We start from the raw sequence: 110,438 nt of genomic DNA, 5'->3' as shown, positions 1-110,438 counted from the left end.
AGTAAGGTCTTTTTACCTGCTCTTTTGTAATGTTAAAAGACAAAGAGTAAGGTCTTTTACCTGCTCTTTGTGAAGTGTCTCGAGATAACACTTGTTATGAGTTGACGCTATACAAATAAAAATTGATTGATTGATTTCTTTGAAAAGGAGTTCGATTGGTGTTGACATTTTGACTCACATTGCTCCATCACTCCCTTCGTAAGCCGAGCGCGCTGCCAAGAAAAACAGTTCACACGCGCCTGCACTCTGACGCCGCAGCCACGGCTTAGCAAAGGTATCATCCTGAGTGTCAGGGATTAAAAAATACAAAAGCTTGAACTAACAAAGAGTGATTAAAATCTCACTGCATGAGAGGCAGCGTGGTGCGGAGGTTTAACACTATAACCACAGACACCCCCCGAGGTGAGCTAATCTTCAACGTCTCACTGCATACACGGGGACTTTAAAAAACGACGGCTCCAGAGCGGTATAGAGATCCTACACAATATGAAAATGTGACAAAAGACCTTTAGAAAACACTTGCTCTTTTATTGTGCTGCAAAGACTAGAGGAATACGCCTGGACTCATGAAAGAACCGCAGTGTTTTGTTGAAGCTATCAGGCTACATGTTTATCTCAGATCTCTCAGATGTCTAATCCACAACACGTTGCTTGTAACAGAACATGTTTACACACGGCCGGTGTTTGTGTGTAGTTTATTTATATGAAAAACATCAGGCGCGAGACAGAAATCGGACAGATTTATTGAAAATGGAAACAAAAAAGTCCAGAGTTTTCTGCAATCACATCTAATCCTCTGCTTATCATCGGATAGCATGTGGAGCCACCACGCAACAGATTCCACACAAACCACATCTGCTCAGCATATGACCCCGCAGCCATGCCGTACAGTACTGTAGAGCGGGCCAGGGCCAACAGGGCCAGAGAGAGAGAGAGAGAGAGCAGCGGGGGCTCTGCTCTGAAGCCCTTTTACGAAGAAAAATGGATCAGGATGAGGGAGAAACACAAGACGTGAAGGATGAGTCTGTTTAGATGGTATATGGGGGTAAAGGAGGAGAAATGAAAGCTTTGAGGGGGTTTTTAAGTTATTGATTTGTGCTGAACCTGCTGCCGAGTGCATTGTTTAAAGGCTTTATATGCGATTTTTTTGATCCAGCAGATGTCGCCCTTGAGCACCAGCATGAAACCAAAACAACTTGCGGCGCATTGTTGTGTTAGCATGCTAATGCTAGCGATCTTTATTATGCTGGTATCTTCACACTGCATGTAAATTTACCTGAAATGAGCGTGATCTAGAAACACAGTTAAGCAGTGAGTACAGTATGTTATTCTTCTTTTCTCTAGTCCCTCAATTAAACAACTTTTATACACGAGGGGAGGAGTCAGCCGGCCATCCCGGCGATGTAAACAAAGTGAAGATAGGACTCTGAAAACTCTGAAAACATCACAGACAGTGGGACTCGGGTGTTACACCCATTGTAAACAGTCATGACTCACAGAGTTATTTTCAGAGGAGATACTTGATTTATATTATATTTAAGAGTGAAAAATCACATATAAAGCCTTTAAGGATAAACGTGTCTTGGTGATCTCTTCCAGATGACATGACGAAAACCTCACTGTATGTCTGTCACATGACTTGCGACACCCTCGCTGCATCATCCACGTCACTGCACTTATCTTTTAGCTAGTTCACATCCAATGTGTGCCAACCTGGAGACCTACAGGAACGAATCAATTTGACATCGGAGCACATATGGGCTTAACCTCGCAAGAGTCTTTTCCCGCACATTCGCAGAAATAAACGAGTGCATGTATGTAACGTATCATTCTGTCTCTGTGTCAGAGCGGAAAACAGGTCCCTCTCACTGCCAGTAAAGTCTCATTAATCACCCTCGCAGCCATCAGGCAGGCCAAGCCAGCTGATGGGACCGTATGTCTGTAACTCGAAACCGCAACGCCTCGCTGCTTATGAACATTGTCCGTACGCCATCGATCACGCATCTGTATCCTATTGTCTCAGGCCCCGACATCAGACAGTCATCTGGAGCCCATGGAAGAAGAGGGAGGGAACGGAGGGGAAAGAAGGGCACTCCGATTACTGGTAGAGTGATTAATCATAACCACATTGAAAGAGGGGTGAGGCAACGTTAGAGTTGGACCACAGGGCAGAATGATAATGGCTGCTCCTTTGGGTTCTGGGTGTCGATAATACAACGTGATCGAGTTGGCCTATGTCGAAAGCAGAACTTGATGCCTGAATAAAAGGTCAAAGGGTAAGACCTGAACTGTAACCGAGAAGTTAAGGTGAATTAGAGCTTAACGGTGGCAGTCATAGCTCTGTTTTACATTAGCATGAGCAAGTGATTGCTCTGTCGCATTGCAAAACAGGGCCAGAGCCGGAGGGGTCATGACTAACTTCTGGTTTCTGAATTTGTATACTCTTCCCGGTAAATTTGTGTATTTTTTTTAAACTCAGAGAAATAAGATTGATCTCCCACATGGTCTTTTAGTCAAGCAGATGGTCCTCGACAAAAGCATCAGTGTTGTGACTGCAGTTTATAGACTTCCAGGAACCACAGATAAATGAATAGCTGCAAGGGTCGTGTTGAGGAAAAACATCGTGTTCAACCTTGTGTCTTCTTCATCTTAAAATTGCACAACGCTGAGCGGGAAGTCAGCACCAATTGAGGGCCTTATACCCAACACCGTGCACACTGACTGTATGTAAGTTCACAACCCACTTCCACTGTGTTTGTTTCACACACAGAGACATTCAGAAGTGCTCCCACTTCAGAGAATACATCTCATTAGGGATTGTGAGTTAAGAGAATGTATTTATGTGCCTGTAGTTTACCCATGTATCTTATTTTGGGGGACTAATAAAACTGCTGCTGTAATTAAAAATGTGTTGCATTTGGTGGTGTTGATTTAACTACTTGCCAGTTAATCAATTTGGATTTGGATTTTTTTCTCAACGCAAAACAGAACACTTCAGATCATCACCAACATTCAAAATCAACACTTTTGTGAGCTACATGGCTTTCACTTATTAGAAAAGGGGTTTGAAATACATCTGGAAAGAAACTTAAAGTCTGACAAAAGATAAAGATTAGAAGTGTAAAGTTGAAAAAAAACTCTTAGTCACTTGGAGTATCAATCATCGTCCACACAACCATCTGATCATGTGGTGTTGTTTCATTACAAAGTAACACTGCCAACTACTGGTCTGACATGTGTACTACAGTTTTATTGGCTGTGGCTCAGGTAGAGTGGGTCGTATTTCAAGCGGAAGATTGGGGGTTCAATCCCCAACTCCTGTAAAATCACATGTCTGATGTGTCCTTGGGCAAGGCACTTAACCCTAATTTGCTCCCGCTGCTTCGTCGGCAGCGTATGAATGTGTGTGATTGGGATTGAGAAACCTCTACCATCAGTGTGTAAATGTGTAGGTGTCCATTTACCATTAGCTGTTTTTGTCGATCTGTGTGCACAGCAGTGGTTATCAAAACGTTTGAACGTTACCTAATAGAAATGTATCTGATCATAGTGTTAATAATCATATCATAGCATCCACATGAAATTGGTAAATGCCACTCGTCCAAAATTTACATTTGCAGCCACAAAACACACTTCTTCCCCTTTTACCAAAGTGTCTTCTGGAATTTAATCTCCAAATTCCTCTTAAATTCCATGACAAGCCTCTCTTTACGTGGCAAAGATTTAAAGAAGCTGTTGAAAGGCAAAAATGTTTTAAAAAGGAAAATCAATAAAAGTCTTTTGTGATCTCAGTCAGACACTCCAGATGCTGGACATTGGACAAAACTATGTCTACTTTTTCTTTGCCTTCATCCTCCACCTCCGCTCACAACAACACCAGCCCATCTTCAAAGGTGTTCACTAAAAGGATGGAGTGTGAGTTCCAAATGTCTCACCTTTTATCTTTGTGGAACCATTTAATGAAACCAATACATGAATCTTTGTTCCTTCAGTTCAAATAGGTAAAAACAACGTTATGTGGATACATATTCTCAAATACTAACCTTGCACAAATTGGTCTAAAATAACCAACATTTTTTTGCTAATTAGGATATATAGTACACAAATACTTTTCAGGCAATACCAACAACATGAGCCCACTTCTTACCGACGTAAGGCAGACAGTTAGTGAACAACAGAAGAATCTCAGATGCCTAGCAAGACCCAGTGTCATTAGACCAGATGTCCTTGACCCTTTGCTTTGTTGCCCCAACTGCCCATATCTTGATGACAGAGTTTGATGATGTATTCCTGGGAGGAAGTAGAAAATATGGTTAGGGCAGGACTTACAAGTTCCATGTCATTGTCTGTAAATATCAGTGTAAATCTGCAAATCAGTGTAAAATGTTTATGTAGCTTTTTTGTAGTGAATTAAGTTAATGCTGTTGTAGGTACAAGAAGGTTGATTAGGTTAGGATGTGCAGTAATGTGTGGGGCAAGATAACTGTTGAGCTTATTGACCTGGTATTCAGCTCTAATAGATTTGTTTTAAAGTCATTCTGAGGAACTCAAGGGATGTGGAAGGACTCAGTGTTCTTCATGGGATCCCAAGCTTGAAGTGAGAATGAGAAGTCTGGAAGGAGCATTAAAAAATGAAGAAGGAATTGGAATAAAAGAAAAGAAATGAAAGATGATGGCAGTGAAGAAAAGGAGGTATATCACAGGAAGTTGTTGCTGACAGGGCTGTGAAGCTCCACTGGTTTCCAGGTGTATGCCAGTGGAGCTTGGGAAAGGAGGAACCTGCCTGCCAGTGGTAGAAGCCGAGGCTAAAACATCAACAACAGTTGCTGGAAATGGGGCAACTTGGGTCCTGGTATCCCAGTGTGGTATATCTGTGCTGAATGCACTGGTTACATGAAGAAAATGCAGTTTCTGGAGGTAGGGGAGGATGCAAGCATCTTGATTACAAATGCCCCGACTGAAACAGATTGGTAGGCAGTGGCTCAGTTGGTAGAATTGGTTGTCCCTCAACCAGAAGGTGGGGGGTTCGATCCCCAGCTCCTGCAGCAACATTTCTGATTTGTCCTTGGGCAAGACACTTTACCCCAAAGTGCTCCCGCCGCTTCATTGTCTGTGTATGAATGTGTGTGAATGGTTTATTAGTTACTTCTGATGGACACTTTGCATAGAAAATTTTGCCATCAGGGTGTGAATGTGTCGGTGTGAAATGCATTGTGAAAGTGCTTTGAGTAGTCAGAAGACTAGAAAAGCGCTACACAAGCTCAAGTCCATTTACCATTTAGGCAATGGGGTAACTAATGTTCTGGTACCAGAAGCATCATTTCAATCAAGCTGCTGCAATTTGGAAATGTTGTAAATGACATCCAAATGCAGCTGCTGGAGGTTGCCAAATGTGGTTGCTGAGTAGGGTAGAGACATCCTGTTGCAGAGGATTGATGGTACATAATGCAAAAAGCAAAAGGGGAGGGGTTGTATTAAGGTTTGGTCCTAAAACTCTGCTATAGAGACGCATAATAATAACCATTATTTATAGCTTCCTACCACTTTTCAAAATGAAGTTACAAAGTGCTTTACAAGGACAGCGATAATAAAAACAAAACACTGAGCATTTTCATTCTTACCTCTGTAGATCACAATTCGACAACACTTAAACTTCGGGCCTGGATGGATTGTTCAATTAGTTGGTCTGGGAAAAACGTTCAGGGGTCAGCAAGTGTCTGGTGGATGATAAACTCCACTATCATTCCAATGTGTTGGCCAATTGATACACAAAGTGTGAAATGGACTCATCAGACAGAGCATGTCTACGCCCTTAGCAAGTTCCAGATGAACAGATGAACTTCACATTTTTAGTGCCGTCTTTGATCTGTGGATTAAAGTAATTGATGCTGAGTTTTATTGACTGGACTCGGTTCAGTGTACGGAATATGTTCTCCGGCTGTGAGATGGCTTTACTCGTAAGAATCTGGATGACTCATTACAACCCACCAACCCCATTCAACTCGAGCTCTGGTCAGACGCCCTCGATCCAGCTCTGGCACCTCTCCTTCTGGCTCATTCAGGGTGATAAGTCCCAATTATTGCTGCCCCTATACAGAGTTCACACATGCACTTAGACACACATGCAAAACTACAACCGAGTTAGCGTGCATATACAGATAGCACATGTGCCCAGTGAGGGGTCCGACGGTCAGGTGCCCCAGACAGCATTCCCCTGTGTGATTAGGCTTAGTGAGCCATCTCCTCTCTCCAACCTGTCGCCAGTAGCTCTGCCTGGCCTTAACACCCAGCCAGCCAGCTACACAACACCACTGTCTGTCAGTGTGTGTGTGTGAGAGAGAGCCTGTGTGTGTAAGTATGTATCCGCAAATCCAGGCAGTGTGTGTGTCAAATTTCCTTTCACATAGATCGCCTCTGTGTGCGTGTGCGAGTGTGCGTCTGCTGTCTGCAACCCCTAAAGCTGTGTGGATTAGTGACAGGACCCCACCAGAGCATGACAAGGCTTTTGTCTCTGGAGCCCAGTGGTTTTATGGTTGAGCACGCTTTTGTGTGTTTTATGCATGTGTGTGTGTGTGTGTGGGTGCGTATCCAGAGTTATGTGTGAGTGTATTTGAAGGCATGTACCAGAAGGGTTGTTTGTTGTCTTTATTTCCCAGTCTTTATTTCCTAATCACAGTGTGGAGAGGGGTTAACTGGAGAGAAGAGGGGGGCGTGTGGTTCCAAGGCAGACTGGAGAAAGCTGCTGTGTCACCAGCAGCCACAGACTGTGTGTGGCTAAGCCCATACCTAATTGAAAGACATGGATTTTTGCTTTGGGTTGACTAAGATTACTGTTTATCATGTCTCTTAGCTAGATGAGGTCATTGTCTTTTGTCAGCCTGTTAGTACTTCAGGCTTTACGGGCCATCAATCGAGTATTTATGAGTTACGGTTTACGGTCAGATATTTAAAAAGCTGGCAAAGTCTTGCTACTTCATCAAAAGTTGCCTACCCCAGCTAAAACGTAGCCATGCAAAATGGTTATGGTGACAATGACAACATCATTCTTTTCCCCAGTAGAGCTAATCAAACTGCAACCATTGCATGACGTTACTCTGCTGCTCAGTCGTCTCTCAATCGGAAAGGTCGAGGGTTCGATCCCCAGCTCCTGCAGCCACATGTACGATGTATCCTTGGGCAATACACATAACCTCACATTGCTCCCGATGCTTCATCTGTGCGTATGAATGGTTCTTAATGGGATTAGTTAATTCTGAAAGGTCACTTTTCAAAGCAACATCTGCCATCAGTGTGTGAAAAGTGCTATACAGGCCCAAGGTCATTTACCATTTACTATTTACCATCCATAACTCATGTTGGGTAGATTACCGAAAGTTATACAGGACACTCAAATTGTTCACCAAAACAACCAAGCAATATTTTTTTTTTATCATCATCTCAATATTTTAGATTTTATTCAATCAACCATAAATGAGTCGTGGATGTTGGTTTGACACATCAGCAGCAGCAACATCACATTCCTCTCCTCAGATATTACTGTATCTCAAGAGACTTCAGAAAAACACTTCACCCAGTGCAAATCATCTTGGTTGAATTTCCAACCACAGAGTCCATTACCACATCAGAGTCATTATCAAAGATATTCATTGCAGTCCTGATGAAGCAGATTCATTTTTGAGTCAAAATATTCAGACATTTTGTAAAAATGTGGAACACCTTGAGTAAAGTTTTTTATATTGATTGGTTATCTATACGGGCAATAGCTCTGTAGTGGGTTCTCACCCCTTAATTTCCACATTATATTGATTTCATGGGACCTTAGTATGCATATTCATACAGCTGACGTTCCCTTTGATAATACCAAGGAATGTACATACCAAATAAAATGTTGCATCTCTTCACATTTTCCACATTGCTTCGGTTTAGCATTATGACTGTTGTTTCTAGTGGAAGGGGGATGTGTTTGTGTGTGTCTGTGTCTATCATGTGCCGTTGTGTGTGCTGGTAATTGGGGACTGTGAGGTTGATGCTGTGGTTTTTCCGTGGAACCATGATTCCTACTGGAAATGCCAGAGCTTTGACCTCAGACAGCAAAGACCCCCCGACCCTTAATCCCTGTCTGCCATCTGATAGTCCAACACAGAGACACACACAGAGGTGTATGTAGGAAAACCACAGAGGCTGCTGGTAAGTTAGGGATGTAAGAGCACAGCTGATGGCAGGGTGATGATTAGTACCAGTGTTGCATATATTTTGACAATACTTTCACTTGACACAACCCCAAAAATAAAGACGTGATTATATCCACATTGATAACAAACACACCTTGAAATATTTGGTGCAAATTGCAGAAAATCTAAATTGATTGTTAATTTGTGAGCCAGCTATCTGATCTGCAATATCTGACATGTGTTATGTAAATGTACACTGGCATCAGGCATGGCCAGCTTGTGTTTACTGTCCATAGACTATATAAAACATGGACATAGTCTCAGTGACATCACCCATTGGAGTTTTGAAGCCTAACAATGGCAGTAGCCATATTGGAAATGCTGTCTTAACATCACTTTCCGTCAAGCGGATAACAGAAAAAGAGGTAGAGATAGAACGGGTCTTCTGCCTCCTGACAAACGTGTTCCACTTGATCGCTTTACACCATCCGGACAGCCATATGATTTCCTGTAGAAGCAGTATCTTTCTTTTTTTGCTGACACATTTTAGTCATGCTCCCATGTGACGGGCTCAAAAGCCTGTTTTTGTGCTTTAAAACAAGACACAAACTTGTGACCCAAAGACATACTTCTTTGGCTGGACGTTTCACTTGTGCAGGTGAAATCCCGTCCACTTTAATTTCACTTCCCTTAGTTGTCCAGAGTTTTATAAACCGTGTGTGTAAGTGAACTGCGTGAGTGTGTATGTGTGACCATGCTGAAGCCGGGGCAAGAAAAAGAGAAGCACACTGTGGTAAATCCCTGACTGCTGACTTGTGGTGACAATCAGAGGTGACGCGGTTCAGCACCCTCAGAAAACAGAGCAATGAACCGAATTATATTCAGCTGTAAGTGTGTGAGTGTGTGAGTGTGTGTTAGTTTGTGTGGGCCAACATGACACTGGCCTGGACGGGGAAGGGAAACCTGCGGTGAGAGGGAGACAGGCTGGAGCTGTCGCTGTTGTTGTTTTCACACTGCTACTGTGGTTAATGCCTGGAATACTTGGACAAACCTTTGCAGCTGAAGGCAACTATCTGGTTTCCTGTGTGCTACAGGAGTCATTCTTGTACAGTTTCTGAACACCTTGAGGACCCTGATTTCTCAACACAGCAACATTTGCATAGGGTAGTCCTGAATCATGCAAGTAAATTATTCAGCACCAACACACAGGACTCCAGTTCAGCCACACACGCAAAGGTTTTCTTCACTTTCTACCTGCCAGTAAGGAAAATGTTCACAGCTGAGTGACGCTGTGAAAGAAACACAAACATAGTTGCGGCTTCTGTCACAGAGGAAGTCACAGCCACTAAATATGGCCTACCGACACTAGAGCCAGCACCTATGTGGTCAACACCCAGCGGGTCCACCCACCCGTACTTAGCTACTTGCACTGTTTTTTCTCTCATTGTTAAATGTAGCCGTTTGAAAGTTAAAGGGTGCTCTAAGAAGCCAGAAGCCAATAAAATGCATGAAACATTATGTCTGGAAAGAAAAGAGAAGGTTGTGCTAATTTTGCATGGAGTCCGTCTTTAAGGCATCCATATTTCACTTTGTCGTATCCACAACAAGTGATGAGAGTATTGCGAGTCTGATTTTTGTTTTATCTTTAAGAAGAGTAGTTTTCACCATGCCTGATGTGAAATCTAAACACACTTGGAGATTGCTTCAGGAAGCTGGCATGTTTGTTGGAATTTTGGGAATGCTATGACAGATTTCATTGCGTTCACTAATTTTATTATTTGCACTAGGGGCAGGGTTCACCAGATTTCAGCAATGTCAACTTGATTATAAGTACGTTAGTTGGTTTATCCACTTAAATTGGTGGGTCCAAGCTTTAATTTCTGAACAACGTAATCATGATTTGCTATTTAAATTTGGTTTAGGTATCATTTCCCACAGAAGACAGGACATACACTCCTTTGTCATCCTCAGGAGTATTTTAATTGTTTGTGATGATATGGGTCAGGTATCCACGGTGCTCCTTTAGGATTCATCCCGATGACTTTGTGTATCCCCTCACTTTTCTTCTAGACTCTCAGCTGAACACTGTTTTCACTTACCTTGGGAAGTATTTTATCATCCACACAACCTGGCACATTTTGTACAGAAACATACAGGTCATATGTGTCTCAATGACGTTTCCTCTTGTGCTCCAATGAGGTTCTCCTTTATGATTGTAAGTGTATTATCCCGCCATCTTTAAGCTGGGTTGCTATAAAATTTGGTGCAACCATTGATTGGTCCGTTAGGATGAGTTGACTTAACTTGGGGGAATCAGATTTTCATTTTGCACCATTATCTCGTCAAACTTTAATTTATACTATTTACCTACAATACTACAGTCAGCGAGCAATCTCTTTAGCCTGAGCTGAACCTGGATTAAAGTGCAAATAAACCAAATTTAACATATTAAAACAATGAAATAAGATGGTTATCCCTGTAAATAACACATGTAAAACCTTGAGCATTGTTAGTCAGTCCTGCAGTCCTGTCACATAAAACAAGGACGTTTTTTGAAATACAGTCAAAGTTAACTGGATAATATCCAAGCCTCTTTTTTTTCGAAAGCTGTAATGAGTGTTTTATTCTAGCTAGAGTGTAAAAAGCTTTTTGGGTGCTTGGGAGAATACTGATTGAAATCTCAGAGCCTGTACAACAGCTTAAGATCCCATATGTCACATGGTCGGACAGATTGTCTCCAGATTTCCTGCGAGCTTGTTAGTGTCATAGAAACAAAGTCATTTTCGAGGTCTAATTATAATTTGATAATTTTCCACCCGACCATGCAGGACACTGTTTTGATTATTTTTGTGTCACATGTCTGAGCACAGACATCATTCCGCTGCGGTGTGGGAGAATTTTTCTCTAAGGTCTATAAAACTTGCAGAGAAACTCGCCTCGCCCTGTCTGCAATCATAACTTATAAAAATTCAACCAGTATGACTTACAGAGGAGAGTTTAAATGTCCCTTCATGGTCAAAATGGCCTGTTCTGGGGCATTTCCGCCCGAACAAGAGGAGCACTCTTTGGCAGCTGATTTTTCCAGTCTTTCTGCCAGCTTCAGTGTGTCCTCATTGATTGAAGTGAGTGGTCAGTGTTGGCTTTTTGCTGAAAGCCAAAGCTCTTCCAAAGCCACTGACAAAGCCACAGCAGGTGGATGGGTAGCAGGGTGGAGGGGAGAGGAGCAGGGAGGGAGGGAGGGGGGTGTTGGAGGGTTACAGAGGGCTCAATGCCTCTCCTCATCACGCTCCTCGACTCTGAAGAAAAGGCTGATTAATCGGAGCCTAATAGGATGGAGGGGCTACACTCATCCTTTTAGTGATGCTGGACTGGACAGCAGGACACGGGCTGACAGGAGAGTGACGAGAAAACTTCACGGGACCAACAAATTATACCTTATATCAATCGGATGTATATTCAATTTGAAAGACCATCATTTTTGTATTTTCTTACAATACGAAGCTTAAGATGAACCAATAAAAAAAAAAAAAATACTTTTGTCAAAAGTCAAACACTTTTTTTATGAGGTGACTGTTACAACTGCTTTTATTTTTCTTGGCTGGGGGTATCCATGGCAATTTGAGTTGATCAAGTGAAAATAAGAAATTAAGTTATTGCCTAAAAGGAGGAAACTGACATTCAACAAGTCCTCATATCTAAAAGGCAAAATATCCTCTAATTATTGCTTTGAAAATGACCCATTCTGACAATTATGATTGGTCCTTTTGCATGGTTAAAGTCTCCCAAAAGACAAATTATTTAAAGCACTATATATTGATTGTGTGCAAGTGACCATATGAAAGATATTACAGGATTTGCAAACTGAACCAATTGCAAAACTTTTTGTTGGCGTTAATAATTTGGACCTAAATAATTCAGAATTCTGTGGATTAATTAATTTAACTTCACTTAAATGGCAACTTCCATCTTTCTTCCTATAAGTCCAAATCAAACAGTTCTCAAGAAATTAAATGTTCAGAGCTCCATGTTTCTCTAGGGAGATCTTTGCAATGTCTGATAAGCGTCCTCAGGTCATGTCACCTGAGCCACCATTGGTCTGCTCTGAAACGGCTGAGTCTGACACCGATCTGTGGAGTAATAAAGAAATGAGCTTACAGGAGCTCTTCTCATCAGCTGCAGGTTAGAGGCTGGATGCTCAGTTAGCAGCTCCCATTGGACATAGGCCAGAAGCATGGAGACGAATCCTGGGTTACATAGGTGTTAGATTTCAATGAGGAATATGAATGTGAGGAGTACTTTGGATTGTTTTGAGTCCAACACTGACCCTATGTGTGGTGCCAGCTTGTAGAGTCTTTGGATCATCAATGACAAACTTGTTGTGTAACTGGCGCCATTACCACACGCAATGAAACATGGCATGACTGCACATTGTATCAGAAGATGTTCTTTATCAGTGGTTAAGATATTTGCTGATGTCTCATCACCCTTTAAGGTTGACTGAGGGTGTCAGTGAAAGGTCCCATTGGTGACACATTGACTGCTGTGGTCCAATGACGCCTGCCAGGCTTTGTAATGGGTCCTCTCTACCAAGCTCAGTCTGGCCCCTGGACCCTTGCAAGGCCTCTGGGAGCCCGCTGTTGACACCCTATTGTCTGTGTAAGTGCATGTGTGTGTGTATGTGTGTGTGTCCAAAGGGGTGTTTGGAGGCCTCCTGGGGGCCGGTGACTCCTCTTTGTCTCCGGTTTGGCCTGCTGTCAGAGTGTCTTTGTTATGACAGTTGGGCTGCTTTTATACCGACTAAATCACCGCTCTCAGCTGTTCATTTACTGGCCTAACCCCAGACAGCCCTCGTGACACCTATCATACACACACATAGTCACTCACACACACACACACCTCTCCGACATCATCCCCTTACCCCTCATTGTTTCCTCTACTTCTCTTACCAGAAAAACTCGCCCACATCCACCCTGAGAAAAATCTCTGCAGGTTTCTTCCAAGTCTAAAGAGAAAAGAGATTAAAAACGAAAAGGAGGATGAGGAGGAAGCGTAACAAAGCGTGGGCGACGAGGGGGTAGGCCAAGGGCTATTTCACCTCTGACCTCTGTGTTGTGACTGGGGCATGGGGGGGGGGGGGGGGGGGGGGGTCTGAGGACGCACCAGCCCGGGGTAATCAGTAACTACGGGGTAAATACGACACACAAACAGAAAGAAGAGAAGAACAACACAATTTAACTCAATTAAAATATGACTTATCTGTGTAACAGGAAATGCACCTGTGTTGACAAAGTGCTAAAATAGCAATTAATAATGTAAGCAAGGGCAGTAAATGTAAACTGAACTGATTCCCTCTGAGGCCTTTTAATCACGGCAGGAGTGGAAGTATAAAAGGAGGCTTGTCAGGAGGAAAACCTGTAGAGCTGGATGTTGTAAATCCAGTGAAGGAACAAAAAGGGAATCACCTTATTATTAGAGGTTCTTTATCACTTTAAAAGTTGAAAGATTTTTAAGGTCGACCGATTTGCAATTCAGTCTCGTTATCAAACAATTCTTTCAATGCTCATTCCTTAATATGATCGCCCATTATGAGGTAATCGTCGACTTGTTTGGAGAAGAATTAGACTTAAAGATGAATCTGTATAATCAGTGGCTTATTGAGTCAGAGGGCATCAGACAAAGAGAGCATGAGGTCATCATTGATATCTAAGGTCAATATTGAACAGCATCGACCACCAGCTCGTGTTTGAAGAGAGACGACAGGACATGTCACACAAGTCGTTTTTTTTACCATTTAGAGAGAGAGAGAGTGTGTGTGTGTGTGTGTGTGTGTGTGTGTGTGTGTGTGTGTGTGTGTGTGTGTGTGTGTGTGTGTGTGTGTGTGTGTGTGTGTGTGTGTGTGTGTGCGAGGTATTTCTGTGTATTGTTATGCACACTAGTATCTTGTTTTTAAGAGTTAACCTTTTTTAACCTTCAATCAGTTTCAGAAAATAATTCTACTTGGTACAAAAACAAACTTGGTCCTCTGTTTTCTTGTTTATGTTCTTGAAACAGTTCCCGATCATTGTCAGAAGAGCCAAAGAAAGGTTACTGACAAACAAACCGAGAGGAGTACACGTGACATCATATGGCCTTCAGGACATCGGTTGATTGGGCAGTTTTGATGATGTCATCCTACATTATAAGTGCAACATGAAGCCATGTGTGGGGATTCTTAATTTCCTCTCATCTTTGCGCAAGGAACTACCAAAATATACTGACATTGTGGTGATTGGACAGTTCTGTGTTTTTTTTTTATCCTTGTTTGGTGCTGGTGTTTTTGTTCTTTCAGAGGCTGGGCGTGGCTTATCGGCTGCCGGAGCTCTCTGCAATCACTCACCTGTTTGTCATCTGTAATCACCGGCTGCAGCATTTATACCCTGGTTCAACTCTCCCAAGCTGCCAGATTATTTCCGCCTACACAGTGGTAGATTGGCTTCTCAGCATCAGTGAACGTTTTGTGCTTTGGATACCCGTTCTCTTTAAAGCCTCACGTCAATAAATACCACTTTACCCACCACCCTGTTTTCCGGTTTTGCTTTTGGGTCCACTAAAAAACCTTAAAGGCCATAACAGACATGGACAAAAGATGGAGGAAAATCACTTCTCTACTAAATTCTTCTTGTCACTTTGTTAACAGATTTAGAAGAGAATCGAGCATCAGGTATAGACTAAGACCCCGCCAGGCTCTGCAGAGCTGCTATACGCTGGATGGGAGGTGGCCTGGTGCAAGTTTAAAATCTTAATTGGTGCCACTTTTCCATTTATGTTGGCCGACAACTGAACATACTGTATGTGTGTAAGAAATGTTTTGACATGGAAAACAGAGGAAAAGTACGACAGAGCCATGAACCCATAGATCTATAGAAGTTAGAGGAAATACCAGCAAACTGATCGCTAAATGACTGCAGTCATGAAATATGTCATTTCTGTTTCAGCTGAGCTACATCAGCAACAGACCCTCCACAGTGACTCTGACTTTCACTTTCATTTTAACTTGTTAGACCACGTTTACATGATTGATCCCCTTTTAAGACACACACACACACACACACACACACAGTTTACCTTTTTTATTTCTTCTTCATTCTTAACAGTAATCTTTTATCTTTCTCTTTTCTCAGGCAGCAGCTTAAAGTGAGAAAAAAAGAGGGAGAAACATATTTCACATACAAAGACAACCGACAGGGATAAAAGGATAAAAAACAAGTCAAAGTATTTACTCGACTTGTTCCAAAACGCTGGAAAAAAGCAAATTTATGTTATAAATTGTATCTGTTGAAAGAAAAAAAAGGTTATTTTAGGAAAGTTTCATGATATCTGCTGTGGAAAATAAAATTGTGTTAAGCTCTCAAACTTAAAATCAATGCCCTTCCAAAGGTGAATAGTTTAAATCAGAAAAAAAATATGTTAAGGCCCTCAATCAATGGACCACAGAGAGAGGAAGAGACTGGTCAGAACTGTCATCATTTTACCAGGGGTCACTCAGTGTGTGTGTGTGTGTGTGTGTGTGTGTGTGTGTGTGTGTGTGTGTGTGTGTGTGTGTGTGGTTCTCTTGTGCTCCAGTGTGTGTTGCCTGAGAGTAAATGTTAGAGCCGAAGCAGCATTAGTGTTACCCGGGTGATGGCACAGGAGTGTAAAGCCAGGGGCAATATAAAACCTGTGTTTTCCCAGGATGCCTTTGTGCCGGGCGTGTGTGCCAGCTCCTGTTGCCATGGGAATTGGGATGGGGGTTGTTTGGGTGACATGTCCTGACTCAGACCTTTTCTCCCATGACTCCCCTTTCACTGTGTTTCATGTGTTCAGCGAGAACACACAGAGTCCATGTCTGTCTCTCTCTCTCTCTCTCTCACTGTCCTTAGCGGTCACACACTCTCATGCCCCAAAATTGTGTCATTAAGAGTGCGTGTGTGCGTGTGTGTGTGTGTGTGTGTGTGGGCTGCCTGCATGCTGTGTGTAGAGAGCCCAGATGTCTGGGGCTCCGTTGGGGATAATGGCTTCTTTCACAGGCAAAGTGTGTGCATGTGTGTGTGAAGTAGAGACACTCAGAGTGTGCAGGAGTGTGTGAGCTGGTGTCTCTCTCAGCAGAGGCGCATGCTTGCAGCACTTTAACAAACTGAATGGGACTTCCGACACACACACACACACACACACACATACACACACACAGGCACACATATATACAAAGCAATGGGGAGGAATAAGTGGGTTGAAACTTTTGAGTGTGAGAAAGTGCTCAAATCATTTTGTTTTTTGTTGTTGCTTTGAGTAGTACGGCCCTTATAAGGTAGATTCATGCTCAACAACGTCCTAACTTACTATCAATAAGCAGTTATTAACTCTTAGTTAATGACCTATGAGCTTTGTCTATGGTCATGTAGAATAAGGTACTAATAAGCGCTTAATAATGACTAACCAGCAGCCACTGTGCTAACTACTTAGCATGCTAATAAGCAACTAGTTCAAGGTGAACACTGTGTCATGTACTGAATATCTTTCAGGTTTTACTTATTCCTCTTGTCCATCAAAAGAAATAGGTAAAAATGTTGTCTTTGATTTCACGTCATTAAGAATAAGTTATGGTAGTGTTGTCGTGCTTGAGATCAGTCTTGGTCTCGAGAACACTTTTTGAAGGTCTCGGTCTCGTCTCCGGATTGAAAGCATTTTTACTCAGTCTTGTCTCGGTCTCAGACTGGGCTGACTCCGGATTTCTATCCACACCGGTCAAAGATCGCCACTGAAAGTCTATTTTTTTCCACGTCATTACTGTGATCAGAAGTAAACAAGCCCTTTCAATGAGAACAAATAACTTCAATTGTATCCCCTGGTTACGTCAGCAACCTTCCTGGTGTCACGTCTAAGTGAGTGACACGCCCGCTGCACACAAAGATGATTTTTTTCAGTGATATTTATGGTCCTGGTCTCAGTCTCAGTCTCGCCCTGCCTTGGTCTTGGATCCCTAAATGTCTCTGTCACGGAGCGCTCTGGTCTCAGTGTTGGTCCTGGTCAGTGTGGTCTTGACTACAACAGTGAGTAATAGATTTCTGAAAGTCAGAGGTTTAGTGGACACTCAAAATTAAGAATTAAAAAAAACTGTTTTTGGACAATGAGAATAAACTAGTCCCTTCATTGTCTTATACATCTTTCTAACAAATGTAAACTCCTCAACCTTACCTACAAAACATGGTGTGATTGTGAGAGTTTTTTAGTGATGAGCATTTTAAAGCATTTTTGATTTCCTGCTCATCATCAAAAAAAGCTCCTTTACTCACTTCCTCCCTCTGTTGGCCAATCAGCAGCAGAGCTGAAGCAGGTGACCTCTGGGAAGTGACCTGGATGAACTCGGGGATGTTGTACCCTTTTATGTCAGTTCAACACTGGACACCGGAGCCTTCACAGCAGCAGACTGATAGGCTGCAGCCCTCATACTCACTCTGTAATGCATGGTGCGTTTAACACACACACACGCACACACACACACACACCCGAACACACACACACACACACACACCCTGCGCTCAATGCAGGTGTGATGTGTCTCATCATGAAGCAGAAACAGTTCAGAGGGAGCTGAAGTTTGGAGGCAACTGAATGTAGGTCAGCTTCTTCCTAAACGAGCTGAGTTCTGCCGTCCAGGAGCTTCCACTCTGCGGCTTTTTCTGAAGAACCTGAAGACTTTCCACTCAGACGAGGAGAAACTTCAGAGCCTCTTGTCAGTAACTGTTTTCATTGTTTATTTGATACTTTGGTTTCAGGCTCATAATCCACTTTCTTCCACTGCTCAGTTCATTTAGTTTGGCTGCTGAGAAGCTCTTCCTGCAGGGACCGCTGCTCATCTATCTTATCTTTAAGTATCCAAACTCAGACAGAAGACTTGGCTTACTTAACGCTACAGTGTGTGTGTGTGTGTGTGTGTAGTGTGTGTGTGTGTGTGTGTGTGTGTGTGTGTGTGTGTGTGTGTGTGTGTGTGTGTGCGTCTGGCAGCCAGGAGCCACACTGCACACAGCTGGTGGTGCAGCTGCAGCGTCTTGTCCCAGCATCGTGTATTCTTAGCTCCCCCAAAACCCAACAAGTGAAATGAGATTAGACTACACAGACACACACACACACTCAACCACCACCACCACCACCACACACACATAAACACACACACACCAAGACTTCAGACTCAGACTGAGGCCGAGAGGAGCGGTTGCTGCTGCAGTCTCCTGTCCGTTCCTTTTTCACACATTTGCAGGTTTTGACTGAAACCAGCTGTTTCATTGTTCTTCTTTACCACTGAACTAAATTTTCTTTTTTTGATCCCACCTATACTCAGAAATCAGATTAAAGCCTCTGTGAGGAGTTTTTAAGCCAGTTATTGAACAGACTGAATTAATACTGATGGCTCTATATGATATAAAAAGTCAACAAGATTATTCAGCGACACGATTTTTTATTTCTACAAAGTTATTTTACAGTGTTGCAGACAAAGACCACACGAACCGAAACCAAGACAAGAGCCAGACATTTAGGGATCTAGACCAAGACAAGACCCAGACCATTTATCTCTAAAAAAAATCATCATCTTTGTGAGCAGGGGACGTATCATTAATTTAGGACGTAATACTGGGAAGGTTGCAGCCGTAACCAGGGGATAAAAATCAAAATACAAATGAACTGAAGTTATTCGTTGGGGCTTTTGTTTTCTTCTAATTACAGTACTGATGTGGGGGGAAAAAAGCCTATCAGTGGTGGTCTTTACCAGTCTTGATTTGAAATCTGGAGTTGAAAATCCAGTCTGAGACCGAGACAAGACAGAGTAAAAATGCTTTCGATTCAGAGGCGAGACTGAGACCTTCAAAAAGTGATCTTAAGACCAAGACCGATGTCAAGTACTAGAACACTTTTATTTTCACTGCCTTTAACAACTCCTATGGGGTAGATGTCAGATGATATAAAAAGCACCCTGAAGAAACAACCTTTTTTCTTTTAGACAATCTCACATAAATATTCATAGTGAGTGATATCTGCACATTTAAGTTTAAATGTTTGAAGAAATAATTTTGTCCTGCATTGAGAATATGACTCAGTAACAGTTACAGTAATCCAGATTTCTCCAATAGTGTGTTTCTCCACTTTATTGAGCCTTAATGATGTTGATTAAGAGAAATATTAAGTTTTCATGGTTGTGCCCTTTAGTATTTATATGCATTGGTTTTAACACAGTATTTTAATTCTAATAGCTCTGTGATGACTCACCCATCTTAGAGTGTAAAAAACAGCAGTTCATATGTACAGGAAATGTTTATTTAAAGGTCACATATTCTCCTCCTTTTCAATGAGTTTAAATAATTCTCAGAACACGCCAAAACATGTGTGTGAAGTTTCTTGTTCTAAATCCACTCTGATCCTGTATTTGATCATGCATATAAACCCCTCTATTTCAGCCCTGCTCAGAACAGGCTGTTTCTGTGTCTGTACCTTTAAATATGTAAATGAGCTGTGTCTGACCACGCCCCCTCTCTGGAAGGGCTTGGGTGTACTCTGGCTTTCTCGCTCCATGTCCTGTTGTTTACAGTCAGAAGGCAGACTCAGAGGGCAGAACAAACACCTAGCTGTGGGAGTGTCACCCACCTGGGGGAGGGGCTTCTGCCCTTTGTGATGTCATGAAGGGAAAATCTCCAAACAGCCTGTTTGAGCACACATTTTCTGAAAAGTGGAGCAGGCTAAAGACGGAGAGGATGGACTTTTCTCATCATTGGGGGGTTTGTAGACAGACTAGGGACACATATTAGAGTTAGAAAAACATGGTGAAGTGTATTTTTGTATAATATGTGACCTTTAAAGCTCAAAATCAGAGATGACAAATTGCATCAGAATGTCTGTTTTAGTTGTTTACTCAGTTTCCCCCCTGTGTCACTTTATTTGCAGAATCTGACAACACTGATCATATCGTCTTTAATACATGATACTATATTGTACCACATTTCCTATTATAACACACCATATTACACTTATAACAATATGATGGATGAAGACATCTCTGTCTACTGTCAATACATTCACGACATTTTATGAATGTTATATTATTTAAAATATTATCACGTTGAACTATCATACAAAACCATGTTGAGGGTCTAATATAGAAAATACCGCTGGCTTTCTGCATTATTTACTGCAGCATTGTGTCACTTTCCAGATTGTCCTGCAATCATTGACGATTGAATTCCCTTCCCTTAATAAGTTTAAAGGTAAATAAAGACGTGAAATCGTATCTTCCCTCTCTATTTGCAGGTTCAAGCAGCTGAGTCATTTACTGAATGAACATTCAAACTCAGTTATGTTCCTATAAACCTGTAGCTACAAGACGTTTAAAAAAAGATACCCCCACATGTTTGAGCATCTTTTTATAGGCTAAACCTTTTCCTCATAATTCAGTCTGACAACTTTGGTAATTTTGGAAACTTTGGGATTCTCACTGGAGTTAAAAATAAAATCATGTAGGTTTGAAAGGGGGAAATATGTAGAGGACTGAGGCGGTGTGGATTTCTCAGCACTAAATTAAGGCATTGTATTTTGTCTCTTTTAATCTTTTTTTTTTATTGTTATGTAAATAAAATATCATTTTCAGTGGTAATTCTTCGCCAGGATCAGGTGAGTCATCCGGAGACCTCAGAGGTTTAACAAGAGGCCAGTGTGGCTGCTTCACCTTATTATGCTCCTACATTTTTTTCATCAATCAATAGTGTGAAGCTGACATTTGTCTTATTATTGGGATTTGCTGGTTTCCAATGCAGACGTTTTGCAGCCAAGCTTTAAATAGCCTGTTGACCGCAGAATATTTGGTTGAGTGTGTGACAGGCAGAGTGAGGCGCTGCCAAGAAGTGTGTGTGCGGTTTGAGGGGAGTGTGTGTGTGTCAGTGAAAGAGAGTGTGTTTATGTGTCTGTTGGAGAGGAGTGGAGGGTGGTTGGGGAGGGCATTAGTGAATGGCTGTGCTATTGCATCCTCCCAGGGGACCTCTAAAACACACACATTGTCCCGTCCGTATACACACACACACTCCCTCAAGCAGCGCACTTAAACCCGCCTCCTCCATCCCAAAAAAAAAAAAACTCCCATCTCGCAGCCATACCTCTATATCCTCGCACCGCCCCTCCACTAAAGTCAGCGCACACATCTCCACTCAGCCAGACGCACCGAGAGACGGTGGTGTGTGAGGAGGACCCGTGCGTATTTACGCTCAGTGCGTTCATGTGTAGGAAGAGAGTTGAAGAAACGGAAGAAAGTTCCGCGTGTTTGAGAGCAGGACCTTCAGATAAGCCTTCAGAGAGGAGGAAGAACACCTTTTTTTTTTTTGGCTTTAATTTGACTGCTTCTCCATGCGCTCTACCCGTTGGCGTTAACGCACAGCGCACAGGGAAAGTAAACAAACTGATTAAGAAGAAGGGGGCTGATTCAGTCTAAGCGGCTCCAGAGTTTTCGATCGTATATTTAGCATCCCTCTTTTGCCCCCTCTGCCCGTCCCTTCTGAGCGCGGAGCGGCAGAGGGAGGGACGGGAGAACCAGACGGACGGACCGGACCGTGAGGCTGCGCGTCTCCGCCGGTGGATGATCCACTGGATGCGGGACGATGGACTGAGAAAATTCCTTGCCACTGCAGCCTTTTTTTTTCCACCACCGACCCCCTGTCCACCTCGGGATTATTTCATCTCTCACCGACCCCCTCTCCTTCCCTCTCGAGATGACCGAGGAATATGTTTTGCGGTGCGTCCTGATGCTCTGCTGCGCGCTGCTCTCGGCCAACGCGAGTAACTGGCTGTAAGTTGGACTCTACGTTTCTAGGTCCTGATTTCATAAAGTGGACTACATCCTTCACTCTTTTTTTTTTAACCTCAACCATCATTCCCTCCATTCACTCCATTCACTCCCCCCCCCCCCGTTCTTCCTCATCTTCACAGTCACTCATCTTCATCTATCTGCTTTCTCTCCAGCTTAGCCCAGGTTAATGATTAACCATCACACGCACTCTCTCCCTCAGATTTAATAATTTACCAACACTGCAACATCCCCCCTCCAAGATTCTCACAAAAAAAAAGTTACCCACGATGTCCCTTTTTAAAAAAGATGCAGGTTTGCATTTTATATTCTAAAATATGTCATTACATTTTACACGCGGGAAATAAGTTTTTATTTTCTTTGGCACCTGGGAATGATAACATGATGCATGCAGCGTGTACATGCCAGTTACTTGTGCAACTTAGAGAGAAACAATCTTAAAGAATCAGGTGTAACTCTTTCTAAGTAGGTCCCCTCTGCCTTTTTTTACATCTCAATAACCTTAAATCCCTTTTTTTATTTAATCTTTTTGTTTAAGTGCTTATTGTTAACTTTTATTATAAAGGAGTTCATTAATTAAACTCAACCAGCATCCTTAAAAATCTTAAATTTCCTAAATTCCTCCACCCCGAACTGAGGGTATTTCTTGAATTAATTCAAAATAATATATGTTTACACCTAAAACACACCAACACATAAGATGACCGTATGTTATGGATAATATCCTGCTAGTTTTATCTCATGATAAAATGAAAGATTGAATGAGGTCAAATAGGTTAACCGATCATTACCCATCATGTTTTTTCATTTGAGGGAGATGTGTAAGTCTGACTACAGTGGCTCTAAATCTCTTGCTGAGTGTTAACACACTGAGTGACTGTGTAGTAGCAGTGCTGCACAGTGCCACCTCTTCCTGGGGCCGGTCGGTTGGGTCGCATGTGTGTGCCTGCTCTCCCGGCAGCCTGTGGGAGGTGGTTAGGTGGGTTTGTGCATTCCTCCGCAGGCTCCGCTCCATTTTCTGCTGCCATTCATCCCTCCTAGCTTCAGCAAATTTACAAAGCAGCGCTCATCGTCTAAGAAAGGCCTTTCCTCTTTTCTCCCAGAGTATCAAAGCTTGTGGTATGAACTTTTACATTCAATTTAGATTAATGATCATTTAAAACATGTCCCTCTCTTATCATCCTCCAAGGTAAACTTAAATTGTTGATCCTGATAAGCTCCTGTTTGTTGACTCTTTGTATTTGTGTCTCATTTCACTTTCCTCCCCCCCCCCCACGTATGAATACCTTTGTAAGATTTATTATCGGATCCTCAGCCTCGTGTGTTTATGTTTACGGATCACTGCAGACAGCTTAACTCTTATAGTTGACAGCTTCATCAGAATAAATCAAATTACGGCCTTGCCAAACAGCACTGCCTACCTTGAACTCTGTCACTGAGTGCAGGGTAATTGTGCTGTTTGGGGCTGAAGGCGTGGTGACAGCAGTACAGAGCAGGCATGTACAGGCAGGCTGCCGAGCTGCCAGTCTGTTCCACCGGGGGTTTCACTGTTGGGGAAAAAAAATCCCTTGTGAAGCTGTGTGGACTGTATCTCAACACTTCAACAAATCCGCAAGTTTCTGTTTCACCTCCACACAGTAGCAGGTACACTCAGGGTTACGGGATGGAAAGTAATTAGGAGAACTATTGCTGCTGTTAGACTGGACCATAAAACCTGCAACAAGTAACCTACTGTAAATACCAAGCAGCTTCATTATACATCTCTCTACATGACTGCATCACATCACATGTACGTCATTAAAACTGTCAGGAGACTCTCATTGCATGGTCATGTATCGCATTACAAATAATAAAACTAAAAATGCATCGATCATAAGTGGTTCACCAAAAGGAATCGCTCCGGCTCTGTGTTTATCTTTTCACAAGTATTAATGTGTCACATTTTGTAGAACAGCTTCAGCTCCCCTTTTTTCCTCTTCCATCATTAATTCATCAAATATCTTTAGACATAACTAAAGAAGAGGAACAGTTACCACTACATACATTGCAACACCTTGCGCAGTTCTCCTTCACATGTGCTTAAAATCAGCTGGTCATGTTGTAATAGTCGTGATTGGTCAGAATGAAACTGCAACCTCTGGGGTTGAGACATGAACGCCATGCAGAAGCGCAAAAAGACTGACAGCAAAAAAAAGTAACATGTTTACAGCCTGGTACAAAAAACGATTTTGGTCTTATCTGTTCATGTTTTTTTCTGCACACACTGTATGGAGCTGGGGTTTGTTTTGATTTTATGAAGATTAAGAGTTATGCATAATTAGAGTTGTGACCTATCTGACTGCGAGCTGTGTTGAAGCGATGTGTCAGCAGGCTTATAGGCGGTTTTCATAGGATCCTTGGGGAAAATGCTCCATCTGACGTTGCACGGCCTGCCCCACTTGGTCTGTTTTCTGAAATGTAAGTGCAGCGGAGCACTGCCATGAACATCTGGACTTACAGGTTCACAAGATCACAGGAGAAACCACAAAATCACTCAATATGTGACTTTGTCTTTCCGAGGTAGATCTGCTCTTCATTTGGTGCAATGTTTTGATGCATGGTTGATAAAGTGATTGGATATACAGTACATAGTGAGTCTGTATATTGGGTTTTATTTTGAAATTGACAGGATGCTCTATGCGTTCCCCTGACTTCCTGTATGGGTCGATCTGCTCTGTTCTGCTTGACGCGTGCTTGCAGCGGTCTCTGTTTTAAATAAACTCTGCATGTATTTTTGGCAGTGGCGATTCTAGAGTCTGGTGGGGCCCTCGGCAAAAATCAATTTGGGGGCCCTCCAACCAGCGTTCATCACCATCATGTCTGCCAGTGTCCCAACGCTTACTCCTCTTCCTCTTCGTTTCTTTTTTCTCCCCTATAGAATGAACATTTCTCTTAATTTTTCTTGGTTGACTTTCATTGACAAACTTCGGTTTTCACTGCAATCATGCATGCAACGCTCAGCAGGGCAACAAGAGTGAGTGCTGTCAGATGGGGGCCCCCTAGGAGAGGTTTCCTACTGTCATTGCAACATTTTCACATTTTGAGCCACTACTTTGGTTTAAGTTTGTGAGCCCTCAGGGGCCGCCTATACTGGCCCAAGCAGTTGCCTGCCATCCATGCCTGTTGACAAGCAGCGCCTCTGCTATTTGGAGCGAAAACAGAGTGAGAAGACACACAAGTAATGACGAGAGCGGCCCGCCTCAGCTGTGTGTGTTCAGCGGTCCAATATGGCAACCACCATGGTTGGGCTTCCAAAACAACCCTGCAGAAGCCGATGACGTCACTGAGGCTTCGTCCATGTTTATTTACAGTCTATGGTCACAATGGGTTGCTATTTGTGCTTTAGTTTTTTTTTTCATACCAATATGATCGAGGTGGTTGAGTAAATTATAGTGGTTGTGGATGGAAAGATTGCGTAGATAAACTTTGCGTGCTGCCGCAGCGTGACGAGAGAATGAGATTGTTTTTTGGTGTCACCTGTGATTTCTCCCTCTGCAAAATGACATGTACTAAAAACAACCCGTGTGAGAGACGTTTTCAAACAAGCAACACATTGCATTGCCTGTTCACTGAGAGTGGGAGCTGAGTAAAGAAATCTTTATTGAAAACGGACAGTTTCTAATTTTCCTCGCTCCTCTTCAGCTGAGAATTAAGATGCTGTCAATCATCTTTTAGACCAAGAACAATGCGATGACTGCTTTGTAGATTATGTGTGGAAATGTTATTTAAGGTTCATAAATAATCTTCATAATCTGATATGTGTGCTGGAAGTGGTGGCATGCAATGACATTCTTGATAAATGTGGACTATGTTTTTTCCAATTTTAAGAACTTTACAGCAGACTGTAGGATCATATTAATCATTAAACTTCTGACTTGTACCTCAACAATGCCAGCAGTAGAAACTGAAAGTCACAAGACAAATGGCAGAAATGGAAACCAACATCACAACAGATGTGATAACTTTAGTTGTAGATTAAGTCTGTAGGAACTTGGGTTGGAAACCTGGAAGGTCTCCGGCTCAAGTCGGACCAAAGTGTGGAAGTTGGTCCGGTTCTGGAGGTGCCAGGATACTTCCTGAGTAGTAGTTGCTATGAGCATGTTATCGAACCTCCAACAGCTCTGGTGCGCTCTGACATCTCCCCACTAATGCATGTCCACAGGTTCTGTTTACATGTGTGTATTCAGGTCTATGTGTGTGAGAATATCAATCTTCCAGTATCTCAATATCAGAGTATAAAACCTGAATTTCACCTCAGGAATTAATAAAGTATGTCATATTAAAAATAATGCAAGCACAACTGAACCATATTTATTTTCGATTAAGATGGCTATGCTCCAATCCCACCAAAAATGTATCCAGTACTTAAAAAGTTATAAATCAACACTTCAACACCTTACTTTTTTGGAATGTATCGAACCTTTTCCGTCGCCTCTATTGCGCAGCATTGATTCATTGTGCCAAGAATTCACTGGCTCTAGCTTCTCAAATTTGAATTCTTTTGCTTTTCTTTCTTCCGTAATCTAAACACCTTCAGGCTTTTGGACTGTTCCACTCGTAAAGTAAGCAATTTCAAAATGTCACCTTGAGCTTGGAGAACACATGACGGGCAGGGTATTATAAAGACAAACAATCACTTATTAGACCTGAAACAACTCCAAAAGATTCTGAACATAATCGTTAGCTGTGGAAGTCGATATGTTGATTAGCTCCAGTGAAGAGAGATGACAGAACATTTCTGTTTCACATGCAAAACACTATTTTTTTTAATTATGCATTCCACTAACCATGAGTCAGGGCAGCTTCAATGCGTCTCCGCTGTTCTTACGTCACTTGAAACCACAGCCTGAACCCGACTGTTTGTTTACCTCACCTGCAGCTCTGCTTGCGCCTGTCACCTTCAGCACGTCTGCCAGGAAGTGATCACTTTGCCAATTCTCTGCGGCTGCTGAGTCATGTTTAGCATCCTGCTGGGGAAAATTGATTTGCATATTACTTTTCATTAGTTTGTCAGTCATCACCCTCCCCCCCCCCCCCCTCTTCCTCGTCTTGCCCACGCTCTGACTAGTCCGGCTGCACCTGCACACTTCTCCAGGTCTGCCAGTGTGTGTGGGTGTCCATGTCCTGTGTTTTTCACTTCATGAATAACCAAATAACACGTTCATTTTTCACTTGTCTGATTGCATATAAAAGGCGTGCACTACACAACTCTAACTCTCACACAGACTCATGCACAGCTGAACACAATGTTAGAGAGGAAGCAGGAAAGGAGTGTGCCTGTGTGTGTATGCATGTGGATAATTAGAAATCAAATGAAGCAAGTGGACTTTATTTCAGCTGATAGTACAAGAAATCCAATATTTTTCCAACCCGTGAAGTTACTTCATTCATTTTAATTTGGGGGGAAACTCTGTGTCTCTGATGTTGATGGTTTGTTGACCCATCCATCCACACCAACCTTATCTCTGTAGGGACAAATCAATACAATAACAAATTAAACGTCATCTCTTGCTTCCAGTAGACATCGATCATAACTCGGAGCTATTTGGCTTAAGGACTTTGTGACATTAATTTAAACGTGACATTTTCAGGCATTAATGAAAAAACTGACTCTTTGATTTGGAGGGACATTCTTCTCTCTCTATTTTATTTAATTAAAGTATAGCGTGTGAGCATCATACTTAAATGTTTCAAATTTTTAATTTTTCTATTTATTTGAAGATTTATTTGTGGGCCTTTGGCTTTAATTCAAAGGACATTCAAGTGAGGAAGGTATAGGGAAGAGAGAGTATGGGCTGATTCTATGAGGAAAACCTGCTGCCCAATCCTTTCTTTTTAAATCATTGGTGCCCATCCTGGGGTCCGTCCCCTAGATGGAGCGCCAAGTGTTATGAAAATAAATGGACTACACCCCCATGCCTTCTTAAACCAAATGACTTTGCAGTTGATGGGAATATTTGGCCATAAACAAATGTATTAAAATCAGGCCTTAATTTCCCAACATGCAGTCAGTCAGCCAGTTGGTGAGTACATCACTTTGGTTAGAATATCCCACTGTAAGGACTGCTGTGATGTGTTTTGTAGACATTATGATAGCTGCATTTCATTGTCTTCGTACTTGTTCTTTGTACTGTGACAGTATTTAATGTACTCACAGTTTATAGAGAAGGTTTGTTCCTATTCTATGGCCAACATCCCAACATCTATCTAATCGATCAATCAATCAGTCTTCGTATGTTTAGCACCAATTTATAACAAGTGTAAGCTCAAATCTTTACAAAAAGAGCTGGTCCAAACTCTATCTAAACATTATTAACAAGGAAACAACACCATGAGCACAGCACTTTACTAAATGTCTGTCCTGCTCAGTTTGATTTATTTATTGAGTTCAACTGTCATTGATGTTCTCTTCATACAGACTGAAATCCTTAATTATTTTATCATTGTTAAAACCTATAAAGAGTTAGGAGCTTGATTTTCAAACACTCAACTTTAGGTTTTCAGTTTATGTGCAGAGAAGTGACCACGATATGGAATTAAAGATTGGTGGGAAGTTAATGTTATCACTAGATGTCCAGTTTTAGGTTGAATAATGAAGTGTTTCCCTCCAAACAAAAAACCTATTGAATTAGTGGCATCATGTCATGGTTTTAGAAACATCAAAGTGAACTCACTGAGAGCACGTTATCGACATATGGCTTTTAAGGTGTCGCCTCATTGTCTTTGTGTGTGTTTGTAGGTGTGTGTGTGTGTGATTGTGTAGGTGTGTTCATATACATATATACCTACTGGACAACCATGGTGAGGTACAAAAGAGATGGCAGCTGATGGGTAACCAGAGAGAGCAGAGACCTTGGCATTGCAGTACATGCTGGCGCCTTGCACTTCTTTCAGTCACACTGACACACACAGACACACACACACACACACACACACACACACACACACACACACACACACACACACACACACACACACACACACACACACATGATGTAGTAAAGCTGTGGCATGTTATTTCGAGCCCTCTTGTCACCAGAGTGTGTACAATTATCCTGACACACTTGGAGCTTTGGGGAATAACTCAGGATGACCAGATTATCACCAGGACAGACGAGCGGATGAGGAAACACCGGGGCTGCTGAAAGACGAGGGACAGATCTAAAAGATCTATAGAAAGGTGTACGGGGCTTTTAGGTGACATAACATATCCTCTGGGTGCCATGTTGGCGGACTTGGGCTCCGGGGCAATCATAGATACAAACAGCTGATTGCATTTGTGAGTGTATAACCCAGCTTCTGTTCGATCAGGGACATTTGCTTGATATAAAAAAGACTTGAAAATGCCATGAATAGCCAACGCAATACCTGAACTGTAATCTGGAGGTTATCAAACACTGAGGGAGATGAAGGCGACTTGAGCGTGGGGCACAGAAACGAAGGCCACTCATACACTTTCACTGCACACCGGAAAATGATAACATTTGGAAGGGCTGCATGTGTGAATACAAATGGGAAGTTGTTCAATCTTTTTCCACATTTTACTGCAAGCCTCCTCGTACAATTTTGTGGTAAGCTGATGTGTGAATGCAGCTGGTAATATTCAGGAAAATTCATCAAAAGCAAGAGGTCAGGGTTTATGTAAATAATGTCATGTGATTGATTCATAACAGGAGGGGATCCTTATAAGTAATGTAACTGCTTCATACTCTCGTCATTTATACTGTTAATACTTCCAATTGCATGTAGCATTGATATAAATCTAAAACCAAGTCATCAAGCATCGGATATATTTCAAACATTTCACCGCGAAAACAGCAAAAATCTCCCGCTTTGAGGGACATGTGTGCAAGGGGCTAAAGATATTCTGGAGATGTCAGGAGCAGGTGCATGCAGGTGTTGTACTTGGTCGCTGTATGTTGGGCTCAAGTGGCGTCCTCCAGTGTTGAAAAATGAAGCCAAGCCAAGATCCTTGACTGTCCACTTGAGGCCGGAAGCCTTGGAAGACATAAACGCGCCCCATATTTAATAAAACTGATGATTTCTGATGATTGATTAAGCCTAACCCGTGTTAATATATTTGCATAATTAGGGGCGTGGCTGCAAGTGGGTGCACTGTAGCTGTTTGCCAGGAGGCGTAAGATCTGCCTAACCTCCACCTCTTTGTCTGTTACTAGATTAATTAAAAGTAAGGTTGAGACAGCATTTACAATAAGGCCACCACCATCGTTTGGCTTCACAACACCTCTTCAGTAAGTGACGTCACTGAGACTATTTCCATGTTTCACCCAGTCTTTGGTCGGGCCACACCTTCAGCTCCTGACTGCAACTTAAGACGCTCTGTTTTGCAGTTAGGCAACAAAGCTGAAGGCACAGAAAAAACATGGGATATATATTGTATTTATGAATGTAGATTCATATTTGGGATTTTAAAAAGAGAGTCAGTGTGGCTGCCACCTTTTTAAGGGTTTTATGATCTCCACTGTCTCCATAAGTCTGCTTAGAACTCCTAACTAAAGACACTCCTCATAACTCCAGAGCTAGCTTTAGCATCATCATGTTTTGAATTGTTCCTGAGAATAAAAGTAATCCAATGCTAGTCATCTAAACATCTAATATCTATTGTGTTAACACTAAGTCACTCCATTTTGTTCAAATGTAAACAAATATAGGCTTACAGAATGGGGCTTAAGATGGGGGTCCCCTTCAATCAAGTCTCTGTCCTCGGTTAAAACCCTATATTATCTACGGCTAACGCTCACTTGAGAGCATAAGCAACAATTAAGGATATTTAAGGTTAGATTAAATGCTTAACTTGGATCTGTTTGTCTCGTAAAGTTACCTTATCCACACAAATGTAGCTAATCCTAAAATCACAGGTTTAAGCACTATCAGGGATTCTGTCCTCCAGGGATGGCTGGATACCAGATAGGTGAAAGGTACACCCAAAGCTGTAGCCTCACACACAGAGTTCTCTCTACAGACTGGTAAACGACACATAGTTTAAACATGCGAGTTCACTGTGTAAACAGAAAGCAAAAGCATTAATGGTTCAAATCTAAACCTGCTCGCTGGACGTGAATGAATCAATTTTACAAGCAAGTTTATCTCAGTCTGAACACACCCTGAGTGTGGAATTAACACACCTGAACAGTCATGTATGACGTCATAACTAATGTCACACGTAGATACAGATCTCGTACTTTTGGAGCCTTTTCTACCGATCAATTACCAATTCAAGGAATAAAATCATCTGCTTCATTTGGTAGAATAAACTCTCCTTTTGTTTCATTTAAATTCAAACTCAAAATCAACTAAAATCAACTACATTTTTTATTTCAATGATGTAACCAGAGCCTATACACTAAATTATTTCATTGAGAAAGTCAGAGTGAGGTGATGTGAGAACACAGCAGGATATGATCAGGAGAAATCACATCGAGAGAGTTGGAGGGGGTGGTGACGTTGACTCCCTGCGATAGGTGCACGACCATAGAGGACTGCTACGATCTCCGTGCACTTTACTAACTGCTGCAGTATGTTTATCTCTTTTCTGTTTAACTCTCACTCCTTAAATTGCTGTATGAGCAGCACTTTGAAAAAGGAAGACTTGGCTGGAAGTTCTTTAGTCTAAAACGCTGACGACACTAAAAGCCTTGAAAGTCAGACTGTTGCTCCTATAGGCTATATATCATTGCAGGATGGTAGATTGGGTGATGGATGCACGTTAGCTGTTAAATCATTGATAGGTAGCTCTTATCAATGTCTAAGTTGTTACATTGTCACTCTTGTGCTACACAGGCGGCAACTTAGTCAAACTTAAATGGTTGTATCCAAAAGGAATATTTGACACAATCTGACTGCCGATTCAGACTACTCATTTCTTCTTTAATATGCTGATGTCATGGCTCTGTGGATACAATCTGCCTATTTTTTCCACCACTTTCGTTGGGACTAAAATTCCTCCCTCACTTGACAAAGTGGATTGATTGCATTTTTGGTATAAACACGTTAGGATTCTGCACCAAACGAAACCTTATCACTTGGTTGATCCTCTCCATTTTTTCCTCTCAAAGCCATCACATCAAAGTGTGTCTGTTTTTCCACCACTCTCAGCTTAACCCTCTGCTCTTAGCATTTTAAAATGCTATGCTAACTGGCCAAACTTAGATAGTGAACTCTGTCTTACCAAACCAAGACCAGTGCCTAACCATCCCACTAATCCACAGACTACAACATGTGGACCTGCTTTACTCATACGTTATGAGCTGACTATACCTACACATAAATATGGTGGACAGGTAGACTACAAAGAGGTCCAGCCATGTTCTACATTTAGAATCAATCAGCTGTTTGCAGCTATTGTTTCCACAGAGCTTCAGAACTCCAACATGGCCGCCGGAGTGTTTATTACATCACCTGAAAGACCAAACAAAAGAAAACATGACACACAATCAGAGCACAGCAGTGACGTTAAAACAGGCTTAGGACTATGTTGGTATGCATAACATAATACTGACACACATACACATGCACACACACACACACATGCACACACACACACACACACACACACACACACACACACACACACACACACACACACACACACACTAATTGATTCCTAGTAGTTGGGGCCAACACACTAAACCCTCGCAAGAGATTCGTTCCATGTCTTTTATTATTTTATTGCCTGTTTTCCAAAATGTGTGTGAAACTATGTTTTGTAAATGTGTGTGTGTGTGTGTGTGTGTGTGTGTGTGTGTGTGTGTGTGTGTGTGTGTGTGTGTGAGAGAGAGAGAGAGGGTTGTGATGTTGGCAGAGCATGTTATTTTTAGGGGGAAATGAGCTCTACTGGAGCCAGCAACATAAAAATACACCCAGACACACGCGTGGGCACACAGATACTGTTATACACACACACACACACACACACACACACACACACACAGTCTGTCATAGTGAGAGTGTCTAATTGTTAATTAAACATATATTACGTAGTTTTCATTTTCACTATTTCCTCTCTTAATCTGACCTCCTGAAAAATACGACCGATTGAACGTCTTGAGAAACCTGCAGACTTATTTACCTTCAAATAACTTTGTCTTCAATATTTCAAAGCAAAGTTTCTTCAGATTCTCTGGATCACTTTGTTTTGTATGATTCCATTTAATCTTGCATGAACAAAATAACATCGGCATCAGGAGCTCAATATTTAACACCTCAGCTCATATTAGATTTGTTTAATAATGTTACATAGTTAGCAATATCTAATCAGTTCAACAACAACTAATCACAACCTTTATAGTGAAAATGTGTTGTGAAGGTCAGACTAAATATTGGTGAATGCAAAGGGACAGGACACAGACTTCTACTCATATGTAATTGTCTTACAGTTATTTAGTGGCTGCAGGATCTCAGTCTGTGGGGACTCGGGTTGGGAAGCGGAGGGTTATCGGTTGTTGGTAGTTTGGTCTGATAGCTGGAGAGGGGACAGGTTACTCTGGGATTAATAAAGGATTTCAAATTTAAAAAATGAATATATAAAAAAAACATTTAGTGTTTGCTTATCTAAGATGAATTACTTAATTTGAAGTTTTTATTTTATTATTGTGTCATATATACATTTATCTGCCCAGACTGCATGGGCGTACATGACACAATGAGTTAAAACGTTCAGAGTGCAAAGTAGGTCCAGTCATTGTCACGAAACAAAAAGAGAAAATAAAAAGCAAGACAAACCCTAATTAAAATAAATATATTGTCTTCTTTTCCAAGATTTTGAGGCAAAATTAGCGAGCATAAACAGCCATTCCAGTTTTTGCACAAATGTCCACCCCAATTTTTCAATTACTTTACTTTAATTAAATTACTTAATTTTAAAAATAATATAATATAATATAATTTTAAAAAACTATATATCCAGTACAACACACCTTCACAGAATCATACCTATAGTTTTAGAAATATTCAGTTTCTACTGTTTCTCATGTTTCAACTTTTAACTGCAGTTATGTTTAAGGTGTCACTGTAAGCCAATCAGAAACGCTTATCTCGACTGTGTTAAAGAGTTGTGTCTCAATCCATCAGCAACGTTGATTTTTGAAGAATGCAGTTCTTATCACTTTCTGTATGACCAACAACAACACTGTATGAATGAGTTAAGATAGTGATCAAAGTACAGGTTGGAGGTTCACACAGATTTCTGTATCATCTTCAAAGACATTTCAACCAGGGAGGTTTTGACAAGTCGTTGTAAGCTTAGAGGTGATCTGAGTTATGAAGGTTCTGCAGAGTGAAACTCCTCTTGATGTTTGTGTTTGTTGATTTTTGTCAGCTATTTGTAAATATATGTGTATAAGAAATGTTGACATTGTACCTGCATGCTGGTTTACAGATATGCAGATGAGATTTTCATTTCAAATTCAAACTTAGCTGTGGGTTCAAATGTTTGTATGGCATAACCATCAAAAGCTGCAACCTCAGATACAAAGAACTCCCTTTTTCTGCTAATATATTTGTATAGTGGAAGATTTAACATTTAAAGCTTGAATGGGGGGGTAGCTTAGTGTTGTGCTGATATTCAGTGTTTGAGGCTGCTGCAGGTAAACTGAGAGAACAGTGCCCTCTACAGGTCTCTGAATGTTTTGCATTATTGTAGGTGTCCACTGCAGAGGGGACAGGGAGGGTTAGCTCAGGTCACACCTCAGTCACCCTCATCTTTATGAGAAATTAAAACCTGCAGATTGCTGCTCTCTGAAAATCTGCAAGAAAATGTATAGTCCATGCTCCAAGTCAAAACTGGACTTGAACTTGTTGTGGGATAGCTCGTAGGTCCTAGCTCTTTCAAAACCATGGGCTCAGTGGCTCGGTAGAAGAGAAGCTCCTTAGACTGTTTCTCGAAGCGCTCCTCCTCGCACTTCCCATCCGAGCTATATTTACCCGTCACTGTGTACCTCTGCTGTATGCTCAGTACAGGAAAGGCAAACACGAGGATATTTTCATATAAATACACATTAGAGATGATGGAGGCACAGAGGGTCTGCTGCAGTCTGCGAACATTTGTGTCATTTTGTGTGTGTGCAGGAATTTTCTGAGCTGTCACGCAGAAGTGTCCACACACACACACACACCCACACACACACACACACACACACACACCCCAACATCTCATTCATCACTTCTGTCTCTCATTTCTCTTTCAACTAGCGTTCATTTTAGCCATTTTAGACTTGATAGAAATACTTTCTATGAACAGAATATTGAAATACTTACCCGAAACATGTATCAATTAAACTAATTTAAGACAAATATAAGATTTCTTCACCATGGTACACAGATGAGATGAAGTTCTTTAAAGAAAAGGGAAGTTTACAGAACCAGTTTAATGGTTTACATGTCTAATTTTGTATGTATTATTTAGATTATTTGTGCAGCAGTAGCTCAGTATGAAGGGACTTGGGTTGGGAACCATGAGGGTCACCGGTTCAAGTCCCAGTGCAGACCAAGTCTGGAAATTGGTCTGGTAGCTGGAGAAGTGTTACTTCACTTCCTGAGCACTATCGAGGTGCCCTCGAACAAGGAAACCGAACCTTCAACAGCTCTGCCAGAAAATGTCTGATTAATTCATTTGTTTTATCTTAAATCTCTTATGAGAATCTCCTTTGTGTTGATTTTGGCGTCACCAGTGGTGCTAAGCTTCTCCTTTACATGTGTTTATTATAACGCTGTGAATCAATTTAATAATCAAACCTGTGAATAATCACAAACACATGTTTTAAATACTCCGAATGTATCACATTGAAATGAAAAGAAAGCTACACGCAGCCTGTTGCAACACAGCGTAAGTTGATTTAGGAGTGCTGTGTGACACCTGGGCCAATCAGATTTCAAGTGGGACCCAAGCCTCCCCTCCTTGCCACCCATTGGATCCGCTGCTGCCGCTCAGCCAAATTGAACTGAGCTCATCCGGCTCCATCCATCCATCGGTCTCCTTAAAGGTGCACTATGGAGTTTAGGTGGTGAAATTTGAAAGTTGGAGAAGTGAAACGATTCTCTGCTATATTTTCTGAACTGAATACAAGAACTTTACTCAAAGAATAAAATGCTCGCTGGAACTCTGTTTGGAGCTAAAAAGCAACCAGGAGAGTTACTGTTTCACTGTTTCAGCCCCCCCAACCATAACTTGTATAGAGTTATTAACATATAAGAATCTGTACACTTCTCCAACTTTCAAATTTCTCTACATCTTTAAGTTACTATGCAAAAAGCCCAGGTGGGACAGGGGCTGCAAAAATTAGACACTGCTAGAAACCTGTGTGCATGGCTTCTATGTCCAATGCATGTGTCCCTGTTTAATAAATAGATATACATATATGGAATATCCATTTATTATCCAAAATATATATAAATATAAATATGTCGAGCATTGAAAGCAATTGAAAAAAAATAATTTTGGAGTTTGGGAAAAAAAATATTGAAGCTCAAAGACAGATTTACCCACTTTAAGAATGAAACTGTAAAGAATCTGAGAGTATTGAAACTGCAATCGTTCATATTTTAGTGCATAACTTCAAAGGTTTCATATGTGACTTCTGTGTGGCGTTCAACATTTTTTCGCGTTAGCCTTTATTTCCTGTCTCCGGACAACAACCTGCGTCTCCTCTGTGGAGAATTATCTCTTATGCTCGGAGTCTCAGCCTCTCATGAGTTTGTGGGGGGGCGCCGGGTGGGAGGTATATGGAGCATTCCACCTGGAACTGTGGTGCACTCGCAGGCCGCTGCGTGTTTGTGTTGCATTACACATCGCAGCCTTCACAACACCACTGGCTCCACCGGGCTTAGGCCTCTGGGATTTAAGCACGCAACTGCCAGAGGCCAGAGAGGCGGAGAGAAAAAGAGGGAGAGGAGCGAAAGGATGAGTCGTGGAATCATGTGTGTGTGTGTGTGTGTGTGTGTGTGTGTGTGTCTCTGTTGCTCTGTCCTTCTCCGGGTTGACTCCTCTGTCTCCTTGTTCAGGTGTTTTGTTAACCTCGTCTCTGGGAAGCGACGGGTACACACAGCAGAATGAGCAGATAAAGTGAGACACATTCGCCCAAGGCCTGCGCTGAACTTTTCCCACGCATAGATTCATACACACACACACACACACACACACACACACACACACACACACACACACACACACACACACACACACACACACACACACACACACACACACACACACACACACATATCTGGAAAATCACCTGAATAACAGCTCATCCAGTGTTTATTAAATGTTTCCAAGGTGAAAGTCAGGCCAGTGGGATGCCATCCAGGTGTTTGTGTCTTTGTGAGTGTGCCGCTGTCCATCAGACGGGGTTTCTGCCGTCGTCCCCTATTTTCTCCATGGGGTTGTTTTTTTTTGTTTTTTTTTTATCTCCATCTGATGGTCTCCCAGCTGGATACCTATAGACCCGAAACCTAGAGCTCTGCCCTTAAGGCTCGCTTAACAACAAAGAGGGATCAAACGCAGCACATGGCTTTGATGAAAGCCCGGCAACTTGCACTGGAGCAAATCCGAGCGGGGGCAGATCTGAGCTGGACCCGGTCCACACAGGCAGGAGGCAGAATCTGTAGATCTGTGGAAGAGAAATAACTCTCACTGAGAGCTCCAAGTCAGACAGAGGGGTTCAGGGTACTTAAAACAGTTAAGGCATAATGCTTCTCAACACAGACATTCAATGTTTCACAACGTAAAAGGTCTCTTTGAATGTACTCTTTAAGGCTTGTCATGCCTAGCTGTGATCCGATGGTTTAGTTCCCCTCAAGTATGTTGAAGGGTTAATGTTTAACTTCTAAATAACAAACTAATGTTGATTGGAAATGCTAGCTACTGTAACTTCAGCTAATTAGTGAACATTGCTGAATGTATTTGGTCTGTAATCTGGTAGCAATAAATAGCTTTTTAGCTCATCAGATACTGATTTAAATTACCATATATTAAGAGTCATGTCTTCAGCGATCCCCTTTCTTTGTTTTACTCTATTTTAGTTCTGTTTGGGTCTCACCCATAGACTGTAAATATGAATGTTTGAAGCCTGAGTGACGTCAGTAATCTGTTACTGCAGGGGGGCTCTGGAGTCCCATCGATGGTGGTCGTCATTCTGAAAATCCTGTCTCAGCCTAACTTTCAGTCAACCTAAGAGCTGGAGCTGAGGCGGGTTTTAAGCCTCTTGACCAACCCTTACGTCGCATCCACCTGTCAATCATGTCAGTTAGGCTACTTCATTTGAATGATGCTTATCCGTCATGAAATCTAAAAAGACGAGTTATCAGAAATGTCACTCCCCATACAAAGTGTGCCGTTGAGTCATGAACTAATCTGAGCAATTTTGCTTTTGAACCAGTCTGTAAACATGTTAACTTCTGCGGTAAAAACTGGCTTTTTTGAATGAGTGATTATGTGACCTCCGGTGCTTCTGCAGCCAGCCACAAGCAGATATTCAACGTACTTTTTCAGGAATTTTCACTTCAGCATTGGCTTCATTTGTTAACACTGGAGATTGCCGCTTGGTCTCGAGTGAACTATCATCCCCTTAAGCTACTTCATTCTACACTATGTTCACCTGCTAGTCTTTAACTTGTATGGGTGCATGTTTTTTTTTTTCACATCTGATGGTCCCTGAATGGTCTGAGCATTCGAAGTGGTATGAAAGTATGAAAATAAAATAATAATAAATAATTTACTCATTACAAATGTGTTGATGTTGAAAAGCGTTGATGTTATTATCATATGTTATTATGGTTAAAAATCCATGAACCACCAACCAAATCCTGCATTATAGTTAGGTGAAATTATCCTCATGATGATTTAGTAGCAGTCCAGCTGTGCTTGTTTTGTCTGCTCGTCAGTGAAATTAACGGAAAAAACGTATAGCCTTATTTTAATGAAACGTGATTACAAGTCGCAGCATTAGTCAAAGAAGAGCCTATAGGAGCTGATCTGGATCTGCCTTGGGCTCTCAGTGTGGCCTTCTAGTTTAATATGTTTTATGCATATTGGGCTCAGGAACGTTTTCTACACATTCAAAGGTCCAACATCAAAGACCTGTGAAGAGCCCTCTCCAGTTGCTAAATTAAACAGAAAAAGATAGATGGTTATGGCTCTGATTCTAGCTTAAAACATTACGTTTATCAGAGATTTTCTTATTTTTCATTGTAAGCTAAAAGATGCTAAATGTACAGAGCTGAAGGGATAAGTTCTTCAGTTTCCTGACTATAAGCAACCATGTACACGCGTTTCCTTAGATACAAGAGGGGGGCTACAATGAAACTTTGGAACCCACAGAACTTGCAGAACAACACTGCAAGAGACATTTTTAATAAAATATTGGGGTCTACTGATTTTGAAATATTGCCCACTCTTTCCTGAAATATGGGAGCCTTGGTAGTGAGGAAACAGAGTGATGTCAGTTGTCTGTTGTGGATATGAGCGGATGTGGCTGAGATGTGGTGGAGTGGCAGAGAGTGGGGTTATCGCTGTGATGAGTGTTAAATACTGACACTGTGACACTGGAAGAGAAAAATAAGGCCATCAAAGAGACAGAGAGAGATTATGTGAACTGTTGAGAGGAGGAGATGAGAGGGGGAATAGAGAGGAGGAGCTGTTTGACCCCTGGAGGGATGATAAACTAATTATACTTACACATTGACAAAGAGAAGAAAACACTCACATTAAGCGAGTTTTACCACAGTAACTTTATTTTTTGTGCCCAAATTCTGCAGGATTCTGTGACTTATGCAGCTAAAAGCTAATTCACACTAAATGAGATAAACAAGTAGGATGTCATAAACCCTTTTTGCAAAACATTGGTAGCATGACTTTGTGTTGTGAAATGGCTTTGTCAATAACCTGACAGCAGAACTCTCTGCAATCTGGATGTGTGCCACAGCATGATTGAGACGGGCTAACAGGGATTTACAGAGGTATGTGTGGTCTTGGGAACTCATAACCCAAGACTCATAAAACAAGCTTGAGAAACCTCAAGGAGAGGCATGTCTCCTTGTACAGGACGATAGCCTAAAAAGTTAATTTGGTTGGAATTTGCCTTTATTAAGGGACATTTTGATATTCAAACTCCGTCTAGTGTGTGGGGGAAGCCTGCAAATACAGGATTTATTGGTTTGTTCGTACTTCAAAAGTTATGAATCGAGACATTTGTCCTTGTCCTTTGAAACTCTACTATCACAGTCATTGTGTGCAGCTTAAAGGAGTAGTCAACGTTTTGGGGGAACACAGGGGTTTCCTTTCATTCTGTGACGAAGATAGAAAGACGCAGTCCATTTTAGTATAGCTGGAGTTTGGTTAGCCTAGCTTAGCATAATGACTGGATGCAGGGGGAAAAAGTACCCCGGCTCTCAATTGCTGTTATTCAACTGGTTTTCAGATGTAAACAGTTAATTGTTTTATTCTCATTTTTGACAGAACCTAGCTCCCTGTTTCCCCCACATGCTACCGGTCTTTATGCTACGCTATGACAACACAGTTTAACTACATTGGACAAATGCAGGCTTCATATTAAATTCTGTGGAGCCTGCTGGGCTCTGTATAAAAGTATGTGGCAGTCTTAAGGTGACAACTGCTAACAATTGTGTTCATTTATCTCAGCTCATCTTTAATATTAGGTTGCTAAAATAAAGTCAACCTCCAGTGTTGAAAAAGGAAGACAATGCAGAAGTGCAGAAAACTGCAGTTCCTCGAGTGTCCACTTGAGGCTGGCTGCAGAAGCCTCAGAAGTCACATACAAACCCATTCAAAAAAGCCTGTTTCTAAAGCAGAAATAAACATGTTTACATCCTGGTTCAAAAAAATAATTTGGTTTGATTGGCTCCTGTCTTTATCGGCACCCACTGACGAGGGGTGAATGTTTTTTATAACTCATGCTGCTTTGATTTTCTGAAGAATAAGAGTTCATTCTAATAAGGCCCGCGGCAGACCTGACTGAGCGGTGCGGTATACTTGTTTGTAAAGACCCGCCTCAACTCCACCTCTTTGTCCTGTGATTGGTTGACCAAAGTTTCATTCCAAAATGGCGACCGCCATTAATAGGCTTCAAAAGCCCGCTATAGTTACCAATGGGAAAAGTCACTGTGGCTTCATCCATGTTTATTCACAATCCATGGTCTGACCATTTATCCCCCCCCCCCCCCCCCCCCATAAAAAACTGACAGAAAACTGATTTTCCGCTGTCTTCAATGCGTGATCAGATTAGAACATCTTTTTTGTCGTTGCGCAAGTAAAACGAAACTGAAGATTAAGGTGTCCTATTGAACCATATCTGAAGTAGCATGAAAACTCGATGACCGGGTATTATGTTCAACTGCACCAGAAATTAGGAATTTTCTCCTCTCATCTGAAAAACGTTCCACTGTTTGGTCAAACAAAAAGATCTTTAGACTCAACATTTGTTAAAATGATTACACAGTGAGTGGAGTAGACGGTACATAATCAGGACTGCTCCCTCTGTGAGAGACTCACCGCCAGCTTATGAGAAAACCTATTTCTGTCAGGTGCAGCGGGGACTGGAGATATGGGACTCCTATCCCAGCTGTCTCAGTGAGGTGAGCTGGATGTGTGAGGGTCAGGGCATCTAGACGGATGCCAGTTTTTCTCACATCTTAGATTGTGCGTGTGTGTATATGTGTGTGTGTGTGTGTGTTTGTGTGTGTGTATATGCAGTATATCTCGCTGACCTGTCTGGCCTGAAGGTGGTGTGTATGATAAGCCACTTTCCCTCCTCTCAGTGTCCTTAGAAGCAGACATTTATCCAAAACTTTCCCACAACGTCATGGGACTCAACACTTAGCTCCCCGACTGGTTCATCTAAATGTTTCTATCAATAACAAACACCTCTTGTTTAAAGACGTATTGAAGCTATATTTTAAATCATGTATAGCCTCCGTGTGGTTCACATCTTATCTTGTATCACTTTAATCAATAGACACAAGATTGTGTACTTTTAATTTCCTCTCCTGTTCTGCCTTGTTTCAGTCAAACCCTTACAAAAAAAACAGGTCATTGGCCAAATGCGTCACAATAAGATGCTGTATGTACCCCTCTAACAATATTTATGGATGTTGTCCGCTTTCTTTCTGTGTTACACTCAAACTGCAACCTCTGGTGTCAAAATTTAAGCCAATACGGTACTGCAAAAACTGCAGTTCCTCAAGTGTCCACTTGAGGCTGGCTTCAAAAGCCAAGAAATCCCCATAAAATGCTCATAAAGTTGATAAACATGTCTATTGCCCTGCACAAAAAATTGTTTATATCACTTTATATCCTCGTGCATACAGTCTTTGCACCGTGCACTAGTCACATCACCCTCTACCACTCGCTCGAGGTGAATAATATCCTTCTGCGTTCTCACATCAGCTCACTCGGACTTGATGACGAAAATATACTCAGGGTAAGGAAGGAGAAACTCTGGGTAAAGTCAGAGTGAAAGATGTGACTGTTTGCATTAAAACTTTCAGTTCCTCCGGCAAATATCAGGAGTTTTTTGGGAGTTTTCTGCAAGTGTGAAAGTACTATAAGAGTTATGTTTCTGCTTGTATACAATTAGGGGTTACTGTGTTGATTGATAGGTAGGTGTAATGTGGCTGTCTGCCAGGAGGCTAAAGGCCGCATCAAAACGCCTCTTGGAGACCAATGGATGATGTCACTAAGACCAAGTTCATGTTTTGTACAGTCTATAGTTATGACACAGCATCATGGGTGTGAAAGACCACTTGAGTGACTGCAGGAAATGGAAGAGATTTACAAAATCTTGACCTTCATACGGGTGTCAGGGGTTTCAATCTGGATGTGAAACCAAGAGCTGATGTGGAATTTTTGCAAGAGGTTCACTTTTACAAGATTTCAAATTTAAAACGTACGTTAATCTTGCACATATTTTATTTTTTATAACTATGTACTTATGCAAGTATGCTTCATTTTTCAACCCAAGCCATACTAAACACAACCATGTCATTTTGGTTCTGTACTAAACCAAACTAGCTAATTTGCAACATTAAGCATTAGTTTAGATGATTATTTTTTGTTGTTCAAAACTGAAAGTGTAAGCAGATGTTGCTCATAGTATCTACTGCCCCATATTTAAAGCATTAGGCCTCTGATTGCACAAGTTGGAAGTGACTTCCAAGTGTCTTGTTTTTCCTTTTCATCCTCACTGATCTTTTGTCTTACACACACTGAAGAGGTCCTGTTGTGTGTTTTTTCTTCAGGTACCTGGCCAAGCTGTCATCAGTGGGAAGCATCAGGGATGAGGAGACGTGTATGAGGTTACGGGGACTCATCCAACGACAGGTACATGCCTTCTCTTAACACATAAACATTAGAGTTATGAAAATATCCATTGACACTCATGTACTGAGTTTGAAGGTTTTCGCACCTGTATCTAGACCATCATTAGCAAATGAGACCAACCTGATATTTCTGAAACCAGAAGCAAAATCCTCAAGGATTGTTTTCAGTTTTTAAAATTGACTAAAATATTTAGCCCTGATATGCATGGTTTCCATAGGATATATCTTAATGACTCGTGTCTTTTCAACCTTTGCCCTGAGAATCATAAAAGTCTTCACTTGTTGGAAACATCTATTAGGCTGATTGCAACAGAATTTGGCACATGGTTTCTGTGCACTTTGGGTAATTTGATATGCATTTGGGGATCTACATTTGCATCATAATGTTAAAATAAAATGTCACTTAATACTCTGGTTTATGGCCAAATTCTTCAAAACACACAATGGAGCCTCAAAAAGCTTTCTCAGATCAAATACATCTGCCTGCCAAACTGCTCTCTTAGTCTTTTTGGATAAGACGTCATTCACTCTAAAAATGTCAAATGTGGCAGCAAAGACTTTTTGTCTGATGGAAAAAAATTAATTTAAGAGTGGAAACATTAAGAGTTTAAAACTATAAGCTTAATACAAAAACAATGAGCCCTTTTCGTGAAATAAAGTTTATTGATTTTTGTGACGTTCCCAGGGACGGCTAGGGGATGAGGGGAGTTACAATGAAAATGTAAAATCGGCGAATGAAGACACAAGACGGGGAATTTAGAAAAAAACTAACAAATAATTTATTAAATTAAAGTGGATGCACAATTTTACTGAAAACAAGCTTCTTTCAAAAATAACCAAAGAGAGGCCAAACACTGACAGAATGAAACACCAAGAGAAACTCTGGTCTCCCGTCAGATAACACCCTTCTGAAGAAGTGAGATCCGACTTGCAGAACAGGGGAGGGAGAGAGAGAAACAAACACAAAACACACACACGCACACTACGGTTACAATTTTCTTAGCATGCATTTATATCTGCAGGACAGTACCTCCTGTCCCTTCATTAAGACCTACAGACACCTAAATGAACCCTGGTAAAACATCTTATCTGAGCCATCAGATGAGAAAATATAGATTTTTTTTTTGCATGTTTACTACGTTTGTGGCTGACGTAGCTTCTTTGTGCCTTTGCTCCAGGTTCTGATCTGTAAGCGCAGTGTGGAGGTGATGGATGCAGTGCGTCGAGGAGCCCAGCTGGCTATCGACGAGTGTCAGTTCCAGTTTCGCAACCGTCGATGGAACTGCTCCACGCTGGAGACCATGCCTGTCTTTGGCAAAGTGGTCACCCAGGGTAAGACTGCACACCAGAGCGATTGCTGTCAGCAACACCCGGCAAGCTCATCAGTCTCCTGAAATATCTGTACTTCAAAGTTGTTCAAAATTATGCCAAAATAATTCTACATTTTTGAGCTTGTGTCCATTTATTTTGGCTTCTTCCCGCCAACTTTTAAACAATTTGTATCTGTACATCCAACGTTCTTTGCCACTAAGATTAAGAAGCTCTTTTCTGTTACCTAATGAAACAATATGACTGTGTTTGTGTGTGCGTGTGTGTTTGTGTGTGTGTGTGTGTGTGTGTGGGTGTTAGGCACTCGTGAGGCAGCCTTTGTGTATGCCATCTCAGCAGCCAGTGTGGCGTTTGCGGTCACAAGGGCCTGCAGCAGCGGAGAGCTGGAAAAATGTGGCTGTGACCACAATGTACATGGAGTCAGTCCAGAGGGTAGGTCTCTCTCTCTCTCTCTCGCTCTCTCTCTCTCCTGTAACACACAGGACACACATGCACACACACGCAAAGGGAAACTAGATTTTACGAGTAAGTCATGCAACATTTGAATCACTATTTAATTTAGAAAACGCCAGACATATGCATTTTGCAGTTTAGATTTAAGGCATCTTCAGTCAATGTGTGTAAAAACTATTTTCAGTTCAGTTCAAGCATTCATACAATCTCTGCAAATATACAGAAAATCAGCATTGAAGTTAATCCAGTGGTCATGTAGATAATCACTTCCTGTCTGTGTCTTCACATCTTGTTAAAGGGTTCCAGTGGTCTGGCTGCAGTGATAACATTGCATACGGTGTGGCCTTTTCTCAGTCGTTTGTGGATGTGAGGGAGAGGAGTAAAGGCCAGTCCTCCAGCCGGGCTCTCATGAACCTGCACAACAACGAGGCTGGAAGAAAGGTAACGCCGCACTTAACTGAACACTTCACTTCTTTAAGAACATGTGGTAAAAAAAACCCATCTGAAGTACTTCTATCATCACTTGTATTACACTTAGTATCCCCTGAAATTTAGTTCGACCCCCAATGAACAGCCAGGAAACATAGAGTGTTGATCCTTCATTTTTTTTTTTTGTGTGTACTTTAGCTTTCAACATTTACAAAGAACACATTGTATAGCTCTACCGGACTGTACCCAGGGATTATCCTGTCAGAAATGACATGTGCAAGATCTATCTGAATCACTTCTGCTAGTTATCAATAAAACTGCAATGGTAACAATACAGCTGAAAGCTTGCCAACTCACACTTTGGTCACAACCAGCAGTGGTCTACTACATCATAATTACTTATTATATGAAAAGCCAGAGTCCATCAAGGCAGCCATTAAGGACAAGTCCAACACAAGTGTTAAGTCATCTCAAATATGTCCAAATCAAAGAATATTTCTTCACAAGTCCAACTAAAGTCATAAGTCAATTGGAGTTGGCACTGTCTCAAGTTACTCGAGATGACCAATAGAACAATCTGAAATTATTCAAGATAAATCATTTCTAAGCCAACTGGGACGAGTCCACATCCAGTCTGAAGACACACAAGACAAGTCTGAGACTCATCTCATGTCTTTTGAAACAAAACCCAAGCAATTTGAGACAAAGGTCAATTCCTGTGTCACTTAAGTTGACTCCAAGGGAAGTCTAAAGTCGTTCATTTTCAAGCGAGTCAGATTTATATAAAGGAACGAGTAACTCAAGCTGAGCCCAGGTAAAGTTTCAAGTCATGAGAAAGAAGTCCAAGCTAAAACTAACTTAATTCAAAGGAAGTCCTAGTCGAGGCTTACCTTCCTTTCGATAGGATTTAAAAGGAAATTATGTTAAAACTCAGTCAAGTCTGACTCAAGTCTGACTCAAGTCCACGTCTACATTTTGGTAAGTCATGTAGTTGAAGTTGTTCCTGAAAGCACAAAGAGACAATGTTTGACAGATAGATGATGCTATCATTAGCTCGTCTTTATACGTGTTATGCATTGTTGTTTCATTATTTCCAGTTCCAGTTACATGCTAACCCAAACGTCTTTGTCGTCTCTGCAGGCTATTCTGTCCCACATGCGTGTGGAGTGCAAATGCCACGGCGTGTCCGGCTCCTGTGAGGTAAAGACCTGCTGGAAATCGATGCCCCCTTTCCGCAAGGTCGGGAACGTCATCAAGGAGAAGTTCGACGGCGCCACAGAGGTGGAGCAACGCAAGGCGGGCACCACCAAAGTGCTCGTGCCTCGAAACTCCCAGTTCAAGCCCCACACGGACGAAGACCTCGTCTACCTGGAGCCCAGTCCGGACTTCTGCGACTTCGACCCGCGGACGCCGGGGATGCTCGGCACAGTGGGCCGCCAGTGCAACAGGACGTCGAAGGCCATCGACGGCTGCGAGCTGATGTGCTGCGGCCGCGGCTTCCAGACGCAAGAGGTGGAGGTGGTGGACAGGTGCAGCTGTAAGTTCCACTGGTGCTGCTACGTCAAATGCAAACAGTGCCGCAAAATGGTGGAGATGCACACTTGCCGGTGATCGGAGATGGAGGCGCAGAGGGCATGATGATTAACAAAACGAAACGCCCCCGTACTCCTCTCAAAATGCCAAGGTGAAAGAGTTCAAGGAGGGACTGTGGAGTCATTCTTCTCCTCCTTGAAACCACCCCGCCCTTCTACTACTGGTCAAAGGAAACACACAAAAGTGGCTGAGATTTGAATGTCATCTTTTTTTCCATTTTACGCCACCATCTTGGATATTAGTAGATAATGCATGGGGATTTCCTACAAAAGCTAACGAGGGAGTTTGTTTCTTCTCAAGTAGAGAGCATCCTTCACTTTCTCCCTCCCTCCCTCACTCTCATATTTGCTTCGTCATTGATGCTTCTTATTTTTGTAATGTTTAACTTATTTGTTGAGACTGAGGAGGGTTGATGGGGGGTTATGGACCTGAAGAAGGAGCGGATGAGTGGGACAAACTGGACCCATGGGTGGGGTTAAAGGGGGTTGGGACGGGGTCAAGAGGAGGGATGTTTGCCCCTCTGTCCTTGCTGCTGATGCTTTTGGGGGACTCATTTGGACTGATGGATGTCAAAAAAGGGAGACACAGAGTCTGTTAGAAGATGAACAACAAAAAGGGGGACGCGTCACAGACGGACTTTCTGTGATTTGCTTCCGTTGCGCTGAGGTTTCAGTTGCTGTCAAGTCATTTATTTTTATTCCCCTGCGATGCCCTGATGCTGCTCCACGCAAAACACACTCACTCTGTTTCAGTCAGAAGGAGGATGATGATGGACAGGTGAAAGCCACGGTTAGCTTCCTTCCCATTTTTTGTTTTCTGTAGGCCAGAAGCACTGGCAGGTGACGGGCATCAGACACACCAAACACACACACACACCTAGCAAACATGGCTTCAAAAGACACCTGTATGCAGACAGCTGCTACCTACTATACAACCCCAGATCCTTACATAAAAAAACAGCTCCAAGTTCAGATTTAAGACGATTCATTACCATTTCAGAGCATCATTTTGTGAATTTCTTGAGAGATCATTTGGACTATTTTCCTTCATATTGCCTTCCGCCAAATGCTACTTAAATGCAAACCTGAGTAAACACAAAGACATGCATGCACCCGCAAACACACACAATGTAAACACACACACACACACACACACACACACCCACACACACAAAGGGGTCTACCAGAGGGTTGCCAAGCATGTTCAGCATGCATGACGACTGAAGCACTTTCTCTCCAAGCGCACATAGAGCCCTCGCCCCCACTTCAACAAACATCTAAAACCATAGATTCCAATTGTCCCGGTTCCTTACACACACTCGCACACACAGTTTGCAATGCCACTGTCAGGAGAGTCTGTTGTTGTCTTGCACCTCCGCCATAAAGCCAGGCTTTCCTATAATAATGTGCTACCATTATAGAGACATACTGTAGATCTGTAAAGACTTATACACTGAAGAAGACTATACTGCCTATGAATGTATGTTAATACGGAATATATGCTGTGTCAAAATATGACTTGTTGTCCCTTATTTCAAAAAGAAACTCTGTGTGTCATGTGTGTTTGTGTATCTGTGGAAGAGAAAGAATGCCTCAATAACAAGTTTTGCCTGGAGGGGAAGAAGGAACATGACGGGATAGAAAGATGGAAAGTGAAGGGCTGCAGATCCTATTCCACCACCAAGCCCCGGGACACACTCCCACACACAGCCCTGCCGACAGACATACACATATTTCAATAAAATCGGCCATTTCCCGTGTCTTTCAGCTGCGTTAGTATCTGGCCACAGAGAGCACTGTGCAGAATTTCCTTCGCCTGTGTGTGTGTGTGTGTGTGTGTGTGTGCATGAGTGTGTGTAGCCTGTTTGTGTGAGGTACATTACACCCCTGAGGTCCTTCCCTGCACCCCTGACACCTATAAAACATAATTTATGCGCCACATATCACAGCATACAGTATAACAACCTGAGATAAATGGACGCGTGTCCTGCGGCGCTGGGAACCGCAGGTAGTGGCCGCTTGGGTTTCAGCACGCGCCTGATTGGGTTTAATGCTGAAGAGGGAACAGAGGCAGGAACACCGGGCTAGAACAGGGATTACAGTGAAATGCAGACCACATGGCACAAGCTTTCCCCTCTTTCTGTCTCTATCAATATCACAGTTCACCCCCCTCCCCTCCCCCCTCCAGCTTTCTGTCTTTCTTCTGCAAGATCTCCGTCTAACGCTCCAGTCTGCTCCCCCTCTGCGGAAAAGTGTAACCCAAACTCTTCTGGGTCTGCGACGGCGGGGATCTGTCCTTCATTAAGCCACTATGATGGCCCAGATGAGGTGGGTGGTGGTGACCACACTGATTAGGACTGTCTGTGTAAGCTTGTGTTTGTGCGTGTCAGACAGCCAGATGTACGCCGAGGCAGTCGTCAGTCAGTCACTCAGAGATCTCTAATGCCTTTTGTGGTCCGCTGCGGTTGTGGCGGAGACAAGAAGCTGACAGCGGGGTTTTACCACTTAGCCTGTGTGTATGTGGGAGTGTGTGTAGAAATTAAGATTCAACAAATACGGATTCATGAAGGCTTATACAAATATTTGGGGAATTAAACTACTCATATTTTACATTTTGTGCACACAGTTAGCTTCAACACAGACGTTTAACCAAAATATTTTTTTAAATCCTTCTCTTTCTAGGACTCACAATTTTGAGTGACATGTCAGAAGCGATATCTGTTACACAGAAATCAACTGTTTCCTTTATTATCATGTGTTTCTTGTCGGTCCTCGAGAATGTGCTTAACAATGAGTTAGCCCTGCTTTGGGACCAGGAGACAGATGCTCAATTAGCCTAGCATTGATGAGTTTCTCTTTGGCACATGGTCATGAGAAGATTAGAACGTTAGCCATTGACTCTTCGTTGTCTTTTTCCATAATGTACCTGTAGACACAGGAGTGTTCAATTTGTACAAAATAAAACACACCCTTTCCTATTCAATGCAGGTTTAGTGTTTAGTGCTTAAACTGTTCAGTATTTAGTGGTCAGCAGCTAAGGGCGGCTAAAGCTAGCTTCAAGCCTATTCAACTTTAAGTGCATGTTTCGGTCATAACTTTGCACAACTTGTGTTCCTATAACTCTGAAGTTAGCATTGTTAAGTAACAAGTTGTGGTCACAGTGGCAACTTAAGGTAGGCTAAGTTAACTTATTCAAATATTTAAAAGTCCCTGTAAAGTAAAAAAAAGCAATATGTCTCCAAGCACGCTAAATATGTTGCAAGAAGATAGCTTTAAACATGTGAAAGACTGAGAACTAAGTTTGACTGAGTTCCGATTTTTGACCGCTATTAAGTTTTCTCAAGTTTCAATTCTAGGTTTTAATGGGCGGAGCTAAATCGGGTGGTAACTACGTGATTGGGCCCTTCATCTCAACGTTCTATGCTAAGCGATATTAAAACACTGAGCGCTTCTAGCTAGCTTTGCCCTCGGTAGCAAGTGTATCTTCCCTGGAGGCCAGAATTTTTTTTAGAACAGCTCAGTCTAGTGGCCGAACTAGTGGCTACATATATTTTTAAACTAGAGAGACATTGTGAGTCATTACGATGATTAAAACACTTTTTTTTCTTTTACGGAAACTGTAAACAAAAGAGGTCGGCCCCTACATGAATGAATAAAATTTGTATTTTGCTTGACTCTTGGTATGTTGCATAAACAGCGAAATTCTCCCCCAATCCATACTATCTCAAAATGTGAATAAAATTAACTTGACTTTGGCTGTAATGGAGGTGATAATACAAGCCAGACAAGGTATCTTTTGGGCAAAAGAAAAAACCTTCTGAGCGCTGAAGTGCTTCACCTGCTGCTTCGCCTTTAAAGCCCAGTTAGCCCTGGTGTTATTTCTTCAATCTGCGTTTCGTAATAAATGAAGCCTTTTCTTATAGAGTTAACAATCCATATTTAAAATCAATGAAATACTGAATAAGGTTTTTTCACTTCTAAAAAAGAAAATTCCGTATTATGATGGTGTCTTATATCGCAGTAATGGTATAAAGGAGGTTGTGAAGACTTCTTTGCTAAGTGTATACAGTTTTACTTTGGACAGGCTTCCCCTTCATATACAAATATCCGTCCTTTATTCAGTAAAACATAGGATATAATGATTACTTTGACAAACAGATACTTATTTCTAAGGTCTCATCCACTGTAAATAAATCTCAGAACATCATGATTGATAAAACATCAAGGTAATGCACAGCATGTGAATGATTTGCTGTCTATTTATTATAGAAGCACTGGTCCTTATCTAATAAAAGGAATCTCCTGAAGGTATGACAGGTGAAAAGATAATGTGTGATTTAATTCTTCCAGAAAATCTTCTTCCAAAGAGGCAGCGCCTGGTTCAAATGGCCCCTCAGGTGCCTCTGTAAACCGAAGGTTAAGGGTTTCTTGTCTCTGTTTCTTTGTCCATGTATATGTTGTGAGTGCGAAGGGTTAACAGTGCAGGTTGGCTGGATACTAATGCCCCTCGCTCACAGAACCCAGGAGAAGGCTGGCTTTAGCCCAGGGCCCGGCCCTCCCAGGCCTCTCTCAAACTCCCAGATCTCTTCAGAATACTTCTCATATTAAAAGAAAACAAGTTACACAAATGAGACAGATGGTTCTTGTTTGTGATGACAGTTGCAATTCTTTCTCCTCAAGCCCTCCTCTCCCTCCTCCTGCCTCTCGGCTTTCCTCTGGTGTCTCAACTGTTTTTGTCCTCGAAACCGCCACGTTGTGCAACACGAGCAGAGCGGGCACGAGAGTCAGGCCGGTGGGCATCGAGAAGTGGACAAGAGTCTTGCGTGGAGCACGGCCATTCCCTGGCAGCGGGAGCAACTTGGGGACATATCGAACATGTGGCTGCAGGAGGCTGGGGATCAAACCCCCGACCTTCTGGTTTTGAGACAACCGACTCTACCACTGAGCCACAGCCGCCCCCTAAACAGCCATCACACATAATACAAGTTAAAAAAAATAAAAGCACATTATCAGAAGCCCAAGTTATGATTCAAAACTGTGCAGTCATGATGGACAAATAAATCTTCATTTAAAAGAAAAAAAACTTGAACAGTGAAGTCGATTAAGCGCCTTCCTCAGACCTGGTTTCCCCCACACACACACACACACACACACACACACACACACACACACACACACACACACACACACACACACACACACACACACACACACACACACACACACACACACACACAGTGGATCAAGATGTTGATGAGGGCTTCAGCTGCCAAAGCTTCATCTCAGGATTGTGGTATGAAGGATCACGATGAGCTTACCTCTGCACACACACACACACACACACACACACACACACACACACACACACACACACACACACACACACACTCTCCATCAGTGGTTATAACTATGCATCTGTCATCAGGGAGATGTTCAACTGAACTGTAAACAGCTTTCCCTTAGCACCTGGACACAAAACACACACACACAAACACACACACACACACACACACACACAGCTTAAGATATATATACAGAAATCTAAAGACTTGTGTATGTAGGTGTGTATATGCGGGTGAAGGGGGTTGGAGCACGTGTGTGTGAAATGTATCCATTGGCTAACAGCAACCGGCCGTGTCAAAATAATCCTTGCAGTGACCAGAGGTATAGCGTCACTTTATGGTCCCCTGGTTGTCAGACATGTTTTCATCCCGCATGAAACACACCGCCACCTCAGGTTGTTAAACACACACACACACACACACACACACACACACACACACACACACACACACACACACACACACACACACACACACACACACACACACACACACACACACACACACACACACACACACACACACACACACAGCTGCTGTTCCATTGCAAAAGAGGTTATTGACTATATTCACACGGTAGTCATTTTCCTCCGATCGAACACTCAGGGTGGGAAGCTCCAGAGCTGCTTTGCTGTCATAGTGCTGTGATCCAGGTTGTAAGTCGAGGTCGAGTAACAGTTTCTGACAATTATTATGAATATGCTGCCTTCAGATTAATCAGACACTTGAAAGGAAATCTGGAGGGACATTTAGTGATATTCAGTGCTGGACAAAATGTTAGGTCAGCCACCACAGCTACCAAGCACGATGAATGGTAAATGGACTTGAGCTTGTAAAGTGCTTTTCTAGTCTTCTGGCTACTCAAAGTGTTTTTACACCGCAGGTCACACCTACACATTCACACCCTGATGGCAGAGGTTGCTCTGTAGTGAGCATCAGAAGTAACTAATCACAATCATGTGCATTCATACACGCTCCCGCCATCGAAGCAGCTTTTTAAAAAAATTATTATTTACAGTTTTTCTGTGACACCAAATAATATCTTGTCATTTTCTTGAGCTCTTTCTCCACTTATTTATCTTGCATCTTGAAAAGCACAAAACTACAGAAGCTCCAAGCAGACATGCACCCAAAAAATGTACTTCCAGTTTTTCGCCATTAGGAGTAATTTCCGATGGGTTTCTGGTATAGAGATGGGACTGATCCGATCTCATATCGGTATCAGGTCCAATATTGACGTAATTTACGTATCTGATATCGGACTGATGGCGCGGATACATGTCACTGATCAAGAAAGGTTGACAGATGGATGGAAGGAAAGATATATGGATGGATGATGGAAAGATACATGGATGGAAAGATACATGGATGGATGGATGGAAGGAGATATATGGATGGAAGGAGATATATGGATGGATGGATGGATGGATGGATGGATGGAAGGAGATACAGTGGGTACGGAAAGTATTCAGACCCCTTTACATTTTTCACTCTTTGTTTCATTGCAGCCATTTGCTAAAATCAAAAAAGTTCATTTTATTTCTCATTAATGTACACTCAGCACCCCATCTTGACAGAAAAAAAACAGAAATGTAGAAATTTTTGCAAGTTTATTTTATAAGAAAAACTGAAATATCACATGGTCATATGTATTCAGACCCTTTGCTGTGACACTCATATTTAACTCACATGCTGTCCATTTCTTCTGATCCTCCTTGAGATGGTTCTGCTCCTTCATTGGAGTCCAGCTGTGTTTAATTAAACTGATTGGACTTGATTAGGAAAGGCACACACCTGTCTATATAAGACCTTACAGCTCACAGTGCATGTCAGAGCAAATGAGAATCATGAGGTTGAAGGAACTGCCCAAGGAGCTCAGAGACAGAATTGTGGCAAGGCACAGATCGGGCCAAGGTTACAAAAGAATTTCTGCAGCACTCAAGGTTCCTAAGAGCACAGTGGCCTCCATAATCCTTAAATGGAAGAAGTTTGGGACGACCAGAACTCTTCCTAGACCTGGCCGTCCAGCCAAACTGAGCAATCGTGGGAGAAGAGCCTTGGTGAGAGAGGTAAAGAAGAACCCAAAGATCACTGTGGCTGAGCTCCAGAGATGCAGTAGGGAGATGGGAGAAAGTTCCACAAAGTCAACTATCACTGCAGCCCTCCACCAGTCGGGGCTTTATGGCAGAGTGGCCCGACGGAAGCCTCTCCTCAGTGCAAGACATATGAAAGCCCGCATAGAGTTTGCCAAAAAACACAAGAAGGACTCCCAGACTATGAGAAGATTCTCTGGTCTGATGAGACCAAGATTGAACTTTTTGGCTTTAATTCTAAGCGGTATGTGTGGAGAAAACCAGGCACTGCTCATCACCTGCCCAATACAATCCCAACAGTGAAACATGGTGGTGGCAGCATCATGCTATGGGGGTGTTTTTCAGCTGCAGGGACAGGACGACTGGTTGCAATTGAAGGAAAGATGAATGTGGCCAAGTACAGCGATATCCTGGAAGAAAACCTCTTCCAGAGTGCTCAGGACCTCAGACTGGGCCGAAGGTTCACCTTCCAACAAGACAATGAACCTCAGCACACAGCTAAAATAACAAAGGAGTGGCTTCGGAACAACTCTGTGACCATTCTTGACTGGCCCAGCCAGAGCCCTGACCTAAACCCAATTGAGCAACTCTGGAGAGACCTGAAAATGGCTGTCCACCAACGTTCATCATCCAACCTGACAGAACTGGAGAGGATCTGCAAGGAAGAATGGCAGAGGATCCCCAAATCCAGGTGTGAAAAACTTGTTGCATCATTCCCAAGAAGACTCATGGCTGTACTAGCTCAAAAGGGTGCTTCTACTCAATACTGAGCAAAGGGTCTGAATACTTATGACTATGTGATATTTCAGTTTTTCTTTTTTTAATAAATTTGCAAAAATTTCTACATTTCAGTTTTTTTTCTGTCAAGATGGGGTGCTGAGTGTACATTAATGAGAAATAAAATGAACTTTTTTGATTTTAGCAAATGGCTACAATGAAACAGAGTGAAAAATGTAAAGGAGTCTGAATACTTTCTGTACCCACTGTATATGGGTGGATGGAAAGATGTATATGGGTGGATGGATACCTAAACCCTACATGGTACCAAAAGTATCTGTTTGGTTTGATAAAAAAGAGCTTTAAAAAAAATCCTAATTCTAATTTTATTTTTTGCAATTGTGTTAACAGACTTTTTCCTATACTAAAACTCACTCTGTTACAGAAAGCTGGACAGAGCTCTGTACACCATCCAGTTCATACTGCAGCTGATGTCTCCCCCCCAACATGATTTACAGTTTGGCTAAGTTTAAAAAATGAAGATGAATCTCTCTTCATTTTCTTCTACTGCGGCACCTCCTCATACCTGCTGGAGAGCATTTAGACCAGGCAGAGCGGGCCAAACCTGCACCTCTACACCACGGCCAACATTTACATGAAACCACATTGTGTTCAATGAGTTGGCAGGAGCTCCGGACTCTGGAACAGCAGAGACTGACAAAGGTTCAGTGCCGGGACTGCTAAGCAGGCATTTGTCCTGGCTCGAGCCAGCACTGGAGATTTATTTTCATGCACACGCGCAGATATTAGTCTTGCCCTCGTTCTGTATATCTGAGATGTCTAAACACTGAATTACTGTCAAGCTCTGATAAACTGTTAAATCAAAAATGTGTTCTTGATTACAAGTCGGTATCTTTGCAGATCATCATAAAATCATCTCATAAAGGCGTCTGCACTAAGCACACAAGCAGATCTCCACAGGCATTATGTGTGTGTGTGTGTGTGTGTGTGTTTCAAGATCACCTGTGTTTCAGATGGTTGTCTGGACGTTACTTCCTCCCCTCCTTCCCCAATGGAGACGCTCAGCCCCGGCTTGATGCTGATTGGATGACCCAGGACAGCAAAACATTTAGACTCATTTGTCAAACATGATGTAGTAGACCAATGGAGGCCAGGTGGTGTCCCTCTGCATGTGTGTGTGTGGACTTAAGAGGGCTGACGAGTGTGTATGGGTACACCAATATTTCAGCAAAGAGGAATGCCCTCGGTTCAGCCCGTGTGATAATTAATGGCTGTCAGCGTCTCTTTAGCAGAAGAAGGCGCTGACAGACAGCACTCCAGAAGCTCAGGGAATGTGTGAACGCCTTCACGGGGCGGGATGAGGGTGAGGTTGGGATGGGAGGTGGAGGTGACGGTCGGGGTGCCATTCAACATCCCTCCATCTGTGGCATATGATTCAGGTCACCAAACCTGGGATATCACCCTCATTTGCTGCCATTTGAGGAATTCCTGAACATCTGTGTAAGTTGACTGATAGTGATACTGATCTCTCAACACCAAAGAATGATATTTTGTGTGTGTGTGTTTGTGTGTGTGTGACTGAAGTTTGAGAGACACTTGTTGAAAACAGGGATGTAACTAGTAAGCAAGAGATTCACTAGTTGGTTAAACTAATTATTAATTAATTAATATTAATACTTTAGTTAGTTCAGGCTGGTCAAATGTTGTGTCTAAGCTGTAATCCAGCTGCCTGCCACTAGCCGGGCTGTAGCTCTGGTTAATAGCTCCATAATGCTCTACTACCTGGATGTAAAACAACATCTGGAGCATCGAGAAAAAGGAGATGAAGTTGTCTATAGGCTGTGTCAGGTTGAACAGTAAATTAAACATTCGACCCGAGTAATGCATAACCAACTCAGACATGTGGACGTTAACCTGCAAGGAGGACCGGAGGCTAGCAATGCTAACATGTTTGACATTGTTTACCTGCAAACGCAGTGATCCTGTATTTAGCTTTGTTAATTAAATTGTGATTTTAGACTCTACACTTGTTTGAAATTAAATTGGAAATTGGATCCTTAGAAACATCCCTTGTTGAAAAATAATTGAATCTAACCTTAAACTCAAAGGAAAAACTTCCTTCAGTCAATCACAGGGGCCGACAGAGACAAACACATTTCATGATTAAAAAGACTCTTGGTGATGCTTCATTCAAGTTGTGTCTCCTCTCTCTTCATGTCAGCACGCTTCCTGTTACATTATACTCCACAATGTTTCTTGACTTACTGTGATTGTTGAAGATGAAATGTTACCAGAGAAATGTGTCCACTGTACGAGTGATGTTGGTGTGAAAGAGGCATTCAAGCGATCATGGTATGAAATTCAGATGGGACCAAAATCTCTTTAAAAGCTTCATGAATTACCTAAACCTCACATAAATTAAACCTGAAATGTAATTTCATGTTTGTGTCAGTTTGAAACTGCTCGAGGTTTCAAGATTGTAATATTAATCGCTGTATTATAAAAATCATCAGTGTGACCGTTTATCTTTTCATCTGTTATCTTACTGCCAACATTTTCTTTATGGGTGATTTGAGTTTTGTCTTACATCTGTGGGCTTAGCATCACGTTTTCTTCCTGTTTGTATATGAGCTGTACTATCAGCCACAGTGGACTTCAAACATTAGCGGGTTGTAATGTTTGGGTGGACAGCGCCACTTGCTGGCTGGACATGCAAAGACAGGCTTGAACAGCTCTGAGGGAATGAAGCAGAGAAATGGGTATTATGGTCTCTTATAGCTCACCAAGTGTAGCTCACCACTAAGAGGTCACACTTGTATTACTCAGTGTTAGTACATACTGTGCGCGTAACCCACTTTGGGGTTTTTACCCGTGAGGTTACCCACAACTCTGGTGGACATGAAACATACATTACTTCTTCCTTTAAACCAAAAGTACGGCCCGCGGTCCATTTGAACCATCTCTGCAAACAAGCAGACTGTTGTTTAACCATTTAATTACCTGAGCTTAATACAGAAAGCTTTGACAAAAATTCAGAGAAAACAAAACAAATCAAGTAGAATGAAGAAATCTAATTATTTGATTTCCTTTTATTTGAGTGTTTCTTTTGCAGACCTTTTGATTGTGAGCTACAAAGCCTTAATATTAAAACAAAAACAGAACACAATAGTTTCTCAGTGTAATTAGTTATTGTGTATTTAAGTTATTTTTGAAGAGATCAAAATACAAAAAGTTCACCACAAAATAATTTGAAATATAAAAAAAACCAAAACCAGGGATTCTAACACCATGGCTTTAAACCATTAAAATACCATAAGTGAGATAATACACACTCACAGTCACAGTCGTCATGACAACAAACTATTTAAACAAAAGAAATGCAAGGGAGAAGTGGTAAAGGCAATTAAGGTATAAGTTTAATATTTTTGAAAAGAATGCATATACAAAGAACAAAGACTTTAGACAAAGCATTTGGTTTTGCACCAAAACAACAACAGGTTATAATAATTTTACTGACTTGAGCTGGACATCAACCCAACTCTAATCCACCAGTTAAGAAAAACAGAAACCAATCAATCAAGTCATCTTTAACGAAACAGTATTCTGCCATTAGAGGTTTTATTTTTTTAAGTTTTTATTCAACTAAACCAATCAGGGGTTTTCTTGGTATGAACTGGCAGGAGAGAGTTCAGATGAGTTCCGACCCCTAAATGCAAAAGGAGTGAAAGTAACCTTTTTTTTTTATATATTTATATATATATAAAATAAAAATAAAAACACAAACAGAAATAATGAAGAAAAAAAAAAAGGTTTTGGTAAAAACACCTGGAGCCTACATCAACATTGTGTTCCAGCTTACATTATAATTACATCTGTTAAACATATTTAGAACAGAGACCAAGGCTCGGCTCCTTGCAGCGCCGTACACTTCGAGCGGTTACAGCCGAGCGGACAGCCCTTCACGCTGCACATATGCAGCCTGCATCAAACACACTACAGGAAAGCACCAAATTCTGACCTGGCACAGAACTGTGGTGGTAAGTCGTGTTCACTGATCAGAAGCCTAAATATGGATCTTCAGATTTGGCTTGCCGGTGCATGCCAAAGAACAAATAGTTTTACACAGATGCCTCTTCTGTACCTGCTCGAAGTGTAAGGTGTTGACAATGCTTCACTTTTCTGCTTCACGCTCCCTTGGTCCCTGGCAACGCAGAAAGAACACACTGCTTGTTCTGCTAACACTGTTTAGTTCCCTGCATCTAAAAGGCCAATTCCTGTGGTTGACTCGCCGACCCGTAACTACTGGACGCCTTAAGCTCTCAAGTGATGACCGCACTCCAAATGGACCGCGACTCTCCACTGTGACGGTCCAAATTACGAGTGTTGGATACTAGATGGCAATATTTACTGTTTCTTTTCTCCCAATGTTGGATCTCTAGTTTCAGCCGTATTGCCCTGGATTTAGAGTTGGCCCTGGTCAGAACTCCGCAGCTCCCTTAGTGGTTAAAGAGTGTGACTATCTGGAACGTGGAATAAACATCTCAGACTTGTCATGTGTTTGAGGAGAAAAAAAAAGGGGGTTTGGTTGGCAAACAAAAACAAATCAACACTACATTGTCAGCATTTCTTCTGGTAGTGCTGAGAACGAGCGTGGGGATGGGGCGATCAGCAGCCTGAGCTGGCAGCTCAGCCAGTTTGTGGTGGGGCTTGTATCCAAAAAAAAAAAAAAAGAAAAAACATTTTCCACTGGCCGAGGACAACTACACGGCTGGGCGTTGAAAAAGTTAATTAGGCCACAACACTGACTGAATCACAATCAATCCATCAAAAGCTCGACAGAATGAATTCTACTTGTATTGTAAGCTTAGTTATCTGGATCTCCGATAATCAACATCACTGATGGCTGATGCTGCCCAGCCCGGGGCCCACAGCAGCCAGGTTTTGTTGTTCTCCTGTTCCCCAGACTCAGACTTGAGGGTGGAGCTTTCTTATTATTGCAGACAATTATCTAAAACTTGGTCGGTTTGTTTTTGTCTAGTCTTGTCTGTGGAGGACAATGCTGTCAACCAGCCTTAGCAGAGCAAAGGAAAGGGGTGTGGGGAAGTGTGTTTAATAGTGTGTGTATTTAAGATGTATGGATGTATTGTGTGTGTGTGTGTGTGTGTGCGCGTTTGTGTGCATGTGTGTTTGTGTGCGTGCTTTGAAAAGGTAGGAGCTTCTCATAGCAGCACACATTTGCGTTTCTTCTTGGGCTCTGGGGGCTCCAATGCAGCCAATATCGCCTCATCAAACACATTCTTTAGGCCTTTCTGTAAACACAAACACACAGACACACAGGCTCAATGAGGGGGCGACGCAAATCAAAAAAGGTTCAAGGGGAAACAGAACAGCTTAAACAAACAAACAAATAGGAAACAAGCAGAATTGGACATCATAGAGTGCTGTAAAAGAAGATAAATGTGAGAGTGCTTCTGAGGACAAAAGGAAGGTGGTTGTTTGAATTAGGTGTGCCAGATTAAGTGTCAACAACACAAATACATGCATGTTCTGTGCAAGGAAACGTAAATTTGAAATCAAAAGGCAAGTCAAAAAAGAAAGTGGAGGAGAAAGGAGAGCATAACCCCCGGTGCAACAACACAAAACAAAAAGGGAATCACAGCATTTTCACTCCACAACGCTTGTTTTTCTTTTAACGTCTAACCGAGAGGACTTCACAGGAAAGCCATACTGAAATGAATTAACACACTGGGTCTACTCTCAGCCTGAGCGATCCGTGTGTCCTCTTGTTTGTTTTTGCCTCCAAGCAGAGCAGCTTACATCATGAGCTTGGTCATGTGAAGAACAAGAGTTGCTCTGGCACAGTACTGGAATTGTGCAGTAAACCAGTAAGCCCCCTCAGCCATTGTTCATTAGCACGACTAAATTCTTCTCCGACAAAAGCACTGGGAAAAAGAAGGGGAGCCAGAGAGGAGAGCACGTTCATTTGTCCTTTTATTCATTTATTTCACAGGTACTTTCACACAATTATAGATTTTTTTTCCATTATCTGGACTTCAAAGAGAACAGGAAATGCACCACTGAGAATGGCACATTTGTGTCATATATAGAGAGTGTTTGACAAAGCATGTCAGAGAACCCTTTTTTTTTTTATAACTCAAAGAAACATCAAGAGGATATTAGCTATAAACTGTTTGAATAAGAAATCATTATCCAGTGGTTATGTTGTAAAAAAGACCAAACACTCCCTATATATGACGTCAGTGCTTAAAACCCTTTTATATAAACATAGTGTGATTCCACTCTCTGTTAATCAGACATCAGCTGTGGTACAAAAAATAGGCATTAGAAATGGAAGCTCTGTTTATTGTCTGGATCAATCTCACCAAAGCAAGGCTGTCTGAACCGTTCCTACAGAAACTACTACGACAGGACTGAGAGGAAAAAAACAAACAAAGGCCACGTCGTAAAATGATTATACTACGTCCTCTGTAGGATATCAGTCTACTGTTAATCAATGAGCACTGGGCGACAGTAGGAAAACAATGAGGGCCACAGTAATGTAGTGCATGATCTACGTTATATTGCTGAGCTGACATAAACTACCTCATAGGCTTGCCTTGGTTGTAGGTGATATCGCTGTCATACAGTTACACCAGATCGGCTTGATGCCACATTGTCCAGACTAGAAATTTGTCTCCCTTTAAGAGGGAACAACAAGACTTACTATCCCAAATAGTTTTGTAAAAGGCAAAAAAGTGTAAATATTTAAACGCTGATGGTATTAAATGCTAGTTTGACTTTATTGTTTGACCGCCCTGCTCCTGTCCACTTTAATGGTGAATCCTGTAACAACAATTTCCTTAAAAAGGAATCCCTACTCAAGCACTAAGAAGTCGAATAATGCACCACCCAGACTAAAACCAGAATTTTACAAGTTAGGGAAGGCAACAAGAAAAGTCGTTGAAGTTCAGGTAAGCCTTGAGCCAGTAAATTAGGCCAACACACAAAGATAGGTTGCAATGCACTCTTAATACAGAGTAGTAGTTTGTGTCAGGAATGAAGTTAGTAGAAACTCATGGATGAACAGTTAGACGGATGAGATTGAGTTTGGTTTAGATTTCAAAAGCAGCACATGTGAAGAGATAGAGAAGATTTGGGGAGAGGAAAGGGATCAGGAAAAAGGAAGAGAATAATGTCAGAGAATAAGGGGTTAACAGCAATGGCACATGGTTCAAAATAAACAGCATTTCCTCTTTCTCTGTGTCTCTGGCGGCTCTAGGGCAGCTAGGATAGCTTCGTCAAATACATTCTTCAGCCCTCGCTACAATGACAGGAGAGGGAAGAGAACAACAGCACAATTAGCAAAGCAAACACAGAAAGAGACTGATAGGAGAGGGGGGCGCTAAGAGGAACATGGCAGAGAAAAGGACATATGCATGTACTTGAAACAGAGAGAAGGTATAGGAGGTACAATGCAACTGTGTAAAGGAGAAGCATGGCACAAAGGTGAAAGAGTAAAGGTGTTATGGAGCTGAGATGGGCTGAAAGGAGAAAAGTGCGTCCGCTGAACAGTGAGCTGAAAGTTAGGTGTGGACAAATTGCTGAGATTCCTGACAGGAAACAGGAAATGACATCAGCCACAATGCAACATTTGTGCCACAGAGAGAAAGAGGAGAGGAAGGAAGAAGCAGAGCAGGGAGGTGGGGGCTTCATCTCAGCTCGATCAACACTATTGTTCTCTGGGCGAGTCAGGCAGAGCTCATCTGTTCCCTCAGCTCTCTTCCACCTTCATTCATGATTGTGGTACACCACGTGCTCAGGACTAACTGGAACAGATACACCCATAAAGGGCAGTGGCTGATTCATCACAACAACCCAACAGATCCAACGAGTACTACACAATAAACCTAAAAGGGGGAATTATAACTCCTGCTGTCTACTTTTGGTCATATTTAAATGTAAACCAGGACACTAAATCAGTTCCTGTCACAACTGTCCCGTATCAATATTGCACAAACTAAAGATCATAATTCACAAATAGCAAAACTGGAATCTTAATCATTTAGTCATAAATGTCTGAAAATATTAATTTATTAATTCTCTCAGTGATCTCCAAAGCTAAACTGTGCTTATGCCAATATTATACACCCTATCAGCACAACTTTTCCACTGAATGTGGGACGCTGATCCCAACATAAGGTCAGGGGGCGCACTGTGTTGGAGGACTCTTAAAGGAACAACAGGCCAGATTAGTGTCCTCTGGGGGCGCACTCATACTAGGCAATCCGTACCATGCCTAAGCATACTTCACCCCCAAAGTCCGGTTCCTTTGACTAGTTTGAGACAACCGTGCTCAAGCCCGGTATGGGACAACTTTGCCTAGCTGGAGTGCACCCTAAGTGGACTTTTTGTGTGAAAGAATTGTAGTTAACTGACCTGTTTTAAGTGGAACTCTACAAGTCTCTGCTCTGATTTTTTTGTAAATTCTATTTAATAAAACCTAAACTGCTCTCCCAACTAGAACCCTAAACATCAAGGGCAGACTGCTCAATGTAACTGGGATACACTGTGTTCTTAACCAAGGTTCGTTTTTTATGAATATAAAAAAACATCTGATAATTTTTACGATTATCATCACTACTTATACCTCCACTTGTGGGTTAGAACAGTGACTCAAACCAGACAAACACACATTACAAAACACATCAACCATGTTGTGCACAGTCAAAGGGGTTATGATGAACATAATCCTCTTTCCTCCTCTTTCTTAGTTCTTGCCTTAGAGTTGTAAATAACGCATGTCGATGAGTGTATATGTGTGTTATTGTCTAGTTGAACGTGTGTTTTACCTGTGTGAGGGCTGAGCACTCCACGTATTTCACAGCCTTGAGGTCTCTCCCCAGCTTCTCTGCCGTCTCCGGAGTGATGGGCTTTTGCTTGTTCTTGGCCAGCTTTTCTATAGTTGATGGGTCGTCCCGCAAGTCAATCTGAGTCCCGACTAGAAGGAAGGGGGTCTTTGGACAGTGGTGGGTGATCTCTGGAACCCACTGCAGACACGAACAGAGAGTTAAGCTATACTCAAACTCAAGTCACAAGTACAATATGTTACATTTAATTAAGATGTTCTAATATTGATTAGACCCCAGTAACCAGCTACTATCGTGCACTCTGCATCACAAGTGTATTTATTCTGTTAAAATGATAAAATATGCAATAAAGAAAATGTACATATTTCTCAGCAGAAAGGGGAAAAGAAAGGTCTACACTTGCCTTTTCTTTGACGTTTTCAAAGGAGGAGGGGGACACGACGGAGAAACAGACGAGGAAGACATCTGTCTGTGGATAACTCAGAGGCCGTAACCTGTCGTAGTCTTCCTGACCTGAGAACCACATGAACATGTTTAACTCAAGAGTGTGGCCATCAGGTAACAAGCACTGGATGCCACAACAGCTAGGGAATAGAAAGACATACCTGCTGTGTCAAACAATCCCAGGGTGTAGGGCTCCCCTCCAATCATTACAGTTACAGCATAGTTATCAAACACCTACAACGAACAAAAAAAATAAATAAAAAAAACTGTCAGGTACTTATTTGTTCAAAGTGAATCATGTAACCTCTCACCATGACAGTTCAACTTATGTTTTTACTGTATATTAAAACATTCACTTCACATATTATTTCAGGCACTGTTGTATTTCATACAACAGATACTGCATTAAACTGACCACTGGCATGCATCAGGTTAAGGCTGAGACAGCACTTATGATTTTAAGAAGCTGCCTTCTTCACATCAATCATTTAGCAGGTCATCATTGCTTGTTCCTACATGGTTTGATACTTTTTAAGTACAGCAAAAAAACAGGGTGTAGATTTCTAGAATGAAGAAACATAATTTGACCCAGGACTGACTTCATGTTTCGAGTTTACAATGACCTGTTATGCTCGCTATAATCACAGAGCTAAACCACGGCTCTCCGAATGAAATTTTAGACCTTTATATTTCTAGTCTGCATGTTCAATTATAGATCTAATAAGACTGAAAATAGTTAGTTCATAATGTGTCTCAAACCATAAAGTCCCACTCCAAACAAAATCATATAAAAAGGTAAGACATTAGCTTACTATTGTTATAATGGGCACTTACCGTAGGTACATATTCAGATGGAAATTTGTTTGTGGTGTAAGAGATGAGCAGGCAGGTTTTACCCACAGCACCGTCACCAACTACAACACACTTGATGGTCTGCATAGCTGCGATTTATAGTCCTTGCTACTCATTCAAGATCTGTAATGGAAGAACAGAAAGTACAAGTCATTAGTTTATGGCAGTGTTTTTTGGCTCAACAAAACATGTACAAAAACAAAAGTAAAAGCTTTGTACAACAGAATCACCCCATTTGATATTTGGCTTTAAAGACAAACCCTTTTTTTCCTTAGGGAGAACATGGAACATAGGTGATGTTTAAAGTATGTGTGAATGGTTAACTGCAACAGTAAATTGAAGCCTGACCTCATTTTAACCCCATGTACTGAGCACAGGCGTCATAATGTACCTTACATGTGTATAGTTATTGAGAGGTAACCCTGTATGGCGACCGATTAAATAACCAAACCAACATGATCAACCACAGAGTCAATGGTTGACCAGATGTTCAATAAGGTTTCATAATATTGCAGACTGACGGATCATACAGACACAAAGCAGGAAACCCATTTGCAGTACAAATGAAACACCATAAATGCACCAGAACACAGTTAACACATTTCCACACAGTTCTGAAGAAACAGATCAAATCAATCCTCGTGTTTGCCTGATACTATACGTTTAGGGTCCAAAAGGGTCTTTTAAGTCCAACAAACTAACACAATAGAACATGAGACTTTTTGTTTAATATCTCTTAATAAGACGATCCTTTTTAATATGATGTATAAGTGATGTTGCTATTGTTGCAAAGCACACATAGTATTAGTTGTTGAAGCTGAAGTGAAATGCTTGTTTTGGGCTTATTGTAAGACCGCTGAAGGTTTAGACTTCCAGGAAATGAAAAGGAAACACGCTCTGAGGTATTAGCAAATAAGAACGAAACAAAAGGAATTAGCAGATGGCCTCTAAGCTGGGTGGACTAAAAGACTGGAAGGCTATTAACACTGAAAAAACAAGCCATTCTATGGATAAGAGTTTTGGATGAATGACTGACAAATGACAATGAAAACTGTCTCCTTCACTGGTTTGCAAACAATTAGCAAGCCTCAAAAATAATCATCCTCAGTAGCCTGCATTAGTTTACGACTTAAATCTCAACAGCAGAAGACAATTAAAACCAGCGACAACTCAATCGTTGAAACTGGAATATAAACAACATGTCCAAGTCATATGATCACAGCAGCACACAGAGAATACAGCAAATACAAGAGGAAACAATGAGCCAATTAATTTATTCCTGATAAAAAAAAACGTTTTGCAAAACTATTTGAAACTATTTAAGTTATATGACGTGATTGGTGGTTTTCTTGGCTGTAATAGTAGACTGAATCTACCATTAGGCTGTTGGTTTGACGGATCAGATGATATAAAGATGTCAGCTGGGAAATTTCAATCACTGTTCTCCCTGTTTTTTTCCTCACATTTTAAAGACAAAATAATAAATACATGTATTGGAGATTAATCTATGATTAATGTTATGACTTGCAGCAGCCCTAAATTCATCCATTATTTATTGTTATATTTACGTTTATTCTGTGAAATATGAAATATCTATGAAGACAAAGGGCCTAAATGATAAGGGAAACAATATATGTTGACCTTGAATGTCTTTAAAAATGGGAAGCATCTGGAGGCAATTACAGACAACCCACTTAAAATAGTAGGTGGACCACAGTATTCCCAGTTTTTCTCCTCCATAAGGTACAGTTTGTCAGTGCTAAGCCACTGCAGAGCTCTGCACCACTGGGTGGGGGTGGGGTGTCATTGAGGGAAGCAGGAGGGACAGAACTTAATGCACCAAATGTTACAGTGTGAGCATACTTTTAACAAAGAAGCAGAGCCCAAGAGGATGTCCTGCAGAAACACTTTGAATACTACAGTACTGCTTTTATTCCGATAAAGAAATACCTTCGCAAAACCAGCTGGCTCTCTTTGTTCACTGGAAGTGACAGACTAAACAGTCTGAGATTTAAGATAGATACACAAATGTCACCATGATAACCTGCAAACACAAGTCTGACCTGCTATAGAGAAATGTAATGTGTCACTTCTGCAGAGTTAGAAACCCAATAGGTATTTCCTTCCCTCATGCTGCTTACACAACTCTTTCATTTTAACACAAAGCAAGTCATTCCTGCTGCTGTGGTTCTCAGAATAAAAACTAAACTAGATCAAGTTTGATGGTGACGTGAAGAAGCTATGGATCACGTGAGCTTTTGTCTTCAGTGTGAGAGAACAGCAACAACTGCTGATGAAAATCTATCTGACCGAACACAGCAGACATCGTGTTAATTGATGTGGTATTATATCAAAGGTGCGTTCATGGTCATTCTTGCTATGTTGCTTTATTCTAATTAAGTTGCAACAGCTAGTTTTGCAAACTGCTCAACCAACTTCCTTCCTCATTCACTTTTGTATCGCCTGGTGTTTACTGCGTTTCCCCGGTAGACAGGAAACCAAATGAAACACTATGTTGCTTTAAATACACTAACAAATGTAAAGGTGTTTGCAATGTTGCATTGAGATTTTTCTATAGTAGACCACTCAAAACATATTTAATACATGTGAAGCTGATTTTAGACATATTCACATGAAAAGTTACACTGTCCTATTTGTATTAAATCTCACTATGGCTTCTCTCTAATACCAGTCCAAATTGTGATACCAAAATCAATCTTTCCGACTGTTACTGACCATTAAACTGAAATGTCGACCAAACAATCAAATGTGCTGCTAAGACGGAAAAAACAGACGAGACAGCCAATGAAACGAGCTATTGCACATAAGACAGGGAACTAAAAACAAAACAAAAAATCTACCTGTGACAACAATGAAAAATAATTGTTCTGCCTTCTTATTCTTCTTATACCTAAAGCTTGTCAAATGGTGTCAATGTGTATAAACAATCAACACATGAAACTTAAATATTTCAACTTGAGAACTAACTCGAACTTGAAGATCAGGTGTTGCTTAGAGAATATCAAAGAAAGTTGTGCATCAGACACAAGTGAGACAATTTTTGCGCAAGGAAAAACTCTGCCATTGTCTGAATTAATCCTTATAACCACTGCAGCCAGCAAGAGAGCAGTTAGGTCCACAGCAAGGTGATAATGGTAACATCCATGTACTGAATTAAATACATACTGTCCCCACAGAGCTGTTGTATTTATTGAACAATATGTGGCTCTATAAAATCTGAAATCTGGGCTGAACAGTCCAGTTAGATAATGGCAGCGGCCAAATGGGGGACACAACTGCAATGATGCTGCCAGACTTAATCCACACATTTGTTTTTTTGTAGGCCAGCAAGCACTCGGGGGGCAAGCCAGCTTAAAGACTAGTAATAATAATAATAATAATAATATATTGGTTTTTTTATAGCGCTTTTCTAGGAACCCACAGACGCTTTGACAAAATATACATAGTAGTGAAAGCAGCTGAAACCCAGTCAGTGTGATATGTTTGTAATGTGTCCACACAATATATAAAACTTACAAGTTGAAATGTTGTATGTAAGGCAAAGACACAGGTACAACCATCCAAGTGTGAGACATGCTCAGTTACCTGGAAACAGAATACTTCAACAAAACACACAAATAATCTAACATTTAGGACTTGGAAGATATCCCAAAAAAGATTGTCACAGCTTCCTTCCTACCTCAACACAAACAAATACTCAGGTATGTGCACAAGAACAGTGGACACCTGTAACTTTAAGCAGCACAAACAAACCCATATAAATGCATGTTTCAGAAGCATTTTTTTTCGATTTAAGAACTCCTAACATGTCTGCATGTGCGGCCACACGTGGTAAATACACCTTTTTAATTATATAATCTTTGCATTTAATTATAAATAACTCCACATTTAAAAAAAAAACATTCATAAATCACACTTAAGAGATGAGGATCAATGAGACACTGCTGTTAGCTTCGTAGCATTAGCCTTCAGCGTCTGTTGTATTTCGGCCACATCCCCGGCCTCAATCTGGCCTAGTTTCCTGCCGGCTGGTAAAACTACCGACATAATAACCCAAGCAAGTCGTCTCTCCATTAACCCACACATCCTTTCTAACATTTATCCATTACAATGTGTACTTACAATCAAAACACCCACCTTAGATTTAAAAAATAATAATAATAATACCACCCGTCTGCTTTGCTTTGCTAAGTGCTATTCTAGTCCTGCTCGCTAACTGGCTGAGCTTATGCTGTAGCTAAATGGGACACATAATATGACATATTAAAGCCCACGTACCACGAACTGTAAACGAAGATGATGTTAAGTATAGAAAAACATAAAATAAACCACAGATATGACCCGATAATTCACACAATATATATATTTTTTCCGTACCGTTTCCACTGTTTGTGTCTTTACGCCGGGCGTTGGCAGCTCCGCGCTAGGGGCTTCCCAGTCAAAAGAACAGGGACACGTTGCGTGCGTACTCAACTACTACGTAATTACGTTAATCAATTTTGACTACAACCTGACAACTTTTCTCGAAGAGTAGGGGATTTTTGCTGTAACTAAAGGCAACAAACGAACACGCATCTTAAATTATTTAGGAGGTGCGTTTTCATGATTTGAGAACAAAGTTTACTAAATAAGTTTTCATTTTTAAACTCAGTTTCTGATAAGGAACAGGGATAACAGGTAAATCAGCTGTTTCCAAATGTATATGATATTAAAATTATCACAAGTTCATCCCATTCACTTTCAGCAAAAAATACCTGTTTGTAATTTACCTGTTATATATATGCAATGTATTTCACAAGGTAGCCAGTAAAGGGATCTTAGCTTTCTAACAAATCTTAAAATACTCTCAGCAATTCACTTAATCTTCCTTCATGCCTCATTTAGTTACCTTTTCCACCTAATAACATGGACTCCAGTGTAGTTCAAAACTGTTTCTCCTTTGTTTCCAACCACATTTTGTAACAGTATTGTAAAAAGTACCATGACTACTCATTGACAGACTATTAATTGCTTCTATTGTCTTTTGAGCTGCATGTTTGACTTACATGATACATGTGATGCAATGTTGTCTGCCACTAGATGGCAATGTTGCACAATGACCCCAATACTCATGTAAACAGATGAGGTTTAGACATATTAGGTGAAATCAGTAAAGACAACAGCTGTAAGAAAAGAAAACAACTTTATTCTCAAAATGTACCCACTTGGTAGCCCAAATTGATTACAATGATCATGTAAAATAAACATGAACAACTCAAAAACACTTGTAAAAACAAAACAAAAAGAGAAAATAAAGGACGATGATTAGTTGGTCTCCGTTGTCCTAGTTAGACACACTCTGCAGCAAGGTAATGTTGTCTCCTTTCAACATGACCCTCCCTGGAGGACAGACGGAAAAACAGAGGGAGAAAGTGTAAGTGGATCAGAAGAGCAAGATGATGGATGGTAAGAGATACAAAGTGTCAGTTCACTTTTAGACTATCAGTGTCAATCAAATGTCTACACATGAAAGGGTTCAAGTACCACAGCACATGCAGGATCAGAACATGTTTGGATTTCATTTATTAAATCTGCATCCCCTCATATTTCAGGAGTGTTCTTTCTAGAATTAAACTAATTTAAAAGTCTGATGATTTTATGAGCCTGCTTTGATCCCATCACACTGAAACAGGTATTGGTCTGTGTTTTCTGATAACTTTTACATGTTAGAGCTGGAGAAATGATAGACACGGTAATGTTGCTGACATACTGCATCTTTTACCAAATGGAAAGCAATTCCATTTGGTAATATCAGTCTGTCTTTGGGAGATGCTGTATAGCGTGGTTGTTATGGATGTTGTTCTTACTGGTGAAAAATCGATTTAAACATCAGCACTGCCATCAATCGTGTATATTTAATTGTGAGATGCCAATATTGTGATTTGGATTAAAATTCCATGAATTGGCAGCCCTCAAACACATATTGTGAAGGATATGCTCAGGGTACTTTAAATAATATTTAAATCAGTTTTTCAAGAGTCATCTCCAACTCTATTATTTGAAGTACTTTGCATCATAATAATAATTTATCCTTTATTAATCCCGCAGGGGGGAATTCAGTTTTACACTCTGTTTAATGAACATGCTACACAAACATAGGCTGAAATACACACACATGCACAAACAGGATCCTATGGACATGCATTAAGATGAGGATGTCAAGATTTCATCTCCATTGTCAGGAGGCATCTTTACTCATTTGAGAATTACACACTGGAGGACTGACCCCATCATTTCAACATAACTAGTTTAGTATTAATCATATTCCTTACAGTTATTTAACTCATGCTTACAGATGTTGATCCCAATTTGTCAGCTTAGTTTCTGGGGTATTGCTATCTTTTTGTATAAATCAATGCTAAGCAAGACAAATAGGACACAGAGATAAATAGAACATGTTTCCAAAATGTAAGGTGTCCTTACCCAGAGGCTTTCTGTTCTTAGTCTTCATGTGGACTTCCTCAGCATCGTCCAGGACCAGGTTCATGTACTCATCGAAACCCTGAGGCAGCAAAGGAAGAGCCAACGATTAGCAGGCAGAAATCGAGCTTTAGCACAGCACAAAGCAACTCTGCCTAGTGTGAGTGCACCCTTAGTGATTTCAGTTCTTTAAGTAACTCTGGTTTTTTGATCAAATGCAATCAAACCAAAGTCTTAACTGCAACCCCTCACACAAATAATACGATTGATTATAGCATTAAAACGTTAAATCCCTGTTCTTCATTAACTTCTGCTTCTAGTTCTTCAGTAATCTTAGTTAAATCTTGGCGCTACATTTAAAAGGCACACTTTACTGCTTTTTCAATATGACTCATTTCTAAAACAGAAAACTAAAAATAAATAAGACATTAAAACTGAAGCAGTGATAAACAATCACATGCTCACTCTAACACTGCTAGAAAACTTACGGCCATCATCTTTATGCGGCTTCCAGCTTCCTCTGCAATCACTCATTTAAGAAGTCCATACAATGCAGAGATGCCTGATCTCTTGTAGTATTTAAGTGGCATGAAGGATGTAAGGAAACCGTGAGGACCAACCATTACAAGATAGGACAGGAATCCAGCCAAGCAACTTATAAATATTTTTTTAGCATCCCAACGTGGACAAAGTACTTCATTTTTTTTTGGGGGGGGGGTGAACAGAATAGAAATTACTTTATTGATCCCAAACTGGGAAATTGTGGCGTTACAGCAGCAGGTTATCCAAACACACAATATGAGTAAAAAACACAATGTTAGCAAATTTAAACACAATATAATATTAACTACAAAGTAAATAAGCACTAAAAATATCAAAACTAAGAATGAGAATATATACAACCAGGATTTAACTTAGCATTACTAGTCTTAAATCTGAAAGATTAAATGTAAATGTGCAAAAACAGAGTTGTAAATGGACAGTATTGACATAAGTTAAAGTGCATGAGTGTTGACATATTATAAGCAGAAACTATTCAATATAACGGCGAGTAGACAGACAGATGAAGTGAACATGAGTGCATTTGTAAATGTAACATGTGCAGAACAGATGACAGTTTGGAGAGACAGATGTTATCATGATGACAGCTCTCTGCTGGGTGAATGTTATTAATAATATTTATTTGATTTACCACCCTCAGTGTCTCACATGCTCAGGCTGTTTAGTCTACTTCCTGTAATTAATCTTTTTTGTTTTTTTTAAATGCTGTGATGCAGTTCAATCAAACAGAAACAAATAAGATAACTCACAATGATGCAGCCCTCTATCCGCATGTTCACCTGTTCATACAGCCACACCTGGATCCGAGAGCGCTGTGGAGGAGAGGAACAATAAATCAGATGTCTGACGCATTCTTAAATTAAATCAAACCGAGCACAATAAACTTTTGGAGAATAGTTTCACAAATACTTACATTCTGCAGATACCTGAAAATTAGGTTCTGACAATTTGGAGTCAAGGAAAGTCAATGTCGAAAAGCAAATACACACATTGACACAAGCTGGTTCACCTTTCCTCTTACAAGTTATTGAACATTAATGGTTATTGTGGAGGAGGCTGCCTGCTTATTTCACACAATGGACTCTTTCGTGAGCATGTCCTGCACGAACAATGCAAAAATAATCTGCACATTTCAGACTTTAACACCATATATTTCCACATTACGTTGTTGAACTGTAAAGAAAAAGAGTATCACACGTCATATATACGAATATTTACAAAGCAGGCCCTCATTCAAACTGAGAAATATACAAGACAGCGTTAGCCTGGATGCTAAGTTGTTGTAGCAGGAAAGCGCGTCTTCCGTTCATTGGTATAAAAAGGATACAATGGGCTGCACCATAACCTTCTGCACCTTCTGTCCTTGTCCTCTGTACGCCATTTCTCCGATTAGACAATACCAGCAGTAGGTATTTGTGGGAAAAAAAATTGCACCTTTTCAGAGGCGCACTTTAACGAAACGCTCACGTTGTGAGATTGCTTCAATGGCGGGTTTCCTTCCGCGTGTTTCGGGGAGCCGGGTGAAATAAAGACGTCACATAATGAGAGCAGCGCCCCTTCAGGCGGGAGGTGAGAACTGCACCTACTTGTTGCTCGACATAGAGTTTCTAGTATCAGAATCAGAAATGCTTTATTAATCCCAACAAGGAGGGGGGCATTTCTATGGAAGCCCATTTCCGCCAGTTAAAAATAAAATAAAAAGAGAGATAATAAAGTCATAATCATAAAAAGTCGAACTTATGAGATATAAATTATCTTTTGATTAATGTCTTTTCTTACTGGTTTTACTATTTGTATCTTCTTTTTCTTCTTACTGTTCTTTTATTTATGCTCTTATCTCGTATTTATGCTCATATCTTAACTCCTCTTATGTTTTAACTTGGTAATTTCTTATCTTACTTTGTCTATTTATGTTTCATATTTATATTTACTTTATGTTTTTATTAATATTATAGTTTTTTTTAATCCTTTAACCACTTGTTTCTATTTCTTTTACTGCTCTTACCTTCTTATTGCTGTTATCTTTTGGTTTGCTTTGAGCTCTTTTAGTTTCTTACATCTTTTTAAATCTTTGGTCCACTTGGTCTCAGCTCGTGTTGTTGGGTTCTTGTGTTGCCTGGGTTCTTATCATGGTTCTTATGATGGTTCTTATGATGGTTCTTATGATGGTTCTTGTGATGGTTCTTATGATGGTTCTTATGATGGTTCTTGTGATGGTCGGGTTCTATATGTCTGTTGGGTATCGTGCACTTTGGGTTCTTTTCTGTTGAATTGTATTTAATTATTTTTAGTATTTTGCATTTGTTATGTTCTTGTTGTTGATGTTCTTCTGTGTTTGCTTTAGTTTGCTTTGTTCTTGTTTGTCAAAGCACTTTGTAAACCTGTGTTTTTAAAAGGTGCTATATAAATAAAGTTGTTGTTATTATTATTATTATTTATTTACTCAGTCACTACACTTGAACTTTAACAATTCATCCAGTCACTGCACAATAATAACTGTATATACTCTTTCACTGCACTATAACTTCACTTATTCGCACTATATCTCTATATTTATATTTGTTGAATTAATCAGTCACTGCACAATAATAACTGTATATATTCTTTCAGTCACCACAACTGTCTATTTATTTATTATTATTATCATTCATTCACTGAACAGCCACTTTTTGCATACTTCTCTCTCATATCACCACAAATATATGTTTGTTGTTTTTGTAAACGCTGCTGTTTAAGATTGCTGCTAACAAAGTTTTGTTGTGTCTTTGTATACAATGATAATAAATATTCTATCTATCTATAGAAAGTCGAAATTATGAGATAAAAAGTTGAAATTACGAGATAATAAAGTCAACCCAGCCATGTAAACGATATGCAATCCTAAACAAGGCAATTCAAACGATCCTAATTCTGCCAAATGTTGTAAACGTTACATGCATGATAAATAGTTATATCTTTTAATCTGGTTGTCGTTAAAACTAAACACATTACATTGCTGTTTAAGTAGCATTGACTGTACCGTTTAACTGTCAATGTACCACACAGTTATTTTGTAGGCTAAAGATCATGATAGTAGATGGTGTCCCTGACTTTTTATCTCATAATTATGACTTTATTATGACTTCGGTTGTTACAGCTGCTCTTAAACACGACATAGAAGTAGAAAATAAATAAAGATATATATTGATTATAAAATTAAAATAAAAGTAGAAATAATAGAATAGACAATAAGTGAGAGTATCTGAAGAATGATAAAGATATGTACAAAAGCACAGGAAATTTAATATTTAAACATTAAATACAAATATAAATATACTGCTGAACAGTGTAGATATTGCACGGTGTATAAGGCTCAAGAAGAGAGTGTAATCCTTTTTTGTATTAGTACGTGTCTGAACAAATTGTTGACTGGTTTGCGGACAGATTGCACAGTTACAGTAAACAAGAAAACAATACAGTACAGATGTTTCTGGGCTTTTTATTTGTTGTTAGATGCCGGAAGGTTCACTCAAATGCTACTAGCATATTGTGTTCTTGGGATTGTAGAAATCCTATGAAGGTAACCCCTAAAAAGATTTACTTAATTTGGTTATTTTAACATTTTAGGGGAAAAATTACACAACATGCCAGAGTTTTGGAGAAATGTTTTCTTGAAGGTCACTGACAGGAATCTGTGAAAGTTACAAAAACTATTCCAAAGACAGGTGGAGGGTTGATTCATCCAGGATGTTTATGAAAATGTTCTTTGTTATCTGTGGATCGCTTCGTTCAACAAAAAGACGTTAGGATTTTTACGCTGAAGTTCAAAACATACCTTTGTTTTTTCTTCAATGCAAACCAGTTAAAGTCAGGGTTGGAAATATCCTCCAGATCCACTTTTTAAGATCTTGGTTGAAATTGTCTTTAGGTCCTGACAGAAATGAATAACTCATGTTCTCTGAAAAAGGAACAAAGAAAATCTGTCATTTGTATCAGTTGTAAACCTGTAAAAACTTTGACCCATGTCTGCCACGAGGTACCAATCTGATGAACCAATCACACCTCTCTGTCTCCCTGCTCGTTCTCTACCCCTTTGCGTGCACTAGCTCACATTCAAAGCCATCATCATTTGTCGTTGGCTGTTGTGAGTTGTAAAATTGACACGATTAATTTCGTGTTTACTCAGCATGGAACGAGAAATTATTCAATTTCAATTCAATTCAAAAAACTGTATTTGTCCCCGAGATGACGTCATTTCTGCAATGCAAGCGATGAGCTGAGGTCCGCTTCTGGAGGAATGGCGCTCGTGTATGTAGATGAGGGGCGTGTATTTTGAGGGGAGTGGGTGGGTGAATTCACATATTCACACAGACATTTAAAAATTATAAATAAAATATATCTGAGAAATGGGATGAACATATCCGGCTTTCTGAAGCGCAGACCTTCTCAGCCTTCCTCAACATAGTGATCTCCTCTCTGGAAGCACACGGAGGACTGTCTTCCTCCAGCTCTTCCTGAAGGCCGTAACCCCTTAACTTTTGGTTCTCTTTGTCCTTTTGGAGCTCCTCCACCTTCTTCTTCAGAGAGCAAATGATCACCTCCTGTCTCTCCAGACGAGCTGCCTCCCCTGGCGGCTTTCTGAAGTGCAGATCTTCTCAGCCTTCCTCCAGGAAGTGATCTCCTCACTGGTAGTGCACAGTTGACTGACTTCCTCCAGCTCTTCCTGAAGGCGGTCAGCCCTCAACTTTTGGTTCTCTTTGTCCTTTTGAAGCTCCTCCACCTTCTTCTTCAGATCAAAATTGATCTCCTCTACCTCTTCTTTGAAGACCTTCACCTCCTGCTCCAGGGACTCTTTCTCCTCTGTCAGTCTCTCTACCAGCATCAGGTCCTTGTTGGCTGACTCCAGATGCTGATGCCTGACTTCCTCCATTTCTCTCTTGAGGTTGTCAGCCATCATTTTGTGGTGCTGCCTTTTCTTTTTGGAGTCTCTTAACTCCTTCTGCAGCCCCACATTGGCCTCCTCCTGTTCTTCCAGTTTGGAGAAGAGGTGTTGCCTGCTCTGCGTTACTTCTTCCAGCTCTGTACTTTAAGGCGATGGTCTGCTTGGTGGTCTTGATGTCCTTGCTGAAGGTATCTTTCTGCATGACCTTAATCTTTTCCAGCAGGGCATCTCTTTCAGACTGCAGAGTTTCTTGCTGCTTTGCTTCACTACAGGCGGTCTCCTGGAGCTTCCTCAGGTGCTTCAGTTTTTGTTTGAGCATCCTGATCTCCTAGTCACATTGGAGTCTCTCTTCTCGCTCCACCCTCAACCTTTCTTCTACCTCCTGGATCTTTGAGTCGCTCATGGCGTATCTCTCCCGCCCTGCCTTGCTCAGATCTTTCTCCTGTTTCAGAAGAGCCTTCACTCCCGAGCGACCAGGTCCATCCGGGGTCTGCCAGTGGTGATGCCCGTAGGCTTCCTCCCTCCTTCAGTGGAAAGTCTGACCTTGAAAGGCTGAGTAGGACGCTGCCTGTTGTTGGTTTGGCGGCGGTTCCTGTGGTTGGCTCCTTGCATGGGGTATTTAAACTCCCCAGCTCCAACCTCCAACCTCATCGCTCATCTCCTTCTCCATGATATCTCCCCAGCTTTGGGATTGTTCCATTGCTGCTCCTGGTTGAATCAGTGTCTTGGATGTTGAGTTGTTTGAGTTTGTCGTCTTTATAAAGACAATGTCTCAGATCAGATACGTGAACTGTTGTAGTCTCTGAATGAATCTGTGGACTGTAGAGAGTCTGTGCTTTCTTGGATATGAAGATTCTAACTGCCCTTGAGGCTCCAGACTTCCGGTATTCCTTTGATTGGTTTATTTTTTCCAACATTCGGTTTCCATGACAACAAAGCATCATTAAAATCTTTGCCTGTTAATTAAAAAGAAACAAAATGGCTGCCCCAGCATTTAACATTCAACCAAGCAGCAACCTCTGATCTTGAAAATTAAGACAATGCAGAAGTGCAATATTCCTGCAGTTTGTCGAGTGTCCACTAGAGGCTGGCTCCAGGAACACCGGATCTCACATACACATGACTGGCAAAAAAGCTGTTTTCACAGCATGAATAAACATTTTTACAGCCTGGTTCAAAAACATAATAGGTCTGTTATTGTCATCACTGTACAGGGGGTGATTTTATTTTTTTAAACGGCTCTGTTTTGATTTTGAAAATGATGCATGTTTTTCATAGGTTGAATAAGTTGTTTCCAGCAGCCTATGGATCTTGCCAGTGGCTAGGCCTGCATGTACGTTGTGATCAATTAAAACTTTTTGTGGCATTTGAAGGCCTATCTTCTTCTTAAGTCTGCTGATTTTGCCCCGAACTGCACCTACGTGATGTGTCGTATAACTACCTCCTTTTCCCCAAGCTGGCAATAACAAACAAACAAACAAACAAACAAAAACTCTTCTTATCAAGCACAGAAAATGAAAAAGGATCTTTTAGTGTTTTGCTGAAATATCCAACCTCGAGAAACAGATTTGCGTCAAAGAAAGTTATCTTTACATTAACTTTATATAATGAGAATGTTTGAAAACACAAGACATCCAATCCACTAAATACCATTTAATAGTTCAGTCTTTTAAAAGATTGTTATCCAATCCACAGCCTTGAGCCTTTTCTCTACACCGCTGCATTGCTCTTGAGCTCGTCAGTAAGTAGTTTATTACAGCTTATTACAAATTGAAAGACGTCATTAGCTGATATTTGACCTCCTTTACATGACTACGTTCCAAAAAATCCTAAAGGAATTCTGTTTTTTGTTTTTTTAAAGATAGGTATATGTTTTTCCTGTCTTCTTTCCCTCTTTATTTCCATTTATCCAATTCCTGCAATTTTCTAAAAACCCTGTCGAACGTTTTCATGCTTCTGGAAGGATAGACCAGTTACTTCCGTCTCCCCCAGCAAGCTAAAAACCTCACAAATTGGGGTTGTCAACAAGTCCCAAATGTGTCCTCTAGAGGGTGCTGTGCCCTATAAAACAGCACATCAGGCGGTGGCTGGAGCGGCATTTTGTCAGACTGTTTGTTAAGAGTTCTTTGCACTTTATGGAGTAGAAGAAGATAAACAAAAATCAGCATTCACTCCTCATGTGGAGTAGTCACACTGACGATTACATTATACATGAATTTGTAGGGAAACTCATCCCTCGCTTCATCTTTCACATCAGACAGAAACTCAATCAAACACCTCCTGCTTTTAGGTCAAGGAGAAAGCCTTTAAGGGTGCAGCCACTTCATGACACTATGCATCAACCCATAATTGGACAAAGCTTTGCCTCTGATATATATAGATGGTTTTATATAAAGCAGGATTGGCAATTTCTCTGTTGTGCACAATACACCTGTAACATGATGAGTTGAGTCAGGGAGGCCAGCCTTGAGTGTGCAGTTAACAATAGTATTAATAACACACAACGCAGGCTTGTCCCACTGCTCCGGAGAAAAAGTGTGACGGAAATTAGCAGCCGAGGACAGACAAGATTCCGCAAGTGGGGGGAAAGAAAAGACCCAAGGAGCCTCGGTGGCGCAAGCCCGGGTGTCACCTTTCAGAGCAGGGACCCCTCGGCCACATCTTTAAAGGGCCGGGGCTGCTGCGGCTTGTGCAAGCGTGCGTCGCTCATCAGACATCGCTGTCAAGTGCCACATGCTTGTCTTTGTGCTATGAGAGCAGGAATGGACTGCTGACGCTCAATGCCACACGCCTGCTCACATTCTCAAGGAAGACTGAGCGAGAGGGGAGACTCTGCAGACACTGGCGCTCCAGTTGGCCCGCCACAGAGGCCCTGGAGTCGACAATGACAATGAGGAGGCCGGTGTAAACATGTACACATGATGAGCCTCGCGCTGCTGTCATGGCCTCACAGTCAAGGTCATGTTGGCATCTTCTGATATCTGTCAGGAGAGTGATTTAAACTCATAATGATCAAATATAGCAGGAAATAAATAAGAATACAGAATGAAATACAGATGAGTTTTAATGGAAACATACAACTCAAAGTCACTTAAAGGATACATGTTTAGAGTGCCAGCCTGGTCAGTAACAAAAGGAATATTTCTGGATTAAGGAAGTCAGAGCCTTTATCTAACCGTCCACAATCATTGTTCATATTGATTTTTTTATGAAATTGAGAGTACAATTAAAACTAAGGTAGGACAGTAAGACAACAAATTTAATTATTAAATTACGAGTACATGTATTTATTTATTTAATGTGTATTCATGTAGGGACAAGTGTGGAGCAAGTAAACTGATGCAACACTGCAGCATTTTTACGCCTAACCTTATTTGCAATGTCCGTCCGTAGATGGGCCTTTAAAATACGAATAAATCAACAATACACATGAAACAATAAAAGACAAGAACAAACAGGATACAAACTGTCATCCAATAAAACAAAGTAAAACAGGAAGAGCAAGATCAGCAGACTAAGTCCTCTTTAAATAAGGTCTGAGTTTGAGTTTAAAATGACTCCAGTCAAACAAAAAGAGAAGAAAAGTATAATTCAAATCAGTAACATTCACGAGCAGAGTAGTTTCTAATCGTGCTTTTAAATATGTTGTGAGGAGCGTTTTAGTTTGTTATGAAACAGAATAAAATGAATATTGAAGCCCCTTTATGAGGTGCAAATGAAAACAAGTCCATCAGCATGAAGATCAACTTTTTCTTTATAGTCATTTTCTACACCTGACCTGCTGCCGGGTGGGTGTCAAACAAAGTGATTGACAGCATGATGCTGAAACCGCACATTTTCCACTCATAATATTCTTGATGAGTGATACGTCTGACTTTTAAAGGACAGCAGGATGACCTTTATGTTAAAAATTATAATAGTTACTCATGTATTTACAGGACAAAATCATTGAAGAGATAAGATGTGCAGCGTTGTCCACAGGGGGCGCCAAAATCGACTCACACAAAAAGTTCCTCACAGGAGCTTGAAGATGACCCCTGGTTACAATAGTATGGAGCTTTACTGTGTGCTGTAAGGTGTTTTAGTTGTGTGCAGCAAAACATGCACGGGATATTTGCCCAGTTTTAGTGTTTATTTGTGACACTTTGAGCACTAAGCAATCACGTGATCGAGTCAAGTAGATTACTAGAAAGTGCTCCCAAAATAAAAAGCAGCCAATGCCTGTTAAAGGCAGAATGTGAGACAATTTAAACATAAATATAACAGAAATCTATATCTATATACTCTATATGTATATCTAAATGTCTCTCTGAGTCATGACTGTCTACAATGAGTGAGAAGCTCGAGTCCCGCTGGCTGTGTTGTTGTCAGAGCTGTGTTTACATCATGTTTACATGGACGGGACGGCCTTGCGTTTAAAAGCTGTTTTAGTCAAAGACTAGAGGAAAGAAGAAGAACATACTCACTGATTATTTCGATGTCATGTAAGTGTTTTTAGATCTCGGTCATTCTGTGTCAATTTTGGTGCAATATGAAGCTACGAGTTAACCAAAGTGTGCTAACATTAGCCTGCTAACACAACAATGCAGGACACAGGTGATTGCAGCTCGAGCTAAGGACAATTTAGTCCGCCGCTTGCTCTTGCTTCATTAAAGTGCGTTCTAATTGATAACTCCTTCGTGTTAACGTGAGGCGAGGAGGGGTTGGAGGTGTGCCGCTGGAGGAGAGCGGAGGCTTCAGAATAGCGGAGGTGTCGCCAAACAGCAGCATCTACTGGATAAAAAAACTTACACAAATAATGACCCACCAACTTTATCAAACAGGATGCAATGATCAGTGGAATAGCTGCAGATCATCTGAGGGTGGAGTGATGAACTGAGTCTAAAAATGTTAGGGTTGAGGTAGAGGCAGGTCAAAGAGTGCCTGTAAAGTGCTTGTTGTAAGACTTTGGAATTAAAAACACTACATTTGATTCTTGGTCTTGTTTTTTTCACACACCCCATGAACTAAATCAAACTCTCGTCTAGCAGCTGATCCTGTAATTCACTACTGATCACCACCTCAGACTCCACTGAATGAGTCTATTAATAGGCTTGTTGGACACACACGCACGCACACAGGATACCCTGCCACCTCTCATCGTACGTGTTTTCTGTCTATTCTCAGTGCCATGCCCCTCTCTTCCCACCTTCTCCTTCCTCATCTGACCCGGGCCAAAAGAACGGCCCTGGTTAGATCAACCTCCTCTCCGCGTCACTTCCTGTTCCTGTTGGTGGTGATTGTTCTGAGGGGAAATGAAGGCAGACGGGATGGGGAAAAGAGGAGGAGGAGGGGGGTTGGTGGAGGTGTTTCTTTGTTTTCACTATCTGCCTCACCTGCCTGACCCCCACCTGACAGGCTTGACCCCTGCAGGCCTGGTAGAGCCAGCCAGACACCCCACAGGCGGCCTGTTTCCTGCCTCGCTGACTGACAGGATATTCATAGCGTGCGCGGGACACAGTTCAGTTCAAGTAAAACAGCAAGTCAGAGCCAATATGGACCTTTTTTATTTATATACAAATGTCAATCACAGTAAAATAATACCTTAATTATGATTTTATTTTTCAATTACAAGAAAGTCTTTTTAAAGTTACGCAAAAATAAGGGGGGGGGGGGGGGTTAAGTATACAAGTCTGAGTCAGGATGTTGCAACAAGTGCATGTTGTCAATCATCATCATTTGTTTTCTGAGAGTAACTGAAGGCTTAGTGTGTCTTCTCTGACCTGTAACCCTGCTGTGTTTGCTCCCAGCTTCATATAGTTAGTGAACACACCTCACCTCACCTCAGCGCTGGCCTTGAACACTTGCTGAACTTGTTGCAAATTGAGCCTCTTCAAAAAAAAAGAAAAGAATGAACTGAACCCTTTTTTTTTTTTAAAGTGACTTCATATCTAGTCATGAGGAAAAACTCGACCAACTGCATTTTTTTGAAACATGGTGGATGTTTGAGGTAAAACTGGTTTGTGACATTAGCCCCTTTTACATTGCCTATTGAAGACAGAACTTCTATGCCTCTGTTAAGCTTCGCCATCAATGTTAATGTCAAAGGGGTACCTGTGTGTGTCTGTGTGTGTCTTTTAGGGCAGTCCTCCAGAAATTCTATACACACTTTCAGGAGTGCATAAACTGCTTGTGAGTGTTTATGTTCACCTCACGTTGTTTGTTTACACCTTGAGCCTCTCGTGCTTTGAAAACGCTGTCATACTGTAACTGATGTGTTCAAATCACACAATAGCTCTAATCCGACTGCTGTTTCAAGCCCCTGTATTTACCCCCCTGTGACGTTTCCTCTTCAATCTGAATGTTGCAGAAGCCCTAATGGGCGTCTGTGCCCTCTTCAGAGGTAGTAACAGAGCCGTTACAGTGGCGAGAGAGTTACAGCGGAGCCAGCAGGGGGAGAACAGCGTTGTGTGTGTGAGCATGTTTGTCTGGAACAACGATATTACACCGTCCCAAAATCAATATGAATGTACAAACACACGATGACGACTGAGCTTATGTCAGTTCTGTGATACAAAGCAGTGTGAAAAGTGCTCTTGGCTCACTTATACTTATAATATGCTTTATGGGGTTCAATGTAAACGTGCAAAGGAGTAGTCATGGCAACAACATTACTGACATTGAAAAGTCCCAACTGTTCAACTAAAACCTTAAATAAGGAGTAATAGAGGGAAAATAATACAGATAGTAATATACGACCAAAAAAAGCAACTGACAGCACTGGGAAGAAGATTGATTATTCATATAATTATTGTTTTTTTCATATTTATTTAAAAAAAAAAAAATTGTGCCTTTATTTAATCAATCAATCAATCTTTATTTGTATAGCGCGATCTCGAGACACTTTACAAAGAGCAGGTAAAAGATGTTACTTATTGTTATGTTACAAAGATCCAGAGTTAATCCATCACGAGCACTAAGCAGCATTCTAGAAAGAGCTACAGAGGAAGTAAAAAAAGTCCTTTCAAGAGGCAGAAACCTCGAGCAGAACCAGGTCGATGACGAAGAGCCATATTTTTGTTAGATGAATGAAACAAACTCATGTAACTATTTTAATTCATTAATTGTAACCGCTGCCTAAAGGTCAGCCTGTCAGGATGTGATTCACAGCGTGTGTGTGCCTTTATTTGGGTTTTGCACGGAAAAGATCAACTCACTGTGACTCAGTGAGTTTTAAGTTTGACAGTTTTTTTTCAAGCAGGATGAGATTATTCATCACGCACTCCTTACAAAAGGACAAGTTCAGCAAAGAGGTAAGCCACTCTATTAGTCCACGAGGGACGCCAAAACCAACACAAATGGAAAGTTTTCAACACTGTGTTTCTCCACAGTTCAATCTTTTACTTTGCAGCTCAAACCACACATTTATGTCTGATGTCCCTCTTCAAGTCCATATATAACCACATGTAACTCATAACAGAGACATTCCACACATGTTGTTAAAGTTGTTGTTACAACCTTCTGACTTTCTGAAATGAAAGCGTATGAACACACTGAAGTTAGAAGAACAACTTCCCAACTCAGAAACTGGGAACATTTGAGGTGCACCTGAATGCAACATGAGTCTCAGTGTTCCTTCCCTTCTGTGTCAGTTCATCACATCTACCATGTTTCATGTTTGGTAGTTTGGAAATTTCCCTCTTAGTTCGAAGTGTGCTTCCTCTTGTTTATTGGACTTTTGTGATGCATCTTTTGTTGGACATTTAATTACCAGAACTTGCAGAAAGGAAGCCTTTTGTCTTTTTAGAATGTCTGTTTAAATGAATACGTTTGGTTATGTGCGCTTGGGTCCGGTACCTTTGGATTATTCCACCAGGAAGATTCAAGTCAATAATGCAGAAACACCCATCCACTCTTCAGAATAAGCAACATTTATTTTGTTAATGGACAAAACAAATGAAACAAAATTATTATTTTGTCACATGCACTCATCCAGATTGAAACTCTGTGCCTGCACTTCTTCTGTATGTACGACATGTTTGTTGAGCTAGGATCGTCAGTTGATGCAACACTGTGCAATGCGGTGTCCAAGATGTGTCAGTAGTGAGTGTTTATGCTGATCAGAATACTCAAAGAGAAAGATAGAGATACACAACAGTCTTAATTTTATTTAGGTCATCAGGTGATGATCTCGTGCATGTGCAGTTTTTGGGAAAAGGGCCCATAGTCTCTCTCTACAGATGTTAAAGATTACCTCTAAGGATCTCCAAACATCTGCTCTGAGTGCTAAAACACACATCTTGTCTTTTAATGCACAGTAAGTTAATTCTGCTGCCAGGGGGGGCTCTCAATTAAAACAAAAACAAAAGATGACATTGGGGAATCATGGGAGTGGTTCTCTGTACTACTCAAACCCAACCAAAACAAATGGGCAAAACAGACCTGAGGAAGACGATATGTTAACTGATGATGTATCTGAGTATAGTTTACATGAGGTTTTTTTTTTTTATTACAGCAGCACATACAGCGACAGCGTTCTTTGACGTAACGTCCGGCGTTTCCACGGCAACGATAAACATGTCATGTTAATCATGGCAGCTCTGTCACGGTGGCCATTGTGACAAGACACGTCCCGTTACAACTTTAAAATGAGTCAAAAATATTTGAGGCACTGTAAGAACTCAACAAAAGATATATATAACAGGTTTAGTCTGTTTTTAATTCATCAATTTAGATATTTTATTGTACCTTTAATCTTTTGATATAGGTAAACTGTTGATCTAAATGTCTAAATGTGTGTGTGTGAGTATGTGTGCGCACATTGTTGTTTTGAGTTGTTTCAACCTGCATGTGAACCCTGTACGTACACGAGCACCTTTGTGCTGCTGTTCTCTTGTGTCGATGGTATCACACAGAGAGCTGAAAGCAGTCAGTAAGGCCTTTATCAAATAAGCATAGATACTGACATATTTATGCATTTTATTCAAAGTAGACAATCCATTTATTTCAAGAGATGACATGAATACATGTCATCCTGTTTTTATTTCCTGTGTCTGAACTTTACCTAACATGGAGTCTCCACATGTGAGCCACGATAAAACTGTCTATCTTTATATAATGTTATCGTGCTGCCTTTTTTTTTTCATCAGCAGAGGTTGCAAAACCAGGTAACAGGTTGCGATATATCTCCTCACTGCGTTGCCTCTACATGCAATGTTTAATACTTCCTGTGTTAACCCACGAAACATCTATAAGTGATCACCTGATAAGTTCAAGTTTGTTCAGTTTAATGTCTTTTTCCCCTAATCTTTAATCATTAATGAAGTCGTTGTATTGTGAGCCAGTGAGAACTTTGTGAAACTTATTTTAACTGTCATCGAGTACAAAGTAAAGTTCCTTTTCTTGATAAATCGTGCAGAGCCGTCATGTGCTCATTCAAAGTCGGCTTTGCTTGTCAAAAGAAAAGAGTTGAGGTCTTTTGTGGCCTGAGGTGGTAAATGTGACCCGCCATGACTGCAGATGAAAATGATCTAAATCAATTGGTTAAATTGATGTCAAATATTCAATATCGTCCAACAAATTTGAAAACTTAGGGATTGTCAAAACAAAGTCCACATAGTGTTAGACACTGTTGCTCTGTCTGCCAGTTCCGCTTTGTCTTTTTAACATTATGCAGTGCCTTACTGAGAAATCCCTCACCTTGCCTATTTGCAACTGTAAATCTAAAGAAACAAAAATTATCTCTGGGGTCCCACAAGGGTCAGTCCTTGGGCCATTACTTTTTAATCTATACATGCTTCACTCCAGTCCTCAAAACTCTCCATTGGCTCCCCATACAACACAGAATCACCTTCAAAATCCGACTCTTAGTCCATAAAGCACTCAATGGTTCAGCTCCTCAGTACATTTCTGGCCTGCTCGCAGACTACAAACCAACCCGGACCCTCAGGTCATCAGGTGAAGGTCTTTTAACCGTACCCAGAATCAGATCAAAGTCCGGAGAGGGGGCCTTTAGTTACTGTGGTCCTTTTCTATGGAACAAACTCCCTGCTGACCTGAGGTCCATTACGACTGTTTCTACTTTTAAAACAAAACTCAAAACCTATCTGTTCTCAAAAGCATATGAATAGTTTTTTTTTTTTTTTTTTTTGTATGTGTGTGTGTATGTATGATCACTTTTGTGGTAACTGATGTTTGCTTTGTCGTGTGTGTGAATTATTAATGACTGTGGGAACACTTTATTTCTTTCTGTTTTGATTCTGATTTTAACCACGATGTAAAGCACATTGAGCTTATCTGTAATGAAATGTGCTATATAAATAAAATTGCTATTGCTGTCCGACGGGGAAAGTCTCACGCTGTGAGGCGCCGATGTGAACAGGCAACTCAGAAAGATTGCAGGTCAGCCTGACCTAACATTTTCTACAAATTTTCAGGAGTGCATGTGTGAAAGGTTCATGTCTCAAGCAATGTTATCAAAACCTGTTAACTGTGGATTTGTGATTGAGAGTTTGAATGCACCAGTACATGTTTCCGGTCTGACTCTTGAGTCTTGAATAGGTAATGCCATAATCAGTTTAAATCAATAAAACATGTAGCAGGGGATTACCAGGTTAGTCACATTTGCTGTGCCAGACCTAAGCACGGCTGAAAGAGGGAAAAAAAACAGTTCCCAACTTGTTCACACTTTCAGTATTAAACAATTCATTGAATAGCCACTGCCTCGGATTTGTTCGTGTGGTTCTTATCTTGTTTTAACAGCACAGTCCAAATGCACAATACATTTATTTTCCCTCCAATTAACACGGTGAATAATGCGCAGGTCCGATAAGAGCTTTTTGTTTCTAACAGTGTTTGTGAAAGTGAGGAAATGTGCAGGCATTTTTCATTGTGAAGTTGTTTGGCTGTAGCACTGGGGATCTGATGAACATGTCAGACAAAGCTGCTCCAGAAGTGGCAGGGTCAACAGGGGGGGGGGGGGGGGGAGTGGGTGGAGGTAGGAGAAGGATGAGGAGAGTTTTGCCGATATCTCTGACCATCTCGTTGCTTTTAGATATGAATGATTCTTCCAAATATTATTTATCACTGTGTAGGAATCCCCAAAGTCATGTTTTTTGCCAGAAACATCTAAATCAAATGTGTTGCGCCATGTGAATATTTATACACTACATTCAAATTGGTTACCATGTTTAGGGCATTTGGGTCACTGAAAATAACCAAATTACCTACTACATGTTTATCATTAACATAGACCCCCAAATCTGCGTCGATATTCCGTCCATCCATTTTCTTTTGGCTTATCCGAGGTCGGGTCGCGGTGGCAACAGGCAAAGCAAGTCAACCCAGACTTCCGTCTCCCTAGAAACATTTTCCAGCTCTTCCACGGGGGAGTCCAAGGCTTTCCCAGGCCAGATCAGATATATTATCCTTCCAGCGAGCTCTGGGTCTACCCTTGTTTCCTCCCAGATGGGCATAGCCAGAGACGTCCAGGAGGCATCCTAATCAGATGCTCAAACCTCCTCAACTGGCTCCTTTTGATGCAAAAGAGTAGTAGTAGTACTTCAAGCTCCCCTTGTGTCTGAGCTCCTCAGCTTATTTCTAAGGCTAAGCCCAGCCACCGTCAGTAGGTCCTTTCGGCCGCTTGTATCATGAGGGTTGGAACTAAGATCGACCGGTAACATGAGAGCTTTGCTTTCAGGCTCAGCTCCCTCTTCACAACAACACAGATTTTGCTGGCGGATTTAATAAAGATTGAATTAATTCTATCCAAATGCATACATTTTCTCTGGTAAAACTCATAAAATTCTGTATGGAAGTGTAGTGTGCCCGGATTCACTCACTATAGTGAATATACTCACGATATAGTGCACTATACTGGGCATTCCCAAAGTCCAAGATTCAGGCCACAGTACTCTAAATGTGATGCAGAAATTAAGGCAGTTGTTGCTTGCTGAATAAATGCAATGTTGACCTTTAATTTGACCTCTGACAATGGTTTTGATCACGCAGTTTAATCAGAGTCTGAAAACCTTTTGCTCTGTTCTTTTCTGTTGTTAACTTTTGTGTTGTAGAGTCTTCACATCCTGACACGGGAGAGCAACAAATGAATGCTTACAAGCTTGGTCCTAATCCTAAAGGGAATGAAAATAGGTCCATCAGTAAAAAAGTCGTCGTGAAAGAAATCGTCCATTTGCGTTTACACACGCAGCTTGAGAGTTTCTTGAGGAGTTTTGTGTGAAAACACCGTTATTATGTCTTTCTTTTTCTGGGTACCTCATGAACAGTTATTTACTCTAACTGCTAAATTCAACCAGATGCCTGTTCCATCCATCACAGCGGGTTTTAACTTCATTTAATGTGTGCGCTTTGAAAACGCAGCCCGGGGGTGTTAACGGACGAGAAAGCATGGAGTCGTACCGGAGAGGAGCTGACACATTGCGTACGTATCTGGTTGAAGTTACCAACAGCTATTTGGTCGATATCCTGTAAAGTAATTGCAAATCTCTTGCTGTTTAAGTGTTACAAATGTAAGCAACCTACACGACTATATGTTCAAAAGATCCCCTCATTTGATTACCTCCAGGCTAAATGAATGGTGTTGATTGTCATGTTTACAATGAATCTTCAATAAGTGCCACAAGTTGAGGTTATCCATCAGTCATGCAGTCATGGTAAGGAGTAAGTACCTATGTCTCTCTCCACAGGGGGAAATGCTCACATGCCCTGTTCTTTTAAAGTGTTCTCGCTGGCAGTGAAGAAGGTCAACAGAGGGAGATAATTATAATTTTTCAGAAGAAATCTTCCAATCACCATGACTTGTGACTTGATTTGTGGCCCGTCTTGTACGTGCACAACGGTGGCGGAATAAATTGCCGTAGTTGCACAGGAACAATGATTCATCCATCTGCTCTGCTGCTGTCTGTCAACCTCTCCTACCACCCCCAGTGGACACATTTCCACAGGAGACGTGTGTGTGCTTCCAAACACTTTGGCCACATTAAGAGCAATACCTGTTGATAGCAGGGAAATACTCATTCACACCAAACAACAGCTCAGACTACTTCACTTACAACCACCGAGGTTTGTTCCTCAGTCAAAATCGAAATTGATTTAATTGAAAGTCAGACATGCAAAAAGCGTTGCATCGAAACTTACAACAGACTTCAACCAGACTCAGACTACAGGAAATATGGGCTGATTTATATCAGTTCACCCCTCCCAACAACCAGTGGAGGAATCTTTTTTTGGCCCTTGGTTGGTACCAACGTTAGGCCCAGATTATCTGGTAATTCGAGGGGTTTACTGATCCATTTTTTAACCTCCAGAATGGCTGTGTAATATCAAACATGTTTGACATTACAGGATGTAAAATGTGTTCTGTTATTTGTAGCTTTCATACCACAGATGCTTTATAGGTGTGGAAAGTTTGCTCAATTTTTGGGTTGCTTTTTTTGTGTGCTTTTAGTTTTTGGAGTACTTAAGTCAGTAATTTCACCTTCACTGAAGTGTTTTGTGGGAAGTCATTTTATAGCATCCATTACTGAGCCAAACTTAAAAGGCAGAGACGATTTTCCAAGCTTTCTGTCAACTGCCTGAAGCCAGATGATTGCCGTAATCATGTACCACATGACAGTCAGGAACAAACATGGCAGAGAAAACAGAAGATGCTCCTACACTGACGCTCGAATCTGAAGATGGAGACCGAAACGTGGACCCAGTTTGAAGCCTGAGTAATGTTGAGGATAAACCTGAAGGAAATTAATGAATGTATTTCTACTGATTAGCAATAATCCACCTGTTCGATGAATTTGAGTAGAGCTGTTAATATGATTTGCTTGTAAAAATGAATTCATATTATTATGTGTTTAAATTCTAAGGAGAGTAATGATATAACATTATGTCTGATGTTTGTTGGTGCATTTATTTGGGTTTGGGGGCAACAGTAGCCTAGTGGTTAGTTCACGCACCCCATGCAGGGAGGCTGTGGTCTGCTGTGGCGGGCTGCTCAGGTTAAAATCCCACCTGTGGCTTCTTTCCCGCATGTCATTCCCCACTCTCTCTCTGATTTCTGATTCTTTCCACTGTTCTGTCTCTAAATAAATGTATAAAAGCCCCAGAATAAACTTATGGGAGAAAAGACAAGGTGTTCCTTTAATGAAAACAAAGTTGGAGATTCATATTGTCTTTAAAAAAACTTTCACTGCCCAGGATGGAGAGATCAGTTTTTCCATCCCCAACCCCCCCATGCAGGTTAAAAAAAGTCAGTACTCCTTACTCAGTACTTTCAAACAAATTACTTTTCACTTGAGTCGTTTCATAGACCAGTGATTTTCTTTCATCTTAAGTAACATTTAGTCAAAGTGTAACTTTATTTGGGTCCAATATTCTTGTACTCTCCCCTCCCCTGTATATGAGTATGAATGGCTTTATGTCTGAAACATATTCAGCGCTTTAGAGAAAGAAACATGGTCAGTTATAGGCAGTCAGGAGTGGAACTGGGAAGATGGTAAAACAATACTGTAGTGTTGTACAGTAGTCAAGACCACACTCACAGAGACAGAGCCAAGATCAAGACGTTTAGGAATAGAGACAGAGTCAAGACCAAGACCAGGCGAGACTGAGACCAGACCAAGACCATAAATATCTCTGAAAAATCATCAACATCAAAACGGTTATCGTTTTTTTATTTAAGTATTATTTTAAATAAATGTGACAGCAACAAACAAAGTCTCTGCATGCGTTCGCCTTCATTTTCAAATCAGCACAATACAAAAAAATCTGACATCTCAGCGAGTGTGTTCATCTAAAGTCTAGTCAAAAATATGTCATTATGCTTATTCAAAGCCACATTCACCAGACAAGGACTACAGCTGTACAATGCTGAAATTGGCTTTCAGAGAGCCAAACTGATCAACCACTATTCTTCTCTTCAATCTTAATTTGTTTAATGTAGTTTCCTTTTTGTTTTTTGTTTTTTTTTACAATTTTTACAACCTCTCGTAAGCAGTTTTTGCCAACACCAAAGAAGAAAATGTGAAGTTTTTCAGTTGTTAAAAAAGTAGCTGAACGATAAAGAAGCAGGAGATTCATCATCAAACACCAAAAGCCCCAAAGGCGATGTCCCATAGTCCTCCGATGCGTTCCTGTGATTCCCTTCAGGGTTGACTGTCCTCGTCAGTCCCATGACTCATCGCCACCTCGTCCTTTGCTATATCTGTGTCATTAGGTGACAGGTTGTCCATAGTTTCTGGCAGGTTGCAACAATGGCAACAAAAGGCTGTTTCTGCAAAGAAGGACAATACTTGCTGTCCTCATGACCACTTGTCTCCGAGGACGACGAAACACGAGGGCCATGTTTCATATTACCAGAATCAAGAGTAGCACATGGAAGCAGAAAAGAAAAAGAAAAAAAAAACAATCTCCCCCTCTGTGATACCTGCAAAGGCTTTATTTGATCTCACAGAAGTATTTTATCTGCTTCCTGTTGTTATCTCCTCATGAAACTGACACCTGCTCCCCCCCTTACACACACACACACACACACACACACACACACACACACTGCCACACACACATTGGCAGCAGATCCCAATGAAGTGCCTAAATATGGTGAACAAAAGGTCTACAGGGGAGTGAAAGGAGAAGCGGAACAAAAAACAAATAAGTAATGAAATTATAACAATACGGAGAGAGGGGGGAGATGGAGAGACAGAGAAAGGGAGAGAGAGGGAGAGAGAGAGAGTAGGGTTGCCACAATGGCGAGGAACAATCGCGCCGCGTCAATGGAAAAAGAGAGGTGGGAGGGAGAGAGGGCTATCTGGACAATAGAGCCGGTGACAGGAGCACAATGGCTGCAGTGTTTTCAATTAGACATTATCTCATAGACAGAGTGGCAGGTCTCATTGTGTGAGGGGGCTATTTCAGTGCTGCCTTTGTGTGGGGCAGTGCCATACTCCCCCACCCCTCCTCGACCCTCGACTCCCTTGAATTCTCCCCCTTTCCTCGCCCCCGCAGAGGCCCTGTTTTCTTGTGTGCGGGGCTGTGTCTGTTGGAGTGGGTCGGTGCACAGAGAGCAGGCCTTTTATGTAGCTTGTTATTTGCTTTCCATCAGCGGAAGGCAAAGAGTAGCTCGATACGTGGGCCTGCATGGGCTGCAGAGAGATGGAGTTAGGGGGGTGGGGGGGGGGGGGGGGAATCGGGAGGTGGAAGGCGATGGGTGTAAGTTGGCGATGGTATCCGACCTGTCTTCTTTGACCTGTGATGTTCAGGTGCACCTCCGCAGAAACAAACCCAAAAACCCTTCCATTCTCCGGAAGAAGAATTTCTGCAGAATGTTATGCACGCGGCTATCGGCTCAATCGGGTCACATTGTGGTCTCGGTATCTCTATAGGGTAGTGTTTCGCGAAAAAAAGAATCTCTCGCCTTCGGCTCTACAAGCTTCCGTTGTTGTTTCGCTGCATTCAGCGGATGAGGGGTCGGAAAAGCGGGTGTTGCGGTGTGCTTGCTTCTGAGAAATAATGCGAACTTTGCTTATCGGGTGAAAGCATCAGCTACATTTTGACACGCCAACACACAAAAAAACCCAAAAAACGGTTGTTTTGACAAGTCTCATTCAGGGCCGCATCTGTGCAGTTTTGCTATGTGTCGGTCATGTGTGTGTTTCACTAAGACACCTTGTTCAGTGTGCACACACAAGCAGATCTTTGCGATCGCTGTGATATTGTGTCAGCTAAGCAGAATAATCGTTTGAGGTTTTTTTTCCACCTTCAGTGTTTATCTCAAGAGGGTTGTTAGTCAGTCAGAGCCCCCCCCCCCATGCCTCCGTCTGGTTTGCATAATACGTTCCACATACCACGCTGGATGACATGGGTCACACTGCTGCAGGTGGCGAGAGTTGCTATAAAGCTGAAATATAACCTTGATGAAGAAATATTGTATCTCACCGTCAAAAGAAAGATTCATGAATTGCACTCAAAGCCTTTTACAACCTAATAATGTGTTTTTCGTTTGTGTTTAGGTAGGTAAGTGGAGATTTCTTACTCAATGAAGAACTCAAAGAAGTCAGTCACGAGCACGAGAAGCCATTCAGCCACACAAGGATTTAAGTGCTCATGTTTTCTGCATTCAGACCGTTTTGCCTTAAAAAAAAAGTCTCATTATATTCAGTGCGCGTGATTTTTTTTATTATTCAGGTGAAAATAATGTAACAAAATCATCAATTTAGGTGAAAACTGAAAAAGGTGAACCATTTTTTGTTTAACTCTATTCATATAAAACCTTTTTTTTTTAAAGTTCTCTTTATTGGGTTTTTTTCTTTTCCAAATACAGATTTAAAAAAAATATGAGACATGTTTATTCATACCTCAAACCAACACAAAAAACTAAATGAAAATAAATAAATAAAAACATAAGATATAAAAAAAAACATAAGTAAAAACAAATAAAATACCAAAATAATAATAAGATAAAAAAAGGAAAAAAAAGAGATTTAAATAGTAACTTGGAGGATGTCAAGTGCTCTGGATTTTACTAAATTGTTATTTTTTCATGGGGTTGTTTTTGTTGTAGTAGTCTATAAGTGGCTGCCATATTGAGTAAAACATATTTATCTTTCCTCTCAACTTATTTCTCAACTGCAAATGCTTCATTACATCATTCATTAAAGCTTGATAAACTGGAGGATTTTTTTGTTTCCAGTTCAGCAGAATTATTCTTTTTGCTAACAGCGTCACAGAGCATATAATCATATAAAACCTTAGCTTAAAAAAAAAAGTTTTCAAACCATGCTTAATTAAAACCCTAATTTCTCACTCTGTTATCGATACACATACTGAAGCTGTTTTTTAAAATATTTTTGTTTTTCTGAACATAGGCACTCCTGAATTTTTCAAGAGAATTTCAGGCTCACTGCTCCTAAAATCTTCCTGAGTCCCGAGTTCACACGTGTCCCTCACAGCAGGAGACTATTCCTGTCCAACTGGAGGGATGGAAGGGAGGGATGGAATGACTTAAAAAGAACAGCGTAAAAGTGGTAGATGACGTTATAATAAAAATATTTGCCAAATGCAAACTATGTATATTTCCACAGAATCACAGAAATCATCAAAAGAGCGGGGAAGAACACACTGGTTGACAGAAAAACGAGCAGTTTCATGACGTGCACAGAGGAGACCACATATGTCTATTGAGGTGTGCGGTCGCAGGTTCTAAATGTCACCACCCAGGCCTGGTGCTTCATGTTTTTGTATTCTACTTTGCGAAAAAGTTTGCACTTTCATTTTGGGCCGAGTCTTTTTCAGCGACCTCTTCTGCTAGAACCTCTGACCCAAAACCTCCCGCAGCGATGGCTGAAGCCCCACTTGTCCCCGTTGTCCAGTGTTTCTCAGAGGCTATTTCTGTGCTCTGATGAACCAGTTCTGTGACACAACAAACTTTATGAGGGTCACTTTTGTAGTGCATGTGTCTTTTTACTCTAAACAGTGCAACAGCAGCCCAATGCTTAATTCATGGACTGAGAATAACTCTACTACAGAACAAACATGAACCAGTTTAAAAAAAAGACGACTTTTAAATTCTGATTCAACATTGAAACTCTATTTTTAACATATTTCACAACAGTTGTGAAGTAGTGATCAATGATTTCATAAAGGTTTTCAGAATCAGGACCATCACAGGTGTCTCATTTTAAATTAAGTGCAACATTTGCTGCAGTGTGATCGTTGGTGCAGTCTACTATCTCAAAGTCAATTTAATACTTCAAAATGTACAGAAAATCATCGTGGACATGCTTGGTCTGAGTTGTTTCATGTCTGTGTGTGTGTGCGCTTGTGTGTGTTTGTGGGGATCAGGGTAAAGGGCCAGCTATATGCTGTGCAGTCAGCAGCCCTCAGATCAAGCAGATATCTATCTAATGGTGGCGAGGAGATGGCGGCTGGGTGACCTGATTCCAATCTCTAGCATCAGGATCTGGCAAACCCAGAAAAGACGGGCAAAGTGGGACACAGGAAGGCAGTGTGGGTAATCTTCTTCACTTGAGGTCGGGTTGTTATGACAGGCTGCTTGTAGATTACGTTGGGCTGCTCGTACCAAACGCGGCTCTTCTAACTGCCACCGCTGCAATGCACTTCTACGCTCTGATGTTTCCTGTTAATGTACCAAAGTGACTCTCAGGTAGAGATGAAAGTAAAGATGAATAAACATCTCTTTCAATTATACCATAGAATTAAGAAATTTAGAAAAAACGAGTGAATATTATGATGGACTAAGGCACAATGAGCAACACTCAAATAAAACTCTAATTTTCATATAAAGCAAATATCATTATCCACATCAAATGTAGAGATACTCAATACATCAGATGGCTGATACATTGCAATTTCCTGCAAACTTTACAGGAGTTTTTTTCTTCTATTTTTCTTAAAAACTAGAAATGATCAAATATCAGGTGCCTCAAACTTCTACTTTTATTGCCATGGTATCTAAACTGGTCTTGACATTGACGTCACATTACATCTAGAATCATATCAAGGTTTAAGATTCTGGTATCATGTAAACTTTAAATATAAACATTGCATAAAAATTAAGGAAATGTGTGTTTGGTAGATTATTTCTTTGTTGTAACAATGCTGCTTGGCAATAAATCTTATACCGTTGGAAGTCTGTCCTCCAAGATGACAACGCTCGCCCCCACAGAGCAGGGTTTATCAGAGACTACCTCCAGAATTTGGGAACAGAGAGGATGGAATGGCCTGCCTGCAATCATGAGGCTCCTGTTTGTTAAATAAATAAATTGTTAAATTGCCAATATGTCTTGTTTCTTCAGACTTCAATCATCCAATCCACTAAACGACACCAAACAAGAGTCAACAGAAGAATAAGCTGTTTGGCATTGGCAGAGAGGGTTTGGTAAGTTTTTCATGGGCGCAACCCACATACTCAGCTCTGCTGCTCATCCCACAAATGCATGTTCCTTACAAATGTGGCACCATTTAAAAGGGAAATAAACAGGCTTTCCAACGGTATAAGATTTATTGCCAAGATGAATGATGAATCATAGACAGGCACAGACTCATGACAAGGTGAAGTTGCTCATATGTTTGAATGACTATACGAGTCATGAGCAGCTCATGGTTCAGGAGGATTAAAATGTGCCTTGGGCGACTCCAGTACATCAACATATTATTAAAGGGCTGCAGGTTCACCTCATTTTCAAACCGTATGCTTTGAAGACAGTAATAAATGCAAACAAAACAAATGAGCATAGGCAACATCAGTCCGTGTAGTTGTCTGTCCATTTTGACAGAAGCCAGGCAGAAGTCAATGAGACTTTGTTTCAGGGATTTGTCCCGCAAGAAATTCTGACCAATCAGAGAGCATTTTCCTCACACATCACACATTTTGGTCTGCTTGTAAATGCTCTCGTATGATCACCAACCTAACTTGACTTGAATATGCAACGATGTAACAAATTGGTCGATGAGGTGAACATGTAAAATGAAAAGGTGTCATACCTTGAGAAATTGGATGTTTTCACTTGTGGATTTTTTATTATGAAATTATTTTAAAGGTCACATATTATCCTCCTTTTTAACCAGTTTAAATAAGTCTCAGAGGTTCCCAAAACATGTCTGTGAAGTGTCTTGTTCTAAATCCACTCTGATCCTGTATTTGATCATGTCTATAAACCCCTCTATTTCAGCCCTGCTCAGAACAGGCTGTTTCTGTGTCTGTACCTTTAAATATGTAAATGAGCTGTGTCTGACCACGCCCAATAATTGTTTACAGTAAGAAGGCAGACTCAGAGGGCAGAACAAACACCTAGCTGTGGGAGTGTCACTCACCTGGGGGAGGGGCTACTGCCCCATGTGATGTCATGAAGGGAAACTCTCCAAACGGTCTATTTGAGCACACATTTTCTGAAAAGTGGAGCAGGCAGAAGACGGAGAGGATGGACTTTTCTCATAATTGTGGGCTGTCTATACAGACTTAGGACACATATTAGTGTTAGAAAACAATGTTTAAGTGTATTTTGCATAAAATGTGAACTTTACAAAATGGCCACAGTCTTATTTTGGTTCCAATGAGGGAGCAGATTTTTCACAAGGAACAAAAATGAAATGTGTTTGACATGTGACACATTCAACAGGTTATTTTCGTACCTGACAAAAAGCAGAGTTTTTTAATCGATTTAATTGAACTGTTAATTTGTAGACACAATATATAGTACTATTTGTCAATAAATTATACATTTATATTTGTTGTGCTTGATAGAGCCACAGGGATAAACCTGAATTACTGACAGCATATTAATGGCTCTTCCATGTTAACATTATTATCATTGATAACAAGTGTGGTCATAACAGGCTGTTGTTACAAGCTGCTGTTATTGTGTTGAGCACTCATTGACTGTGCACCTATTTATATTCTACTTATCCCGTCTGCTGTATCCTATTATTTACTGTCGCAACGGCTCAATATCCTCATGGGAATCATTAAAGTTTCATCTTCTAAACAACTTGGCACTCTGCTATGGAAACTCTGTCGCTGCAGGAGTACAAATAGAGGTTGAGGGTGTATAGCACAAAGCATGGCAGTATAAGGCTACACGGGAAACTACAGCTACCTGTGGCTGGCTCTCATCAGTGAGGCCTGGGTGAAGGTAGCAGGAAAGAGAATAAAACTGTTGATTGTAGAGACTGACACATTTTGAAACTGTAAGACAATAGGTGTGGTTATAACAAAACTGGTTGTAACGTCTACAAATCAAGCTCTTTATAATAAATTCACAAAAATGTACCTAAAGCTGCCTCTGAATACTCCTGCTGCACAATCCACAAACATGCTCATTGCTAATAGAACTATAGTTTGTCTCTAAATGTCAGCCCTGTGATTGACAGGCGACCTGTCCAAGGTTTAGCCCGCCTCTTGCTGGATGGATGGATGGATGGATGGATGGAAACAGATAAATGGATGGATGATGGATGTATGGACAGACTGACAGATGGATGGATGGACGGAAGTACGGACAAATGAATGGATGTCTTGGGCTAAATGGACTAAATGGACTTGAACTACCCATTCACACACCACCACTGAAGCAGCGGGAGCAATTCAGGGTTAAGTGTCTTGCCCAAGGATACATCGGTCATGTTGCCCAGCTGGGGATCGAACCCTTGACCTTCCGGTTGAGTATTGTTGAGTTGAGTTATTGTGGTATCTTGGGGGGGAAAAAGCGTGAGTAGGTGAGCAAAATATTTTTCTTTCAACTGTGATGTCAACAGGTTGTTCCCTATTAATTAGAATATACACAATGAGAACTGGTTTTAAACTGGTATGCTTTGGGTCTGGGTCCTAATGACCTACTGGTTGTAAAATATACCTTACAAAGCGGGTAATGACATCAAATCATTGGCAGGAACATTAAGTACATTTGTGTTGGGGGTATTGTTGAGGTGACTCACTAAGCATGCAATCAGTGCAAAATATTACCTCTAAAATCAGTTTGAGTCTCATGGCCAGCTAATTGGGATCACGTCTGTAGAAATTGAGGTGATTTGTGAAGAAGTTCAGTGCCTTGCTCAAGGGCACATCGGCAGTGCTCAGGAAGTGGACTGGCACCTCTCCAGCTACCGGACCAATTTCCAGATTTGGTCCACAAAAGGATTGCACAGCTTCTGTTCCCGCTAAACCTGTGAAAAATGAGTGAAAAAGGCACCTTCTAATTAACCAATAACACCAAAGGGTTGAAGGCACCCAGAACTGTGCTGCAGAGTAAACAGCATTTCTGTGAATCGGTGCTGTTTGCCCGCAATTAAATGAACCAGTGACTGACTTTTGGTCCATTTTTTTTTTTTTTTTTTTTTTTTTGATCAAGGTCTTTTTATTTTATTTTTTCAAATATATCACAAAAACATAAACAACAACAGCACAAACATAGGACAGTCAGAAAGGAAACCTGTCCAATCCCCAATTCCCTGAGCACTGGATCATCAGTAAGCCTGCAGCGAGACAATGACAATAAACTGACATATAAACAAATAAATAACAGACAGAAAATAATAAAATACATGAACAAAAAATAATAAAACAATAAAAAGGTTACATAGTTATGTTGTTAGCTGTCATATCTTCAACAAAAGATAAAAATGGTTGCCAAGTGACATAGAATTTCCTGGTGCAACCTCTTATAGGATATCTGATTTTCTCTAAGTGGACAAGAAACATGACCTCTCTTATCCATTGGCCATATGTAGGGGGTGCAGAGTCCTTCCATTTAGATGATATTAGTCTTCTGGCCAAATGGGGGCAAAAGGCTATCATATTGGTTTGGTGCCCATTAACAGGAGTGTTCATCGGGGCAACACCAAACAGAGAGATCAGTGGAGAGGGGTCGACCGTTGTCCCACATATTCTTGAAAAGGTTTCAAAAACAGAGCACCAGAAACCAAAAAGTTTTGGCCATGTTTGGCTCCATTTTTAAGGCCAGAGGCAAACCTGCACATGCAGTGAGGAAGAAGACATTGCCAGTAAATGAGGTAAATCTGGCTTCCGTTGTTTCTAATGAAATTGCCTTTTCCCACTGAACTGTGTACCATAGCACCCTAATAGCTTCACAGGGGAGGAGAACAAGCCAAAACATGTCCTCCAGAAACCAAGAGGAAAGTGTTGGTGCAGAAGTGCTCTCTCCAGTGGCTCTTTTACAAGGTTAGTGTGCTTGTCTGTAAGATCATATGCAGTTCAATACAAGTGTTTTACTTTGTGCTGCATACAATTATAGGTGTTAATTCAAAACATTGAGCTAAAGGTAACGTTTGATTGATATTCTGCCCAACTCATAACTTAACATGGAGAGGAAAAAAGGAGAAAGTTCTCTGTATAGGACTTATATTTCTCAGCTCTTAGCATGAGAAGCGCCAGACTTAACAACTAATACCATGTAAACAAATCTGCAGCAATAGAGGCTCAAAGCAACTATAGTCTGCATGATGTAGTTCCACGCTGCTTGATGTTGAAGCGCAGATAGAAGATGGATAGTAGCCACACAGTTCAGATTGTGTTCTGAGAAAGTCGTCGCATAAACAAGAGGAAAGCATCTGCTTTTACTACACACCAGAACACAAATGTTGGTGCCATAAAAACGACAGATGGAACTCAGGCCTCTGTGATTCAAACACATAATAAAAGATAATAATCCAAACATTGTGTTTCCACTGCAGACCTGCAGGCAGCCATTCAGTTAATACTCTCTCCCTCACCATTGTTCAGGTGCATTGTTAGGAACAATAGTTGCAGGCTTTTTAAAAGAGACGACACAAACAACAGAACTATGTTTCACTTTGTAAAAATAGTGACTCTCATGCTCCACATGTTATTATGTTCTGAAACTCATAATACTGATAACAAACTCCCACACTGTTGTGTAAAGACCAGAGTAGAAAAAACAGAAAAATGACATCAGAGGGTCCTTGGTGTGAACTAATTTCCAGCATGAGGTCTGAACACGGAAATCTTTAATGAAACGCGAAACAAATTCATCAAACATAAAAACATTTCATGAAAGTTTTTCAAACATTAAATGAAACACAAGTCATTGAATATTTGTGTGAGTCACAAAATGTTTTTTACCATAAACTGTAAATATTGATACACGATGCCTGAGTGACATCAATCATCTGTTCCTGCAGGGGACTCTGAGGCTCATCGGCAGCAGCCGCCATGTTGGAAATCCTGTCTCAGCTTAACTTTGAGTCAGCCTAACGACAGGCTGAGAGCTGGAGCTGAGGCGGGTTTTAAGCCTCTTGACAAACCGTTACATCGCGCCCACCTGTCAATCATGTCAGCTACACACCTAACTATGAATAACACGTATCGTTCATAGAATCAAAATGTTATGTTATGTGCATGCCCATGAGGACGATAACTAATCAGAATAATATTGAATATATTTTTGAACCAGACTGTAAACATGTTAATTTCTGCTATATAAACAAGCTTTTTAGAATGGGTGTGTATGTGACTTCCTGTCCCTCTGCAGACAGCCTCGAGCAGACACTGGCAGACACTCGCTGAACTGTAGGATATTGCACTTCTGCATTAGATTCATTTTGCAACACTGGTGGTTGCAGCTTAGTAATTGAGTTTCACTTTTTTTTGTTCCTGCGTCTCTTAGGGTGTGTTTGCTTTTCATATAAATAGCTCAGAGGTTCCTAAAATGTTCAAATGACCTTTTTTTGTGTTTAAGGACATGTTTGTTCGGTTCATGAACATTTTTGTGTTTCATGAAATAGTTTTTGCTATTTGTAATACTTACATTTTTCAGTTTCAGCGTTCAGTGAAACGTTTTAGCAGTTGGCCTTCAGGGCCTCTAATGTCAGGACGGTTTACATGAGGAACATATTGGCTCATTAAATCACAGTTTGTGAATTCACACTCAGTGCCCTGATTTATTTTGATCTTTTCTTGCCTCTTGCCGTGAGTCTCTGTGTCTCACAGCTGCATTTCCCACTCCCTCTGTTTCCAAGCTTTTTATGTGCCACAGTTTGTCTCCATTGTTCAAATGCATTGTTGACAACTAAAGTCAATTCTGGAGGAAGGTGATGGAAATAAAAAGACTACATTTCAGTTTTCACACAAGTACAAGCTGAAAATGTTGTTGCATTTTACACAGTCCTTCAATGATCAGTTCACACCTGAAGTCATAAAGTGACAAACACTGTAAACTAAATCGAAGATGGTTTTTGGACTCTATATGTTTCTTTTTTTATCGTCTTTTCTTTGACGCTTCACGGCACTGCGTCACATTTCTGCGCTCGATGTGCACCCAGACGTCTCTGTCTGAAGAGCTTTACACTGTAAGAGAAAAATACAATGCCCTGTTACCCTGATCTCCTCTGAAAGAGTTTAGAGGGCCAAGCTGGACATTTCTCTCCAAAAAAGGAGCCGCAGAGGGTCCTGCCTCGAGTTTCCTCAGCTAAAGGGTCTCACTAAAGTGCGCTGCATCACGTTTATGTTTTTCCACTAGACAGCATCACCTGAGGACTCACTGTGCATCACATGGTCTCTATTGGAAGTGCTCTGAGGGGTCCTGTGTCAGATTTTCTCCACTGGAAGAGCTCACAATAGGGCCCTGCATTGACTTCACTGCAGTTCAGTTGAGCTACAACTTCATTACTTTTCAAGTCGTCATGGAAACCTGCAAAGCTTAATGGAAGCAAGATCATTGTTTTGTGTAAACAAGCAACCCAGTACTTTCAGCTGAATGTATCCATGGCTGTGTTTATTTGTTTTTCTTTACGTACATATCTCATGGGTATATTTTGACATTGTTTAATAAAAACTAGAAAAAGAGGCATTTTTGAGGACTTTCTCGCGTTTTCAACAGCTGCTGTAACTATGACATTTTTGGACGGATTCAGCTGAAGGTCGCCAGTTAACATGGTCACTCATTAAACGGGAACGCCAGCACCTTTATGTCCGTGAACAAAGGAAGTATTTGTGAAACAGAGTGCAGACGGGGCAGAGTGACGCTGTAATCTGTCCACCAATCATCTCCTGAGCTGGTGTGATGTTACTTTTGATTGTTGATGTTTTTTTATTATGTTGTGATAAAGAATTAACATAGTAACCTCCTCAAGTGTCACCATGTCTGTTGTTTGTATCCAAGCAGCAACCTCCTGTCAAGTGTCTGCTTGAGGACTGGCTGCAGGAACACAGGAAGTCACATACTTACAGACTGTCAAAAAAAGCAGTTTTTACAGCTAAATAAACATGTTTACACCCTGGTACAAAAACCGAAAAAGTCTGATTAGTTATTTTCCTCATGGGCAAACACTGTACGGGGGGGTGGATGTTTCTATAACGCTTCCATTTTTATTCTATGAATGTTACATGTTATCCATAGTTTAGCTGACATGATTGACAGGTGGGCGCGATGTAACGGTTCGTCAAGAGGCTTAAAACCCGCCTCAGCTCCAGCTCTCAGCCTGTCGTTAGTTTGACTGAAAGTTAGGCCGAGACAGGATTTCCGACATGGTGGCTGCTGCCGATGAGCCTCCAGAGCCCCCTGCAGGAACACATGGCTGACGTCACTCAGACTTCATCCATTAATATTTACAGTCTATGTTTGTATCCCACAAATTAAGAGCTGTCTGGTGTGCCCTCTAGAGGCATCCTCCAGTAAGACATGTCGCGTATAGTAGATTGTAAAATGACACAGCGGGTTGTAAACACGGATGCAAGGTTGAACAGCGAGTATATCTCCGGCCTAAATACTGTGTTGAGAGAGCAGTGTCAGTTCCATTTCTAATAAAAGGTCAAACTGAGCTGTAGTAACCTATACTGTATATCATAAAATACTATTAATGCAAATAACTAAAATACAGATTTTAAAAATGCTGCTGCTTTAATAGTATAAATGAGTATTAGACCTTTTGGCCTCTCGGGTTATAAAAACGTTCACATGGAGCTTGAACGTTCAGTCTCTCAGTCTTGACAGCATACAAGAGAGCATGAACTAAGTGTTGACATGTTTTATACTGTATCTGTTTATATGAGCCTATATGTCTACGTGTGCGCCCAGAGAGAAAAACAAGACTCGCAGAGACGAAGTGCAAAGAAAAAAAAAAGGGGACCTTGGTTTGAAAGAGGAAGAGAAGAAAAGGGAAAAGGGTAAAAGAGAAAAAGAGGAGATGGAGAGAGAAAAAGGAGAAGTGTAGAAAAGGGTTTTGTAATCTCCGTATAGTGGTGTTGTGCCGTCTCCATGGCGACAGGCACAAAGGCCCGTGGTTGGCCATTGATGGCTAATTGTATTCTTCACAGCTCTTTTGTTAATTGTTGTCTGCCCAGCTCCCACTTCCTGCTGGGCCACGGCACAAAGCCACGAACAGGAGGGATTAGAAATGGCACATCAGCTCCCCCAACGCACGGCCAAGCTCGCTCTACCTTGTTCTCTCTCTCTCTCTCTCTCTCTCGCTCTCTTCCTCTCTCTCTCTCTGTCTTTCATTCTCTCTCCTCTTCTCTTTGTCCCTCTCTTTCTTTCTCTATCTCTCCCTGTCCCCATAGAGCCGCGCCTCCTTTTATCTACTCCTCACCGTGTGCACTCCCATGACCTCACCAAGTCTCTCTCTTTCTTTCTTTCTTTCGTTCTTTCTTTCTTCCTTTCTTGATATGAGTCCTCCAACATTACTCGTTTTTCTTCTCGGCGTCTATTGTCAACGTCACTCACATGAACACAAATACATTTTTACTGTACAGCAAGTACACACGCATGACCTTCCGTTTTTTCCATCACTGCACTCACATTTTCCACCTCTTCTTTTAGAAACCTCTGATCTTTAATTGGCAACTTTTCCCATTTTCTGCCAGTATGAATCAGCCAAGTGTTCATAACAAAGGTGTTGTTGTTGACATGTTTATCTTTCCATTTCTTGTTCTGAGACTATACTCATCATGTTTCAAAAGAAATCCTCAACAACAGAAAGGCCAGTCATCAATGTCACAGAAGTATCAGGTCCAGGCGTGGAGCCTATGGGTCATTGCAGAGGGGACCAATAGTGGGCCCTTAAACTGTCTATAGGCTATATTGCATAAGCTGTAGCCTATATAGTAATATAGTATAGCATTTATGGTATAGTATCGGCTGTATGGAGATACAAGACGGGGCGGGACGAAGAGAAATGCCGCTGCAGATTACAAAGGGTGCTATTACAGTGACAGGGACTTATCAGTGAGTGAGCTGCTGATGTTTAAGCAGAACAAGTGCTGATATGTCTGTGCGCATATTCCACCGATTAAACAAGTAAAGCAGACTTCATTAGCCGGACGGGAAACCAAAGATAGAAGGCAACTACAGTTTGACATTCAGTGAAGTTGGACGCTCATCCAGCCAAACAGACAATACAATAAAACCACACATTATCAACCCACGCACGACAACAAACTTTGTAAACAGAGTGACAGCCGTTCATACAGTACGATAACCAAGCAGACACATGGCGGTCTACAACACATGCACCCACAAACGAAAGACCAGCATCTAAGCGTAATCTCAAATAATGATGAAACAATTTACCAATTAAGTTTTCATCAGCACTGTGGCTTTCCTGCAGCTCGCTGGGTGTTCCTCTCTAACATGTTTATTTGCTTGGCTAGTAGCGTTTACGTTAGCGGAGCTAGCAACGGGAGGAGACTTGTCAGGTTGAGTTGTTGAGGGTTGAGTTGTCAATGAGAAAACATTTTTTATTTAGTTTTTTACACTTTTAATGTTACGAAAAACAGCGAGGTTAACAGAAATAAAGCAGACAGACGACTAGGTTTTTAAAACTCCAGACAGCAGCGGGGGGCCCAGCGAAGGGGGTGCTAAGAGGTGGAATCAATGACATTACAAACAGGCCACAGCACCCCGCTGGTGCTGTTTGCTGCCGAAGTTGAGAACCCCCTTGGTAGTGGAGGGGGGGGCCCTCTCTGCTCTACAAAATACATTGTGTGTCTTGATTGCGGCAAAAGAAAAGAGAAACTCAGACCTAGTCAAACTAACTTTATTAGAAAATTCCACTAAATAACAAAATGCATGTTAAATTTGGCTCACAGTGGGCCCCTTAAGACAACAGTGGGCCCCTTAAGACAACAGTGGGCCCCTTAAGACAACAGTGGGCCCAGGGCGGCCGCACCTTCTGCCCCCACACTCGCTCCGCTACTGATCAGGTCCATAGAAACCCACAAAGTGAGTGATCACAGGAGACAACACGGAGCACAGTACAGTGCAGGATAATGTTTGTACCATCGTGCTGTCTTCAGTCACAACCATTAGAGGAGGAGGGATAAGACGAGTTTCAGAGATCCCATTATATGAGCTCTTGATTTTTCCTGGAAAAACAGAATCAACCCAGGTGTTGACGTCAGGGCGGATCAGGAGAAGGTGTAAAAGCACATCCATCCTGGATTTGGTAATCATTCCTCTGTCTTCTGTTACCTTTCCTAACCCAACCATTCAGATGTCCATGCTCGCTCCTCGAAAGGATTGGGCAGGTGTGTGAAGGCAAGAAAGAATTCAAGGGTTGATGATTTACAGAAAGTGGACATAAACTCTAGTTCCACTATAAATGTGTTTCTGATGAGGCCCCTCTAAAACCCCCTTCATCCTGACATCCTTATGAATATTGAACTTTTCATGCACAAATGATCAAATCACAGTAATAATAATGTCTGTTTTACTTCTTTTCAAGTGATGTAAGTTTTCCATTCTGTTAAAATTCATAATTTTGAAGAAGTTACAGAAGTGTCCCCTTGAGCGGACATCCTGCAAAGCTGCAATGTTGTCTTTTAAAAAAAATGTAAAAACAACATTTTCACTTTGTCACATGTCAACTGAGGCAGAGAAACATTTTGAGTTCCTTAAATTGGAGTTTTGAAGTTTTCCTTTCTTATAAAGGAACACTTGATGACCTTTGACAGCTTCAACTGGAGGCTACCAGACTCCGATTTGATCTCTTTCAATAGAAACACTTTTCATAAACTGACGCAATTGCTCGCACTACATTTTGTTGATTTTTTTGGGGTTTAAAAGTCAAACAAAAACACAACCCTTCAAGTTAAAGTTTAATATAAATCAATTGATTTGCAGAAGAAAAAATAACTCCATATTTCATTTCTTAAAGGTATAGTATCATTGTTCGTTGCATCTCGTAGGCAGGCCCGTTTCCTGGGCTCGTCGTCTCCATAAGCTCACACTCACTGCAGGACCTACATGTGTACGTTCACTGCTTTTACCTACACTGCAAGCTACCACACATTAGCACAAGCTAACCGCCGGTGTTTGGCACCTGCCTGTCCAACAGAAAGCACATTAACTCTTCCTCTACAGGTAAAAGCTAACCCATGATTCACACTGGATTAGGAACGAGCTTTATCATCTTGACAATCGCGTCACTGTGATTGTATTTTATTTTATTTGATCATACTCCCCACCAATCACTGAACTGTATCCACTCCTAAACTACTCGCTGTAGTGAGCACTGTGTGTGAAAGGGTTTTAAAATGTTGCATAATGCTTACACCAGTAACTTCTGATGCTGTTTCACTGTTGCACACAAATGTCCAAGTTATACCAAGAGGTATTTGTTGAAGTTGGGTCTTTTTTTAATATATATATATATTTTTGGGCTTTTTGTGCCTTTAATGGAGATATAGGATAGTGGATAGAGTCGGAAATCAGGGAAAGAGAGAGAGAGTGGGGAATGACATGCGGGAAAGGAGCCACAGGCGAGATTTGAGCCTGGGCTGCCCGCTTGGAGTACCAAGGCCTCCATACATGGGGCGCGCGCACTAACCACTGCACCACCAGCGCCCCAAGTTTGGTCTTTTTAATATAATTTGACGACATGGCATCCATATTACTGTACGTTTACTTTTATTTCTTGGCTGGCTGGCATGGGTTGGTTTAGTACAAACAGTGTGCTCCCGTATCATACTTTAAAAATCTGTACATCTAGCTAATTCTCCCATAAAACTACTATGATAATGGAACGTATAACATACTCAATGTGATGTTTAATATAAATAGTAGGAAAGTTTGTTGTTTCGAACACAGCAGATGTTTTCTTTGGACCCGTCCCTGGACTTTAGGACAAAAAACAAAACCCTGCAAAAGCCACCAATAGGTTAAAAACTGAAGTGGTACAACTTGCTGAAAAACGATTAACTTAAAGAGTGAAAGCACCAAAAATACAAGATGATTATAAATAATACTGGAAAATGGAGTTGTCAGGTATGTTCTCCTTTTACTCATGTAAAAAATTGTATAAAACGTGTCTTGATTGCAGTTTGTCAAATATGAATAAACATTGAGTAAAATGTGAGTTTGAATCATCCATAAACTAAATATATAGAATAAGACATATTGGTTCTATCAGTGATGTGTTGTGAGAAAACTGACCAATGGGGCTTCTGCTTCCAGGATCTCTTTTTTTTCTAATCTGGCTTCACTGAGATTTATGAGAGCTGTCACCTACAGTAATCACAGCGGTAGCAGTGTTCATCGACTCCGTTAAGTGATCTCACTTAAGGAGTGCTTAGGGTTTTTTCATCATGCGATCAGGACAAACATGAAATCTCAACTAGCAGCAGTAGGGCGGCTGTGGCTCAGTGATAGTCGGTCGAGGGCTCGCTCCCCAGCTCCTGAGGCCACCATGTCTGATGTGTCCTCAGGCAAGACACTTAACCCTGAGTTTCTCCCACCGCTTCGGTAGCAGCCCATGATTGTGTATGAATGGTTATTTCTGATGAACACTTACAAAGCATCAGTGTGTGAATAGTTAAGTGTGACCTGCGGTGTAAAAAGCACTTTGAGTAGCGCCATACAAGCTCAAGTCCATTTACCAGTAGGATATTTTATCCAAGGCTAAATACAACACGGCTGAAGCTGCAAACAGCAGGAAAGTCAAATCATTCTTTCACCTGCAATCGGTGATGTTGAAAAAAACAAAACAACAAATCATAATTAAAAGAAAGCACAGCTCAAAGTAGCATCTCCCCCCACACAGACATGGAGCACCTTTATTGTGATGATTGAAGCATACCCCTTTCTTTATTTCTGTGTGTTTTAAACTTTGCACCTGTGTGTACTGTTAGTGCATCTGTTCAGCTGTTTTTGGATTTCGTTTCTGAATTTGCAACCTTTTTCCCCAAAGAGAAATTGTTCGACATTTGCACTACAGGCCACCATACACACGATCACAACAGCTATAGAATCTTTAGTGCTTAAATCCTGTTATTGGAGGCCATTTGATCAAACTTTCAGACTGTTTTGATTATTTTATAAGTTTAACAAAAATGGCATAGTTGTGATTGTATTGATAATCCATAATAGGCTATTTTTACGCATTAATGCAAACAATCATTCATTGAACTCTGAGGAAATAGCAAGTAGTTTATCGTGTTTTAAATA

The 110,438-nt window shown here is 41.1% G+C and overlaps 3 protein-coding genes across 4 annotated transcripts; 1 reads left to right on the top strand and 2 right to left on the bottom strand.

The window, feature by feature from the left end:
- Positions 1 to 21,366: 21,366 nt before the first annotated feature.
- wnt4 (wingless-type MMTV integration site family, member 4) lies at positions 21,367 to 51,885 on the top strand. The gene is made up of 6 exons (XM_020647354.3): positions 21,367 to 22,008; positions 43,336 to 43,417; positions 44,595 to 44,748; positions 45,046 to 45,177; positions 45,497 to 45,639; positions 46,768 to 51,885. Exons 1-6 carry the CDS (start codon positions 21,932 to 21,934, stop codon positions 47,236 to 47,238), a joined length of 1,059 nt encoding a protein of 352 aa, XP_020503010.1. The 5' UTR covers positions 21,367 to 21,931; the 3' UTR covers positions 47,239 to 51,885.
- A 6,901-nt stretch (positions 51,886 to 58,786) lies between these two features.
- On the bottom strand, positions 58,787 to 70,058 carry LOC109994148 (cell division control protein 42 homolog). Of its 2 annotated transcripts, none has more exons than XM_020647344.3 (6): positions 69,954 to 70,058; positions 65,538 to 65,678; positions 64,865 to 64,937; positions 64,663 to 64,772; positions 64,242 to 64,439; positions 58,787 to 60,701 (listed from the first exon to the last, which is right to left on the bottom strand). In XM_020647344.3, exons 2-6 carry the CDS (start codon positions 65,640 to 65,642, stop codon positions 60,612 to 60,614), a joined length of 576 nt encoding a protein of 191 aa, XP_020503000.1. In that variant the 5' UTR covers positions 65,643 to 65,678; positions 69,954 to 70,058; the 3' UTR covers positions 58,787 to 60,611. The 2 variants fall into 2 exon arrangements, with proteins under 2 accessions (XP_020503000.1, XP_020503001.1); XM_020647345.3 differs by lacking the exon at positions 58,787 to 60,701 and adding an exon at positions 61,367 to 62,713.
- A 683-nt stretch (positions 70,059 to 70,741) lies between these two features.
- Positions 70,742 to 74,108, bottom strand: snrpe (small nuclear ribonucleoprotein polypeptide E). The gene is made up of 5 exons (XM_020647359.3): positions 73,924 to 74,108; positions 73,510 to 73,536; positions 73,346 to 73,408; positions 72,039 to 72,117; positions 70,742 to 70,955 (listed from the first exon to the last, which is right to left on the bottom strand). Exons 1-5 carry the CDS (start codon positions 73,975 to 73,977, stop codon positions 70,900 to 70,902), a joined length of 279 nt encoding a protein of 92 aa, XP_020503015.1. The 5' UTR covers positions 73,978 to 74,108; the 3' UTR covers positions 70,742 to 70,899.
- Positions 74,109 to 110,438: the final 36,330 nt, after the last annotated feature.

Source organism: Labrus bergylta, chromosome 5 (assembly GCF_963930695.1).
Source record: "Labrus bergylta chromosome 5, fLabBer1.1, whole genome shotgun sequence".
Lineage (NCBI taxonomy): Eukaryota > Metazoa > Chordata > Actinopteri > Labriformes > Labridae > Labrus > Labrus bergylta.
This window is presented reverse-complemented; position numbering and strand designations above follow the sequence as displayed.

Excerpts from the sequence above, each read along its gene's own strand:
- wnt4 (XM_020647354.3), top strand. The coding sequence starts at position 21,932 with ATGACCGAGGAATATGTTTTGCGGTGCGTCCTGATGCTCTGCTGCGCG. Across the intron at positions 22,009-43,335 it reads GCCAACGCGAGTAACTGGCT|GTACCTGGCCAAGCTGTCAT; the intron begins GTAAGTTGGACT and ends TTTTTTCTTCAG. Across the intron at positions 45,640-46,767 it reads ACAACGAGGCTGGAAGAAAG|GCTATTCTGTCCCACATGCG; the intron begins GTAACGCCGCAC and ends TCGTCTCTGCAG.
- LOC109994148 (XM_020647344.3), bottom strand. The coding sequence starts at position 65,642 with ATGCAGACCATCAAGTGTGTTGTAGTTGGTGACGGTGCTGTGGGTAAA. Across the intron at positions 64,773-64,864 it reads GGGATTGTTTGACACAGCAG|GTCAGGAAGACTACGACAGG; the intron begins GTATGTCTTTCT and ends TGTGGTTCTCAG. Across the intron at positions 60,702-64,241 it reads AGTGCTCAGCCCTCACACAG|AAAGGCCTAAAGAATGTGTT; the intron begins GTAAAACACACG and ends TTGTGTTTACAG.
- snrpe (XM_020647359.3), bottom strand. The coding sequence starts at position 73,977 with ATGGCGTACAGAGGACAAGGACAGAAGGTGCAGAAGGTTATGGTGCAG. Across the intron at positions 73,537-73,923 it reads AGGTTATGGTGCAGCCCATT|AACCTAATTTTCAGGTATCT; the intron begins GTATCCTTTTTA and ends CCAAATTGTCAG. Across the intron at positions 70,956-72,038 it reads TAAGAACAGAAAGCCTCTGG|GGAGGGTCATGTTGAAAGGA; the intron begins GTAAGGACACCT and ends TCTGTCCTCCAG.